At 33.4% G+C, this 141,976-nt stretch overlaps 11 protein-coding genes, 2 long non-coding RNA genes and 1 other non-coding gene across 34 annotated transcripts; 6 read left to right on the forward strand and 8 right to left on the reverse strand.

The window, feature by feature from the left end:
* Nucleotides 1-6,423: 6,423 nt before the first annotated feature.
* On the forward strand, nucleotides 6,424-8,282 carry LOC102610459 (uncharacterized). Its single transcript, XR_372507.4, has 2 exons — nucleotides 6,424-6,848; nucleotides 7,239-8,282. It is a non-coding gene; the product is annotated as an uncharacterized LOC102610459 (long non-coding RNA).
* A 5,104-nt stretch (nucleotides 8,283-13,386) lies between these two features.
* On the forward strand, nucleotides 13,387-15,460 carry LOC102610669 (uncharacterized). Its single transcript, XM_006493630.4, has 5 exons — nucleotides 13,387-13,653; nucleotides 13,863-13,968; nucleotides 14,751-14,822; nucleotides 14,908-15,119; nucleotides 15,209-15,460. Exons 1-5 carry the CDS (start codon nucleotides 13,544-13,546, stop codon nucleotides 15,315-15,317), a joined length of 609 nt encoding a protein of 202 aa, XP_006493693.2. The 5' UTR covers nucleotides 13,387-13,543; the 3' UTR covers nucleotides 15,318-15,460.
* Nucleotides 15,461-17,258: 1,798 nt separating this feature from the next.
* Nucleotides 17,259-27,779, forward strand: LOC102611174 (AUGMIN subunit 3-like). 3 transcript variants are annotated; one of them, XM_006493634.4, is made up of 18 exons: nucleotides 17,259-17,659; nucleotides 17,749-17,785; nucleotides 17,906-18,009; nucleotides 18,274-18,469; nucleotides 19,342-19,408; nucleotides 19,932-20,035; nucleotides 20,906-20,990; nucleotides 21,317-21,374; nucleotides 22,214-22,345; nucleotides 22,621-22,690; nucleotides 24,088-24,145; nucleotides 24,263-24,318; nucleotides 24,847-24,999; nucleotides 25,764-25,863; nucleotides 25,980-26,121; nucleotides 26,449-26,524; nucleotides 27,241-27,336; nucleotides 27,460-27,779. In XM_006493634.4, the coding sequence occupies exons 1-18, from the start codon at nucleotides 17,484-17,486 to the stop codon at nucleotides 27,589-27,591; spliced, it is 1,842 nt and encodes a 613-aa protein (XP_006493697.2). In that variant the 5' UTR covers nucleotides 17,259-17,483; the 3' UTR covers nucleotides 27,592-27,779. The 3 variants fall into 3 exon arrangements, with proteins under 3 accessions (XP_006493697.2, XP_006493695.2, XP_006493696.2); XM_006493632.4 differs by having other exon boundaries at nucleotides 17,262-17,659; nucleotides 25,764-25,875; XM_006493633.4 differs by having other exon boundaries at nucleotides 17,264-17,659; nucleotides 21,320-21,374; nucleotides 25,764-25,875.
* A 3,867-nt stretch (nucleotides 27,780-31,646) lies between these two features.
* On the reverse strand, nucleotides 31,647-35,220 carry LOC102611851 (cyclin-dependent kinase inhibitor 4-like). The gene is made up of 3 exons (XM_006493635.4): nucleotides 34,581-35,220; nucleotides 32,303-32,503; nucleotides 31,647-32,168 (listed from the first exon to the last, which is right to left on the reverse strand). Exons 1-3 carry the CDS (start codon nucleotides 35,003-35,005, stop codon nucleotides 32,099-32,101), a joined length of 696 nt encoding a protein of 231 aa, XP_006493698.2. The 5' UTR covers nucleotides 35,006-35,220; the 3' UTR covers nucleotides 31,647-32,098.
* A 1,134-nt stretch (nucleotides 35,221-36,354) lies between these two features.
* Nucleotides 36,355-40,243, reverse strand: LOC127900053 (probable cytokinin riboside 5'-monophosphate phosphoribohydrolase LOGL10). Its single transcript, XM_052434448.1, has one exon. The coding sequence runs from the start codon at nucleotides 39,316-39,318 to the stop codon at nucleotides 38,644-38,646; it is 675 nt and encodes a 224-aa protein (XP_052290408.1). The 5' UTR covers nucleotides 39,319-40,243; the 3' UTR covers nucleotides 36,355-38,643.
* Nucleotides 39,441-40,240, reverse strand: LOC127900054 (uncharacterized). Its single transcript, XM_052434449.1, has one exon. The coding sequence runs from the start codon at nucleotides 40,238-40,240 to the stop codon at nucleotides 39,686-39,688; it is 555 nt and encodes a 184-aa protein (XP_052290409.1). The 3' UTR covers nucleotides 39,441-39,685.
* Nucleotides 39,441-47,327, reverse strand: LOC102613348 (uncharacterized). 2 transcript variants are annotated; one of them, XM_052434447.1, is made up of 2 exons: nucleotides 46,588-47,327; nucleotides 39,441-45,074 (listed from the first exon to the last, which is right to left on the reverse strand). In XM_052434447.1, the coding sequence occupies exon 2, from the start codon at nucleotides 45,038-45,040 to the stop codon at nucleotides 40,832-40,834; it is 4,209 nt and encodes a 1,402-aa protein (XP_052290407.1). In that variant the 5' UTR covers nucleotides 45,041-45,074; nucleotides 46,588-47,327; the 3' UTR covers nucleotides 39,441-40,831. The 2 variants fall into 2 exon arrangements, with proteins under 2 accessions (XP_052290407.1, XP_052290406.1); XM_052434446.1 differs by having other exon boundaries at nucleotides 39,441-45,080.
* LOC127900110 (small nucleolar RNA R71) lies at nucleotides 44,481-44,589 on the forward strand. Its single transcript, XR_008052134.1, has one exon. It is a non-coding gene; the product is annotated as a small nucleolar RNA R71 (small nucleolar RNA).
* An 18,850-nt stretch (nucleotides 47,328-66,177) lies between the features above and the next one.
* On the reverse strand, nucleotides 66,178-71,779 carry LOC102612140 (E3 ubiquitin-protein ligase PRT1-like). 2 transcript variants are annotated; one of them, XM_006493636.4, is made up of 7 exons: nucleotides 71,522-71,779; nucleotides 70,761-70,789; nucleotides 70,505-70,684; nucleotides 69,269-69,667; nucleotides 68,985-69,161; nucleotides 67,946-68,067; nucleotides 66,178-66,890 (listed from the first exon to the last, which is right to left on the reverse strand). In XM_006493636.4, the coding sequence occupies exons 1-7, from the start codon at nucleotides 71,770-71,772 to the stop codon at nucleotides 66,498-66,500; spliced, it is 1,551 nt and encodes a 516-aa protein (XP_006493699.2). In that variant the 5' UTR covers nucleotides 71,773-71,779; the 3' UTR covers nucleotides 66,178-66,497. The 2 variants fall into 2 exon arrangements, with proteins under 2 accessions (XP_006493699.2, XP_006493700.2); XM_006493637.4 differs by having other exon boundaries at nucleotides 70,753-70,789; nucleotides 71,522-71,778.
* A 5,074-nt stretch (nucleotides 71,780-76,853) lies between these two features.
* Nucleotides 76,854-87,182, reverse strand: LOC102612647 (transcriptional corepressor LEUNIG_HOMOLOG). Of its 7 annotated transcripts, none has more exons than XM_025093656.2 (19): nucleotides 87,036-87,182; nucleotides 86,869-86,957; nucleotides 86,355-86,418; nucleotides 86,151-86,248; nucleotides 85,701-85,810; nucleotides 85,271-85,560; nucleotides 85,122-85,176; nucleotides 84,890-85,001; nucleotides 83,757-83,806; nucleotides 83,400-83,666; nucleotides 82,371-82,442; nucleotides 81,940-82,170; nucleotides 81,506-81,647; nucleotides 81,320-81,429; nucleotides 79,018-79,167; nucleotides 78,357-78,512; nucleotides 78,150-78,266; nucleotides 77,848-78,045; nucleotides 76,854-77,332 (listed from the first exon to the last, which is right to left on the reverse strand). In XM_025093656.2, exons 3-19 carry the CDS (start codon nucleotides 86,390-86,392, stop codon nucleotides 77,189-77,191), a joined length of 2,340 nt encoding a protein of 779 aa, XP_024949424.2. In that variant the 5' UTR covers nucleotides 86,393-86,418; nucleotides 86,869-86,957; nucleotides 87,036-87,182; the 3' UTR covers nucleotides 76,854-77,188. The 7 variants fall into 7 exon arrangements, with proteins under 7 accessions (XP_024949424.2, XP_052290157.1, XP_006493701.2 ...); XM_052434197.1 differs by having other exon boundaries at nucleotides 85,101-85,176; XM_006493638.4 differs by having other exon boundaries at nucleotides 85,101-85,176; nucleotides 87,086-87,147.
* Nucleotides 87,183-98,014: 10,832 nt separating this feature from the next.
* LOC127899900 (uncharacterized) lies at nucleotides 98,015-98,881 on the forward strand. The gene is made up of 2 exons (XM_052434048.1): nucleotides 98,015-98,145; nucleotides 98,233-98,881. Exons 1-2 carry the CDS (start codon nucleotides 98,015-98,017, stop codon nucleotides 98,879-98,881), a joined length of 780 nt encoding a protein of 259 aa, XP_052290008.1.
* A 12,562-nt stretch (nucleotides 98,882-111,443) lies between these two features.
* LOC127899901 (60S ribosomal protein L14-1-like) lies at nucleotides 111,444-114,757 on the reverse strand. Its single transcript, XM_052434049.1, has 4 exons — nucleotides 114,628-114,757; nucleotides 112,684-112,739; nucleotides 112,106-112,213; nucleotides 111,444-111,851 (listed from the first exon to the last, which is right to left on the reverse strand). Exons 1-4 carry the CDS (start codon nucleotides 114,755-114,757, stop codon nucleotides 111,552-111,554), a joined length of 594 nt encoding a protein of 197 aa, XP_052290009.1. The 3' UTR covers nucleotides 111,444-111,551.
* A 2,822-nt stretch (nucleotides 114,758-117,579) lies between these two features.
* Nucleotides 117,580-119,295, forward strand: LOC107174697 (glycine-rich cell wall structural protein-like). Of its 11 annotated transcripts, none has more exons than XM_052433129.1 (3): nucleotides 117,580-118,258; nucleotides 118,319-118,426; nucleotides 118,556-119,295. In XM_052433129.1, the coding sequence occupies exons 1-3, from the start codon at nucleotides 117,670-117,672 to the stop codon at nucleotides 118,966-118,968; spliced, it is 1,110 nt and encodes a 369-aa protein (XP_052289089.1). In that variant the 5' UTR covers nucleotides 117,580-117,669; the 3' UTR covers nucleotides 118,969-119,295. The 11 variants fall into 11 exon arrangements, with proteins under 11 accessions (XP_052289089.1, XP_052289086.1, XP_052289083.1 ...); XM_052433132.1 differs by having other exon boundaries at nucleotides 117,586-118,162; XM_052433130.1 differs by having other exon boundaries at nucleotides 117,595-117,991; nucleotides 118,037-118,114; nucleotides 118,271-119,295.
* Nucleotides 119,296-134,376: 15,081 nt separating this feature from the next.
* Nucleotides 134,377-135,723, reverse strand: LOC127899681 (uncharacterized). The gene is made up of 2 exons (XR_008051608.1): nucleotides 135,098-135,723; nucleotides 134,377-134,641 (listed from the first exon to the last, which is right to left on the reverse strand). It is a non-coding gene; the product is annotated as an uncharacterized LOC127899681 (long non-coding RNA).
* Nucleotides 135,724-141,976: the final 6,253 nt, after the last annotated feature.

Below are 141,976 nucleotides of genomic sequence, written 5' to 3' on the forward strand. Positions count from 1 at the left end.
AATACTCAGGTTTAATTTTTATCAATTAAGTTCACACACACCAGAAAAAGTGAAGGTTTCTTCAACCTCAGAATCTCCATTACCGAGAGCTTGCAAGCTCTCTAACCTGAGATAACCCAACTCTGACTTGAGCGTCGGAGTGTTGTCGCCGGCCACCCCCGGCTCCACCTCTAACCTCTTTTTTGGTTGTTTCGCAGGTTTAAGGCGAGTTTCACCAGCCCTCCGCACCTGAAGTCAGACCCCCTCCATATCTACCGCCATCTCAATCCTCCTTCACTCCACAAAAAGCCTAAACAACCCGCACGAGCTGAACAAGCGAGGCATCCCGCTCCCCAACAAAAATAAATTTATTGTTCTTGGCTTGGTTTTGTGATTTTATTTCGTTAACCCAAAATCAACCGTAAACAGGCAGCTTTTAGGGTGACGTTATTTAAACCCATCAAAATACTTTACAAACCCAATCTCTCATGATACCCATCACTAAAATTTAAAATCTATAATTTTACTTTAAACACCCATTTTAATCTCAAAAATATCCCTCTCATAGTCTCATGTCTATCTTCTTCATAAAAATGGTGTGAATATCGAAGATCTTTATTATTCATGGTATATTTTCCAAAACAATTTAAGACCCATAAATTTATTAAGTGATCTATACAAAATTATTGCTTCTGGAATTAATATATTAATATAGATTTAATCATCATAAAGATTTTGTAACGGAGGAAGCTCCTTAATTTTGATTTGGCATTATCCAAAGAGACTTTTGGAGTTTATGCAAAAATAATTTCTCTCTGCAATCAAATTGCCAGTTACGATTTGATAATTTTTTGGTGCAATTCTTTTTTTCTTCCTTTTGCAAAAATCTGTTAAGGATTTTTTAAATTTAGGGTGCGATATCAAACTTGAAAATATAGAATTATTCTTTGTTTAATACAAATTGAGGTTTTATTCTCCATACTTTTAATGACACGAGTAGCAAAAATCATAATCTTCACAAAGTATGTTATAATGGCGGATGTTTCTTCCATTAAGTGGAGACTTAACTTAATTATCAAAAAATTTAACAGAGAAAATTATAAGATGGATGAAGAAGAAAGGATTTATAAGTAAATTTATTTAAGGGTATATTTATAATATAAAATTTTTATGGATAAATACGTGTTGAGAGTATTTTCTTAGGTTCAAATAGTTCCACCCCAGTCTTTATTGGGTTAATAACTTGATTAGTTGCTATAACAGTGCTACTTTTGTGTTTCTCTTTTAAAATTAAAATAAATTTAATTCTGTTGTTTGCATTTTGTTTTTTGGTTTTATAATGTAGATTAGTTGCTATTGCATAAATACAATTGGGTTGTAACCGATATTATTGGTTTTGTTATTCTGATTAGTTGCTATGGCATCATGGTTAATAGTGGCCTTTTAATTTCAATTATTTGATTAAAAGGTTTGTTTGTGTAAGGTAGAATTGTGGAGGCCACCACTTTGTTTTAGAAATTAAATTATGTTTTATTGTAAGCCTAACGTGATTATATATACTACTTTGAGTTATTTGAAGAAATGGCTTTGTGTGCCTAATATTGATATTGATACGCGATTTTTGGTTTTCTTGTTAGGCCAGGCTTGTAGATGAGGGCCTTTGGCGATTGGGATGAAGCTTAATCTCATTTATTGAGATGGTGGCCTAAGGTCTGCAGCTTGATATTGCAATATTTAATGTGGTAATCGATGAACTTTACAAGAACGGGAGGATAGACAATGCAAATAAAGAGGTATCAATTAAATACATTTACATATCCTATGTTGTTGATAGATAGTTTTTGCTTGATGAATGTCTGTCCGTCATAATAACTTCATAGTAAAGATTCAAGTGCGGTCATCCAAAGTAGAGGTGGCAAAAATATCTGCCCAGTTCAGACCCATACCGTACTCGGGCGTTGTAGGCTGGGTATTATCCGACCCAGATATGAAGCCGGGTCGGTCTTGGGCATCACTTGATAAACCCGGAACCCAGATTTTATTAAAAAAAATTATAAAATATATATTATTTTAAATATTTATATTTATTTGACTCATTTATTATACATATATAAAGTTTTAAACACTTAAATTTTATATTTTCATGTCAAATTTTATTGAAATAAATTTAAAACTTATAAAATTACCAAAAAAATATAAAATATACACACTATAATATTAAAAAATATAAAATTTGGGTACCCGGATTAAAACCCAGCCCAGACCCAGACCCGGACCAGTTGCATCCGGGCAGGGACCGGTTGCATCCGGGCAGGGTCCGGTCATTGCAATACCCGGACCCGGCCCGGGGTTTTGCCATCCCTAATCCAAAGGTTGATGAATATGCTCTCGTACTTTTGGTTCAACTCATATTATGTGAGGAAGATTGCTTGGAAGTTAAGCACCACTTTCTGCTTTCATAAGCTGCTCTTCTATCTTTTGGTTCAACTCCGAATCATATCAAAGTTAGTTATGTTAAAATGATGTGGAACAGGTAGACTTGTAGTACGCTACTGGATGTTGTGACACGAAAAGCGTCATGATGCATGGGCTGTTGTTGAATTTCAAATATGGAGGCAAAGAACAAAGAAAATATCTTAGAATTTGATACGTGTTTGCACACTTTCCTTTAAGGTTTTATTTGTCCTCACCAATCTTGGTTTGCTATAGAGTTTTAATGGCAAATTACCCTCAAAATATATCAAATCCTGAATACAATCTCTAGCAAATAAGATTGTATTTCCAGAACATGTATGAAACCTGTAAAATCTAGTTTTTAATCTAATGTATGTGTCTATTTTAATGAAGAAGATGAAAGATTACAACCATTGGAAATGATACTTCTTCAAAGACATTCTTTGGTTTGAAATTTGCATCCATTCACAATTGAAATTTCAAGCTTGCTAATCGTTTTTAGTGTTGACGCGAAAATACGCTCTCTGGAAGAAAACGGTTCGCTGTTTTCTCAATAATGGCAAGATGTTTTATTTTAGAATGTCAAAATAAGTTACTCTCTGGAAATAAACGGTTAGCCGTTTTCTCCAAATGGTTAGCCGTTTTCTGTAGAACAGAAAACATGCTCTCTAAAATTAAACGGTTAGATGTTTTCTCCAAAAATAACAAGCCTTTTTATTCCAGAATATCAAACTAAAAAATGAAAAATGTTACAATCTCTCTTACATGGGCTTTGTAAAGAATGGAATGGCAAATAAAAAGCATCATGATGCATGGGCTTATGTTCATAATCTAGATGCTTTTGTATCGTTGCATCCGGGATAATGAGGCATCAAAAGTTATTGAACTTCCCTCACAAAAACAAAGAAAAATGTAATACTGGATGCAATTTCAATTGAAATAGCTCGTAAGTGAAAAGAATATATGATGATGTGATTAATGTAATTATACTATAGGCAGTGTTCCCTTTTTATATTACAAGACTGGAGAAAATTTGTTATTGCAAATACTAATTTTTGGATCTCTTGTATTACTTTTCGTGAAATATGTTGTTTGAAGAGATTTAAACTAAAGACGTAACTAAATTTAAAATGGGTTAATTAACACAAGAATTCAAGAGATTGAGACTACCAGAATTGCAAAATCCACCACAGTTCAACTTAACAAATATCTAATTATCAATTAATTCTTAATTTTAGAGTGACAACTCAAAATCTTTATGTCTACTCATAAATACAACAATTTAGTCCAATTAAAATTAATCTTATGTAGATTCTTTTTCTGTTTAATAGTATTATATCTAAACATCTCATGTAAACAATATTGAATAATAAAGAGTTAATGTTTTTTCTAAGTACTTTAGGTAAATAATTTAATAAAAGACACATAATTAGAGATAATCATATATGGATTTTATAGATCCAAGCATTGACTTAGTTAAATATTTATACTAACAATCAATAATATATAGCAGAATTAGTGAAAAGATTTAATTATATTCAACCAAATATATGAAACAAGAACCATAAACATTCAGGCGCACATATAGGGAATTAAATAAAAAATAATTTATCTCATTGAACACAGCATCATCCTTAACTATAGTATAAAAGATTTAATTACACATAATTGATATAAGGATAAAAGAATAAATAAAGGAGATTAATCTAAGCGACTGGCTCTTCTCCCAACCTGTGGCTGCTGCTTCAATTGCTTTTAGCAACTTCTTAACTTCTGTCTTTGTCTTCTTCTCCTTCAAAGCCAAAAGGCAATATATATTCCTGATTTGTGTCGTATAATTACTATAGTATTTTAATTCCGTATTAAGCGACCTTCTAGGAGCCTTCCATAAACCGTAATACGGAATTAAAATACTATAGTAATTATACGACACAAAAGGTAGATGTTTGGCGATCAAGAAAAATTATTTAAGATACAAATCCTAGAATCCTCTCACAATTAGGAAAAGACTCCTTTTTAACACATAAAAAAGGAAAGAATCCACAAAGCCCTACCTTGAAGCAGAGAGATTCGTGCTACCTTCGAGGAATAAGATTCTTAGGCCTTAAAAACTTGGTTTTCCCTCAAAAACTTATAAATACAGCACCTCATGCACTATTCTTGAATCCTACTAGAAAGGATCATCATCCTCCGTTACGTTTCCAACCCACTATTAACCTTTTCCATGTTAAGTTCTCTGTTAAATAAACCTAAAACAGCAGCTTTGCAATGATCTTTTGTTCTTGATCAAACTTTCCGTAAAACCATACCTTAACCCACAAGAAACCATAATCAATAGTTCTTTTCAAGTTTCTCCTCTCATAACCTTGTCCTTAATCAAGAATAAGCCTCTGCTCTTGATCAAATTCATTAAAACCTTAATCTTTGTGTATTCGACACCAAGAAGACAACGTAACAGTATTCCTGTTCATTCAAATTGACCGTAGTCGCCACACTCAAAACAACCTTAAAGGCATAGTCTTTCGCGTCTACAAGTCTCTGCAATCATCCCAAACCTTTTTCTTAGTCTCCAAGAGCCTAAAAAGCCATACCCAGTCAATTAAGTACCCAAACCTTAATCAAATGGAGATCTTTTATTTCTATAATAATTTCCATATTCTGTAGTTTCTTGCACAGAAACTCTACATATTTAATTGAGATTGCACTAGGATTTTAACACAATTGTCGCAATATTATATAATGCATCAGTCAGTAAAAGTCCTAAATAGTTCTAGAGTCCCAAAATCATCTCTTATACACTATATGCACAATCTATAGGGTATCTACTTCTTAAAATCCCATCCATAAAGTCTATTTCGCACTTAAAAGATTTTTCCGTAGGTTTCTCGAAGTATCAAATTCCAAGACAGTGTATAAAACCCTTGGTTCTCCATTATTCGTTGGTATAACATGCACCCACACCACCATCTACAGAGGGTGTCTTTACTATTTAAGCTCATATTCGGACTATCTAGGAATCAACAACTGCAAAGCTTCAACACGACTTTGTTGAGGCGATATCAGTGCCCAGATAAATTGTGGACCTTTCTCTGCGAACTACTAATAGAAATGATGAGTTAGCAGACCACCTCAAGCCCAAGTCAACAAAAATCCGGCCCAAATTCAATACTGACCAAAAAGAACATGCCCAACCAATTAGAGGCAACACGTGGGCACGTGAAAATCCCATCAAAACAAGTATACTTGGAAATTTTAAGCTTTAAACTTAAAAAAAAAATTAAAATTAACTCTTTATATTATTTCCACGACGAATTTAATTGTATCAATTGTTAAATTTCAAAACAGTTTTTGAATATTTTTGGACATTAACAATTATAAGACTACAATTGAAAAATATGAAGATTCTGAATAATGTTTTTGAAAGCTCTTCACGTGACGTAACGATATAATAAATTAGTTCAAAGGCACATAAAAATATATATAAACTATTAGACTTCTCTCCAAAATCATAAAAAGTTTCAAAAACCTTAAATTCAGTGACACGAACTCTCCTTAGTTCTAAAATGGTAGGTATATAATTCTCCCAAAAAAAAAAGTAGGTGTATAATAATTATTTTGTAAACAATGGAGAAAATAACTAACCGGTAACGATAGTATGGAAAATAGTGAGTCTTATGAATTGGAAGAATTATGTTGGGAAAGAGATATTTACTAAAGTGAGAGATGGACACGAACCATAGATATACATCAAAACCATTCCCTAAAAATCAAAACGGCCAAAAGTAATGAGGAGACATATACCTCGTGTGTGTGTGTGTGTGTGTGTGTGTATAAGATAATATTTATCCCCATCCTACAATTCCAAGAGGAAAATAAAGTTTGGATAGGTAAACTCAAATTGGTATCTTCTGTATAGCTATTGGTGGGAGTATATGTTCTTAAATTACTATAAATAAATAAAAAAAGGGCACAAGATATGTTTTCTTTTCTTTTCTTTTCTTTTAATAGGGGCAGAAGATATGTTGATATGAAAGTTATTTCAATTATAAATAACTACAAATATATGAAATCACTATTCATATGGGACTTATTGATAACTGCAAATGTTAAAATCACAGGACTTCGTTGATATTTCTCCAAACAAGGACTTCAGTATAAATTCAAAAGTTACACACATGTATATCAAAAACTGAGAAACCTAAGTACTACGCCGAAATCCTCAAAAAAGAAATTCTCCCATGGATTCCAAATTCTCAAATTGTTTATTTTCTTCTGCTTCAAAAATTGCTTTAAGATTCACTCACTCTCGGAAACCCACAACTCCAAATTTCAAAAAAAAAATCGAAATAACTCCCTACTCGCAGTCAAAGACTGAACCTCACTTGAAAAATTCCCCAGTGACGCTTGTGATTCAGGTAATTATTTTACTCACGGCCAGCAGCTGTATTCTAAGCAATATCCTTTGTGTCTCTTTTTTGAAAAATAAAATAAAATAAATTCAATTGCGTTGTTGGCAGATTTTATTGGGTTAAATATTTTGATTAGTTGCTGCATTATGGTTAATTATGGCTGTTTGTTTTGAATACTTTGATTAAAAGATTGAGTGTGTACCGTAGAATTGTGGAGGCCACCAGGTTGTTTTAGAAATTAAATTATGACTATGCTTTGTTGTAAGCCTAATGTGATTACACATACTACGTTGATCTATGGATTATGGTGGACAAGCCATGCACTTGTTGCTATTGAGCGATTGAATAAATGGCTCTGTGAACCTAATATCTTTACTTATGGCTGCATTTTCTCAGGCTGGGTGTTTACATAGGACAAAAGAAAAGGTGTGCGGTCTGTTATTACAGATTTTAAAGTGAATGGAAAGATAGACAAAGCAAGTAAGAGCTTATTACATGTTGATAATGGATGGGTTTTGCTCGACGGACGTCTATTTTCATCACAAATGGTGGTGTTAAAATTCTTAAAATTCAATTGTGGTATGCTTATCATGATCGATTGGTGGAATTTAAGCAACTCTTATCTTTTAGGACTGCTTTCGGATCTTTTGGCTGCTGTCAAATAATCGATTTTAGTGTTAATTATCTCTCACCGCCACATAATTAATTTAGTGTTAAGTATCTCTTACCACCACTTAATTAAGTTTTTCAGACTGTTCTTGTACTTTTCGACTACGTATAATCAGATCAAGAAAATGTTTAGCTTTGGAAAAGTGGACAAGTACTGTTATTTTGATAAATGGGTACTACACGAATCAAATTCTAGAGGAAGATATAAGTCTTTACAGGAAAATTTTAAGTGCAAGTAGAATGGCTACATTCTCAGTCAGAGTAGAATGATTACATTCTTGAGGCGGTAGAATTATATTGACATAAGAAACTGCAAGTGTGAACTTAGTATTGAAACTTGCAGTTCCCTTATAGATAGACTAGAAGTTTGTTTATGAACTATACCATAGATTGCCTAATGAAGGCTTAATACTAGATGTCGTGACATACAACAACGCGAAAGCAAATGGTGTGGAGCCAAATATGGTCATATTTTATAAGCTTATGGATTGGTTGCATTCAAGATAACGAGGCATCAAAGGTCATTGAACTTTCTTACAAAAATTTTGGAGAAAAATGCATCTATGTCTGAGTCGCTGTAGACTTGTGAAGAATGAAGTTAGTCTCAACTAGTTTCTATATTTTCATATAAAAGACCCAAGTGGTTAATGTAATTCAAGTAGTTTATGTTCCTTTTCCACATTACAAAGTCGGAAGAGTTAATTAGCTGTGTTTGTAATGGAAGAATGCATGTCAGTGCAAACACTAATTCTTTAGTCTCTTCTTGCAGTACTTTCTTTTTCTTTTTTTTTTCCTTTTTCTGAAATATTTATTAAATGACTTTACACTTTCGAGTGATTTTGCATTCTCATATGCTTATATTACAACTTTTTATCAGAGTGATTGTTTTTAAACATGAAACTTTATGTTTGATGATTTGGGAGAAAACTAGATCGAATAACAAATGCATAAAATCTAGAATGAATTTATGCTTTCCTGCTTGATTTAGTTGTGTAAAGAACATGATACGGAGCAGCATACTGTTAAAATTTAAATAAATAAATAGATCTAAATACCTAAAAAAATATTTCAACAAGTCTTGTTTAATAAACATATCAGTTTTCGTATATGGATAATATATTTAAAGCTTATTTATGCATATTATTGTTTAATATGGTTATATAATAACTGATGAGATTATGATAAACTCATTTAAATAAACTTTTTACTGAATCATTTGAATAAAGAAGGAAAATTACAAAAATGACCTAAAAGATTTTGTAGTATTCAAAGTTACCCACCTTAAGCTTTTCTCTCATTACTTAGTGGTGTGCAATTTCTAATGCTATGAGTATCAATGTGTAAGTGTACACAATAAGTAATATACTGATGAGTATTTAAATCGTCTTCACAGATATTGATATTATCATATTGGTTACAGCAACCTTAACACTGCAATTTTGTTCTAAATTAAAATAAGACAATTTATGAAACTAATAAACTAATTAAAATAAAAATGAAATAAAAAAAATGCAATAAAAAAAATTCTCACGTCAAATATAAGGATGTAACCAATGGAAATAGAGTAGTTGAGTGAATAAACTCATTTAATGACTCTGACTATTTTTTCAATTACAATACCGTTGTTACAGTATCTACTATAGTACTGGAACGAATCCCTCATGCATCCTCAGTTGTCGTTTATTGGATATCTTATATATAATGCAACTTAACAATGACCAATTGTTATGCCTACATTAAATATGACATTAAACGTTCTAGGTTCCATTTACCCTACAAGGTGAATCCTTATGTCTAGTTCATCATTAATTTTAAATAAAGCATAGTTGTATTCAAATTGAGATTCGCTCAACTTGGGAAAACCCAATCTAAAATCAAGTAGTCTAGTTCATCATTAATTTTAAATAAAACATAGCTGTATTCAAATTGAGATTTGCTCAACTTGGGAAAATCCAATCTAAAATCAAGTATTGTCTTAATTTGATCCACTAAGTCAGACTTTTTTTAGTTTTTTCTTAGCTAGTATCCACTAAATGGGCGGTCAACCGAAATAAAGAATTGAAATAAGACAAAATGATATAGCAAACACAAAACAACACGCATATGTCAGTCAAACATCTATTAAGATCATTTATCATTCAACTACAATAAAATTTAGTTCATAATTTGCAATAGAAGAGCAAATAAAATTGTTTCAGCTATCAAATACATTCCCATAAATAAATAAAAAACACAAATAAAATTGTGTTTTTTTCCTTGAGTGACGGTTCTTCCTTTTTTTCCTTTGCAAGTGTGCTCCTTTTATAACTCAAAATTAGAACAACCAAAAGTATGTGGCGCGTATCCTCCATTTTTGGAAATTTTAGATCGCCATCTTTTAGTTGTGGCGTGCGAAATCCAATCTTTTATTGCTCCAGGATTGCTACAACAACGGCTACAGCATCTGCACTGTTCTAGATTTATTTCAATTCTTCTATAGCCAAGTTCTTTCATTGTCTTTACGAGTCTGTTGCAGCAATTTTCCTTCCTTAAAACTTGAGCTTTTCAATCACCTACAATTATGCATATAATCTAAGCACAAATTATTTTAAAACAACTCAATTTATTAAAAATAAACTAAAATGAATGTTCATGCAAAATATAGTTAAAATGCAATAAAAACATATATTTTACTTTTTAAGTAATCTTGATTTAAGTATAAAAGTGTCATGATAACTCTCATTTCATAAAATTATCACTTAGCCAATTAATCCTTTTTTTAACCAAACAACCCTTGCTATTTAGATCCATTTCAAACTTAGATTCTCTTCTCTCCCAAAATTGGTGTTTGGTCCCAACAGCGTCAGTTTTTTTTGGGGCAATAATTGACAACGGCTTGGAAGTTTGAGGGTAACATCAACTCCGATAGGATGGGGCTCCATTTTTAGCAATTGTACAATAGTTTTTCTCAACGATTTTGACATCGAAGCAATTTTTTTCTTAAGATTGAACTTATAAGAATGTAATTGGGTGTATATTTCATGATAGATGGGCATTAGGATTAATTCTCTATGAAGTTTGAAAAATATTTAATGAAATTGGGATTTGATAAGAATAGTATATGAGGTGTTTATTGAAATGCCTCCTAGAATATGTTGTATTTATTTTTTTTATCAAGTTGCTAAGAATTTTAGCAATTTGATGAATATTTATTTTGTATCAAGTTTCTATATTATAAATGGCACATTACGTGCTCGATGAAATGCCTATTATACTTTGTTTATGTCATTTTTGATAGATTATTGAATCTCAAATAGATTATACTTTGTTTATGTTCGATGATAGATTATAATTTGTTGTGGGTTGGTGGTCTTTTGGTGTGAATCTATGTTCGGTGCGAAGTTCATCATGTCGCACCAAGAGGACTTGTCGCACAATGGCAAAACACAGCAAGTATTTTTAAGCAACATGCACTTGTCGCACTAAAACACTTGTTGCATTTTGTGTGATGGACACCTCTGGCACAAAAAAAAAATGAAGAGGCAAAGTGTTTTGTTTATTTTCTTTTTTATGTGACATGTGCTTATCGCATTAAAACATAGCAATATCTATATGTCTTTATTATTTCTATTTTTAATTATGAATGTGATTAACGAATAAAATTTGAATTTTGCCGCAGTTACAATGGCCAAGGAGCCACGAGGCAAAGCGTAATCCACCCAGACCAAAGAAGGAACAGGTAAGATAAAGATTCTGGCATCCTAGTATTACAAATATTTCAAAATTTAGAAATCTGATGGAAGCTATCAAAATTAAGTTAACAAAACGATAATTAAAATTATTCTAGATAGATGTATTCAATCATTTTGCGAAGATGGATGCCTATGTGTTTAGTGGCACAATCATGCACAACGCGCTATATAGGTAAACAGCACATGATGAATGTGATAAAGATCAGCTGTGGTTTGAATTTGGTGGCTAATTAGCACAGTTATCGATCACTGAGTGGTGCTTAATTACTGGACTTTACTATGGTGCACACAACATACACAGAAAAGCAAGCGTTGCGGCAAACTACAGGTTATGTCATTTGTATTTTGATGGTAATCTAAGGGCGAATCTTAAAGAATTATAAAGAATTAGATGAAAACTTTGAGGATTTGAACTTTAATGACATGGACAATATTGATGCATTAAAAATCGCACTATATTACTTTGCGAATAGAGTATTTAATGGAAGAAAAGATCGACGTATGCTGAATTCATTATTGCTAAATAATATTGATGATTTTGAGTATTTTAAAAGTCTTCCAAGCATTCGTTCATATTGAAAAAGGTATATGACAGTTTAGATAATGCATTGAACCAAAAATTAGAAATTAATGATATGGACTTCGAGGATTTGAATTTTAATGATATGGACAACATTGATGCGCTACAAATCGTGTTATATTACTTTGCGGATAGAGTACTTAATGGAAGAAAAGATCAACGTACACTGAATTCATTATTGCTACATAATATTGATGATCTTGAGTATTTTAAACGTCTTCCATGGGGTCGTTCATCCTAACAAAGGTATATGACAGTTTGAATAATGCATTGAACAAAAAATTAGAGACTTTCAAGTCTTCTACTCGTAAAAGTACAACCTTACAGCTTTTGTCTTGGGGTTCAGGTGCGTTGACAAGACAAAAAAAAATATGTTCATTTTGTATTGTACCAAATAATGATTAACATCTTTTTTGTTGATTTTCTATCTTCACTTTGCTATAGGCCCCCATGTTTGAAGTAACTTATGGTTTTCTAAGTGAAAAGTAAGCCATCAAAACAAATAAGAAGACTACTTGCATATTAAAATAGAAAGGTGTTGCTTCTTCAAAAATAAGTTTCACTATTTTAAGTATTTCATATATTTTTAGAATGGCTATCAAAACAAATAAGAAGACTATTTTAAGTATTTCATATTTTCACTTCTTCACATTCCCAATATTGACCATTTTGCCCTCCCCAAAATTAAAAAATACCCACTTTATCCTCATTTATAATTAATTAATATATTAATATAATTAACTAAATAATATATTATAATTAATTAATATACTAATATATTAATAACAATAATTATTAATAATTATAGTTTTTGAATAAATAATCATAATAATTAATATATTATTATTAATTAATTTACTCTTTAATAATTATTAATATTGTTATAATTAATTCATATATTATTATTAACTAATTAATATATTAATTAATATATTATTAACAATAATTATTAATAATTATAATTTTTGAATAAGTAATCACGATAATTAATATATTATTATAATTAATTAATATAATTTTATAATAATTACTAATATAATTATTATAATTAATTCATATATTATTATTAACTAATTAATATAATTATTACTATTAATAAATATATTAATATTTTATTAACAATAATTATTAATAATTATAATTTTTTAATAAATAATCACAATAATTATTATTGTTGTTGTTATGATTAACTAATGATATTTTAGTAACTTGAAACGATTCAGCTTAATCTGGTTCCGATTTCAAGATAAAATAAACATATTAATGGGATTCAAGTCTATTTTCATTCCGATTCTTATGGATTAAGTAAACAATTTATTTTGATTCCCAATCCATATTCTCATTCCATCCCATTTTTATTCCAGTCTATTTTGATTTCATCGTATTCCAATTACTGACAAGTAAACGCAGCATAATTATCTCTCATTTATTTCAATCTTGAATGAACTGGGGCGAGTTAACAAGTTTTGAAACCCTTCTGGTATTACATATATATTTGTATGTGTACCCAAAACGTCCGGGGGTAGACTGAAAGAAAAAGATCGAGAAGATTTTAGAACGTTGCTTCATACGTGCGTGCGACACCGTTTTGGATACGTGTTTCGTTTGCTTAGGCCAAGGGCAAAATAAAATTAGAAAAACCCCATTTGATTAATTAATTAATCAAAATATCAAATTTTTCAAAAAAATAAATTGAAAGAAACGAATCCAGCGAACGAACGATGGCTTTGAATCCTCAGCTTTTTCCAAATTGGATGCCGGTGCCGTTTACGAACGAATTATTCGTGCTTGCCAGAGACGGCGTCGAGTTCCACGTCGATAAGATTCCGGGGTCTGTTCTTTAAACTTTTTAATCATTTATTTATTTTATTATTATTATTATTATATTCATAAATTTGGATACGTATTTCTGTACGATTCAATTTAGGATTAATGATCATAGAAGTTGGAATCTAGAAATGATTGAATTTTTAATTTTATATAATTTTAACCCAAAATTTATTCCAAATGTGCATAAATTTTGGCCTTGTGTTTTTTCAGAACTAATCAAGTTAAAGCGAGGGGCACAGTTTACTTGTCAAACATACGCGTAGTATTTGTTGCAAGCAAGCCTGTTGGTAACTTTGTTGCCTTTGATATGCCTCTGGTACGCGATGCTTAGCTGCTGCCGTGCTTTTATTCTGTTGCCTATATATAATTGTGTTGTGTTTGCTAAAATTCTTGTGAGTCAAACAAAGTTGTTTCGATGGTCATTTGAGTTTGCCGCAAGAAATACTGTTTAGCGCTCTTCATATGTTCCAAATGGTATTAAAGTAAGATTGGATGAGATACTAGTTATTTGTGTCGAAGAAGATATATTTCTTAGGACCTACTTTGCAAGGGAAGTTGCACTAGGCTCCAATTAGTATTGTGATATGGTGGCTTCTAAGCTCTAAGTCTAACCAGCAAGTGAAAGTCGATGGATTTTTGGTTAATAATTAATTTCAATTGAGAAAGTTAGTTTTGACCAATTAGTAATGCTTATACAGATTTTTTATCGAACATCTGTAAGGGAATATCACATTAGCTTCTAAGCCACAGTTGTTAAGTGTTAACCAAACACTCTTAAAAACTTGGCCTTGGAAGCACGGTACTAGACAGCAATACCAAAATGTAGCCCTTGCTTGCTGATGCTCTGCAGCTTCAGTTTCTCATGTGTAGCTTTGTGGCATTTTGATCCCACTTTGGGCATTGTTGGGTACCACAAGTGATCTTAAGCTTTCTACCTGTTGCTAGGCGGTGTTTTTGAAATGCTTGAAATGCTTGGCTTGAGACATTGGTACTCTTTAATTTTCCATTTGGGTTATAATGTGGTGTTATTTTTGGGATGTGATTTAGTTTCTGTCCTATCTGATAAGTCACTGATCTGTAAGTTGATTTATCTCACAGCTCTACATCCATGATGAGAAATTTAACCAGCCAATATTCCATTGCAACAATATTTCTGGTTTTGTGGAGCCTGTAAGTATATTATCAATGCCTTAGGTTGTGATATTAAGCAATGTCTGCTGTAGATAGTAATTTATCAGCTTGACTTTAACTTCAGGTAATCCCAGAGAACGAGCATAGAGCTCTGTACTCCACTCATTCGTTCAAGATTTTATTTAAGGAAGGCGGTTGTGGAACCTTTGTTCCACTTTTTCTCAATCTGATCTCTTCAGTTAGACAATATAATCGACAATCAAATGTGGGAACAGAACCTCGTGTGGATCCTTTACAAGCAGCTCAGACTCCAGTTGATGAAATGATGAGACATGCGTAAGTGGCATATTTAGCTGTTTACTTTTGTAGTGTTTATTATTTAATTGAATGCTTATCAGTTAAATGTCGAATTCTTATTGTTGCAGATATGTTGATCCAAACGATCCAACAAAGATCTTCCTGCAGCAGCCCAATTCTGAGTCTCAGCTAAGGCGGCGCACCTACCATTCCCAGCCAGTTGAGCACTCGAATTAGTTTTAAAATTACATTTAACAGAGAATTTTAAGTATTAAAATTTGTGCTGTGTGGTTGAAGTGTATAATACACTGCATAAATATTCCATGCATGCTTATGTGGGTGGTGTGTTGCAATAAAATCTGTTTTTAATTATGCTATTATTTTCCTGATCTTATGGTTTCTCGCCACTCTAATCACATGTTCTCTGTCCCGCGCGCACACTTTGATTTTCATCTGTTTGTGTAAGGTGATTTTGTAGCTACTGAAAAGTGAAAAGAACCGAATTAAATGGTGTGTCATTAACAATGCATGATAGTAAATTAGTAATTCATGCACCAATTTGGAGAATGTCACCAAAAGATACTGTAAGGTTTGAAGCTGACAGAAGTTATCAATTTAAAAATAATGAGAGATTCACTATGGAGAGTTCTGTCACTTACAGGGAATTAAGTAGAGAATGCCGGCTTTCCTATCTGATGATTACTAAGATGCCTGAGCTGGAAGTGGTGCAATTCTGACTAGTGACCGACGTTGGTGCCTCTTCTGCTCTTGTCTGTGTAGCCACTCTTGGTGTCTTTGTGAAGGCATGGCTTAAGGAGAGCGTTTATAGCACTTTTTCTATTTGAAGAGCAATTGCCCTTTCTATTAAAAGAAAGAGGGAAGTTTACAAAAATAATCATAAAATTTTTACTATTTTCACAACTAGCTCTCTAAATTTTTTTCTATCAACATTAGACAAACACACGTTTTTCTCTTCAAATTACCCTTGTTTACAAACCAAAAGTAACTTTTTTTCTCCTTTTTCGTCAAATCAAACACATCTTTGCAATCTTGAATCATCATCGGTGACGGCAAAAGGCAACGATAAACGCCGACGGCAAACAGTAAAAGTGAAATCCGATCATAATATATCCGGATTCAACACTAATCGGCATCACTTAGTGGTATGAGTTATTTTCTAAATTTGCGTGAGAGTTTCAGTGCGGTTGCTTGCTGTGAGTTGTGGGTGAATCTGCCTTTTGGTGTGACAGGCTACCTGTCGCACGAAGCTTTATGCGACAGGTGCCCGTTGTTGGACAGCGGTTCCCTCGGTGGGCAGCACCATTCAACCCAAAACAATACAATCACAAATCACTCCCAAAACAACACACTCCCAAAACAATAACCACCACTACAAACACCACAACTACCACCACCATAATTATTCTCAAACTACAACCACTATTATTCTAAAATTTCATTTTAAATTAATGAAATATAAATAAAATGGCTAACCTAGATTTTGTTGAAGGCCGTAGATAGTAGATCGGACACCGATGATAGATGGAGCCGCCGCCGATGAGGGCTGATGTTGCCTCCGACTATGTGTGTTTCTTCGGTTTGGGAGAGATGAGTGAAAGAGATATTGTTGGGGGAGAGATGTGAGAGGGGTATTTTGGTCTGAAAGGTTTTTTTTTGCTAATGTTGATAGAAATTAGTCTGGGGGGTTAAGATGGAAAAAGTATAAAATTTTATGGTTATTGGTGTGAATTTCCTAAAGAAAGAGAGTTAACAACTCTCTTTATGTTCTTTAGTCCAAAATTCTATAATAAAAATATAAAATCAATGTTTATCAACTATTATATAATTAATATTTGGGGTCCGGCTAAGGTGCAACTGTGGTATCATGTCACAGTTGCATCTAGTTGTTGGATGCGCTTGAATGAGTGGAGTCCACTGACATCCAACGGCTTGATACAACTGTAATATCGTGCCACAGTTGCACCACAGGTTTTCCCTGATATTTGATTCCTAAAATTATGCTTTGAAATTTGAGCACAAAGGAGAAGGAAAAATTACAATGACTCATTCCAGATTTTTTTTTTTGGGGAAACAATTAATAGCGAATAATATTCATGTTTTACAAATATTTTTAGTTTTTCAAGCAAAAAGTTGTTTCTATTTCAAATTTTTCACGTCCCAAGTGAAAAAAAACTTTGTACCCAAAGGTACAACTAAACCAAGCACCTAACCAGAAGTAAAGAAAACGACGACAGAGACATTTGAAATGAAGATTTGATTTGATTCTTCAGTCGAGGCCAGCGCCAAAACATAAACCCGCATTTGAAATGAAACGAAGAACATTCCATTCAATTCAATAAAATTAAATGCGTTTTGATAAAAAGAAAAAAATAGGGAAAGAAAATGAGCGGAGCTCGGCTGTGCGCATTGCTGTGTGAATTAGGCTACGGGGGGGCGGATTCGTTGGACCCCGACAGCTTCGAGTGGCCTTTTCAATACGACGACGCACGACCCATCCTCGACTGGATCTGCTCCTCTCTCCGTCCCTCCAACGTCCTCTCCCTCTCCGAACTCTCTCAGTACGACGCCGTTTCAGTTCTCTCCAATTTTTAAATTTCAGATTCAAATTCTCAATCTAATTAATTAATTAAAATTATTTGTATTATAGGTTCGAGCAGTTTCTTCAAGAAGAAAAATTATTGGAAGTAAGTGCTTTTTATTTTTATTATTTCACTTTATATTTGTATGTTATTATTGATTCTTGACTCCAAAAAAAAAATGACCAACAATTACGTGATTTATTTATAAAAAAAAACTGTTGATAGGGGGAAGACTTGGAATCTGCTTTTGATAGCATTTCGGCCTTTTCTTCTAGAAGAGATGATCAGGAAGCTGTTTTTGGATCTGAAGAGGGTCTCAAAGATATACGGTAACTCATTTTCTTTTGCCATTTTCACTGTTTTTATTATGCATTGAATCTGCTGTTATATTAAATTTGAAATTTTGTAAAAGCTATATAATGCAATGTGTGTTCTAGAGAGTATGGATTGTTTAAATATGCTGTTAAGTGCCTTGATATGCTACCTATAAGGAGGGAATTTTTTGTTTATTTGTTTCTCTTTAGTTTTTTGGTTTAATGATGATGGTTGTATTTTGTTGTTTCTAGCACTGATGGATTTGTGTTCGTGTTTAGGGAAGCAACTCAGGCATATAGAGATGAAGCTGCACAGTTGCAGAGACAGCTTAGGCATCTGCAATGCCAGTTTGACATGCTTACTGCTCATGCTTCAACTTTGATGCAGGGTAGACGGGCAAGAGTTGCCGCAACTTCTACTGTCAATGGGCACCTTTCAATCCTAGATGATGGCCTTTCAGCGAGAAATTTGCAGGTATGGGATAAAGAAAGTTTAATTAGCTCTATGGTTTACGAAATTGGAACTTTATTTTTATAAAAAATGTAATAAAGCTGGAGGACAAATGCATACATGAATTCTGTATGATTTTGTCCGTTTATTTTCATTGCCAACAGTCAAATTGCATACATAATTTCCATATCTATAAAAGCTACATGATATGCATTGTACGCTTACTATGGTCTTCAATTATATAGAAAGAAAGATGGTGAAAATAAATGGTATTATAGTGCAAATTATGGTACTCGAAAATAATTCAAAGATCTGGATACTGCCTTTGATAGTCTATGCAAAAATTTTCAAGGAACACATTTGCATCAGCTATGAACCATAATTCCATATTGCTTTCATCTCTTCTTTAAAGTCTTCTGTGGTATCCATCAGCATGTGATTTCTTAAGCCCCATTAAGCATGTATATACTCAAAAAATTTCTTCCTTTTTGCGGGTTTTCTGTAATTTTCTACTCTTATAAATATAATGTTAAAGCCTTTCGCTTGGCTTGCTCCATTTTTTGCTCATTATCTATGCTATGCACACCAATGATAGTGTATTTGGTCTCTTCACATGCATCTTTTGAAAAATAATGTACCATTTTTTCATATTTATTATGCTCCTATAGAAATTCGAAGTAAATAAATTATTTATTTTATTTTACTCCCTTAACACTCCCTCTGTATTAACCTTTTCTTTTTCTTTTTCTTTTTCCTTTTGCTTTGATGTTGTTGAAATTATGTTTTTATCTTGTATCTTAGTTTTGATTCATTTCTTTTTGAGAAAATTGTTTATTGCACTTTATTTCTTGCTTAAAGATTTGTAATTGTTATTGAATCCTCTTGTTGCTTTTTAGATGAATGATGTATTGGGAAGGATAGCTTCTACAGCACAAGAGTTGGCTCACTATCACTCTGGGGATGGTATTATATTGTTTTACATTTTTGTATTTCTTTTTAGCTAGAACTTTAAAGTCAATGATTAGTTCCCTTTTCTTCAAAGATGCAAAATTTAATGCCAATTTTTCTGCAGAAAATAAAAGATTTAAAAATTGATCACCATAATTCAATCATGATTGTATGTTTCTCATATTTTTAAAAGTGAACTTTCATTTCTGGCTCATATTAGTTAAATTTTTTATTTCGATGGTTTTTACCTGATAGTAATTCCTAAGTTGCGTTTTTGTCGAGGTAGCAGGACCTTACTATGAAATACTGGTTAAAGATTGGGAGTTTTCAACTGAACCTATTTCTTTTAGTTGCTATCCTTTACTTGTATTCTAAATCTGTTGGGGTTAAAATTTTTTACTGTTCGAACTGGACCCTGTATCTAATTGCAAAATGTGACACTTTACCAAGGGAAACAAAAATGAAAGAACCACTTTCTTGTGACTAATCTGCTCTGTTTATCTTCTTGATGAGTTTTGGATGTTATTTATATGTGCAGAGGATGGCATATACCTGGCTTACTCTGATTTTCATTCATACTTGCTTGGAGATTCATCTTCTATGAAGGAGCTAAATCAGTGGTTTTCTAAGCAACTGGACAGTGTATGTAGATTTAAAACTGACATTGAGTTGTTGTACTTTATTAAACCTTATAGGTTCTCCTTTTGTCTTTTTGCATAGCCTATCCCTTCATTGCAAAACCTTGAATTGTATTATCCATTCTTCCCAATCCCAAACCAACAACATTCTTTGGAAACCAAATTATTTTCCATGTTTTTTCCTTGCATAAGTGTTGCCTTTCTCTTCATAATCTCACCAATACCTATTATCATTGCATGAATGCATTTTACAAAGATCTTATGGCAGCATAAAAGGCAATGCCATAGCAGCTGACTTAACAACAGTTATCCTCCTTGCTTGAGTCAGTACTTCGGTCGTCCAGCTGCCTAATTCTCTTTTTAACTTTCATTTTAATCTTCTCTATTTCTTATAATTCAGGCATTAGCAATATTAACTGGTTCTGTCCTTTTTTTTTTGGTGATTAAATTAATCTTTTACTGTCATCCTAAACTGCCAGTTCTCGGGGATTCAACCAACTCTCCTTATACTAGTATTACCTAAGACTTAATAAAATAGTTTGGGCAATGTGTTGATGTGCATAATTTATGCAGCTCTGTCATTTATCAATGGTCCTTCGCCATAGTTAGTTGGGAGGCATTTGATCATTATTTCCTCTGTCAGTAGATAGGAGCTTTATTTTGTGTCCAGAAGTGTCTTTCTGTAATAATATGTTCATTTAAGGAGAAACTGAAAAATAACAGCTTTTGTATGGTCTTTCTTTCCATTAATATACAGAGTTTCTGTTTTCTATAAAATAATAATGTCATCTTTCCGTTGTGATTTCTTTTTCTTTCTCACATAATGGTAATTGAATCAAGTAAGTTTATTTGGTTCTAATGTGATTGCGAGCAGGGTCCTTTTAGGTTAGTTGCTGAGGAAGGAAAATCAAAATGTTCATGGGTAAGTCTTGGCGACGAGTCAAATATCTTAGTACGAGGTAGGCTTCTAATGTTTTCTTCATATTGTTTCTTTTAGCCTGAATGGATTTTCTGCTTGAACATTAGTCTTCATTTGCTTAAAATATTTGATCATCTTTTGTATGTTCTGGATTGAGTGAAGACTTGTGGGTTGTGCATGTATAATTATTCCTACTTGAACAGGAAAAAATTCCTTTCTCTTCTGTTTCTTCTTTCCCTTGCTCAACCCCAACCTTAATTTTGAGTTACTTCCTACTGCACATATTATTAATTTAGACCTGCATGTGGATTCTTTTTAATTGTACTGGCAGAATATTTATTTGTCGTTGTTGTTTTTTGGTTGTAGCAGATTTAGAAAAATCCCATCATCAACGTGTATCTGAGTTACAAAGACTTCGTTCTGTGTATGTATTTTTGTTTCTTTAACTGTTTAGCTTATCTTTTTTACCTTTCTTATTGTTTACCCTTTTTACAAAGTATTGCTGTACCTCTTAATTGATCCATGTAAGTAGTAATCCTGAAATGGCATGTTGGAAGAGGTTTAGAAGGTTTTAACTTCTGATCAGGATGAGAAATATTGCAAACCATCCATATTCTTGTGAAAGAATCTAGAAGGCTTTTGACTGTCACAATTTTAATGTATTTCTCTTTCATGGAGAAGCTCCTTTGAAAGTTATTTCAACAGATTATTAAGAAATTGAATTGAAAGAGCCAAAAATAAAAAAATAAAAAAGATTATCAGCTAAATTTTTTTAGATTAGTACTTGTTAGCATATCTTAACAGTTTAAGAGAATAAGTAATTGTTTGACATCTCTCTCCCTTAGACAAATGTCATACTGCTATGATTGCTAGTATAGGATGCCTTTTGAAAATTTCGTTCTACTTTTGATGTTTCATTCTACTTCTTATAGCTGGACTATGATCATTAATTAAGTTGAACATGCCTTGAAAGAAGGGGACTCGTGGGTAGGACAGTTTTGTTTTGTTGTTGCTTCTCCTTTTTGGTACTAAATTTTGATATTGATTTACTTTGAAGCTTCACTTTAAGAATGTGATAGAATCAGGCTAAGGAATGTATCCCCCCCCCCCCTCCACCCCCCCCCCCCGCCCCCCAAAAAAAAATCTAAGGAATTTATTTCTTTTTGTTGACGATCACTGTTTCTTGATATGTGCTGCAACTTTTTGAATTTTTCCTTCAATGGTACTTTCTTAAGTTAAATAGGTGTTTCAATAATTTGACAGATTTGGAACAAGTGAAAGACAATGGGTAGAAGCCCAGGTTGAGAATGCCAAGCAGCAAGCTATTCTAATGACACTGAAATCTCAAGTAGCATCCGACGAAGCTTATATTCATCTTGACTTTCATTCACTTAAGTAAGAGTACTTTGCTTTACACCCATAATTATTAGCTTGAGTGTTAAAGTTCCTTATTTACCTTATCATACAATAAGTTCTTTCTGCGCATAGGTGATATGCGTAACATGTGCTTAACCAAAATAGGATGACATCTTCAGAATGCTTGTTGAAGTGCTCAATTTCTTTATCCATTCCTTTTTTTCCTCTTTCTCCTAATTTTTCTTTATCTTTTGCAAAAATTATGTTTGCTTTGTCTATTTCATGGTAATTTTGCAATGGTTATAAATGTTCAGGAGAAAACATGTGGAATTGGTAGGAGAACTCTCAAATCTTCACCACAAAGAAGAGAAATTGTTATCTGAGGTTTGTACGTGTATTTATTCCAAGTTTATGCTAATTGTTATTGCTGCCAGGTCTTTCTGGTTACACGACTGATTTGTTTGCTGGTTTCTGCCTACTATGGAGTGAATCAATTTATACAAGGCATTTGCTTTATATATTTCTTGTTTGTCAAGATATAATATATAATATAAGGTTGATAAGAGTGTAATTAGATATCTATTATGTTATCTCTTGCAGTAAGGCGGATTCTGACAATTGAATTTCAGTTTTTTCTTTTTATTTCAGTTGCCATGTACCCCACCCTATCCCACCCGAAATTTAACCGATCCCACTTCAAGGTTGGTCTGACGAAGATTTCAACCTTAACCTGTTGCTTCTACTGCAAGAGGCAAACTAACTGGGCTGTCCCCAAGGGGACAATAAGTTCACTACCACAATACTTGTTTTTTCTGTGGTAGATTTTTTAAAGAGTAATACAGTTTTCTGATCAAATTTAATAAACTCGCAATACCTAGGAGCTTCTAATATGTGTTTAACTGGGTGTAACTTGAAAATTAGAAAAGCCAAATACATTTAAGAGCTTGATGGAAGAGACAGGCTAGGGCTTTAAAGAGAAAGAAAACGATCAAAATAGAGAGATAGTGTTATGAGTTGTATGAAGAACGTGATGAAAAACATTGGTGAGAAGCATTGGTGAAAGGTTTCCTTACAGTTACTAAAATGATTTCTTATATTATATATTTTACAAAGATTATTGAATTATGATAATCTGCATTGGTAAAGGTGTTTGCTACAGCATTTGGAACATAATCACTAACCAAATTACTGGAACCTAGGGGTGGGCACGGGTCAGTTTGGTTCCATTCGTTTGTGAATTTAATTGAACCAATCAGCTTTTGCCTAATATATAAACCTCGTTTCTCAGTTTGGTTCTGGTTCGGTTTGGATTTTTTGGTTTTAAACCATAAATCTTTTGTATTTTGTGCTTATTTTTCGGTTTTTGTTTTTTTTGTTTTTTAATATGAACTGATCAGTTTTTGTTATTTTTTTGAACTGAACTGAATCACCGGTTCAGTTTGGTTTTTTGTGGGCACCTGTTTTTTGGCCCACTCGTACTAGAGCCTGAATCTCTCACATTAACATGAGCTGTTATCAAATAGTTTTAAGTGCAGTTGCGATTGGTTCAAGGATGCAGTGACTGAAAATAGTAATTTCTGTTTTATTGGCTCAAGAGTGACCCTGGATTGTTTTTGTAATTACCAATAGATATTAATGTTTCAAACCACATATTTCAATAATGATAGGATATCTTACCCTGGAATTTGTATCTGTTTATGTGTCTGGTCAATGTCATTTTGGGTTTTCATTTGACTACCGTCTCTATATTTAATTGTCTACTAAATCTGTATGCATTTCAGACTATTCCCGATCTTTGTTGGGAGCTGGCTCAACTCCAAGACACGTACATTCTACAAGGTATTTTGTGGTAGTTTTTCTACTTCAGAATCATTAGAATTAAATATCCAACTTTATGCTTCTATTACGATGATAATTCTATAAAGTTAATACGATTTTAAATTTATGAACTTGTAGGTGACTATGATTTGAAGGTCATGCGCCAAGAACTCTATATTAGTAGACAGAAAGCGGTAGGTTGACTACTTCATAATTTTATCTCTTTGCTTGTCTTATAACTTCTTAGAGGTTATGAAAGTATAAACATACAATATAGTGAGGATTTGACATGTCTACGGCATGGTAGCTGTTTGCTTGGTAAATCATGGATGTATTATGGTAGTCTGTCAGCTGTTCATTACTATATTGTATCTAAGCTAATGTGGGAAACTAGCACCCTTGCATCCGGACTAATCTCCTTTATTTTCTTGTTAATTATTGATAAATTATTGATATTACATGGGTCCATAAAAGGTCTTCCCTTAACGCCTTGAATAATTGTTTGCAATAGCTGAAACAAGTTACATGGTGTTGGCCTTTAATGTTGCTATGATCTTTGTCTGACTAGGTTCACATCACAGAAAAGTTTGGTTATTTCACATTACATAGCACTATAATCATTTTTGGCATAGCCACTGTCAGATTGTGATACAACTGAAATATTTAAATTTATGTTGAAGTATTTGTGCTAGGATATTTACATTTCTCATTTTCATTGGCAGTTCATCAATCATCTGATCAATCAGCTTGCAAGACATCAGTTCTTAAGGCTAGCTTGTCATCTGGAAAAGAGAAACATGCTTGGAGCTTATTCACTGCTTAAGGTTATTGAGTCAGAGCTTCAGGGATACCTCTCTGCAACCAAAAGCCGAGTGGTATTAAACTCTTAATCTGAGTGTGTCAACTTTGATCCTAATTTTAGTTTTGGTGCATAGAAAGATGTTAATGTTCTATCTTCCATAAGCTTACCACTTACCCATGTCCCTCTCAATCCACTTTTCAATGTTTAGTCCTTATATATGTGTGTGTGTGTGTGTGTGTGTGTGTGTGTGTGTGTGTATCTGTTGGTTCCCTTAACTTTTATACTTGAAATGATGATTAAATTTTCATTCATAAGATTTATGCAATCCAATGGTGTAAGTTTAAAGTAAAAGAATAGCATCTAGGTCATTATTCATCTACCACTGAAATGGACAGAAATAATCATCATTTTAAGTTGGAAATTGTAAGTGACCAAAAAAAAAAAAAAACCCAAAAACCAACAAACACACATGCACACACACACACACAAAATAGGTGTGACTGTCCTTGTGAGTGCTTAGAAAAGCTTTTAGAATGGAGGACCGTTTATTGGTTGGATTGTTCATTTGGCTCTTGATCAATGAGATCCATAAGATTGCACATCTGGAAATTTACTCAGAGACCATGCACTGACACTTATGGGGCTCTTTCAACCCTGAACCCTGAGCATATGACTTCCCTTTATCGACATACCAGGCTTTACTTAGCTAATGAGTGTTTTTCCTCGTGCAAATAGTATTAATACCTTTTTTGTTTGCATCATCCTGTTTTTGATTCTGCTAAATTGATTCAGTTCATTCTGAAACCTTGTTTGTTCTGAATCATGATTTTGTTACAGGGTCGTTGCCTGGGACTCATTGAAGCTGCATCTGATGTCCAAGAACAAGGAGCAGTGGATGATCGGGATACTTTTCTGCATGGTGTTAGAGATCTTTTAAGTATCCATTCAAGTAATAAGCATAATGATTTTCGTTAAACTGATTGAAGTTTTGTTATTACTTTTGTTATCTTTTTCGTATTGGTAATTTTTGCTTTCCTGAAATATTTTTCTTAGATGCTCAAGCTGGGCTGTCAACATATGTATCAGCTCCTGGTATTGTGCAGCAGATATCTGGTCTTCGCGCAGACTTGACGGCCCTTCAGTCTGATCTTGAGAATTCCCTTCCAGGGGATAGAAATAGATGTATCAATGAGCTGTGAGTTATTTTCAGATCAGATTGTGTTGCTCTCACTATTCATGCTATCTCATTTGTACTTATTCCACCTTGTAATAATGATTGCTAATCTACCTCTGCGATAAGTAAAAATAAAAGATGTAGTCAAGGGCTGAAAATTCCGGTAAATAGTTTTTATCATTTTCAGGCAAACATCAAGCCATTACTTCACGTTGCATGATTGGCAACAATTTTTTCAACTATTTATGATTCCTCAAAAACTGCTGCTAATATCATGTTTCTTGTGTTATGTAGTAATGTCATTTTGATTTGTTGCTAACATCTCATGCTTTTTCCTCTGTGTTATAGGTGCACTCTTATTCAAAGTTTGCAGCAACTACTATTTGCATCTTCAACAACTGCACAACCAATCCTGACACCTAGGGTAGGATCTTCATCATCCAAGTGTCATGTTCAAACTTGCTTGTTAATATTTCTTCAAACTCACCTGTTGCTTTTTTATATCCAGTTTTCGACTAAGCATGTTTCTTTCGTATTTGCTTTGTAATGATATATGGATGATTACATGTCAGACACCACAAATATACTGGAAACATGAGATGATGACGGTAATCCATTCATTGAAATGTACCAGGAAATCTGGAATAGTCTGTTTTTCCGGTTGTAATTAAAGTGAGAAACATGATTTCTCTCTCTTTTGCGATCCCTAATCTGTTGGATTCGTAGTTTCTTGCTCTGCTGCTAAGTGTGTGTAGTTGGCAGATACAGTGCACATTTGGTTCAGAGTGATTAAAAAGAGAATAACCTGCTAACGCTAATGATAATAATCATAGATTTAAATGTGTGCACCCACAATAGCACATGTTTTGTCCAGTGAGAAGATTTTTGGGTTTGCATTAATGCTTTTAAGATTTTGAAGGAGACAATGGGCATTAGTGATCTTGAAGTTATTTTCAAGAGGTGATTGAAGTACTTTGTTTATTGGTTGCCACAGATATATGGACTTAGGTTCCTTTTTGCATCATGTTGACTTCGTTCTTTTTCACCATTCTCATTTTACCACAGCCTCCTCTTGTTGGTTCTTCTGTATTCTTCTAACTCTCTGTGTTTGCTTCTGTTACATTTTGACACCTTTTAAAGCCATTGATGAAAGAGCTTGATGAAATGGAAAAGATCAATGCAAAACTCTCTGTTGCAGTGGAAGAAGTGACACTTGAGCACTGCAAAAAGAATGAGGTAATACACACAGTCTGATCTTCTCGCGGTCTTGTCTTTTATTATCAGATTGTTTTGCTCCTAGGAGCAACTATCATGTAACTTAAATTAAGCAATGCAGGCAAATTTCTGGTGTGCTTGCAGATTATTAAACATCACTCTCAGGAGGTTGGCCTTCAAAGGCGGGTTTTTGTCGACTTCTTTTGCAATCCTGAGCGTTTGAGGAGTCAAGTCCGTGAATTGACTGCTCGTGTGAGAGCCTTGCAGGTCTCTTAATTGCATTCTTACAATTAAACGGTATGCCTCTGTATCAATCACATTGTATACGTATTTAAAGCCATCATTCTTTCCTTCTGGATGTCAAGGCTTTTTATTATTGAACCAAAAACTCAAATATCAACTTGGGAGGAGTGTAAATGTATATACTCGGATCTCTGTATGGAAAATGAATGCTGGTTTATTTAGCTCGTCTCTTCATCTCTTTCGTCTCTCACTTAGAGTAAATGCCTTGGCTATTTTAGACTAACAAATGTGATTGAATTATGTGTACATGTATTCTATGCTCTAATAAGAACTTCCAAATGATGAGGGTCTAGTTCAAACTTTCCAAATGATCATAAATATTGTTATATATATGTATGTTTCTCTTTCAAACTTTTAGAAGGATAAAATATTGTTGGAAAATGTTTTCTAGTGAGAGGGTGGGTCCCTAATGAGAATTGGATTGATTCCTCCAAAGAAATTTGTCTTCACCGCCCATTCAAGCTATCAATTTTATCTTGCTTTTCACTCACATGGCTGTCCTTGTTTTTATTGTGTCTGCAAATGTTCGAGGGATGGAAGTTCACAAATTGGCTACAAAACCAACAATTCTTTTATAAAAAAAATTACTTCAAAGTTGTACCATATTACAATGTCACAATTTTTTTATTACTGAGACAAAATTTGATTACTGATCCCTTATCTTTTATTGTTATTTTTTAAAATTTTCTTTATGTTTGTAAATATGTGTAGCTAAAATTTAAAAGGCGACTGCACTTTCTAATATATATAATCATTCCTTTATATTTTTGTACAAACTCTTTACAATAATATAAAAAAAATTTATGTTATTATAAAAAGATAAATTTATATTTTAAAAGATAGGGACGTACCAGTCCATAAAAGATTCTAGACGACAATGAATGAGTCCCAATCTATGAAAGACTCTATAGACAACAACGAATGAAGGTACACAAATCCAAAAAATGTTTTAACAATTTTGGGTGGTTTCATTGCCTTGGGCCCATTTGCTCATCGAAGAGACTTTCTTTCTTTTTGGTTGGTGATGTTTGTACAGTTCATATTTGATCATATATTCACATTACCCAGATATTAATGTATCATGCATCCACCAATGTTAATCTATTAATCCCAACACCATTTCACAATCTCTCATTTCAAGACTAATATTATTAATCAATCTTTTCTGATCTTCTGATAAATCATCAGAGTGCAGAGCATCAATTATAGAAAGTTTTTCAGGACCACCTATTTGTTATGTCAACATGTCACATGTATCTTTCGTACACTAGATTGCAGGCCAAAAAATTGAAAGCTAACCCACGATTACTTTCACCTTTTCCCTTGTGATGAAAATGCTCAGTTGTCAATGAGACATGTCTCTCTATCAGTTATGCACAAAAGATCAACCTGTGACTCACTCAACTGACAAAAACTTTCACAAATTGGCTATGCTATGATAAAAATTTAGAAAAGAAAAATTGGTGGTCATTTACCTTGGGATATGCTACGATGGGTCGTGTTTTATTTTTTAAATTGTTACACTACAAATATTTTGTATTCATAATTTGAGATCTACTCGTACGGTAAATACACACACACTTATAATAGTCCCGAAATTACATTAAGATGCCACTAGCTCGCCCATTATGCTGGATCAAATGGCTAGTGTCTTGTTGTTTATGTTAAAACGTAAAACTTATTATTTGTACGTCATATTTATAACTTTTGAGGTATATTTCAAGTTAACTTTAGATATAATTTTTAATATAAAATGTAGCTCAAAAGTTTATAAAGTAATGTTATATTATTCACTTTGGATATTTAGTAATGCAGTATCTGATATATCATTTATTAAGTGATTTGTAAAAATAATAAACTAATGATTAACGATACACATGACATTAAACTGACTAATGATACATAAGTGAATATTCTAATTAAGTACCAAACTTAATAAATATAATATTATTGAGCAAATTTTAAATCCATTAATTTTGAGGTATGGGTGGGTCACCTTATCTTTGGTACAACAATAACAATTTATTCCAAGTCTTATTGTGAATGAGAATTGAGTGCCCCATTTACCTGAAAAAAAAATAAAAATAAAAATAAAATAAACATTCATAGGTTTTACAAATTTTTGCCAAAGCTTTACCTTCAAGTGGGGGGCAGTTTTCTCTTTTTGTATCTTCTACTGGTAAACAAGCAATCAATGCAGACTTGAAGTCACAATACAACTTTTTCATCTTTACAAAATTTGAAAAGCAAAGTGAAAATGAAGTGTCATTGGAAATTGAAGATTCTCTCATTTTCACCCAATACTATTGAAGCAACTAACACCCACCACCACTATAACCACTATATTTTTTTTCAAGCACCTTGTTTCTTATCATCAATTCATTTGTAAGGACAAGATTGCTCAACATAACACATAAGAATAGGCATTTTGACAATCACCATTTTAGACTGACGCCACCTCACATTTTACTTATTTCAGCACCCGAGAGTTGAGGGCACTTCGAATTCTGGCATTTTACTATTTCTGCCCGAGCCTGACATAATCTGATATGATAACTTTCAATTTCACACTCAAAACCAATCTTAAAAGAGAAAAGTTGTACAATGATTCAATGAAATCGTTATGATCTAACTTTTGACTTACTGGAATTTTTTTTTCTTTTTAATGAAATAAAAATACCTATAGCAAACCAAATTGTTGAAGTATTACTGTATTAGATATTAGTTAATTCACAAACCCAATTGTTGAGTAAATTGTTGGGATAATCAGTTCACTAAAAATATACAATTTAAAAGACCATTTTAGATCTTGTAATTATCTAAATCAAAAACTTCGAAGACTCAGTCAGATGTAGAAAGGATTTTGCTTTTTTTTTCATTTTTCCCCCTATAAGCAAAAGTTTGATACCCCGCCGACAGTTGTTTGGTTGATGCATTAAAGGGGGCACTATTCAATATTTACATTCCAGCGTTAAAACTTTTTTACTTGGATATTCTTTTCTTGAAAGAGAATTGTGAGTACCTTAAAAACTTGCTTGTTTTGACCAGTGACCTTCTTTCTTTTTTTAATTTTCTTGTTTCTGTTTCAAACTTTCAACCTTAATTGCTGAGTGAATAATATTACAACTCCTTTCGTACTTGGATTCCATAAAGATGCCCATATTCTCCACCAATTATTCAAGATAGATACCCTGACGTTGAATGTTGAGCCTTAAACAAGTGTTGCAACAATAAACTTCATCATAGATCTTTTTTTTTTTAGTTGACGTGAAATATCTAAAACCTACTCCTCGAATTCTCGATCAATGTTCAATGAGAAAAATTCATGCACAGAAAAACCCCGTACTCAAACCACCTTTTGAAGATACTTATTAATTCAATTAGTAAAATCTCTTTCAATAATTCGGTCACTCACCTTATAATGATTAATGAGGAGTGAGAGAGAGGAGTTGATTTTCATTCCTTTGCATTCTTCAGTAAAATTATAATGCCTGCGAATGGCAAGTATTATTCTCAACAAACCCCAGAGGATTATACATTGCTTTGCCATTTTCCTGTCCGTTTACCACCGACTTTCAGCCAAGAAATTTGAGAGAAAAGGCTGTTTCTTTAACCCATGAGTCATGTCATGCCCTTACTCCATATTCTACTTTCCCTGGAATCTTTTTAACTGTACAAAATTGTCTCATACATTGGCAACTAGCAGCGGATAAGGCACCAATTGTCAATAATATATGATAAAAGAAACAAAAGATTCTTCCAATAAGAACATAAAAGACCCACACCCCCACTAAAACCAACACCATCGACCATTTTCACACTCGCATATAGTGCTAAATTAGCATATAGTGCTAAAAAACAGCATATAGTGCTAAAAAATAGCATATAGTGCTAAAATAAGCAGTCGGTTCATTAACTGTGTGCTGCTTCTGATCACAACAACTGGGCAGCAATCATCTAAATTCACATGTCAACGCGGCCAAAATTTCTCATCAGTCATAGCAAGTGATACTGCCAAAGACACAAACTTGAAGAAGGAAAAGGGTCATGTTTATTCCAAGGAGTTTTTTCAAGTTCCATCCAGTACATGTATAAACAAAGAAGAGGATGAAATTACGGTACACAGAAAAAGATCTAGTAAATTTTTGTACCTGATACACTGACCTATGTTTTAAACTGAAACCTAACCCTAAAACCTCTTTTCCCTTCTCCTATTACATGATATGTTAGACAAAAGGACTTTGGTTTGTATTTGCTTTGTAACTCATAACACCCCTCCTGTTATGTTACAGACCATTAGTCTACACATATCTTTGATAGTCCTACTACTCCTTTTCTTTACAAGTAAAATAAGAGTGGTGACGGAAAATGGAATGGACACCGTCACCGTTAGTGCAACCTAAAACTAATTCCTGCTAATTCGTCAATTCCTAAGCTCAAGATCAACCCAGAATTTGCAGGAAAATATCAAGTCTGTCTCCTATGGGTCAACTTTCTGCCATTTGAAATGGCCAGGGAGCGGCTTATCATTCACGGGATCATAGTTGTACCTGCAAATAAACCACATCTTATATCAGCTAACATAAATGTGAACGAACTAATAGATGGAATATCACAGATAGAGCAATCTAAAAGTTTCTGGGAAGTGTAAAGGAAAGCTGGAGAAATGAATGTTGTAGTATACTTCTCAATAAATTGTCTTTGCTGCTCTTCTTCTGTATCAGCAAAGAACTTATCCATTTCATGTGCTGTTGGGATGAGACTGCACGCAGAAATCTGTGCTTCCCTGTTCTGCATTGAGCTGGTAGGCCTGTTGCTGGAACCCGGGGTCCTTATGATCTCTGGGTCCCTTATCAAGCTGCATGGAGTGGACTCCCTAGTGCCCCTGCCACAGTAAAAGAAAAAAGGAGCTTTCAAAATATGTATTACGAGACAAGCAACAATATAATCTGAAAAACTGATAAAACAAATTTTTGGGAAAAAATTTTAATCATCCATTTCAAAATTATTTGACACAAAGATTAAGCAAATAGGACCCAAAATGAAAACATGTGTACATGGTGAAGTAACAGAATCTAATATAAGTTGAACTAGTAAAGACATTTTGTTCTTCATCTCCGCGCCCAATCTGCAGAATGCAGGATAGCAACTATCCACGTACATTTACTTAAAGGCCCGACCAATTATAAACAGGGTAACAATAGATAAGTCCATAGCACAAAATGATTCAAGCAATTAAAGGGAACAGAGACCTTTTTCTAAGCATAATGTATACTTCAAATCGCAAACATTTATGCAACTTTATTTACTAAACTAAGAGCTTCTGTTTGCCACATTAAAACACTTCATTCGCAAATTTTTCATTTAAAACAAAAGTAACAAAAAAAAGAATCCAAACCAAAGACTTCCACGAGATATCAGCCTCAGCATTCTTACAATGATAAAGGACCACCAAACACAAGATCAGTTCTCATATGTTAAAAAAGTGAAAAGGCATCTACTGAAGGAAAAAGAACAACATGGTTTTATTCTATTCAAATAGAGACAATGGCATCCATGTCTAGAAACACCTACGCAAAAGGACACACCACAGCATATACTTTAATTTGATGCTCATGTAATTGAAACCACCACCCAAGTATTACAAACATGTGAAATATCCTGTTCAATAAAAATGCAATCATAGCTTATCAATCTCATGCAAAAAAAGTAATAAAAAAAAATCTCATGTAAAAAACAAAAAGCTGTAAATGACAGTAGAAGGCTGATGAGGGTATTTCTTTGCTTTAAAATAATGTCTAATGGCATGTACATGAACAAAAATTGATTTGACTATCACTGCAAATATATGCTCAAGGACAGAACAAATAGAAGTTAAATTAAAAAAGAGAAACACGAATTTTACTGCCACAGCAAAGAAAAATCACAGAAACAAATTAGAATATAACATTTCAACATCTTCAAACAGACCCATCAGAAGTTGTACATGAAGCAGTTAAGATACAGGTGTCAATGAGTTTCACTAACAGCAATGAAGGCTACAGAAAAAACCCAGTTGTCTAAAATCATTGAAATTATATCCCTCCCCCCCCCCCCCCCCCCCAAAAAAAAAAAAAAAGAAAGGCATAAGCCCCCAACTTTGATTTACAATTTCTTTAACTTCCTTAAATGTTCACTGCAATTAAAAGGTTCTTCAAATAAATAAAGCAGATAAATGGGTCTAGTAAAATGCAAAGGCAACAAATCTTGCATCTTTTCTCTTACCCAAGCAACCAAGCAAGCAACAAACAAGCAGAACACTAAAAAAAGAAAAAATGCTTGAATGAGAAAAGATAAGCAAATTGTGAATAAGAATTCAATCAAGCCAAAATTAAGATGCATAATATGAACACGAAGGAAACAACAAAGAGATGAGCAAACTAAATTAAAGCTTCAATTTTTTGTTTTGGCAACAAACAAAAAGCATTTCAGCGAAAACCCTCAAAATATGATTCAATGACAACACTTTAAGTCTTTAATCATTTCAATTCGTAATCAAAGCAAAATGTCTCCTTTTTCTCATGCATTTTCTCTACAACCACAAACTCAAAAGAGAAATTACTAAATAACACTACTAAATCAAAGCTTCCAATTTTTAAAAAATTCCCCACTTTTCCCTCCATTTTCTCAGCAACCAAACAGGCAAAACATTCTCAAAGCAGCACATAGCTTCAGGCAAACAATTCAACCAATTTTGCCTCCATTTTATACAGCAACCGCTTAAAATAGAACCCTAAAAAATAGTCTACAAAAAATTTTAAAATAAAAACCCAGAAAATGCAAATTATTACATTAAAAATAACACCCGAAAATAACAAAATTAGATTTTCGAAAAACCCCAAAAAACAAAACCACCTCAACAAAACAATTTTTTTATTTAAATAAACTAATTTCTTAATATAAAATTAAAAAAAAAAACCCACCTTTCTCTTGCTTCACTTTCCAAAGCATTTTCACCAAAGGAAGCTTCAATGTCCAAATTCTTATTGCCATTTTCTTCTTCTTCTTCAACTTCAACAGCAGCAGCAGCAACATCATCAGTCTCCTTCTCTTCCTCCACCTCATCAACATTTTTCTTCCCACGTGACCTCTCACGTGCCCTCGAATTCTCCTTCCTCCTCCTCCTCCTCCTCCGGCCCGAAGTCTCATTCACCAGAGCCGCCGGCTTCTCGAGCCGCCGACTCCGCAGCTGAAGGTAAGAGCCACTGCCACCAGCACCAGCAGAGGTAGCCTTTTGGAGGGCTAGGGTTTTGGCTCGAGTGCGAACGCCGAGTGGCGATGACTGGGTCACCTCCATAACGGCCACCTCACCGGCCGCCGTTTTGGCCTTCCTCATGTACTTGCCCATCAAGCAAACACACACCCCCAAATAAAAAAAAATGAAAATGAAAATGAACGGTAACTAATAACTAAAACTAAGGAAAAGCTACAGCACCCTTTTTAAAGCTAAAAGCTTATAAAATTAAGCTTTCATGAAGAAAGAAAGAGAGAGAAAGAGCGAAAGAAGTGTATGTTGGAAGAAGAGAAAATGGTAGGGTTGGGTTTTTTTTCCTCAAGTGGGGCTACTACTTGCTTACATATATACTACAGGATATACAACTCGCCTCGTATCGTCTCGTCTAGTCTTTTTTCTTCTCTTCTTTTACTCTTCATTTTCTCATCTCTTTTTTTCTCTTTTTCTTTTCTTATTATTTTATTTTATTTGTATTTACGTGTGACAAAATACAATTAAGTGAAATTAAAATTAATTATTAATGATAAAGGTTATATTCACTTACGTGGGGTTTATTTTTATTTTAATAAAGGAGTTAAAAGACGTTAAGAAAGTTTGATTTTTTTTTCATTTTTTTAATGGTTAGTGAATGGGTATCTCCTTAATTCTTAAAAGAAAAAAACTCTTTTCATCTCTAAAGTTCCATGCAATAGCTCATTTTATCCCTATTTTTTAAATAATAGTTCAAAACATCCTTCCGACTAACTCACCATTGGTTTTTTGCCATTAACTAACAATTCACTGAGGGAAAAATGGGATTTTTCATTAATGTTGACACAACTTAAAAGTAAATTTTAACTCCCAAGTATAAGAGTGTCTTGTTGTATTATAACTCGGTGAGTCCGAGGTCGATCCACAGAGAAAAGATTTAATTAGTTTATTTTATTTTATCTAAAAATTGAAATTAAAACTTGAATATAAACAACTTAATTTAAATGAAACTATGGAATTGAACTAGTTAGGGTTATGGATCCACTCTTAGAAATAAATAAAACTTAATAAATTCTTTTTGCCAATTTGTTTTAGATTTATTACTCAAAAGATTAATTATACAAATTATTATTATTTTCCCTTTAATTTTATGATGGATTAAGTATTTATTGTGCCAAAATTTAATTTGTCTACAATAAGTCAAAATACCATTTCACCATGCCTTATATTAAGATCTTAAGAATTTATTGTGCCAAATTCATTTGTTTGTCTACAATAAATCAAATTTTCAAAATATAAAACATGTATAAAATTAAATAGAAAATAATTTAATTTATAAAATTAAACATAGAATTTGATTAAATCCTATTTATTTCTTAAGAGTTTCACCTTCCCCTAACTAATATTATTTAGTTAAGCATAATTAAAATAAAAAGAAGTAGTAAAATTGAATTACTTATAATTAAAAGAAATAAAAACAACTAAAATTGGAAATAAAACTAATTTTATTAATGAAAATAATTATACAAAATATTAAAAACACACCTGGAAATCAAGATTACAAGGAGATGGAGAGAATTTGAGAAGAAGAGAGTTGTAGAGAGATGATTAAAACATAAAAATGAGGCTCTATTTATAGAAAAATAAATTCATAATCCAGTGCTTTGCGGTCCATCATAGGCTTCATGCATGTGCTCCTCACAACCCTTAGATCAAGATCCAATGGCTGGTCAAACTTCAAAAGTCAACATCACACATGGCATCATTTGACTCGTCCGATTTACCCAAAGAACGGTTGAGATTTGGCGGGTTAATGGGTGGATCGGGTCGACCCGAATACAAAGATTCGGATCCTCCAACTTGCTTCACCAACCATTGCCACGTGGCACAATCATGGCCATTGAATCATGAACGGTTGAGATTTAGTCAAGATTGCCAATTATCCCATGCACTCATATCTATTGTAAGCTCATTTCATCATCCAATCAGTGCTCGGTCAACAGGAAAAGTCAACTTTTTTTACACAAGCCCAATTTTAAGCCGATCTTGATTGATCTTAAGGTTTTCGGACCTCCGGAATCCAAATTTGACCTCCGTTTATCTGTTTGGAGCCTCGAAGTACGTGAAATTAATAATTTTCCTAATAAACACATAAAAATACACAAAATTAAATATATTTAAAACATAATTAATAATTCATAATATATTACATAAACACAAATATAAATTATAACATAAGCATAAAATAACATATTATCGCTTGATAATTAAACAATTTTTAATACTAATCACACCCCCCAACCAGCTTATTGCTAGCCCTCTAGCAATTTAAAGCGTTATATTAAGATTTATAAAATTCACATGCAAGTTAATAGTTGTTCATCTATCCTCTAAATTACCAAATAAATGAACTCTCCCAAATTCCTTTACCACATTGATGTTCACTCATTATCCAGAATATCATCAAACCTTCTTTTGTGCTCAAGTAATTAACACAATACTTATGGGGCTTCATTAAAAGAAAAACAACATTTTCGTTCTAAAATTCATTAGAAATTATATCTTTAGGCAATAGATTATTCACACATTTTTTTTTTATATTACATTTCTAACCCGTGTAGCGAGCTTTAGGTCAATGACTCCCAGACCAGTTGGCCTTAGGGCACTAGGTGTTGAAGCACCCCTACGGACTTAATTACTCGGGTTTCTAATAAACAAACAATATATCTATTACCCATGTAGCGAGCTTTATGCCAGTGACTCCCAGACCAGTTGACCTTAGGGCACTAGGTGTTGAAACACCCCTACGGACTTAATTACTCGGGTTTCTAGATATAACAAAATTAAAAACATTTTTTCTTCTTCTTTTTTTTTGATTTTTTTTTTTTTGGTTTTTTTGTTTTTTTGTTTTTGGAAATATACACTTTCTACTACCTTAGATACTATTCCTAATAAATCAAAAGAACTAAATGCTGTAAAACTTTAACTTACAACCCACTAGTATGTGTCATAGTGTGTGTGTGAAGAATGATTCAATAATACCTGTTAAATGAGTAAACAATTAAATAACTTAATAACCAAGTGGAGAGTTCACAAATTTGAGTAATTCAAAGAAAAGGGAACAAAAACAACTTACTATGAATCTCAAAATCAAAATATAATACAACAAGACTATTAGGATGCGTCTCAAAAGTCGTGACTCTTTACACGGCCATCCTAGACAAAAAACAAAATTTTTTTTTTTTTGGTTTTTTTTTAACAAAGAAAAGAAAAGAGAAAAGAGAAAAACAACACACATATTTAAAATATACGTCAATTATCCCCACCCCACAACCTAATCTAAACATTATCTTAACATTTTATAATTTTACAGATATGCAAAAAAATAAAAATAAAAGAAAATAATAAAAGAAGAAGAAGAAGAGATCTCACCTGAACTGGATGCAGAAGCTTAAAAGCAAATAACAAAGATGAAGAAAGAGTCAATTTTTTTTTTTAACAACACCCTTAAGATTAAGAAGATGCGTTTCTAGAGAGACTACATTCTCTATATCCTGCCATCTTCGACTCAAATTTGTCCTAAGTTAGTCTTTACAGAAAAAAAAAAAAATTTTTTTGTTTTTTGTTTTTTTTTTTTTTGTAAACACATAACCAGGACTAAGACATTCCACAATTATCAACTATTCCCTCCCCCCAACCTGAAAAAGACATTGTCCTCAATGTTTTAAAAGGAAAGAGAAAGAGTGTAGAAGACATCACATGAACACTACAACAGAAAATATTTACAAACGGAGAGTTAAATCTAAATCGCACTTCTTATTACTGCTACTGTTACCGTTACCGTCATTAGTCGACCAATTCAGTGCAACAGTCTGTGGATCTGGCTCTGGTGTATAAGCTTGCAAAAGATCAAGTAACTCATTAGCAGTAGAAGCAGAGATAAAGAGTTTTTTTACAGAATGTGGAACAAAATGATTCTTTATTGCATGGTTAATAAAAGTTAGCAAGCCGTCATAAAAATTATTAACATTTAACAAACCGATGGGTTTTTGATGAATGTTCAAGTGGGCCCAAGATGCAAATGTAATTAGTGCCTCAAAAGTTGCAAGATCTCCTGGCAAGAAAATAAAAGCATCAGCATGATTCATCATTTCAGATATTCTCTCTTGCATACTTGATACCACTAATTCTTCTCCAATTGGTGGGCCAGACATGCACACTAGCGGTTTCATGGGTTTTGGGATAATGCCGAGTACTTGGCTTCCTCTGGTAAAAACAGCTTCTGAGACAAGTCTTGATAACCCTCGTTCACCTCCTCCATATACAAGATGCAGTTTCCTCTCTGCTATGACACGACCAAGATCTACAGCTGCCTGAACGAACTCTTTGTACTTTCCATAGTGAAACCCAGAAAGCACACAAATATTTTTGAATTGTTTACTCGAAGATGATGCCATTGGACTAATTTTTCAAAAACAAGTTGTGAGTGTTTGAAAAATGAGCTCATATTTAAAGATCTTGGTAACATAAATAATGAGAAACAGCTGTAAATGGGTTGGCAATATTTGTCAAATGACGAGTAAAGCTCGTGGCTCAATAATTCAAAAACAAACAGTAAAAAGAAAGTAATGATTAGAAAAAGCAAACAGTAAAAGAAAACCAAATATTTATTAAATACAAAATCACATCGCTAAATGCAATAATGCAAATGATAAAATAACAGTAAAGTAAAATAACAGTGAAGTGAAAGGATATTTACTGGTAGTTGTGATTGTGGCTCACATCTTCCTCTGGTTTTACGTCCAGTAACGGCTTGAACGCCCTCTATGGGTCGAGGATCGGCTTCCCATCCAGTTTTCTTATAAACTGGCAAACAGGGTCTTTTTGAGTCAGATTCCCAAGACTTAACTGTGCATTTTGTTTTTGGAATAGTATCCACAAATTGTAAATCTCACGTTGCACAATTCCGCTTCGATGCGTCTCAAGAGATCGTAAGATATCATCCAACGATTCTTTACTCATGCCATCTTTAACGAATTTAATTTTATCTTCACGAGTATCAGAAACCATTCCTAAAGATTTACAATCTGGTCGTTTGCAACCAAGTCTCACACAGTTATGACATTTTGAGCCAAGTCGTTTAGCTCTCCTTTTCTTAGCAAACGTACTTTTACCAAAACCAGGCATGTAAGAAACAAATTGACCAGAAAACTCACCTGCTAATCGGACCTTTGCTTCAATTAACCAACGAATGTCAGAAGGAATGCCATTGATCATTAACAAACGCAGTCGTTCACAACGAGCTTTGTAAATTTTCCTGAGGGCATTCTGAGGGAGAGAGGGAAAATGCTTATGGAGTTTATGTTGTATTTCTTCCATGTATGATTTTGGGGTTTCAGTTATTGTGGGAAACTGAAGATACCGACTTAAGAAGTCACGGAGTACCGTTATCCGCCATTTATACGGGAAAATAAATCAAAACACACCAAAATCAAATCTGCAAAATCAAATCAAGCGTGAAAGCAAGCAAAAAGAAGCACACAATATAAAAGGAAAATGAACTTACATTCGTCCTCTCATTGAGTTAACCTCAAGCTCCATTTGAAATTCATATATGCCACTCTCTACTGTTCTGAGTTGTCCCTCTAGATCCTCAACATAGGACACGAATTCTGGTGGTTGCAGATCCCAAAGTGGATGTGATTTACAGCTTTGTATCAGGCCTCTTAAGTGAAATTTTATACGCCGAAATCTTTTAAGATGTGCGAACAGGTATTTTCTCATTGAGGTGCTCATGATGTAAAATGAAAATTGATGAGAGAATGTACAACTGTCAAACAAACACGCTTACACAAGAAAAACAATGTTAAAAAAAAAAACTATGTACAGTGCATCAATCTAAGGAAAAAAAAAAAGTCAAACAATGAAACGGTAAAATAATAGTAAAACAAAAAAAAAATCATTAAAAACTTAATCAAGAATTGGTGGGTCATCCAAATTAATTTCGGTGTCCTCGTCACGTGGGTGATGTTCCAGATATGGTTTTAATCTTTGACCATTAACTTTAAATGTGACACCATTATTTGGATTCTCAATTTCTATGGCCCCATATGAATATACATTTTTTACAACAAATGGGCCACTCCATTTTGACTTTAACTTTCCTGGAAATAAATGAAGACGAGAATTATAAAGCAACACTTTTTGACCAATCTCAAATGTTTTTCGAAAAATTCTTTTATCATGAAATGCTTTTGTTCTTGCCTTAATAATTCTTGAATTTTCATATGCATCATTCCTTAATTCCTCAAGTTCATTCAATTGCAATTTTCGCACATTACTAGCATCAACCAAATTTGAATTAAAAGCTTTAATAGCCCAAAGTGATTTATGTTCAAGTTCAACAGGTAAATGACAAGGTTTACCATAAATTAACCGATAGGGTGACATTCCTAATGATGTTTTAAATGCAGTGCGGTAAGCCCAAAGTGCATCATTAAGTCTAAGAGACCAATCTTTTCGGTTTGGGTTAACCGTTTTTTCCAAAATTTGTTTTATCTCCCTATTTGCTAATTCAACTTGACCATTTGTTTGAGGATGATAAGGGGTAGCAATTTTATGTGTAATTCCATATTTCTTCATTAAAGACTCAAATGACTTATTACAAAAATGCTTACCTCCATCACTGATAATGGCTCGAGGGATTCCAAATCGACTTAAAATGTTTTCTCTTAAAAATTTAATCACAGTTTTACTGTCATTATTTCGACAAGAAATTGCTTCAATCCATTTTGAGACATAATCAACTGCAACTAATATATACACAAATCCAAAAGATGATGGAAATGGACCCATGAAATCAATTCCCCAACAGTCAAATATTTCAATTTCAAGTATGGGATTTAAGGGCATCATGTTTCTTTTTGTAATTGATCCCAATTTTTGACATTTTTCACAACTTTTGCAAAATTCATATGTGTCTTTAAACATGGTAGGCCAATAAAATCCACACTGCAAAATTTTAGCAGTAGTTTTTCTTGAAGAAAAGTGACCACCACATGCTTCAGAATGACAAAAATTAATGACACTACTTACCTCATTATCAGGAATACATCGCCGAAAAATTTGATCTGGGCAATATTTGAACAAATAAGGATCATCCCAATAAAATTTCTTTACTTCAACAAAAAATTTCTTCTTCTCTTGAGCATTCCATTGCAAAGGCATTTTACCTGTAACAAGAAAATTAACAATATTAGCATACCATGGCATTGAAGTAACAGAAAATAAAAATTCATCAGGGAAAGAATCATTTATGGGTGTTATATCATTGCAGAATTCGGATGTGAGTCTTGATAGATGATCAGCAACAACATTTTCAGCACCCTTTTTATCTTTGATGGTAAGGTCAAATTCTTGTAGTAACAAAATCCAACGAATTAGTCTCGGTTTGGCATCCTGTTTACTCATCAAATATCTCACAGCAGCATGGTCAGTAAACACAACAGATTTAGAGCCAAGCAAATATGAACGGAATTTGTTTAATGCAAATACCACAGCAAGTAATTCTTTTTCAGTTGTAGAATAATTCATTTGAGCACTATCCAAAGTCTTGCTCGCATAATAAATCACAAAAGGCTTACCATCCCTTCTTTGTCCTTCTTGGTCGCTTGTTAAAGTAGAAGAAATCACAACAGGATAAGTTTGTTCTTCTCCAAGAAAAGCATATTTCAATCCTTCAGGCAAAGGTTTCAATTCCATTTTAGGTGCTTCTTGTTGTTCTGTCTTTTCAATACTTCCAAGCTCCTCAAATTTTGGCTCGTCATCATAATTTTGCGAAGTCTGCATAGAATCAAGCAACGAATTTATATTAGAAATATCAAGTTTAAGTTGCTTATTTGACTCAATTGAATTAACTAAACAAACATTAGAAAGTTCAGAAAAATCCCCTTTTTGAATATTTTCCTCGATACAAGATTCAAACAATTCCTTTTGTTCATCAGTATCATCTTCATTCTCATTTTCTTCATTAGGTTGCCTGCACATGTTGAAAACATTCAATTCCAAAGTCATATTCCCAAAGGATAAATTCATTAAACCATTCCTACAATTAATCAAAGCATTAGCAGTTGCTAAAAATGGTCGACCTAAAATTACAGGAATTGGTTTGTAATTATTCACAACAGGTTCAGTTTCCAAGACAATAAAATCCACAGGATAAATAAATTTATCAACTTGTACTAAAACATCTTCCACTATTCCTTTTGGTACTTTAACTGATCTATCGGCAAGCAAAAGTGTAGTTGAAGTTGATTTTAACTCACCAAGATTAAGTTGAAGATAAACTGAATATGGAAGCAAATTAACACTAGCACCAAGATCTAGTAAAGCATGCTCAATTCTGTGGTTACCAATAATACAAGAAATGGTAGGACAACCAGGATCTTTATATTTCAACTTATTATTAGTAGACAGAATTGTACTTACCTGTTCGGCCATGAAAGCACTCTTTCTTACCTTCAATTTCCTCTTAACAGTGCACAAGTCCTTTAAAAATTTGGCATATGAAGGAACCTGCTTGATTGCATCTAATAGAGGAATGTTAACTTTCACTTGCTTAAAGATTTCATAAATTTCAGAAGAGTGGTTTGATTTCTTTGGTTTATTCAATGCATGCGGAAATGGTGGTTCAGGTGGAACACTAGTTATTTCTTCACTAGGTGTAAGTTCATTTAGTCCTTCCTTACCCTTTGAATTTTCATCATTTTCATAAGGTTCAGGCATAGGTCTATCAACAACCTTACCACTACGAAGAGTTATAACTGACTTGACTTGGTCTGTGGGTGGATTTTGTTGAATTTTAGGATTTGGTTGTGGTTGGGCTGGAAATTTTCCTTTTTCTTGAATGGTGAGTGCAGAAGCAATTTTAGCAAGAGTATCTTTCAAATCAGAAAAAGTTTGTGCATTTTGATTGTTAATAACATCTTGCTTTCTGATGAATGAATGCATTGTGTCCTCCAGATTTTTCCAAGGTGGTGGAACATATGGTGCATAAGGCTGAGGATTTTGAAAATTTTGTGGAGGTGGTGCTTGTGAAGATTGTGCATTATTATTATTCCTCCAACTGAAATTCGGATGATTTTTCCAACCAGGATTATAAGTCTGTGAATATGGGTTTGGTTTATTGAAAGTGTTAATAACATTAGCTTGATCATTTAGACATTCTTTAAGTGCAGGCAAAGTGGGACACTCTTGAGTGAAATGATCATTCGAATTACATATGTTACATGCAATTTCTTGAACAGATTTTACTTGATCACTCTTTTTATGCTCCAAAGCTTCAACTTTCCTAACTAGGGATGCAAATTTTGCTTGTAAATCATGATCTTCCCTAAGGTTATGGATTCCTCCACTAGATGGAGATGATTGTTGCTTATTTGTCAATTCAAAAGTTCCAACAGTATCCCAATGTTGTGCATTTTCAGCTAATTGGTCAAGGTAATCTAGTGCATCTTCAGGATTTTTATCCCTAAATTCACCATTACACATCATTTCAACAACCTGTCTACTTTGGGGTATTAAGCCTTCGTAGAAATAAGTGACCAATCGCCAAGTTTCAAAACCATGATGTGGGCATATGTTAAGCAACTCTTTAAACCTATCCCAACATTGGTATAATGTTTCTCCATTTTTTTGAGTGAAAGAAGTGATTTGCCTTTTAAAAGAATTTGTTCTATGAGGTGGAAAGAATTTTTTCAAAAACTGTTCTTGCATGTTATTCCAAGTTCTTACTGATCCAGATCTAAGGTTTTGTAGCCAAGTTTTAGCTTTATCTTTTAATGAAAAAGGAAAAAGCTTTAATCTAATTATGTTCATGCTACAATTTTGGTCCGTGTATGTATTACAAACTTCCTCAAAATCTCTTAGATGCAAGTACGGATTCTCAGATTCTAAACCATGAAATGTTGGTAAAAGTTGGATAATACCTGGTTTAAAATTGAATCGAGATGCTTCTGGAGGAAATACTATACACGACGGTGCTCCGGTTCTGGTTGGATTCATGTAGTCTCTCAGAGTCCTTGGTTGATTCTGATCATGCCCATGTTGAGATTGGTTGTCTCCCTGATCAATTTGAGGATTAGGTTCGCCCAAAACGTTTTCGCCTTGATTCTCATCCATGATTGGTGGTGGAGATTGAGATCTACGAATTAACCTGCCACTTGAAGATCGAGACCAATGTCTCATGCAAGGGTTATGTTATAAAGATAATATTTACACAAATTGATAACAAAATAAAATAAAATAAATAAATAAGCAAATAATATAAGTATACAAAAGAAAATTAAATAACAAAAATGGTGGTTGAACCCACCAATTAAAAAAATAAAAAATGCAAAATTAAATAAATACTGAAAATTAAATAACTGAAAATAAAAGTTAAGGGTTAGTAGTTAGTTTGGTGGTTAAACCCACCAATAAAGCAAAAAAATAAAAAAATAAAAAAATAAATACGAAATAAAATAAATGCAGAAAATTAAATAACTGAAATTAAATAAAAGTTAGGAGTTAGCAGTTAGTAAGTTAAGAGTTAGTAATTAGAGTTAGTAGTTAAAGTTAGTTTGGTCCAAAATAAGTCCAAATATGTCCAAAGTATGTCCAAATATGTCCAAAGTATGTCCAAATATGTCCAAGTCTTGATTATGTTGAGGAATTTCGTCTAGGGATTCTATTGCAAATTATTTTTAATTTTATGGTCAAACTATAATTTTTAGAAGTTTAGAATTAGCAATTTGGGATGAAAGTGAAACAATTGAAAGATATCGGGGTCCGAACGTAATTACCAGAAGATTGGGCTAGAAACGGAAACTGTTGGGGTGAAACGAGAATTATGAAAGATATGGGGACAAAAGAGAATTTAAGAAAAGGAAAAGGGGGCAAACGAAATTTTACATATAAGAGAAAAATAAAAACGGAAAAACAAACCAAATAAAAAACTTTTCCCCGGCAACGGCGCCAAAAACTTGACACAACTTAAAAGTAAATTTTAACTCCCAAGTATAAGAGTGTCTTGTTGTATTATAACTCGGTGAGTCCGAGGTCGATCCACAGAGAAAAGATTTAATTAGTTTATTTTATTTTATCTAAAAATTGAAATTAAAACTTGAATATAAACAACTTAATTTAAATGAAACTATGGAATTGAACTAGTTAGGGTTATGGATCCACTCTTAGAAATAAATAAAACTTAATAAATTCTTTTTGCCAATTTGTTTTAGATTTATTACTCAAAAGATTAATTATACAAATTATTATTATTTTCCCTTTAATTTTATGATGGATTAAGTATTTATTGTGCCAAAATTTAATTTGTCTACAATAAGTCAAAATACCATTTCACCATGCCTTATATTAAGATCTTAAGAATTTATTGTGCCAAATTCATTTGTTTGTCTACAATAAATCAAATTTTCAAAATATAAAACATGTATAAAATTAAATAGAAAATAATTTAATTTATAAAATTAAACATAGAATTTGATTAAATCCTATTTATTTCTTAAGAGTTTCACCTTCCCCTAACTAATATTATTTAGTTAAGCATAATTAAAATAAAAAGAAGTAGTAAAATTGAATTACTTATAATTAAAAGAAATAAAAACAACTAAAATTGGAAATAAAACTAATTTTATTAATGAAAATAATTATACAAAATATTAAAAACACACCTGGAAATCAAGATTACAAGGAGATGGAGAGAATTTGAGAAGAAGAGAGTTGTAGAGAGATGATTAAAACATAAAAATGAGGCTCTATTTATAGAAAAATAAATTCATAATCCAGTGCTTTGCGGTCCATCATAGGCTTCATGCATGTGCTCCTCACAACCCTTAGATCAAGATCCAATGGCTGGTCAAACTTCAAAAGTCAACATCACACATGGCATCATTTGACTCGTCCGATTTACCCAAAGAACGGTTGAGATTTGGCGGGTTAATGGGTGGATCGGGTCGACCCGAATACAAAGATTCGGATCCTCCAACTTGCTTCACCAACCATTGCCACGTGGCACAATCATGGCCATTGAATCATGAACGGTTGAGATTTAGTCAAGATTGCCAATTATCCCATGCACTCATATCTATTGTAAGCTCATTTCATCATCCAATCAGTGCTCGGTCAACAGGAAAAGTCAACTTTTTTTACACAAGCCCAATTTTAAGCCGATCTTGATTGATCTTAAGGTTTTCGGACCTCCGGAATCCAAATTTGACCTCCGTTTATCTGTTTGGAGCCTCGAAGTACGTGAAATTAATAATTTTCCTAATAAACACATAAAAATACACAAAATTAAATATATTTAAAACATAATTAATAATTCATAATATATTACATAAACACAAATATAAATTATAACATAAGCATAAAATAACATATTATCGCTTGATAATTAAACAATTTTTAATACTAATCAAATGTGATACAAACTATATTAAAATAAAATTTTTATTCTTAAATGAAATCAACGATAAAATAATTTGATATAGCCATTAAATAATCATCATAAGTAATAAACTGTAACTAACACTATTTAAAATCTTTAAATCATTGGAAAAAAAAAACTCAAAACTACAACCAATTTTTGTGTGCTTGCATATGTTGAATATCTTCTTAATCTTCAACAAATTTTTATTTTGACCTTTACCGCCACTCTTCTTTGGTCATTATTGTCTCCCCAAGTCCTTACCATTATCTGCCCAAGTCCACTCATAGTGCAATTAGAGAGTATACTTATACGAATATGAAAATTATGATTATTTTTTGTACTTAGATCTAGAGTTTATAGGACTGTCATGCTGAAAAAATATAGAAGAGTGCAAAACAATTGCTTGAAATATAAGTTTTTCATCTTTTCGGTATTTCCTGTTTAGTGGAATTAGATAAAAATCATTTTTAGTTATATGTCAAATTTGATTTATTTTTTCTAATGTTCTCTTTGATGGAAAATCCTTTTTTAACCTTAATGAATTACTAACAAATGACATTTAACTAACGGTGAGTTAATATAAAAATATTTTGGGTTATTGTTTAAAGAGTGGGGATGAAATGGACTATTGTATGAAACCCTAGGGATGATAAGGGTTTTTTCCCAATTCTTAAATAGTAAAACTCAAACATTGCATGAGTAGCTTGTTTAATATCATAATCATACCCCTAATCATATAATTTATGTGAATGCATTTGCATTTCGCATAAATAATTATAAACATCATCATTTTATTTTTTTTTATTAAGTGAGAATGAAGAATCATAAGTAATTTTTTTTTCTAGTGACTATGCTCTCCTGCCCATGTAACATATTTCATTGGAAACAAATCTTACTTCTACAACTATGGACCAAACCAATTGTGATAATGTTTGAAGTTACATGACTAAAATATCGAACTTATTGCTTAAGTTGAGATCAAATTGTATATATATCAACTTATCATTTATATACCAGTAGAACATCAGTTTATCGTTTCTACAATGCGATTTCCTAGGAAAATATCGAAAAGTACTTTCCAAATAAAATTTTTAATAATTGATTTCCTTAATAGAGATTGATTGTTATCCTGAAAATCTCGATCTACCAACTCTATTGGTTATATAATATTGGGAAATAATTGAATTTTTTGTAATTTAGTGTTCCTTAAATTTAGTGTTTCATCTTCCAAATAACAAATTTATCTTAATTTGTCACTAATATTTTGAGATCGTGATATGAATTGATTGTAGATCTTAACTATAAGGTTAAATGATCGATTATATGTATCAATAATTTTCATAAAAGACATAAAAATGTTTGGCTTTATCGTGTAAATGGCTTATCTATATGTCCCTTTTAATTTTAGAAATATGTTTAATTTTAAAGTTATACTACAATTCATTGGAGAATCAAACAAACTAAGAAAGCCCCTATTAGTTCGGGATCATAAGAAATAAGTAAGATCATAACAACTCCGGTTCATCATCCATTTGTGCTCTTTTTTTAAGCCAAGTGTCAAGAAATGAACAAATGATATGAGTCTCATTACGTCATTATAATCTTCGATATTATTAATCAAAACATTAATTTTTGCTATTATAAATGAGAGGTTGAATCAATCATTAGAAGAAGAATTAAGATAATTTTGGGAAAATAAAACTTTTGTTGAAGAGAAGAAAATGAAAGGTTTTCATCAAAATTCTCATAGAATCAAGAATGAAATGTTCATTCCGTTCATATATGTCATACCATGAATTAGTAATTACATCCGATCTATAAAAAAAAAAAAAAATTCCTAATCATTTGAAACTTTCTATTTTTGAAATGAAATATTTACGAAATCTTCATCAATAGAATCAAACCTTATAATGTTTCCAAGTAAATTAGTTGCTAATTTATTTTATGCACACATGATATTGAAACTTATTAGTTAAGTGATTATTCTAATACGATTATTTGTAACAAATTTTATTAAGATGGTTGCACAAATGGGGCAATATCGGGGCAAGACAAGGTTGCAAATTTTGGTAAGACTTTATATATAAGATAAAAATAGTAAATTTTATGCATAACACATGTTATTTAAAAGGATCCCTCTAAGTTACATGCATGTACCTTACAACCCTCTCACATGAATAGTGAATGGACCCACATCATTCACTATTCATGTGAGAGGGTTGTAAGTTACATGCATGTAACTTAGCATTAGCCTATTTAAAAATATTAGGGAGGGGGGAACCATGCAGAAGCCTACTACCTTGGTCAAAAAAATTCCAAACAAAGATAAGGTATAGATTGGAATTTAACCTATTTGTAAGTAATTTTTTTTTGTTTATTAGTCTCCTTTAGTTTTTTTTTTTTTAAGGTATGACCATTTTGAGTTTGTTATTTCTCTACTATGGAAATTTAAAAGTTAAAAGCGTAATAATTTAAGGAGTAGTTTAAAAAAAATTTAAATTCTTGTGGAAATTTTGATATTATTAAAAAAAAACCGAAAAGAGGCATCTTATTTAATCATTGATGAAATGCGTTGTACATACTTTTTATTAAAAATATTTTGAATCCAACACGATATTTTGTAAAAGCGAATTTAAGTTAGATCACGATAACTAATATAACTTAATACTGAATAGTATTTAAATTGACATAAGTAATTAGAGCTACTTACCACCATTTTGTTCAAATTCGTATTTACAAAGTAAAGACATTTGCACTTAATAATTTTTACGTCATACTACTCTAAAATATTTTTAAGATACTAAATAAAATATATAATCTTAACTTATAATCGAGTTGTTAATAGATTAATTATAATATTATTAGAATGCAAACCGTTAGGATTTACTATAATTATTGATAGCTTGAAATTTTATTATTTAAAAATAAATTCACATTTCCTCATTATCTAAGTAATCGACACAAATAACAACACAAAAATTTTATTACATTAGTAATTTGATTATCCAAGAAAAATATCTAATATTTGTATTTAAATTTTTGTTATTATTTGACTAACATAATCCTAAAATCCAAGAAATTGCATTAGTTCCTCTCACAAAGCTTTCAAAATAATAGATTAAATGTTTCATCTTTTGAAAAAAAAAATAATAATTTGCAAGAAATTTTATATATTTCTAAAAAAAAAATAGCTCAATATCTCGTGATACGATGAAAAGCCGAGTTTTTGAACTGATATAAGCTGGCTTTGTCATTGGATTCTCTCCGTAAGTGGCCAGGTGGAAAGTGCATTTTCAATTTTCCTTTTAAACCAAAAAATTTCTTGGTACGATAAGCTTTTGTCTGAAACCCAACCGCTAAGGAAGCGGCGTGAATTACACGCGCTAGTACACGTGGAAACGAGCTGTTGAAACGGGCATGCATTTCTTGCATCATCGGTATTTCGGGGCATGGTGTGCGTGTGATCAATGCTTCAAAAGGACCTTTTGTCCCTTAGTTTTTAGGGTGCCACTGCCCCACGCTCCCTCTATCTATGAGTCACCACCCTCCAAATGGGACGGGACCGTCAAATATTTGGAAAGTCATTTAAAAGTTACAGTGGCACAAACTTCTTTAGGAAAGAAAATTTGAGCATTTGATTATGTGAGCAATAACTAGTTGTCTGTGACCTTTGAATTGGATGAATATTTGGTAAAAATGTTGATAACTTGCCTTTGGAATGTTGTTGTCAAATGGTAACTTTGTTAAAACAAAATCTTTGAAATTATGCATAAATGAAAACAAAAATTTGCTAGCATTAAATATTTTTTTGAAAAAAAAAAGAAAAAAGCAGCCTACCATTGTTAGTTCATGACTTGAGTTTAAGGATTCGAGTATCCTCATTAATATCGCAGGAGTAATTTTTTAAATTATAAATGAAAACAAAAATTTGGTGGCTTTAAATATTTTTTTAAAAAAAAGCAACCAACCATTGTTAGTTTTGCTACGGACGTCTTCCCGGCTCATGGTTTGAGTTTGAGAATTTGAATATCCTTATTAGCGTGTGTTTGGAATTGAGATTTAGGAATTATAGTTTGTAAGTTACAATAGTAAAGTATTTTGTAAATACTAATTGCTTTAATTTGACAGTTATGTTTATATAATTTTTTACTTCTAAAATAAAAAATCTATTATATCTTTAATAATTTTATCAAAAATTATTATTTAAAATTTATATTTATTATATATTATTAAAATTTTCATAATTACAATTTTTTTTTCATAGTAACTGTAATTTAAAAGGTATAGAACCTTAATCCTAAATAGGACCTTAATATTGCAGGAATAATGTTCTTCTTTCTTATCATAATTTTTAATTTTAAAAAAGACTTTAACTATGGTTTATAGACGATGGGCTCAAATAGACATTAAGTTAAGCTTCAAGGTCCCATGATTCTATAAGTAAATTTTTAATGTATATTGCATTAATGTAATATTATATAGATTGAGAATTGAGATAAACTTTCCTCAAAAAACTATTTTGATAAAAAAACACTGGATTTTAATTATCTATAACTAATTTTGACCAAAAAATTATATATTTATTCTTAAAAATACTCATATAATTGCCAAAATCATAATTTATTGACTGACTGACAACGTACAAGTATCACCCAATAGTGAAAAAATTAATAAATATATAATTAACACAACAAAGAATTAAATACACAAAAATTAAATCTAAAGACGCCAATCAATCGTACACTAATAAAGTGAATCAATATGGTATAATAGCATTGTAAGCAAAAAAACCGAGGGTAACCAAACAAAGGGTGAATAAAAATGTGACCAAAAGTTTTTCCTAAAGCCAGATTCTAAAACCATTTGTCTTTTTTTCAATTTGAAAAACCACGTCCTCTTCTTATTAAAGTTCAAAATGTCGTTTACGATCTGTATTGTTTTTCATTAAGCCATTGGTTTTAAGAGCTACTTGTTCATTCTGTTACATATAGGGTCAAAATTGATTCTTAGTCTTAGTTGTTAATGTTACTCGTGCATTTTGTTAATAATAATAATAATAATAATAATAATAATAATAATAATAATAATAATAATAATAAGTTTGTGATTTTACATTTATATAATGGTCTCATAGCATAGCTTAAAATTGGGTGTGTGATCAAGACACTGTAACTATTTCATGTATCTGATTCAATCGTGCTTTCATTATTATTATTATTTTTTTGTCATAACCACGAAGTATCTTAGGGAAGGCCCCAATTATAGAAGGCACCTTTAAACCTGTACCACAACCCAGATTAAAAGTCACCGCTCGAAACAACTTGTGCTTTCATTATTAATAACAAATTTTTCATTATATATACAACTTATATTTTTGTACATACGTCCACAAACTGAGGATTGGTTCTTTTATTTTTGTTGGAACCTATGATGAATAAATTTTAAAACTAGAGTTTAAGATTAACAGAGAAATCTTGGCCTCAACCGCACAAGTAGATTTGATTTGGAATAACTTACTCATGCATTTATTCAAGTCTTTCATGGTTTAAATAGCCATCAAGTACAATCGAAACTAACTTATTGACCAAATCCCAAAGAAACAGGGAAAACTAATTCTTCCTACAAGATTAGGTCCAACTTAACAACCATTGACTCACTAAACTCAAATTCATGTCATACTTTTAAAATATAATAAGACTTTAAAAATAAATAAATTTAAGACCCGTAACACACACACACACACACACACAGAAATATATATATATTACGGAAGCTTATTACATCTAATGAAACTTGTTACTATTAATAAAAACCTTATTATGGATAACATAAAACCAGTGACGGATGTATGGTGCAGCTGATGCAAGATCCAAGAAAAATTGCAGTAATAAGAGTCAGTATCACTCTCAATTATTTGAAAGTGAAAGCTACGTAGCTTAACAACTTTGTTTTAAGATATCAAACTCAAAACTTTCTATAAATGATATTCTGGTACAAAAGCGGTTGGGTGAGTAAGAGATGTAAAGTTATAGTGAAAGTGAAAACTAGTAAACTCTACCCTAACATTGTAGGATTGTTTATTAGCAAGAGTTTCCTCATTTCATTTGTGTTAAGATCTATCGTACTCTCGAACTAATGCAAGGTCCACGTAGGATATATATTATATTGAATTTTTTTAAAAAAAAAAAATTACAATATGAAAAAATTCCAAGGCCTTCTAAACTTAGTTATATGATAGTGTAATATGGATTTGCTGATCTAAATATTTGGAGAAAAATCTATCTCTACAAAATAGATTGGCGAACTCAAAATTCTTTACCTCAAGAGTTGAGGCAATGAGGTGCCCACAACTCAACCAATTGGGTGTTATTTAATAAAATAGTGAAGATGTCATTTAACTTAAGAAAAATGGCAAATTAACTTCAGAAGAACGGCAATCATCAAAACCCCTGAAAAACCGGCATTATTCTCCTCCATCACCACCCTAATTAAGACTTTCAGATACTGCTGTCTAATGAAGTTGGCTTTATCTGACTCCCATGCACGCAACGATGACAATTACAAGAAGCCCACTCTTTTTGACGCTGTATTTGATCAATTCACCCCTTGCGAGCCGCCTAGAGCTTTACAAAAGGATAAATATTAATTAACTACCAGATCAAGCACATGAATTTTTACTCGAGGAGATCAAATTACGATAGAATTTTAATCCTTACAAAAGACTCTCGTTATAACAATGGGCTCTAGTTCCATACTCGGGAGGGTTGTCCTTACTCTATATAAAATTTCATTTATTCTTATTATAAATTAAATAAACCATATAAATAGAAATTAAAACAAAAAAAATTTAAGTATTACAAATAAGAAATGTATGTATAAAAAGTTAATAATAAGACATTTTTCTTTTATTTTTTGTTATTTTATATATTTATTATAAGAAAATGTTTGTAAAATAACAAAAAAATGCAAGGAAAATCTTATATTATTAATTCTCATTTAGATCAAAATATATATTTCTCTTATTTTTAATACTTAAATTTTTTATTTTTGTTCGTATGATTTATTTAATTTATAATAAATATAAATAAAAGTACATTTCAAAATAAAGATAATATTTTTACCGGATGAAATTATTGACTATTATAATAATAATAAGAGACTAAATAATAAACATTCATTTCAGTAGGACAAATATTGATCATCTCCCCAATAACAATTATTTGTAACGTAAAAAAATGATCAGAGAACATAATCCTGGGAACGATAAAATTAGAATCAAAATGACGTCGTTTTTTACATTAGAAAAACTCCAATCTTGTCAGAGTTATGTTCGTTCCTTCGTCGGAGCCTTGGTTTTATATTTTTATTCGCGTCCGTAATGCCTCCGTGATGCTTCAGGAAGGGTGTCGTTGAATTTTCAATTTTGCGTTATTGAAATATAAAAGAAATTATTTAAAAAAAAAAAAGAAGAAGAAGAAGAAGATGAAAGTGGTGCTTTTATTAATTTAAGCGGGAGTGGGGACAGAGAGACGGTGAAGGGGAACCCGTGACAGAGAGGGAAGTAATTTAATTGGCCCAATTTCGTATTCAGTATCCCACACGTTCGGTTTTCGGTTCCCAATGCGTTTCTTTGGTACGGCTATTTTTCACTTTTCGTTTTTCCCTTTCTCTCTCTAATCTCTCTCTCTCACTTCCCCCGCCCCCCCCCCCTTTTTTTTTGGTTAATTCTTTGCTTTATTATTTTCAGACAGTAGAATCTCTAAACAACAATTCTCCGCTTCATAGTAATAAAAAATTATAATCCTAATTTAAAATTATTTATAATTAAAAATAAATTTTATATTTTAATAAGTTATATTTTTTATAGGTCCCGTCTTAATAAACTTACCTCCACATAGTAATAATATTTCAAAAATATATATCATGTTATATTAAATAATTAACATGAAATAAAATATCTTTTTAAAGTTATTCGTGACAATAATTTGTTCTTTAAAGTTGCAACCACATCTTTCAAGTTGCAGGTATATATTAATTGGCAAGCATAAGCATCTTATTGTTGAAACTAAAATATTTCTATCTTCTCAAGTATGTTTGTAGCTTCTTGATATAAAACTTTTTGTATTAGTTTTTTTGAAACTATATATCTTTTTTATTAATATTTATCCATTGAATTTGACTCTCTTACTAATTTATTTATTAATGCCTATACATTGAATTTGACTCACTTATTAATTTATTAATACATGACATAATTTACCTATATATCACTTGCATTAGGAATAATTAAGTAAAGACAATAATTTTTGTACTATACCACTATTGAGTTATAACCTCTTTATAAGAATAAATTTCTATAGTCCCAACAATATAACTATATAGAGGTTTTACTGTAATTCAAACCTATATCACAATTCGTGACGCCGGAGGGCAAATTAGTTCAATTAGGAATTTAATTTAAAGAAATACAAAATGTGATACCAATTGAGCTAATTAGCTCCCACATGTTTTTTTTCTTTTTTATGAGTAAGAAAAATATTATCTTAATTAATCAATTGAGCTAACATATTAAAAATATTTTGCATAGGTGGTTTATCATCCAACTTTTATACGTGGTTTCATTTATCTTAAAAAAATTAACATAAAAAAATTTAAGACTTTCATATTTTAATTGTTTGTATTTTCTTAAATACCTACTTTGCCATTCACAAAAATGTATATGTAAATTACTAATAATTTTAAAGTGTGGGTATTTTTATTTTAATAGAGTGAGGATTATGTTTAATTACGAAGAATATTTGAGATTTTGCTCTGTTGGTACATTAATCCTAACCTAGTGAAAAGAGTGCTTCCTCATTCGCGAATAACCAACTAAATTACTTATTATATGTATTCATATGAATATATAAATGTAAAAGGTGTTAAAATATACATTATTTACGTAGTTATATTGAAAACGTGTGGTAAAAATATTTTCTTCTATTGCAATTATTATCCGATTATTTTTCATGAAAAAGATTTTTTAAGCGTGAAGAATTAATTTCGAAAGTCAAAAGAAAAAATTGAAAAACAATCTCCTTTTTTTTCCTCAAAATGTAAGGAAGCATCAATTCCTTATTTTTTTCTCTCCCTACCTCTCCTTACCTTGATAATCTAGTAAAAATAAAAAAATAAAAATAGTTTTGTTGTGAATAGAATGAAAAGAATAAATATAAAACTCAATCTTAACCACTAATTAGATAAAGAGAGAAAAGAACAGTGAAAAAAAACAAGCACAAGCGCATGAGAGAATTCTCATCATATTTTGTTTAGTAACATAATAAAATATTCTTATTTTTAATAAAATAATATGTGGTACAAGAGTTTTTTTTTTAAATTCAAATTCTAAACTAAAATACATATATTTGATAGAAGTTTGTTTTATATTTATTTAAATTTTACAAAATTACAAGTAAACATAAAATTTAGTATTTTCAATATCATGAAAATTTTAATTTTCCTATAATAAATTCCTTTAAAAAATGATTGTGACTACAGTATTCATAGAAACTAGAAGATGAAGGTACCATACTTCGCAACGTAAACACGATCAAATGATTAAATTTTATTAAGGGAAATTATTAGTCATATACCCTTAAATGACACCCGTATCAAACATGTGTGAACACTTTTCAAGTGTATCACTCATATACCCTAAGTTGACAAAACACTTCTGCCGTCCACCAATCCGTTAACTTCCGTTTGCAAGCGCTGACATCATAAGGGCAATTTAGTCTTTTAAGATTGACGAAACTTTGATTTTAAAAAACGACATGTCGTCCTATTTACCTAATAAAAAATAACATGTCATAAAATATATATTGATAAAAATGACATGTCATCCTATTTATCGGATAATTATTAATAATTGCTAAAAAACTACTTTACAACCGAATTTACTTCTCAAAAATTTAACCTAAATTTTTGAAGATTTACTCCTCCAAGCTCTAACTGGAAATTTTTATGGTATAATATGTATAATTGTAAATAATATGTTGTTAATAATTTTTTATGATATAATATGGATATTTTTTATGGATAATTGTTAATAATATGTACCATTAATAATTTATTTTTTTAATCAAAAAAATGTATTGTTAATAAAAAATAAAAAAAAATTTGTGTATTGAAAATTTACGTTAATTTTTTGGGTAAATTTATCTTTTTACCTTATTTTGAGTTTCAAAGACAAAATGGTCAATTTACTATAATTCTGTTAACTTTCTAACGGAATTTAACGGATTGGTGGACGACAGAAGTGTTTTATCAATTTAGAAGATACAAATGATACACTTAAAAAATATTTATATACATTTGATACGAGTATTATTTAAAAATATATGGCTGATAATTTTTCTTTTATTAATTTTTATTGGCTTCACTAATGACCATGCTTGGTCTATGCGGTGTGAAACTCACTAAATACCTAATTGGACCCTTAAAAATATATAAAAACAAAATGAATTACTTTGCTAATTATATATTCTCTCTCTCTTTCTCTCTATTTTTTTTTTTTTTTTTTTTTGGTCTTCTTTGGCAAAATAACTTATTGCATAAGGTAGAGGGTTTTCTAGAGGCTATGAGATTCTCTGACATTCATTTAAGGGTAATTAGGGTAAGTTTGAATGAGCGGTTGTGGGTCTCACGTTTAACCTCTACCTTAATTGGTGAGACCAATGACATGGCGGCTTCTTACTTTGATTAATGGGTCCAAACTTGGCAATGCCCATGCTCTTTTCATGCATCCCGACTGCTTCAGCATGTTGGATTTTGGCATTTGTTCTTCTTTTCCGGTATGCACAAGGACATGGTTTGGTGGGTAAGTTTTTTCAATATATTCTTGTATCCTTTTGTTAACCATATTCTTTTAAGTAATGTGCCTTTCATCCATTAAATAATAGTTAAGTAATGTTATAAGTTATAAAATTTATTATCTAATAAATAAGTGACAAATGACATTATAACTCAAATGTTGGGATCCTAACAGTATTGAATATATATATAGAATTCTTCTTTAATAAGAGCATCCTCACTTTGTTAAATGAGAAAGCCATTAACAAATATATATATATATATATATCAATAAACTAACAAAAATAAAGATACAATTTTCAATGTATTAGAATTTATATTTTTTTATGTTTTAATAACATCTGTTAAAATGAAGATATCTTCATTAGAGAATATATACATACATACATATATATATATATATATATATATATATATATATATATATATATGTATGTATGTATAGACACACACACACACACACACGACATGTAAGACTAGAGCCTTGTTTAGTATGTTATTTTTGGATAATTATAACTTAAACATCACAACACTCAAGTGTTTTTTTTTTTTTCAGACAATTGTTCTCGTGATTGGAAGCAAAGTTATTTTAGTCCACAATTGAATGACGAATAATTTATAATATCTTTTCTATTCTTTTCAAAATTATTATTTAAATGTCATTCTACTACATTCTATATATTTTTAACTTTTATTTCATTACTAATTTTTTTTTCCTATAGTACTATGACTTTTATATCACATCGTCTTAACACTAAATAAAACCTAAGACCTGAAGGGAAAACAAACAAGGCTCGATGATTTCAATACTAAGGCCCCATTTGAGATTGTTTTTGGGAGGGTTAAAAGTGATTTTAAAAATCTAAAAATTAATTTTGGTGTTTGGTAAAAAAAAATCAAAATCACTTTTGCCAGAATCAACTCCTCCTACAGCTGATTTTGAAAAGCAGGGAAGAAATAACTTTTAGATTCTGATTTTGAGAATCAATTTTATCCTTTAATATAATTCCATAAATATCCTTACAATTATTACTTAAACCCGAAATTATCCTTATTTAAATTGGAAATAAAATCAATATTTTAATAATTTTTTATTATAATTAACGCACACCTTTCGTTTACCCTATTTCTTCATATTTTGTGTTCTATCAAAACTTCTCTAGTGCAATAAAGCAAGATCCAGTACGTGTTCCATCACCATATTCAAGAACAGTAAGTGATTCATCACCCTTTTCATGCATATTCAATGTAATTTTTATTATAATATTTGTTGTTTGTCTTATTTGGGTTTGTTTATATATAAACAATTCTATGCCTATGAAATTTTTATTATAATATTCATTGTTTGTCATAAGAAAAATTCCTTCAACTATCAAGACGCTTCGTTTTTTTAATAAGAATAATTTGTGTAACTAAAGCTACAGGGCACAAAGCTATAGAAAGTGCTACGTTTATGCTGCTTGGCAAGAAGTTAATATGCCAATTTCGCATTTTTATAAAAAAAAATTATTTGATTCAACGAGATATTGTACGTGTACATTTTTATATGTATAAGTAAATTTCATCCTACATTATGTACATTTTAGTCATTTATTTTCTTACAGCAGTTTAATAATAAGATTTACCAAATACCCATAACTGCTTTCAAAATTTATAGTACTTTTAAAAATAAAATTTACTAAACACTTAACTGATTCTTTTCACAGCTGATTATTTCTACAGCACAGCTAACATAAATGATTTTAAAAGTTGCAGCATTACCAACCTGGCCCTAAGGATTTGAGTTGCTTATATAAGCTTATGTTGTGATGTGGCTACGCTTGATTAGGAAAATCACTCGTTTTTAGTAGGCCTAGACATCAGTTTGTCTCATAATTACGATAAACTCGAAAATAACCGGAATAAAATATAAACCGGTTTACAATTTTAAAAAAATATATTTTTTATCTATTTAAATAATTTAATAATTTTAGGACATGAACTAACATGTAATGTCCTCTTATACCACGTCGCATGCCACTATTTTTTTTTATAAAAATAATCTCGATTTATTTGGTTCGGTACCCATCTAAGAACTTGAACCGTGAACCGAATTAAATTTGATTTAGTTCTTAGCTTATATTTAATGTTTCTTTAATAAAAAACCAAACTGAGATGAAAAAATCAAACCAAATCGAATTTATTTGGGAGCCAGATTGGTTCTACTCACCCTATCTTTGAGTCTTTAGTGTATAAATGAAGTAATTAAGATGTATAATTACTCTCATTAATTGAGATAAATAATGCAATAAGTAATCTTAGAGAAAAAAAAATCAAGATAAATACAGCGTTGTAGAGGGAATTAAAGTTCATTACTTTCTTTTATGTCATCGTACAAAAGAGTTTAAGAATAAATAAATAAATAAATAAATATGGAGAGCTGATCAGGTGAGCGCCCTGACTTACCAAATGGCCCATGTGGCCATCAGGTCCACCTGCGAGCAATGACACTCATCTGAATCAAACCCAAGGAGATATGAATGGATATCTCATATAGGATCCCTCTAAGTTACATGCATGTACCTTACACCCCTCTCACATGAATAGTGAGTGGACCCATATCATTCACTATTCATGTGAGAGGGGTGTAAGGTACATGCATGTAACTTAGCATTAGCCTCTCATATATACATATATGTGTGTGTACCAACGGGCCTTCGGTCTAATGGGAGAAATTTTATACTTACAATGTATGTGTGTATTAACGGGTATTCGGTCCAGAGAGATATGCATGGATATCTCATATATACATATATGTGTGTGTACCAATGGGCCTTCGGTCCAATGAAAGAAATCTTGTACTTATAATGTTGAGTGCAAATGTTCGAGCCTTCATAAGAGTTTTATGAGGGTTAATTTCAGTACTTCCTCAATTATCAATATACTTGAGCGGAGACAGTCTCCCCCTTACGAAATATGAGTAGAGTAGTATGGCGGCAGTTCCAGTTATATTGTATGATTGTAAATATTAATTGTAATGTCTGATGTAATGATAATAATATCTTTGTATAACAGGCTTAAAAAATATATATGTGTGTGTGTATCCAAAATTTATTTTAATATTACAACAATATATTTTTCAGTAAAGTGTTGGTTAAGCAATAAATTTCTAATTTTTAATTTGTATATAGCACAATGTTTTGGGAGAGATTTTTCATATAAATTTCACTTTCAAGTTTATGTGAATTAAAACTTTTGTTTAAAAGGATTTGTATTCACAGTCTCATTGTTGTAGTTCATTATTCCCTTTTTATTTAAGATTGATATTATCTACAAAATAATGATAATTTTAATAAGAATATATTTAAATAGTTTTAATATTAGAGGAAACTAATACAAATTTTTCTGCTATAATGAATTAAATCCTTGACTTGCTTATTGTAGTTGATATTGAATTCTTGCGTAACGCACATCATTCACGTCTCTATTGGTAAAGAGGATATATTTCACTTGTATTACGAACTCACATGGCATTCCTATTGCAACATGACAATTTTTTTCGTATGTATTAATTAATTTTTTTCATCAAATATTATTATTATTATTATTTTGGGTTAAGTATTAGCTTGAGAATAAGTTAATTTACTAGTTAGGTGCTAGAAATATTTTGTTGGTAAGCCTTATCCTCCGATCTTCTTGTTGTGTTCACATTATAGATAAGCAATCATTCAAATCCACATCAAGTAGGTAAGTATATATTGTAAAACATGCATGTAAGCTTTGGCGTTAAGAGAGCTTAAAAATTAATTATCTTACAAGTCTACATATTATTTATAAAAATAAATTATTTGAATTAAGATTCTCTCTTAATCTTCTATTATGTGTCTTTTAATGATAATAAATGGATGATATTTAACTTTTTTTTAAAATTTATTAACCACAAATCACCACATTTTTGCTTGGTATAAAATCAAATAATGAGAAAATCCTAAACCAACCCAAATAATTAACTTGTCTTAATTTACGTTTCCTATATAATAAATAAAACTATATTATCTGAAACAAATCCATATAAACAAATTTAAATACTAGTGATTGAAAAAATTGGTTAAATATTCTATAGATAGCCTTTATATGCTTACAATTAACATTTTGCAAGATAAATAATATTTAGACCAATAAAAAATTTCTAAATAATATTTGCGTTTGAGTGCAAATTTTTCTTTAAAGACTGTAGAACGTTATAATAGTCATTTTCAAAGGAAAACCATTGAATCTAATGAGATGAAAAAAAAATGGAGAGATTTGGCTGATGAATTTAATTTTTTTATTACAAGGAAAATAATAGGGAGCAAAAAACATATTACCCAAAAATTATTTTAATAATAAAAAATGTTTAAATTCTTGCGATTTTTTCACGAACGATTTGGTTGCTGAAAAGTTAGAAAACTTTTGGCGTCAGCTCAATATAGCGAAAGGGATGGAAGCTGGTGTTGAAGGAGAGTGTTTGAAGTATACGACAATAACCCAATTGAAAAGATCTAGCCCATGAAACTTTCTATTGTTGGTTTAAAAATTTTATAATGGAATGGAGTTGGTAAGTAATAAGCAAGAAAATGGGCTACGTGTGTGATGATAAGGAAATTTGTGATTAATAAATGTGCTTAGTGTGTTTAGCACTTTATATGATTATTATTGCATTTGCGATGTATATAAACCTTTCCTTGTAAGCTTGTATTGTATCTAGAACAAGCTTCTTTATAAGCAACAAAAGAAATTGTGTTGAGTGTAGTATTGAGTGAATTTCTTCTTTGAAGTTTGCAATTCTACAAGAATGTCAGTCAAGCATGTAGGGATGACAAATATCCAATTATGGATGGATAATATCCATCCAAACACAAATCCATAATTATCCATAATGGATATATCCATATCCATATCCAGTATTTAACATTGGACATGGATATGGATTTTATCCATATAGCTATGAAGATCTATGGATATCCATGCATATTTTATTTTTATTATATAAAAATAATAATATAAAATAGTTAAAATTCCAATATCAAATTTGGCTATTAAATTATTTATATTAGTAATAATATATATAATAATAAAATGGCAGTCCGGTGGTCGGTGGCGGTGGTCCGGCAACTTTCCAGTGAATTCCGGCGGAGGTCCGGCGACCTTCCGGCGAGGTCCGGTGGTGGTCCGACGACTTTCCGATGGAGATCCATTTATAATATTAAATTAATAAAATAAAATAATTATTATTAATAGTATTAAATAAGTTAAAAAATTAAAGGATAATTTTGAAAATTTTAGTTTTTATTTTTTAATATAGGAGGAATTTAAAATTTTCACTAGTTAATATAATATTTTTACAATTGTTTGTTTATTATATTTTTAATTTTTAATTTTATAAAATTAAAATTTTTTAAACTTGTGTTGGGTTAAACAGATATCCATTGGGTAAAAATAATTATCCATATCCATCTGGATATAATTTTAAAATATCCATTTCAAGATTCAAAAATTTTTGGATGGATATTACCCGATCCAATTGGATGTATATTGTGGATATCCATTATGGAGCGATCCAGTTGCCTTCCCTACAAGTATGTTCGGTATAGTTGAGATCTTGTCGACACGATAGGTGATCTCCATGTAGTTGTAGGAATCAAGAAGTGTTAACTCCAAAACTATAACACATGGGCAACTTGTATGGAGTTTTACCCACAAGGTCAAGACCTTTGGGAGATTGTCGGTGGTAGTGAAGCTACAGAACCAACGGCGGAAGATACCAAGGGTGTTTTGCGAAAGTGGAAAATTAACATAGGCAATGCAATATTTGCTCTAAAGACCACAATTAAAGAAGAAATGTTGGAACACATTCGGGATGCCAAAACACAAAAGAAAGCTTGGGACATTCTCGTCGCCTGTTTTTCAAAGAAAAGCAAATACAAAACTATGACTTCTTGAGAACGAGTTACTATCAATTGCGCAATGTAACAGGACCATTGCTCAATGCTTTCACAAAGTAAAGTCAATATGCCGCGAAATTTCAGAGTTAGATCCGACAATTACCCCTTGAAAAGCGCCAGGATAAAAAGAATAATTGTCCATGATTTCATATCCCAATACTGAAGCTTTGTTGCTGCAGCACAAGGATGGCAAACACAACCATCACTTATTGAATTTGAAAATTTGCTTGCCAATCAAGAAGCAATGGCTAAGCTAGGGGGAGAAGTTTTGCTGAAATGTGAGGAGAAAGCACCCTACACCAATAAAAAGCAAAGGTAACCCAACAGCACAACAAAGACGAGTCTAAAAAGAATGATGACAAGACAAAAAGTCATCAAGGAGAGGGAGGTTCTCATCCAGGGGGAGCTTCAAAGAATCGTGGTGGTAATAAAAAGCTTGATGGCGAATGTGGTGATAATAAAAAGCTTGATGGCGAATGTTTCAACTATGGGAAGAGGGCTGCATGGCCAAAGATTGTTGGTCTAAAAAGAAGAAGCCCGCTGACAGTAATGCTATTACTTCTAGCTCTAAAGAGAAAAACAAAGATGACTGAGATGCTGAAGCGTCATTCGTGTGGAGGAAATGAATTGGCTCTTACAGTGACAACCACGAAACAGATTGACTACAAGAATGACTGGATCGTTGATGTGGGTTGCTCAAATCACACGACTTGAGACAAACAGAAGTTAAAGAATTTGTTTTGAGTATACGGTAAGTCGAGTGGTGGTGACAGCCAACAACTCAAGGTTACCAATAGCTTACATTGGTAAAACCATAATTGCACCTCAATATAGTCCTAACCAAGTAACACTCCAAGATGTCTGTCATATTCCAAGCATGAAGAAAAATCCACTTTCAGTGTCACAATTGACAAGAAGGAATATTTCCCTATCAGCAAAAATACTCCTAAAATCTATTAAAGAAGTTTGGGATGCTTGAATGCAAACCAATCTCAGTACCAATGTAACCAAATGACAAGATGTGTGCACATGAAGGAAAAGACTTGGAAGATAGAACAATATATTGATAATTAGTAGGTTGTCTTATCTACTTGACCTTGACTTGGGTTGACATTTCTTATGTAGCTAGTTTGATGAGTAGATATAGGTCCTATTTGGAAGCAATTCGACGAATACTAAGATATGCAAAGGATACAATTGACGATGGTCCTTTGTACAAGAAAGATTAAGATTGCAAGCTAGTTTGTTATTATGATGCTGAGTACGCAGGAGATCACAATACTTGTCGATCGAACACGGGGTATATATTTAAATTGGGTTCTGGAACAGTTTCTTAGTGTAGCAAGAGACAACCGATTGTATCTTTGTCAACAATGGAAGCTAAGAACAGCGCAACAATAATGCTAGCTCAAGAAAGTACATGGTTGATACAGCTAATGAATGATCTATATCAACAAATCGATTATGCTATTCCATTGTACTGTAACAATCAATCAGCAATTCGATTGGTTGAGAATCCAATCTTCCAAGCAAAAACTAAGCACATGGAGGTGCATTATCACTTCGTCAGGAAAAAATGTCTTGCAAGATGAAGTGGAACTACGATACATCAAGATGGATGAGCAAGTTGCAGATTTGATCACGAAAAGTTTGGTTGCTGGAAAGTTTGAAAACTTTCTTCGTCAACTCAGTATAGCAAAAAGGATGGAAGCTGGTGTTGAGGGCGAGTGTTGAAGTATACAACACTAGCCCAATTGAAAAGATCCAGCCCATGAAACCTTCCATTGTTAGTCTAAAAGTTTTATAATAAAACAGAGTTGGTACGCAATAAGCAAGTGGACTACATGTGTGATGAGGAAATATTTGTGGTTAATAAATGTGTTTAGTTTGTCAGCACATTGTGTGGCTATCTATTATTGCATTTGTGATGCTATACAAACCCTTCCTTGTAAGCGTGTATTGTATCCAGCGCAAGCTTCCTTATAAGCAATAAAAGAAGTTGTGTTAAGAGTATAGTATTGAGTGAATTTCTTCATTCAGTGGTAAAATTAGAGTTGTGAACTCTACATCTCCACTTAACACGAAGAACTAATTATGAGATCCGCACAAAATAAACAAATATAGGGAACATCAAAGAAATGGAACTAATCTAGTACATAGCCATAGCCAAATTTCAAGATTTAAGTTTTTAGGTTAATCTTTGTTTGTCTGGGCTGTGGTTAGGTAGTGGGGTACAATATTGGCCGCAGAAGGATGGGCGATTCACCTAAAGCCTTTCCACACAACAAATTCTAAGTATAGGTTTTAAGGTTTGGGAGTTGGTACCTTTCTATTCTCATCAAGGGAAATCTGATGAACGTTCGTCAGAATCATCTTGTGGATCCAGTGAGGCATCAACGGGCAAAAAACAGGAAGAAGCATCCTCCAGATCATTAGTATCATTTTCTGGGTCTTCTGGAACATCACCTGACAAGTCGCCAGTTCGAGCAACACCATCACGATTCTCTGTAGCATCTGAGCCTTCATCATCAGACATATCAGAATTGATCCTATTTATCAGATCACTTAAGCTTGTTGGTTGCATGATTTCAAACTTGTGTTCTGGTTTGTGCTGTTGATTGAATCGACCTGGAACCTTAGCAGGATTATTGTGGCATGCTTCACACAGGTCAAAACCTATTGACTCCACACAGTCTTTGCATTTGTATCTCTCCCCAATTATAGGAGACATCTGCATAAAAAAAAATATACAGAGATGTTTATTCAATGAGTGAAGAAGATTGCATGCAATACATTTTGCAGCATAATTTATATTATCCTGTATCCAAACTAAGAGTAGCAGAGGAAACACAAAAATTTAAACTCAGGTTAAACAAAGACTAAACCCTTAATACTTGGCATGGCCGTCTCTCATTTTGACCAATCTTAATATTTATATTCACGCCCAGAGCTATTATTTATTTATTTTAAAAACAACCCCTCAAAGTGTCTTAATGGAGAAGAAGACTTGATAGTCAATAAAGTTAATCATTTACCTTCTCACAGTCATTAGAAAAAAATGTGCGTTCTTTTCTTTCCACCATACTTTAGAATATCACAAGCTTTTGTTGCAACAACAAATCAGCCTTAATTTCTTCCTAACTATACTGACATCTCCAGCTAATAAATACTTCCAAATCATAATTTGATTCCAACTGGTCTGTGAATGTTTTTGTTAACTACATCTTCAGTGATTCTAGGAAACAAAAAATGTAGGGGAAATAAGAATAAAGTTTTCAAGTAGCAAATTATCTTAGTTGAATGATAAATTAGTAGGAAAGTATATCAAGCAAATGTTCAATTTTTGCCAACCCTAACAAGCAGCAAAACTACAACAAGAGAATCAGGTGTTTTACAGTGGATGGTTTAGAACATTCCGGTTCAAAACAATACATCCAGTATTAATATTTCTTCTCATGTAAGCCACCAAGCTACTTTGGCACTTATTCTGAAAAAAGAAAACCAGGTGTTTTCAAGTTTTCAAGTGGAAAATTATCTTAGTCGAATGATAAATTAGTAGGAAAGTATATCAAGCAAATGTTCAATTTTTGCCAACCCTAACAAGCAGCAAAACTACAACAAGAGAATCAGGTGTTTTATAGTGGATGGTTTAGAACATTCTGGTTCAAAACAATACATCCAATATTAATATTTCTTCTTATGTAAGCCACCAAGCTACTTTGGCACTTATTCTGAAAAAAGAGAACCATTAACACTGAGAAGAAATAAAAAATTTGATAATATTACCCCACAATAATCACAACCCACTCCAAAATGGATCTTAGGCCCATTGCCAAGCCACAATGATGCGTAAACATGTTTAGGGAATGAAGCTGATCGATTTTTCCGACGTCGAGCCTGTGTTGCACCTGAAATAAAGTTGGTTTTGGATGGCAGAAGCAAGTCAGATGATAAACAAAAATGGCGACATAAAGATTGATAGAGATAAATCAACATCGAGAAAACAGTGCCAGCCCACAAATACACATGGCTGTCCTTATTACTCATTGTAATCAGTTGAGTGTATCTGGAGATACTAGTTTGAAAAAGGACACATAGGCCAGCCACTTGTTAGGTAAGAAACAGGCTTATACATAAATAAGATGGGAATGTGGTACCACTCAAGCAAACATAAATGAATTAACATGTGTGGGATGTTATGACTAAAGATATCATGAGTAGAGAATTTTCCATTTCACCAATATGTTATTTGCTAAAGACAGCTTAGTAACTGATACATTCATAATGGTTCTGACTTGCTTATGCCCTTAGAAAGAAAGAAGAAAGAGAGAACAAAAAGGAACTAATAGCTAAATTATAAATTAAATTCATTTTCCTTATAGCAAAGTCAATGATAATTTAAAGTATCCCAAAAGAAATCAAGAATATAACACTTTTGGAAATAGAAATAAACTCTAATGATCCTATTGAAAGATTTCTCTTGTGTTTAATTTCTTTCCTTTTATTTTGTTGGGATAAGTAAAATATTTTAGCAAGGCCTTTAATCATTGATTTGGCATAATCACTAGATCCCTTATCAAAGATACGAAAAGCAAACAACAACTATGAACTAAATCACTTTTGACGATTTTTCCAAATAGAAACCAAGAAAACTATGGAAAATTAGCAATTAACTCTAATGACATAGCTGAAACATTTTTCTTGCCTTCACTATTTCCTTATTTCCTTATAAGCATCAAGTTTAACCATAAGTTGTAGAACTTGATCAAACTAACCATATCAAAACTTGATAAAGAAATTGAAAGAAACAAGCTCCCATACTGACCACTGGTTTGTTTCAATAAAGCTTCCTTTCTCTCTGCATATAAATCAGAAAACCGCTCCTCCAAGAAATGCTCTATAATCAAACACACGCTAGGGAGCCCATAAGGCTGCAAGCTTTGACAATTTGGGCACTTAAAATTTCCATCTTCAGGAACAAACAAACAAAGTTCACAAAACACTGCAGAATAGAAAATTTAAAGTGAATGTCCGCACACACACAAGAAAAAAAAGTGCTATTTCCTTTCTCAATTGTAAACCAAAATTACTTAATTTAATATAAATTACCATGTCCACAGTTAAGAACAACTGGCTTAAAGAGCATCTTCTTGCATGCAGCGCAAGATAAATCATCAACTGAGACCCGGTTTTCAGCTTTATGTTCAAGATCATTTCCAACCAAACCGCATTCTTGGGCAGTTGAATTTGCAGTGGCTTCAGAGCATTCTGAAGATGTCACCAATTTCAGCATTGCATCATCTCCAGATTCTGCGGTCGTTTCCAATGATTTCATGCAGGGGGAAGATTTCCCTTCCCCAGAAAAACGACTTTCTGAATACAATTTTATCTGCTGTTGAGAGGGGGAATCTAGAGACTTGCCCAAGATATCAACCTCCTTATTAGTAGGTGATCCAAATAAATTATAATCAACCTGTGGTGAGAAGTGGCCGAGTTGCTTCTCTTCTTCTGAACAACCAAAGAAGACCATAAAAGAAATTTTCACATGAGGGATTGTTGAATCACATGCATGAGTAAGAAAAACATTAAGACAATCTTCTAGTATAAATATGCTTCAGTAGAGTGGCGGTTGTAATAATGTGACATGTATCTAATATTTGTTGTATTCAAAAGAATGCAAAAGGGAAAAAAGTCAGAGGCAATGGGGTCAAAAGATGCAGATAATGACACCTTCCCCACCTCTCAGACAATGAAATGAAATGCACAGTTCATTCAGAATCTTAAACTCAAAGTACTATTTAGAACAGATCTTTAATATCTGCACAATGCCCCTCACCAAAACTGGAGATAACATAAGCCTACTGCTTTAATTTCCAGATCCTACTTTCCACCCATGTGACCTTTCATGCACAAAAGACTCTGTTTCAACCAATGAAGTTATAAACTCAGCACGAAAAGGGAAAACATTAAGAAGTTAATTTTAGACAAAAAGGGCAAGTAGTAATACACATTCCATCAACTGCACTCTATCAATCTTGCTTTATCATGCTTCTATCTCTATTCAATGAACAAAACCACTGATGTTCATGTACCCTGCCCAAGATTCAGAATCAAAAACATTTCTTGTTTTTCATTGTTTTGTTTTAGGCCTTTGCCATGGTATTTAGTCATGTATCATCACTCGTACATAGAAGACCTGTAATTATTCTCTCTTCAATACAATTTGTCTCCACTATTTAAAGGCATATAAAATATCATGAAGATTTATGGGTTTTACAGAAAAAACTAGTACAAGGAGATATGGATAATCAAGAACCTAAATGAAAGAAAAACAGAGATTCTCACCTGCCACTTGCCTTTCCCTTTTCTCATAGGTCAAAGGATACAGCTTCTTGAGCAAGAAGTGCAGCAAATGACAAATACTTGGAAAATGATTGTAAGGGTTACGACAAACTGGGCAGTTAGACTCATGCCAAGAATTCATGGCATTATATACGCACCAGAAGCATGAAATGTGGCCACAGGCTGAAAACATAGAAAAAGCGGCATCAGAAAGGTACATCTACATATCAGCATGCAGTTTCATGTAGTACCTTCTTACCCAATACTACCGGCTTGTAAAGGAGTTCCCTGCAACACAAAAGGAAAGCGATCATACAAATCATATACCCAGTAAAAAAATTGAGGAATATTTCCAAAAGCTAATGGCAACCAATTGACCATAAACTCCAAGCGAATAATACAATATCATAGGGGAAGAATACAGTTTCATAGTATCAAATTTCAGTGAACTGAAACGTAGTTCCACTGTGCCCTGATTGTTCAAAGTTTCACCTAATCGGACAAATTAAAAAACAATCTTCAGGTTGAATATATCCTTTTAAACTTTTTTTATTGGAAGGGCAAGTACAAAATAAACAGAATGTATGCGTCCTCATCTTTAATATTCCACGAGTCTTTTTAGATCACATCCGTACAAAATTAGATTCTATAAAACACTTACAATCACTTGCAATGACAGTTATATTCGTTCCAAATCAAGAAACGAATCCAAAACTTTTTCATAAGTGATAAAGTGATCAATTCAACATAAGCATTTGTCATGCACTTCTAGCCTTTGACTCAGAAAATTACTTTTCACAAGTGCTTCTACGACTCCAATTAGTAAAATAAATAAATAAATAAATACTTCGAAAAGAAAAACTAAATTGACAAGATATAAATTATTTTAGCTTGTTGTTTATCTTATGTATGAGGCTAAACAGGCAAAACGAAACGACCAAATATGAATAATAATTTTGCAGAACTGAAAAAATGCGATAAATAAATAAACAGAAAAAAAAAGGTGATAAAAAAACTTACAGGCAAACGCAGCATTTAAACTCATCGCTGAATGCTTCCTTATCCGCAAGTTCAATTTCGTGCTCTTCTGCTTCCATTAAGGATTTGAAATTTTTATTGTTATTAATATTGTCAATTTTATTGTTATTATTATTATTATTATTATTATTTTCCATTAGAGAGAAAAAGAGAGAGATGTTGAGAGAGAAGAGACAGATGGGGGAAAGACAGGTTGAGGTACTGGGAGGAGGTGTCAAATTGCCTTGCTTCATTAAATATTTCTAAAACTTTAGACGGGTCCCATCCACCCTCTTCCTTTAAGAAAACTCCTCACATTTGTACGTGTGAATTGTGGCCCAAGGTATTTCATTCTGGGGGATGGATGCCGACCTGGGTTGGCGGTGGCTCTTATCTTAAACTTGGGTCAGAACTTGCTAATCTAAATTCGACTCTCTTATTAAAGTCCCATTATTTGGGCCAGCTCCGCTTTGCCCCAAACCCGTACCATAGGACAGTATCATTATCTCAAAGAGGGTTTGGATCTAAGATTTGATATTTCATGCTAATTTACTCTCCTAACTCTTCGTAATTTTTTGCAACACGTGCATGTATAGCAGTAATATACACATAATAGTTGAGTAATTTTATATGAGTAATGATACAGGTACAAACTAATTTAAAATTAATTCATCGTTGAATAAAAATATAAAATAATAAAAATAAATTATGTGAACCAAGAGATATTTAATCCAACCGATTAAATTATACAACATCAGTTTGTACAAACAAAAAAATTATACAAAAATTTGTATCTATATTATTACTCATTTTATATTCTTATCTAATAACTACTAATTGTATCTAGCAAACAATGCCAGCTCCTCACTGAATCCAAATCCCTAAATATATTAGAATGTGATGATTTGCATTTCATAGTTCAATTATAAATTACATTAGAAGTTAAAATTTCTGTTAAATTGAATTTTAAAACTCTAAATGTAAATATCTATTTTTTTTAAAGCTCACACACTTAGTATCACCCTCACATTTGGAGTTACATCTTGGCCTCATAAGCTGATAATTTGTTAAACGAAAAAAGGTATCACTATGCTCAAACTTGTGTTCGACTCATTTATTAAATTAGTTGATACGAATTCGATCCATTTGTTTTAATTGGATTGTGTCGAATAGACGAAATTATGTTCTTTACGTTTTTTATATGTCTCAAATAAGATTATAGTCTGTCATGTTTATCAAATAGATGCCTTACTTCATTTTAAATAAGATAAACATATCTTGCAATGTTAAGCTACGTTAAGTTAGAATGTGAGAAGGCAAAGAATTGTGCCTAATTCCTAAACCCGAATTCGCAACCTCTAGTTATCTTAACTTTGTACCATAACTTAAAGATCACCTTGCAAATAGAGGCTACCATAACTTCGCCTTCCGAATTACAGACTGATACTCCAATACCAGCACGATCTTCCTTAGAACTAACAGCCGCATCGACGTTGACTTTGTACCATGAAGGGGGAGGAGAGGACTTTGCCAACACGGCCTGGGAGAATTGGGTTTAATGCTCTTGCTGCTTCCACGTTGCAGAGTGTCTGCTCTAAATGAATTCACTGCATTTGCAGCTTGGGCAACAATTGCTTGAGGCTCGCTGATAGCATTACTATAAATCAGATGATTCGTAGCAAGCCAAATTGACCAACACAAAACTACCCATTCTTCAAACTCATCTTTTGTTAATATAGATTGATATATGAATGGACAAATTGGAAAACTCCATAGGCATTGTAAGCTCTAGGCAGGAATAAAACCTCGTGAGCTTCCATACCTTTTTCGCTTGTTTACACCCCACCAAAGCATGATATTGATCCTCGTAAGTAAAGCCACAACAAGGGGCATGAAGGAGCAACTGGAATTTTCCTTTTATGCAAATTTGAATGAGTGGGTAGAATATTGGAAAAGGCTCTCCAATAAAAGATTTTAATCTTGGATGGTAACGACAAAGTCCTTGAGTTTCAAACGAAGGGCCACATAGGAGCCACTCTTCACTCTATATTGGCCACGCTTATCATATGCCCATACCAGTTGATCCTCCAATGGCCTTTTGGGTAGTGGAATTTTCAAGATCTGAGTTGCATCTTCTTTGAGAAAATGATTTCTAATTAACTGTTCTTTGCAGCATCCTTCTTCGTCAATCAAAATGGCTACTCTAGATTGAAAAGGCAGGAGCCAAGGAGAGAATGGCTTAAATGTGCTAGGGCGGGGAAACCATCTGTGGTGATAAATAGAAACATTTTTACCATCTCCAATTCTCCATATCGAACTGGCTTCAATGACCTCTCCCCCCCATAAGATACTTCTCCATACATATGAAGGATTACTACCCAATTTACTCTCCATGAAGTTGCCTCTCGGATAGTATTTAACTTTAAGAACTTTGGAGACTAGAGAATGTGGACAAGAAATTAATCTCCAGTATTGTTTTGCCATAAGAGCTATACTAAAAGAGCTCAACACTCTAAAACCAAGGCCCCCATATTTCTTTGAAAGGCAAAGTTTCAGCCACAACAACCAGTGAAAGCTTCTGGAGGATGAATTCTGACTCCACCAAAATTGTGTGATTATTTTTTGCAAATCATCACAAAAGCTGAGAGGGAGCTTGAAGACACTCATTACATATGTGGGGATAGCCTGAGCAACAGCTTTGATCAATACCTCTTTACCGATGCTTGGGAATAGTTTGGTTTTCCAATCTTTAATCTTGTGCCAAAGCCGGGCCTTCAATGTATTGAAGAAGAATTTTTTACTTCTGCCCAACATTGATGGAAGACCAAGGTATTGCTCATGATGAGAGACGACAGAAAGGTTGAAGATATGTTTAATCGCCTCTCTGATGTTCCCTGGAGTGTTTGGACTGAAAAATAAAGATGATTTTTGAAAGTTGATGACTTGTCCAGATGCATTGCTATACAGATCAAACAGTTCTTTAAGTTGATTACATTCTGCGACTGATGCTTTAGAGAACACCAAGCTGCCATCAGCAAAAAATAAATGAGAGACAATAGGGCCATTGACACCAAACTTAATACCATGAATGAATTTATGATTTTCAGCGTGGACCAATAAAGAAGATAAAGATTCTGCACATAGAATAAATAAATAAGGGGAAAGAGGACATCCCTGTCGCAATCCTCTTTGAAGCATGACGAGGCCTCGAACTTCGCCATTAAGCAGGAAGGCGAATGTAGGTGACATGATGCATTTCATTGTGAGACTTACCCACCGAGTTGAAAACCCGAGCTTACGCATAATGCCCTCTACAAAACACCATTCAATTCTGTCATAGGCTTTGCTTATATCAAGTTTTACAGCAACCAACCCCTCTTTGCCCTGCTTCCTGCATCTGATTTTATGGAGACACTCATAACCAATCATGGTATTATCTGTTATTAGTCTTTGAGGAATAAAGGCTGATTGGTAAGGGAAAATTAAGTGCTCTAACACAGTTTTTAGTCGATTAGCAATGCACTTGGAGATAATTTTATAAATAATATTACACAAACTAATTGGTCTATATTCAGTTACTCTCTTAGGCTCCTTCACTTTTGGAATCAAGGCCACATATGTATGATTAATTAAGGATAAGTCTCCATCCCCATTCAACATCTCCAAACAAGCTGCAGTTACAGAATGGCCTACTATATTCCAATACCTCTGAAAGAAACCTGCTGATAAGCCATCCGGGACTTGAATCTCTTCTGGAGAAAACATCTTGTCCAGCTCCATATTCATTTCTGCAGTAACTTTAGGTTCAATATATTGAAGTGCCAGCTCTACGGACTGTGCGGAAGGGTTGGATGATGTGAATAAATTCCGAAAATAATCAGAGAATTCATTTTCAATGGCGGTTATGTCCTCTATCCACTGATTATTGTTGTCCAATAGGCCAACAATAAGAATTCGTTTCCGCCTACCTGAAGCCTTGGCGTGAAAATATTTGGTGTTGCGATCCCCTTCTTTAAGCCAAAGAGCTTTAGATCTTTGCCTCCAATATTTTTCCTCGTCCCGGAGAAAATCATCTAGCTGCTTTTCCACAGCTCTAATTTCGTGGGTGGGTCGGATTTTAAGCAAGTGAGTTTTGTGGTCAACATTTGCAGGTTACGTTTCCTATCCCCAAATTTCTGTCTGCTCCATGCTTGCAATTTAGCTCGCACAGCTGTAGAATTCCGCAAATAAGTGGAGATGGAATTATAATTAGCTTCATTGTGGCTTGCATTCCACGCTTGCTCCACTATTTGTCTACATTCACTATAGTTGTTCCAATAGTCTTCAAAAAGAAATCTTTTTCCCCAATGTTGTCTTTTCTGAAAAAGAGAGGTTTGCCGCTTCCAAAATTCAACTTAAGATTGGAGAGTGGTCAGAGCCCCAAGCATCAATATTTGTCACTGATACTACAGCTCTGTAGACGGAATCCTTCCAAGAAGAAGAGGCCACAAATCTATCAAGTCGTTCTTGAACCAACCCCTCCTCTCTTCTATTGGTCCACGTGTGAGGATATCCTGTAGAGCCCGAGTCAGAAAGGTCATACACCTTAAGTGTTTCTTGGAATTCCAGCAAAGTATCAATGTATTGGAGTTGACCCCCCTGCTTTTCTTCCTTATGTAAAATTTGATTAAAATCCCCTCCACATAACCAGGGAATAGAGGAGAGTGGAGCGAGTCTACGCAACAGGGTCCAGGTGTGTTTCTTTTCCACCTGCTTGGGATGGCCATAGATGCCTGAGTGTGAATCTCAACAAGTCATTCCCGTTGGTAATCACGGTATCAATATGATGCTTGGAGTGCGAGACAATTTTAAGATCAATATCTTCAGTCCAAAAGAGAGCTAAACCAACACCCAATCCATGCCAAGGCACCGAAAAAAGATAGGAGAGTTGAAGCTTATATTTCAAAAATTCAGATTGCCTCACTGTTAGTTTGGTTTCACGTAAAATACAATATTAGGCTTCTAGTTTCGGATAACTTCCTTGAGGTCAATTTCAAACTTTGATATGAACTCATTTTAGACTACTCCTCAAGTAATGAAAAGCTTAAATTAAAATACTCACAAAAGTTAAATTATTGTAAACTTTAATTTGCTCCATTATTTTTATTAAAAAGACCAAAATTTTCATCAAAACACTTGCATTTTTTCTTTATCCTAAGAAAACAAAAATAAATTAAAATTTACAGTAATTTAAAAAATATTTTCAAAATTATCATCATTTCACGAAGAAGTAATCCAAAAATTACCCCTTCTTTATACCTACTAGATTTGAGTTTAATTTATAATGGGAAAGCAATGACAAGAGACATAAATGTCCATTAAAACAAGAACTGGCTAAACCATGCGGTTTTAGCTTCAAAATGTTCCGTGTATGGCTGTCCTTGGCAACGGAAAATTTTAGAGCCAATCAATCACCCAACACAAAGAGGGCTATCAATATCATCAACAATGAAGTAATTAAAAAAAGGGGGGAAAAAAGATCATCAACAATATCGTGATAAATAGATAAAGCAAAATAAAATACAGGGAAGATAATCTTTTCTTGTGTTTGAATTTTTGTTGAATGATGTGCGTGAAAAGTCAGCAGCCTTTATACTGGAGGATTTGAAGCACCAAAAAGCAAGCGACAGGTTATTTCCAGATCTTAACAGATTTGTCATGACTCGCAGAGGCAACCATCCCAGTTACTGGAGATTGTGCCAGGGCTGATATCACACAATCATGTGCCGCGATTGTCATACACTTATTCTCAGCCATATTCCATAGCTCCAGTGACTGTAAGAGAGAATGGTATGGAACCATGAACACAAGATTAGCAATCTATGACACGTTAAACACCATTATAGTCTCAACTATTGGGCCAGTTTAAAATCATGAAATGGATTTGTGTAACCCACAGAGGTTAAAAAATGATCTGTCCTCTGGAATTAAAATGAAATCATACCCCCAGACCTATTGTACTGTAACAAGAGATGAAAGTTTTTGCCAACAAACACAAAATATTGACAGTTTCAAATGCTAGATTTGTTGCATCATGCATAAACGCAATGGCATAAAGTTAAATTGGAAATTTTACAGTCGTAGCTCAATTCCAAATTCCCAATGCAGCATCAGAGCAACGAAATGCTTTTTCCTTCAGGAAATGCAATTGCAGACAAAACTTAGCAAAACAGCTTAATGTTTATGGATCTTCTAAGATATATTGAGCTCGATGAAGAACACAGCAATCAAAATTCTCTGCAATTTAATTTAACAAAACAATGAAATTTAAGTTAAGATAAGAAGATCACCTGGTAGCCTCCAATGACCATGAGGGTGGGATAGCTTGGATGAAAAATACAAGAATGAAACTTGTTCCCACTGGAACTAAGCTCGTGAATGCACTCTCCTGAGGCCAATGACCACACTCTGACAGAATCTTGACTGACAGATGCCAAATATTCTCCATTTGTGTCCCAACACACAGAGTGTATCTCAGTGGAGTGTCCCTGAGAATCAAAAGATTGTACTGTTTATAAGGAACTTTAAGATGAAAAGCATGTTGTAGAATTGTATTTTTCAAATTCCCCTGATGCGACAATTGCATTTCTACCTTGAAAGAGTGTGTCAGTCTATCTGTTTCAACATCAAAGATAGACACAACATTCTCGGACGCTGCTGCCAAGAGAAGTCCAAGTCTTGGCTGAAATCTTACTTGCACAGTACCGCCCTGATCCATCAAGCGATTCAGATTAGAAGACTATATATCTGATAAGCCTTCAAGAACATAAAGCAATAAAAGATGAAATTCAAGGCTAACCTTGGAAATACGAGCGCAGGAGTACTGACTTAGATTCCAGAAGCGAATCTCACTGTTTCCATCACATGAGCAGAAAAGGTCATTCTTCTTAGGGTGGAAGTCAAGGGACATCACGTGATTGTTATGCCCTGTATAAGTCTGCAAGCAAAAGTTTGGCTGCAAGGATACACCAAAATAAGTGCCTATCATATTTGGTCTAAACATAAAATTTAAACAAAATAGTTGAATTGGCATCTCAAGATTGCATTGCATAGCAATGGGTCAAAAGAAGGAAGAGAGTGAACATGTAGAGCATTCCTCCAAGAAAAAATAATAAGCAAAACTTTAAGAGCTATGAAACTTTTCAAAGAAGGTAAGCTTAGAAAGGAAACAGTAAGCTACATGGCACTTTTACAAAACCCCAAAAACATCTACAAAAACTGTTTATGCACATTGTATTAGAAAAGAGGCAAGAATTGCAACTTTTATGATACAGAAACGAGAAGAGTGTTCTAAAATTTATGGTCAAAATGCGAAAAGAATAGTTTAGCAGAACTTAGAAAAGGCTCTCATACTGCCTCTGCAGCACATTCGACCAAAGCATGAAAAAACAGAGAGAGAGATAGAGAAGAAAAAGAAGAAGAAGAGAGAAGAAGAAAAAGAGAAAAGGTAGAGAACATACTTTAGCAGCATCCCAAATTCGCACTGTCTTATCAAATGAAGATGTTGCTAGCTGAGTTGAATTTGGTCTGAAGCGAACATCAGTAATTATATGATTGTGATCATCTGGAGTGCATTCAGTTTGAAAATTTTCCATGTTCCAAACAACAACCTACTGACATAAATAAAAATAAGCATCCATATCATTTTTACTCTTATAAAATAAAAAATGGTTCATAATGTTTTGGCCAATGAAAGATTCTTCTGTGAAACTTAAATATATAGAGGAATTTATCCCCCAAAAAGAAAAAAAATACATACAAGAATTCAATAACCAAATTTCTATAAGGCATATGTATGTATAATGACAACCAAAATTGTGTCACTGAATTTCTACATGTGCTTACTCAGAAACTAAAGAATTGACTGCCTAAAGGAATAAATATTTTGGTATTTGAAATAAAGAGAATTTAGACAAAGAATATTTATTCCAGCGATTTATTGAAAAAATCATGAAAATTTTTGTAATTTTAAGTGAGTACAAATTAGATTTATCAACTCTGAAAAATCAAAATTGTTATGGTTCCGACTTTTTCAAATTATTTTTCACATTTTTACTTCCTTTCAACACTCTCATATACAATTTACCCCACACATGAACAAGCAAATGCTTAGTCACCTCATTATGTCATGTTGCACATAAAGAGGATCTCCAGAAATGTAATTGAATCCCTTAAAAGAGCATGAAATCCATAACATGGCCTAGCAAAATCTATTTTAAATCCACAAAAGAAATGAATTTGTGTTATGTTTTCCGAAGCATTGTGAGGGATAAAGAGTGGAGTGGAAATGATTTACTTTCATAATCATTTCTTTATTTCTTTCCCCAAATGAGCGGTGCACTTAGCGTTCCTGTCCGGGTGCTGTTGGTGTTACACTTGTCTCTGCTGCTTTATATATTTATTGCAACTCATGTACTCAACCAGGACCAAAAGCAAACAAGGATAAAAAAGAAATTATAACTTTTATTTTACAACTAGGAGGACCTTCAAGTGATCCATCATCTATGATCTTGTGATTATATCTCCTATCCGAAGGCAAATAACAAGACGCACCATACCATACGATGACAAAATTAGAGAATGTGGTAAACAAGGTAAGGAAAATGATGTTACGCAAATAAGTACAAAAAGTGGACATGCACTTCAAGATCCAAGCTAATCATTTAAGCATTGCCTGTGTAGGCATTTGTATTTAACTTTTTGTTAAATGAGGAGAATTCATTGAGGATTAAACCTTAATGTTCCTCATAAGAGCAAGTGAAACAATTAAATACCAAAGAGTATAAGAGCATCTCCCAAATGTACATCATAAATATATGATATTTACCTTGAATCATGTGGTATGCAGGCAGCAATAGAAATACCAATCACTTGGCATAAAAGTAAAGAGTTGTGAGGAGTCACATTCAAATGTTTTATATATCAGCTATAGACTGAATGATTTAACAGTTGCATGATCAAAGGGCTGTAATTCTGGTTAAACCTTTTCATAGTTTTGAGGTCAATGGTTACAACAGCTTATCGCACCAGTTATCTTGTATCTCAATCAAGAATGGTCCACCTGACCTATTTCACTTTTATAAGAATTATTCAGGTGGGAATGCTGGGAGGCCTAGATTTTTACCTAATGGCAAATAGATTATGCTGACCAACTTTTTTCATTTCTTCAATTCTTTTACCTCTCAAAACATCATCTTCCTTGTTCAAAAAAGAATATTTTATAAGGAATATCATAGAACAAGCACTATAAATAAATCAGGAATTTGGAATACTAACGGAGTAACTTTTTTCATTTTAACCTTGGAACTTTGATAAACAAACGGTCCTTGTTTGAGCTAAACTGAGATAATTTGTTATTTAAAACTTGTTTCAAACTTTTGTTGATTCTTGGGCTACTGAGACCCATAAATTTGAACAACAAAGCATGGGTCTTTTCCATAACTTTCATTCATCTATTTGTGATCCTCAATATATCATATTGGTTAATCAACTGAGTTGACAGCCATTTTCTCTTTTTTTTTTTGGTTATTTTTCTATAGAAGTGAATATCTATTGAACATTTTATATTAAGTAAAACATCCAATTACAAACAATCAAATTTTATAACATTTAACAATTTGAAAACATTATTTTAAGAGTTTTATGTTTGGAGATCGAGATTAACAAAGCGAATCATCAGCGCTATAGCAACATCAATATTTTCCCTATTGCGGAGGCTTCATAAAAATATTTTATTCCTAGCAACACTAAAATGGATTATACCTTCTTGTCATGCCCAGCACTGGCCAATAACTTTCCATCTGAAGAGAAATGACAACAGGTAACTTTGCTACTACTTTTACGTATTGAACTAACTTCGTTGAATGAGAAAGCTGAAAGAAGAAAACAGTCATTCCTGTTGTCAATATAAACAATTATCACTTGTAGAAGGATTAGATCAAATAGTACCTTTGGAAGTTTCAGTAGCTTGTTCGGAAGGGTTCCGTTTCAATGAGCCAAACAGATCCCTTCCATCTCCATCATCTTGAGAGAGAAAAGATTCCACATTATCATCTAAGGAGCCAATATCTCCAAAATGTTCCATGTCATCCTGCAATCAAGTAAACAGGAAACCTAAATTTCCCAACACTCAGACATGATATTCAGCATGAAGTACAACTTTAGTATGACACAAGGCCACTTGTCTTTTACCATCAGGCAGGGTTCATAAACTAACTGGATTGGCGAACAAGCTCTTGGATTGATACCAGCAATACATGTTCAGAGATTTCCCTTCATATTGATAGTCTTTCTTTGTATTTCTTTCGTTTTTTTATTTTGTTTTGTTTGCTTCGACATGATAACTGCCTACTAACTAGGTTACCCATTTATTATATACATACCAGCTGGTTTGTCGATGATGCATGACCACCTGTTCCATCAGAACCATACATCATCAAACCTTTAGGCACGTTACTAACATGCTGCATACTGCCTGACATGGCTACGGCATCACCAGGTGTATGAGTTGATGGGGTAGATGGTTGGGAATTTGGAGAAGGGCCAACGGTGTTTCCAGTGCAACCACTATTAGCAGCTCCAGAAGAAGAGGGCCCTTTCCTTTTTCTGTTATTCTGTTCCATCATGAAATGCAAGTCATCAATAATCGGGCAAACAGGATTAAAAAGGAAAAAATAGGTCGGATTGTTATTGAACTAGTTCATAAAGAGAATTATACAAGATGCAAATAAGTGGCAATAAATTATAAGATCTTTCATGAACCAAAAACGTTATATCATATAAAATCACAATAACTGCGAAAAGAAAAAACAACCTGTTGGGTTTGCGGTGGTTGCAGAGGATCTTGTTGTTGAGAGGAAGACTGCTGTATCTGTGGCATATTCATCTGCTAACATCAAAGTTTTCAGAATAGTCATCACAATGAGCTTTGAGTACTCTTAACCATATAGGAGAATAACAATAGCCACAATAACCATACGAAAATTGCTAACAAAATTTCATAGCTATTTTTTATTTTTTATTTTTTATTTTTTTTACGTTTCTAAAATGTTGAGTCCATTTCTTTCTCAGTCTACAATAATGACTCACTTTGGGTTTGATGCTTCTCCAGCTTAGGACAAGTAAACAAATGATTCTCGGATATATCTAGTTATTTGAGAGAAGATGCTCTAAAACCTCAAGGATTTTGAATAAGCACAAAAAGTAGCTGTAAAAGCCTGTTTTGCAATCCCATAAGCCAAGATAGCACAGTAATTCAAAATAAGTCTTCAAACGCTTCGTAGACAATGAATTACAAGAAACACACCTCAATTCCCTAATTCTACATAAAAGCAGCTAACTAATTTAGCCAATTACAGAATTTGGACGTCATAACATAGAATTTCAAGAATGGACTTTCATACCAAAAATTAATCTTCTATGCAGGTGTATCAAAATAACTGCAGATATATAATGATTAGTAGTGACTGTAAGGTGTGTGCGTTCAATCTCATTATGAGGCTGGGCTTCATTATTTTAGAGGGGCATATTCTCATTGACTGCACTCTATTACGCCTGTACAAACAATCAAAGATGAGATACACACAGCTTTTATGTATTAACAAGGATGCCCAAAATTAATTCCAGCCAACGGTCAAGTTTTGACAACAACAATTGTGAGGAAGTCCAACTTTCCTCATGGATGAAACTGAGCTTCTATAGACTTCTATCAAGCCTTACAATAAGATAATTCAAGGAGAAATTATCAACCATGCATTAAGGGCATTCAGTGCAATAACGTGATGCTTGAGCATATACCATAAAAGTTAAAGCAAATCAACCAGTTCTGGAGAGAAATGCTTACTTTTGATGACGTTGATTGCATTGGAGAACCTATAGAGCCATCATTTGCGATCGATTGGCCATCTTTCGTATTTAAATTGCTCCTAGGTAATCCCCCAAACCTACGAGGATCCATCTCTCCATACATTGTATTACCAAGGTTGCCTTGTGCCTGAGCCTGTGCGATGAGCTGCTGTTGTTGCTGTGGCAAGAGTTGAAATTGATTTCCACCTTGTAAAAAGGGCTTTTGGACTTGCGCACCTAAACTTGGCCGAATTTGGTCAATACCCTGTAGCATTCAGAAAATGCCATGGTCACGTACAACCAGTCATACATATTAAATTAGACTCAAGGACATATGAAGTTGATTACAACTTACGGTTAATGGCCAACCCTTCAGCGGAAGACCACCAACTCCAGGGCTCAATCCTTGAAGAAGAAGAGAAGGCATAAAATTATAAAGATTTCAAATAAATAACTTGCAGTGTATCACATACTCATGATCGAATTTAATTATATCTGTACATATTTTAGTACAATCGAGGTGGTTGTAGTGCCTGATACATACTTGCAGAGGCTCCAAGTGTGTGTACAAGTTGAGAGGACTAGGTGTCCTTTGCTAAGCTGTCAATATTGTCCAGGATCACATACATGGGTGGGCAGGTATTCCCCTTTTTACTAGTAACATACTCTCTCTTTACACAGTTAATTTAAGACTTCATCAGCAAGCTGCCACATTATGTTAACTTCCACATTCTCTTAACCAGAATTGAGAAACTATGACATTCCTTCTAGATATCACCTCATCCTCATAAACCGACTCACTAAATTTCCCGACTCTTCTCTCTAGTAAAATAATTGCTCAAATTTAAGAGTATTCTTCATAAAAAAAACAAGCCTATCATCGCATGACTACTGCAAGAACATTGATGACTGATTAGCCCAAGCTTCTAAATGTAGCTCCTACATCGAACTCCAATCCATATAATTGAAATCCCCATAAAGAAATATAAACAAATTATTTGGAGATTTCTTTTTTTTTTTTTTTTTTTTTTTTTAACAAAGAAAATCCATCCAGTTGTGTTTGTTTTATATGACTACCACTTTTTCTCTACTCTCTACCATATCACTCCTCTACTTCCTTCTATTTTTCTTAATACTTATCAGCTTTACCATGTTTACACTTTGACTGATACTTCTCCAGCGGAGAAAGATGAAGAAGAGAGCTACCAAATCTTCAGCAGTGACACCATCAGACATAGAGGGTCATACTAAAAGTCAATTAGACATAATATTTGTGTAAGCCACTACATTTCAAGAATAGATAATTCCAGTGAAATTTTGGCTAATTTTATCTCCCATTTATGCTACAGAGTATGGAGGCTTCCCACTGTCTATTGCCTTTTCCAAGAGGTCAGTTATAGCGAATGATCATTGAAATGCCTCTTTAGTGTTCCATCAACTCTTTCAATAATGCACAAAAAATTTCCCATGCGGATCAGTTATATTCACCTGCATTTCCTAATCCCGGCTTTGATTGCATGATTCCCTGACTATAAAGTGAAGAGGGATCCATAGGCATAGATCTCTGACTGGTACCCAGGTTCATTTCACCTTTGATGTCCTAGAATACAAGCTTGACAGATTAACAAAACTGACATAGAAAAATATATCAAGACTAAAAGTAGCACCGAACATAGCAACATGTTTTTGAAGTAGTTACGGGAGTCTGTTGGGACCGTGCCTGAATTTGCTGCAGTGCTGCATTTACACTTCCATGATTTCCTTGGACCAACTGACTGTCAGTAAGAGAAAACGATAATGAGCAAAATAATTAACTAAATAAAAAGAACAAAATTGAAGCCTCTCAGAAAAGTTCACAAGAAAATTTACCCAGGATGGTTAGCTGATTTGAGAAGGGCCATCCTAGCATCAAGAAGTGGCTGGGATGTCTCTGAGCCCATTGAATTCCCCATTGAGTTGTTATGCTTCATGCGTTCTTCATACATTTTTGCCGCCAATGCACTAGCATTTGATTGCCCTACCATTCCTTCAGAATTCACAGAATTTACTGCTCCACCTAGGGAAGGATGATTTGGGTTCCTTTGTTGCATCTGAGCTCGCATTAGATGCAACTGCTGCATTTGCAACTGCTGCTGCTCTTTTGTTTTGATTTGTTGCGCCTACATGCCAAAATAATAGCAAGAAAAGAAAAAGGTAGTATAAGCCAACATAAGCTGCTATTTTATTGGTAGTATAAGTCAACATAAGCTGCTATTTTATTGGTAGTAACATCAATGGCTGTTTAAATTAAAGGAGTTACCTCAATATATGAGGCAGCTGGCTCAGAATGCTTCTCATTTGTCCTTGCAATAAATATATCCCAAAATACAGACCACCATTCAAAAAGAAACCCTCCAGGGGCATCAATTGCTGCAAAAGTAAATTGTTTCAGACATGCAAACCTTCCAAACACTCTTTCAACATACTCCAACCTAATTACACACTATAGTGTAAGAACCACTTAAGTGGGGCATCAAACAGATCAAAATGGGATGGAAATGATAAAAATTTAAATGAAGCAAGTGTAACACCATGATGATAACAGAACTGCACCAAATTTCTCAGAATTGTCAATAAATTTGAAAACTCAAATTTAGTTTCAAACATCGAAAAATCGCAAGATATGTTTCTTATTTGCAGAGCTGCATGTTGCTAAATAATTTACATCAAATGTCAAGAAGATTTAAGATTCTGTTGGAAAATACATTACCTACAGGATCTGGGGCGACTTTTCCTTCGGTCATGAAGGACTTTGCAGTGTTATGCAATTTTTTCTTCACCAAATAATCATAAATGTACACATCAAGCCTAACAATATAGCAAATGAAAGAAGTAAGACCCAATTTATTTAAAGGAATCAAAAGAACTTATAAACCACCTAGCAAATGAATATCGTTAATAACAGTAAATGTACATCTTATCGGCTTCCCAGTTACTGCTTTGCTGCGCCATTGTTTCCACTCAATCAAACAAATTATCTGCTCAAAGAACGTAGCAATTACAACTCAATTTTGCATCCAAATTCAAAAGCAAGCTAAATTGCTAAGTTTAATTTTCAAACAATGTTCAAATTTAAAAATTCAGAAATCCCCATCTGAAAACAAAACAACTGCTCGGCACTCAGAAATAGCATAATTGTGAGTGAATTGCAAACTTTAGAAAATTCTAATTCAAAAACGAAAAAGAAAAAGAAAAAGAAAACAAAATAGATTCAGAAGCAAACCAACTGCTCAAGAATCAAAAAGTCATGATTCCGCCAACAGAATTCAAACATTGAACAATCACAGATCAAATTTTCATTTTCAAACTTAATTACATGAAGTCTTATCAATAGAGCCAAAAAAAGAAATTCAAGAAAATAAAGATTATAGAAGCAAAATTGGAAAGGAAATTGAAACGAAGAAAAAATCAATTAATGAAAAACTAACCTCAAATTCAAAAATTTAGATGGATCAAACCAAATATTAGCAATCCTAAGCTTTTTCCTTCAACGATCTCAGCTGATCAAGCATTGGTACTGCATTAAACAAAACTAATTCAAATGATAAAAATTCAGAAGAATTGAAGAATTAAAAGCGAAAACTAAAATTCTCACCTCCGAAATTAATGTAATTTATTCAAACATAAATAAAAGAAAATGAGGACCTGGACCAGCGTTGAGTAAATCAACTATGAGCTGAATAACGGCTGGAAATTTTTTTTTTTAACAGGAGAAAAGGAGTGCTTGAATGGATGCACAACTAAAGCCGGTTCGTGTCGGAAGCGTAGGTTCGGAGAACTAAGCTGAGGCTTGAAATTCGAGGCTGAGGTTGGGAGTTCAAGATTTATGCCCAGTTAAGCCCAAAGGATTGGCTTCGGTGTTTGAATGAATGCTCAGCTTAAACCGGTTCGTGTCCGGAAGCGTAGGTTCGGAGAACTAAGCTGAGGCTTGAAATTCGAGGCTGAAGGGAGTTCGAGATTTAGGCCCAGTTAAGCCCAAAAGACTGTTTTCGGTGTACGTACGGTGTAGTGGTCTAGTGCTGGCTTGATATTTTTCTTATGGGGCCCAATGGCGAGCAATCATGCCCATGGGATCATAACGTGGCAAAGCGTAATTGGCTGAATTTTGGCATTAATTGTCAATTTCTTCGATTTTTTTTTCATACGTCAATTTCTTCGATTTTTTTTTTCATACGTCAATTTCGAGTTATAAATGTAATGAGTTATTTAATTCTGCCAAGAGCCCTTAAGCTTGACAATTTTTTTTATTTTTGATGTGAAAGTAGGGCTTTCAATTAAAGAAAAATAGAGAATAACACCATCACTTTAGTTGGAAAAGTTCCTAGCCATATAGCAGGTGTATCAAAATCTAAGGCTTTTTGAGCTAAAGCATGAGCAGTAGAGTTATAAGTTCTTGGGACATACTGAATTTGAGATTGAGCTAAGCTCTTCAAACTAGCTTAAATTTCAATTATTACCTAAAATATTTCAAACTTGCTTCCCTTCGTATTTCAAGCGAGATCAACAACTTTTTTGGAGTCAGACTCAATAATCATTGGCAGAAGCTAGGCATTTTGAGCTACCTGAATGCCTAAGTTAACTACTTCTGCCTCTATGCATGCTACCGTCCTTTTATATGGAATCCTTTGAACTATTGCTGCAACAACTATGCCCTCTGAATCTCTAATCACCACACCCAGCCCTACTGTTTGGTTTGATGATCTAATGGCAACATCAACGTTCACTTTGAAACACCCATTAGGAGGAGGAAGCCAAGCTTGCTGATTATTATTTTGACGCTTGAGGACTGTTTGATCAACTGGAGATTTAATCATTTGATATGATTCCACCACTGCTACAGCTCTTGCAGCTGTTAATTGAGGATCTTTTTCCTTGCCTTAAAAAAAGAGAAGATTTCTAGAGAACCAAATAGACCAGCACAACAATTATTAGACCCACATCTTTCCCACTTGTACTTGTCATTAGCTCTTGGAGGACACTTAACATATCGTGCTGGGTCAGAGGCTTTATATCTTGAAAGAAGTCAGTAAATTTCCAAACCAAAGCATGAAAAATATCTTCCCCTTCACTTTGACATCTCCAGCACATTGGTTCCTTGATGACATTCATTTTTCCACAGGTTGTAAGTTGTTGGTAGCAAGTTTTGAGTTGCTCTCCATATAAACACCTTGATTTTTTCTAGAATCTCTCTAGACCAAATAACTCCCCAATTTGTTTTTGATCTATCTGAGCTGTCGACACCCTCTGGAAATTTCAGATTTAGTGCTATTTGATACCCACTCTTGACTGAATAGCTTTCATCCTTAGCAAAAGTGCCATACTAGCTAATCTAACTGTGGAACCATTGGTAGGGGAATTCTTAGAATTTTGGCTGCATCCTCTTTTAAGAAGTTCTGAATAATAACATCCTCCCTCCATTGTTGGATACTGATCAAGTTAGCTACAACTGAGCTTAAGGGCAAAATCTAGGAGGAAAAGGGTTTTAACGTTTCAGGCTGTGGAATCTAGTTGCTCTTATAAATAAAAACTTGCTCTCCATTTGCAATCCTCCATCTTAATCCTCTATGAAGAAGTTGCCTATCCCATAAAATACTTCTCCAAACAAACAGAGGATTTGAGCCTAATTTTGCTTCCATAAAGCTTGAATGCTTGAAATATCTAGCTTTTAGAATCTGTGTCACCAAAGCTTTTGGATTTTGTAGGATCCTCCACCCTTGTTTCGCAATTAAAGCTTGATTAAAGCTGGAAAAATCTCTAAACCCTAAGCCTCTTCTAATTTTTGCATGACACAATCGCTCTCACCTTACCCAATGAATGCTCATATGATCTTCCGAGCCTCCCCACCAAAATCTAGCTATAACTTTTTGAATGTCTTCGCAAATGCTTAGAGGCATTTTGAAAACACTCATAGCATACCCTGGCACCGCTTGAGCTACAACTTTAATAAGAACTTCATTCCCCCCGCAAGAAAAAAATTTATTTTGCCAGCTGGTTAACTTACTAAGAACTCTTAGCTTAATGTCGTTGAAGAAACTGATCTTCCTTCTCCCTACCATGGATGGCAGCCCAAGGTACTTCTCATGTTTTGATACGACATTCAGGTTGAAAATGCTCTTGATCTCCTTCATCTGCCACCTATCAGTGTTGCTACTAAAAAACATTGAGAACTTTTCGTAATTGAAGATTTGACCCGAGGCTGCTGCATAGACATCAAAAACCTTTTTTAAGTTTCTGCACTCTGCAGTGGAAGCTCTTGAAAAGATTAAGCCGTCGTTTGCAAACAAAGATGAGAATTGGATAGAGCTCTATTGAACTTTAATCCATGAATTAACTTGTCTTTTTCTACCTGCATAAGTAAATTTGAAAAAGCCTTTGCACATATGATGAAGAGGTATTGTGATAAGGGGCATCCTTACCTTAAACCTCTTTAAGGGTAGATTATACCAGTGGCCACACTATTTATCAACACTGAAAAACTTGTTGCAGAGATACATTTCATAACTAAATTCACCCAATTTGGGGAGAAACCTAGTTTCTGCATAGTACATTTTAGGAAGCTCCACACGACTCTATCATATGCTTTGCTAATGTCTAAATTAAGAGCTACCAGCTCAATCTTTTTCCCCTTGCTATGTCTAATTTTACTGAGACACTCATAGGCTATGATTACATTATTCATGATTAATCTATTCAGAATGAATGCACTTTAGGTTGAGGAGATATTATCATTCAGAACATGTTTAAGCCTATTTGCCGTTGTTTTTTTTCCATAATCCTATAAATAACATTACAAAGGCTAATTGGCCTAAAATCAGACACCTTTCTAGTGTTTTGCATATTAGGAATCAAAGCAATGTAAGTGTGATTTAAGGGAGTTGTGCTACCTCCTTCGTTGAAAATGTGCAAGCAGTGAGCACTTATTCTTTGACTGAGCTCCAATGCCTTTGAAAAAAGGCTGCTGGAAGACCATCTGGCCCCAGAGCTTTGGTGGGGAACATATGAGTAAGGGCATTTGAGACATCCTCTTCCATAAATTTATGGTCTAAGAAGTTGTTCATCTCGCCTGTTACTCGTCTTGGGGGATCTGTTAAATCTGTCAACATGGTTTCCTCTGTTCCAACAGCTGATGTCTTTCCATTCATGCTTGACAATCTCCCTACATCTCTCGCATGGGCTCCACATGTCCTCGTAGTGGACTCTGTGAAAAGCTCTTATAATGCATCTCAGCCCCTTTCCTTTTTCCACAACTTCTATCAAAATTGGGTGGTGATCAGAGCTCCAAGTAACTAAGTTCTGAGCCGTTTTTTCTTAGAAACAATTACCTCAACTTTTATTGCATAGAAATCTATCTCGTCGCTCTTTAATCAGTTGGGCACCAAATCTTCTATTTGACCAAGTAAATGGATACTCAATGAATCCCAAGTCCACCAAATCACATTCTCTTAGAGTTTCCCTAAACTCAGCTACCATGTTTACTTGCCTTTCTTTTCCTCCTAACTTTTCATTTAAATTAAGGACTTCATTAAAATACCCAAAACATAGCCACGACAAGGAAGACAAGTTTGCTAACCTTTTCAATAATTCCCATGTGTGCTATTTCTGAGCTAACTCCGGATGCCCATATACACTAATACATTGCCAATAGCTACCACTTTCACTATGAACCACAACATTGATATGGTGAAGGCTGTATGATTTAATCTCCACCACAACTTCAGAACTCCGTAACATCGCCAAGCCACCTCCCATTCCCTCTCTACTTACTGCAAAACAGCTCAGAAAATGCAAAGCATCATTCTTACTCCTCATTTATTTTTGCGTCATTTTTGTCTCACAGAGAAACAAAATTTGGGGTTTATGCTCATGGAGAATTTCCTGAGCTTCTCCGAACGTTTGGTCCTTCCCCAATCCTCAAATGTTCTAGCTTACGAGTTTCATGGTTGTCGGCGGGGCTGGTCTCCAACCACCGCCGATGATTCAGTAACAACTAGTGATGTTTCCTCCATAGCTTCATACTCTTCATCCTCTTCTTAGCTTCGTCCCTACTGTATTCAGTGGTTGAGCTCGTGGGGGGAGAATGAATTTTTCTAGGCTATTTTCTTTCATTCTTTTTGTATTTGGGCTTTCCCATTGTAAAATGCAAGCTGGCCTTTTCATTTTCATTGGGCCATCTTTACCTCCCTATTTTCCTTCAGCACTTCGGGCTTACGATTTCCATTTTCTTCTCTTGGGCCTACACTTGCTTGCATTTGACCCATTTCCCCCTTTTGCTTCTACTTGAATGAGTTGACCATTGACCCTTTTTTTTTCTCATGATCTAAAATTTCCCGCTTTCAGTTTTTCCCATTCATTTCCCGTTCACTATTTCCCACCTCTGCCCATTTCCTCCAAGCCGTACTATTGTCAGCCTGATTCTGCTTTCCTAGGTAGCTGTTAGGGATGGCAAATATTTAATTATGGATGGATAATATTCATCCAAACACAAATCCATAATTATCCATAATGGATATATCCATGGATATTTTATTTTTATTATATAAAAATAATAATATAAAATAGTTAATCCAATATCAAATTTGGCTATTAAACTATTTATATTAGTAATAATATATATATATAATAAAATGGCGGTTCGGTGGTCGGTGGCGGCGGTTCGGCGACCTTCCAGCGAATTTCGGTGGTGGTTCGGCGACCTTCCGGCGAGGTCCGGTGGTGGTCCGGCGACATTCCAGCGATGTCCGACGGTGATCCGGCAAGGTCCGGTGGTGGTCCGACGACTTTCCGGTGGAAGTCTATTTATAATATTAAATTAATAAAATAAAATAATAATTATTAATAATATTAAATAAGTTAAAAAATTAAAGGGTAATTTTGAAAATTTTAGTTTTTAATATAAGAGGAATTTAAAATTTTCACTAGTTAATATAATATTTTTTCAATTGTTTGTTTATTATATTTTTTATTTTTAATTTTATAAAATTAAAATTTTTTAAACTTGTGTTGGGTTAAACGGATATCCATTGGGTAAAAATAATTATCCATATCCATCTGGATATAATTTTAAAATATCCATTTCAATATCCAAAAAATTTTGGATGAATATTATCCGATCCAATTGGATGGATATTGTGGATATCCATTATGGAGCGATGCAGTTGCCATCCCTAGTAGCTGTCCTCCTGCTCTCTCAGTTTTGTAGCCCCCTGCATTAAATGATCTTCAACACCCCATGATTCAGTTGTCTTTCGGGTAAGGATTTATTTAAACCTGGGTTCGTTCGAACTTGGTTCAAACTTTCTTCTCTTCCTTGCTCCTCTAAGTCATGTTGTTTCTTGCTACCTATGCTCGGAATTAATTTTGTATTTGTACCATCTGGAACTTTTGTTTTGGGCTGGCTACACTCTGAATTCCAGCTATTCTTCTTCTTAATTTGCTTTAACCGGTTAACCATTGTAATTGTTGAACCTAGACCAGACTTAATATCCAATCAAGACTCTCCAGGATCTAACTGAACTCTCTAATCAGGATCTAATGAATGGTTTAATCAATTCACTCAAAGAAATCAAACAGAAACAATACACAAAGAACAACAAAATATAAGTGGTTCGGCTGGAGGCAGCCTATATCCACTGAAGAACAGAGCAACATCTTTTATTCAATAGCCAAGAACAAGTTTCAAGTATGAAGACGAAGTTACAAGCAATGCCCCCCCTGATTTCCCAGACTCCAAGACTACTTATACTAGCTTAAGAGCCCTCACGAAGACCCCCTGTCAAACAGTTGTAATCTGGGTTTGTTGGCTAACAATCCCAGATTTCTCCCGCCTATTGTAACTGACTTTAACAACTTTCAGGACACGTGTTGAATTCTTGCTAACATTAAGCCTCAAAACGACATTCTTTTATGCCGTTCAGAGTAAGTGGTAGCACGTGATATTTACGTGCTTTCACTTAAAGCTTTGGCTGACGACCAAAGTTTGTCATACAGGCTTGTATCCGTTTCGGCTGACTTGTCGTATACCAACAAGACCACGAACTGACATGACGGTTGATCTTCTGGAAATCAGTTTAAAGCTCATACTTTAACATTCTCCACCTTGAGCTTAAAACTCTCATGACCTGCTACTCTTCTCTCCCACCATCTGTAATTTAGTTATCACAGATGCCAGCCAAATCCAAACAGAATTTGAATTTAGCTCCTGGAACAGCTTTAGTTAACATATCTGCAACATTGTCATCTGTATGGATTTTCTGAAGCATTACAGTTGCTTTTGAGATTTCCAGCCTGATGAAGTGCACCTTAATGTCAATGTGTTTGGTTCTTTCATGGTGTGTTTGATTCTTGCTTAGGCATATAGCACTTTGGCTATCCCAATGTATCACCACAGACCTCTGATTGACTCCAAGCTCCTTCAACATACCCTTCAGCCATATTGCCTCTTTTATGGCTTCAGCAGCAGCTGTGTACTCTGCTTCAGTTGTGGACAAGGCCACTACACTCTGTAGTTGTGATTTCCAGTTTATTGTGCAATTGTTGAATGTGAAGAGATAACCAGTTAAAAACCTTCTTCTATCCAAGTCCCCTGCATAATCAGCATCCACATATCCCACAATTAAACTGTCATCTCTTCTCTGTCCCCCATATATCAGACCATGCCCAGAAGTTCCCCTTAGATACCTGAGTATCCACTTTACAGCCTTCCAATGTTCTTTTCCAGGATTGGACATATATCTACTGACCACACTGACTGCATGTGCTATATCAGGTCTGGTGAGCACCATGGCATACATTAAGCAGCCTACAACACTTGCATAAGGTATCTTTATCATTTCAGACTTGTCAGTATCAGCTGTTGGGCACTGCTGTTCTGATAATCTGAAGTGAGCTGGTAATGGTGTTTGCACTGGTTTGGCAGTAGTCATGTCAAACTTATCAAGTACTTTCCTGATATATTCCTCCTGTGTAAGAAACAAAGTGCCAGATTTCCAGTCTCTGATCAACTGCATTCCAAGTATCTTTTTAACTGGTCCCAGATCCTTCATCTCAAATTCACCTTTGAGTTGTTGTTTCAGAAAGTTTATATGTTCTATGCTTTTGCTGGCAATGAGCATATCATCCACATACAGAATTAGATAAACCATATCCCCTGATATCTCTTTGTAATAAACACAGCAGTCTAGATTACACCTTTGAAAACAAAGTTTCATCATAAAGCTGTCAAACCTGAGATACCACTGTCTTGGGGACTGCTTGAGGCCATAAAGTGATTTCTTCAGAAGGCATACCCAATCACCATTTGACTGGTCTTCAAAGCCTTCAGGTTGAGACATTACTATTTGTTCTTCAAGCTCACCATGTAAAAATGCAGTCTTAACATCCATCTGCTCAAGATGCATGCTATGAACTGCAACCAGAGCTAGGATCATTCTTATTGAGGTATGTCTAACTACAGGTGAGTAGACTTCTGTGAAATCAATCCCCTCTCTCTGTGTGTAGCCTTTGGCAACTAGCCTAGCTTTATATCTCATGGATTCAACCCCTGGTATACCCTGCTTGACCTTGTAAACCCATTTACAGCCTACTACCCTTTTGTTTTCTGGCCTTTTTACAAGCTTCCAAGTGTTATTTTTGTGTAATGACTCCATTTCATCCTTCATAGCTTTTATCCATTTATCTGCATCCTTTCCTGAAACAGCTTCTCTGTAGGTTTTGGGCTCATCATTGTCTAGTTCATGGGCTGCTGTTAGTGCATATGCAATCAAATCTACATATGCAAACCTCTTAGGTGTTTTGATAACTCTCCTTTATCTGTCTCTTGCCAGTTGATAGTCTTGAATATCTGTATGAGTTCCAGAAGCTTCACTGATATCTTCAGCATCTTCTCTCTCCATGTCTTCAGCTTCATCATGGTAGTCCAGAGCTGATTTTCCTTTAAACTCCACCTTCAAATGTTGTCCCTGTGAGTCAAGTCCTCCTTTTGGTTTAGCAGGATCCTTTTGATGTCCTTTCATTAACATCTCTGACTCATTGAAGACTACATCTCGGCTGACTATGCACTTTGGTGGCTTCATTTCAGTGCACCAGAGTTTATAACCTTTGACACCTTCAAGATAACCCAAGAATACACATTTCAGTGCTCTTGGCTCCAGCTTCCCTTGCTTGACATGTGCATAAGTTGGACAACTAAAAATCTTAAGATTTGAATAATTTGCTGCCCTTCCTGACCACATTTCTACTGGTGTCTTGAAGTTTAGGGCATTGGATGGACTTCTATTCACTAGATAACATGATGTCATCAAAGTTTCAGCCCACAGTGTTTGAGGAAGCTTTGAATGGATCAGTAAACATCTGACTTTATCCATCAAAGTCCTGTTCATTCTTTCTGCTAGCCCATTCTGCTGTGGAGTGTAACTCACTGTTTTGTGTCTTGCTATGCCATTGAGTTTGCAGAAATCATCAAACTGTTTGTTGCAGAATTCAAGCCCATTATCAGTCCTCAGTCTCTTAATCTTCCTACCACTCTGAGTTTCCACCAATGCTTTCCATTGTTTGAACCTCTCGAAGACTTCATCTTTACCTTTCAAGACATAAACCCATACCATCCTCGAGTAATCATCTATAAAAGAGAGAAAGTATTTTGCTCCACCTAGAGAGACAATCTGTGATGGTCCCCACAGATCTGAATGGATGTAATCTAGGGTCCCTTTTGTGTTATGCACTGCAGTTTTGAAACTAGTTCTTGAGGACTTGCCTAGGACACATACCTCACAGAACTCTAAAGACCCCAACTTATCATCCCCTAAGACTCCCTGTTTTTCTAGAATTTTTAGCCCATTTTCACTCATATGTCCTAACCTTAGATGCCATATGAGAGTTTTATCCAAACTCAAACTTGCTGAGATACTAACATCCCCAGTTACAGTAGTGCCTTGAAGCACATATAAGCCATTTTGCTTATTCCCTTTCATAACCACTATAGACCCTCTAACAATCTTCATTACTCCAGATTCAACCTTAATGGAGCATCCAATTTGATCTAGAGTGCCTAGAGATATTAAATTCCTTTTTAGATCAGAAATATGCCTCACATCTCTTAGCTCCCTAATCATCCCATCAAACATCTTAAATCTAATGGTTCCTAACCCAACAACCTTACACATTGTGTTATTCCCCATCAGAACCTCACCTCCATTAAAAGCATTATAAGTAGTAAAAAGATTTTGATCAGGGCACATGTGATATGAACATCCAGAATCAAGAATCCACTTACTGTTTGTCTGAGTTTCAGAAGCCAAAATGACACCAGCTGAGTCATAGCCTTCATCTTCTGATGCAACAGCAGCATCACCATTCTTCCCATGCCCTTCATTTCCCTTGTTCTTTCTATCTGGGTAGTCCCTCTTGAAATGCCCTTCCTTGTGACAGTGAAAGCATTTCAGATTTTTATTCTTGGACTTTGACTTGTCTCTTTTCTTCCCTTTGTTGTAATCTTTCTTCTCAGGTCTTCCTCTTGCCATCAGACCTTCCCCAGCTTTTGTTTCTGCCTTCTTTGTGACTTCTTTAGAGCTGAGAGAATCCTTTACATCAGCCATTGATATTGACTGCCTTCCATAAAGCAATGTATCTACAAAGTGTTCATATGATGGTGGGAGAGATGATAACAAGATTATTGCCTTGTCTTCATCCTCAAGACTCACATTGATATCTTCAAGATCCAAGATGATTTTGTTAAAGTTATCAATGTGAGTTGCCAGGGAGCTTCCTTCCTCCATTTGCAAAGTATACAACCTCTTTTTGGTACAAAGTCTTTTGGTTAGAGACTTCTTGGTATATAGGTCTTCAAGTTTTTTCCAGAGGCCTGCAGCAGTAGTTTGGTGATGAAGAGTAGGAATCCATATTATACTAGGATTAGTTTCCTTATTAACTAAAGTTTAAGACTTTTAAATTCCTTTCTAATTTAGAATTTTGTTTCCCTTTCAATTTAGGATTTTGTTTTTCCTTCATGAATTAGGATAATTACTACTACTATAAATAGCTCCCTCTTGTAACCTTTGAAGGAGAGAATTTTGAGTTTAATAATATTTCAATTTTCAAATCTCTTTGTGAGTATTTGAACAGTTAATTCTTGGTATTCTACGGAATCAACGAGTCTTAACCCTTAAATTCACGGTATTCTTTTGAATCAACGTGAATTTAGTTGTTCTTTTGTTCCGGTATTCTCTAGAATCAACGGAATATTTTGAACATTAAACTTCCGCTGCATCAGTTTGGTATCAGAGCAAAACCTGGTATCACCAATCTAACTTCATCTACCACAAAACCTTTCCTTTTTCCCTTTTTGATTTTTTTCATTTAGCTTAAAAAAAAAAAAAACAAACATAACTTTTTCAGACAAACCACCACCACCATCATACTTACCAACCCAAAATCTTTCAGATCCACCCATCCTTACTCGATTTCTGACCACTGTCATCGGAAATCTAAAACTTTTGCTTAATTACAGTTTCGGCCTAAAATTTTTATTTACTTTCAGTTTAGCCCCACTACCTTTTTAAACCCGAATTTAAAAAAAAAATGCCTCCAAGAAAAGCTCGTGATGCTCATACTACAACTTACAATCATGAAGATGTTTTGAAAGATGAATCCCTGGCTAGTATGACAGCCAGAATTGATATGTTAGCTGCACAAATGGCACGAATGGCAGAGTTACTTGACGAACGCCATCGTACTCCAGAACGTGAAGACAAATCAAGTGGAAGCTTTGCTAACCCATTCTCTGGGCGTTGACCTAGAACTGAGTCTACTGATGACAGAAGATGGGAATCTGGGTTGAGAATTGACATTCCCGAATTTCAAGGAAGTGGTCGACCTGAAGAATTATTGGATTGGATTAACGCCATTGAGGAAGTTTTCGAATACAAAGAAGTTCCTGAAAATAAACTAGTTTCGCTTGCTGCAACTCGATTTCGTGGAAGAGCAGCAGCTTGGTGGCAACAAACTAAGCTCACAAGGATTAGGCAAGGCAAAAAGAAGATTGATTCTTGGGAAAAGTTCAAGAAGCACTTGCGTGGAGCATTCTTGCCTCATAATTACGCCAAACTGTTATACCAACAGCTACAGAATTTAAGGCAAGGTAATCGATCAGTGGATGATTACACTACAGAATTCCATTGGTTGGTGGCACGCAATAACTTGACAGAGACAGAAGAGCAACAGGTTTCCCGCTATATTGGAGGCCTACGATCTCAATTTCAAGACCAATTAAATTTACTTGACCCATACTCTGTTTCAGAGGCACACCAACAAGCCTTGCAGTTGGAGAAGCAATTTAGTCGACGTACTAATGACTCAAGCTTTCGGGGTGCTCGAAGTGTTGTTCGTGATAATTCAAACCCGACTTCCCAATTTCGTACTTTTCACTCCTCCAAATCCTCCAAATAAAACTAGTAAGCCTAGTGAAATCGGTCAAAGCAGCAAAACCCAATCCTCGGGTTCGGGATTACGCTGTTTTAATTGCGGAGAAAATGGGCACCGAATGACAGAATGTAAAAAGGGAGGAAAATATGGTAAAGGCTTATTCGTAGGCACAAAGGAAAGCGAAGACTATCAGGAGGAAGAAACTGAAGAGTTTGCTGTAGAACCAACTTTTGATAGTAATGGTAGCGCTCAATCTGTTGAAGAACATGGTGATAGCGGACCAATGTTGATCGTGAACCGTGCATTCTTCACTCCTAAAGGTCAAGACAAAGACAAGTGGCTACGACAAAATATCTTTCAGACTACTTGCACAATTGGGGGTAAAGTATGTCGTACGGTCATAGACTCCGGCAGTTGCGAGAATGTCATTTCAGAAGAAGCCATAACAAAGCTAAATTTAAAGACAGAACCTCATCAAACTCCATACAAGCTCACATGGCTGAAGAAGGGGAATCAAGTGACAGTATCGAAATGTTGTTTAGTTTCCTTATCCATTGGTTCAATTTATAAAGACAAAATTTGGTGTGATGTTGTGGCTATGGATGCTTGTCATCTATTACTGGGTAGACCTTGGCAATATGATCGAAACGTAGTGCATGATGGGAAGAGAAACACCTACAGCTTTATGTTTAACAACACCAAGATCGTTCTCCTACCTAACAAGGAGTTTACTCTCCAGCAAGACTTGGGTAATTATTTGTTAAGCAAGAAGCAATTTATAGATGTTGTAGCAGAGACAAAGAGAATCTACATTTTATTGGGAAAAGAGAGTAACGGTAATTCAAAGATTCCTGAAGCTGTGACACCTATTCTGGCGGAATTTCAAGATTTGTTCCCCAAGGAGCTACCACAGGCTTTACCACCTCTTCGGGATATACAACACCAAATTGATTTGGTACCAGGTTCTACACTACTAAATCGACCTCATTATCGTATGAGTCCTACAGAACATGAGGAATTAAGGCGCCAAGTAGAAGAGTTACTAGAAAAGGGATTTATCCGTGAAAGTCTTAGTCCCTGTGCAGTCCTTGCTTTATTGACTCCAAAGAAAGATGGTTCTTAGAGGATGTGCGTGGACAGTCGAGCTATCAATAAAATTACAGTTCGATATCGTTTTCCAATCCCTCGATTAGATGACTTGTTAGATCAACTCAGTGGAGCAACAATTTTTACCAAACTTGATTTGAAAAGTGGCTACCATCAAATTCGAATACGACCTGGAGATGAATGGAAAACAGCTTTTAAAATTCGCGAAGGGTTATACGAGTGGTTGGTAATGCCGTTTGGCTTATCCAATGCTCCGAGTACTTTTATGCGAGTCATGAATCAAGTTCTTCGCCCTTTCATTGGAAAGTTTGTGGTTGTTTACTTCGATGATATACTTATATATAGCACCAGCCACGAGTTACATCTACAACATTTGAGAGAAGTGCTTTCAGCCTTAAGAGCAGCAAGTTTATACACAACAGTAAACAAGTGTATTTTCTTAACAGAGAAAGTATTATTTTTGGGATATGTGGTGTCGAAAGATGGTATATCTGTTGACCAATCAAAAGTGGATGCTATTCGAGATTGGCCTCCGCCAACTACTTTATCCGCCACCAGAAGTTTCCATGGATTGGCCTCTTTTTACAGGCGATTCATTCCTCATTTCAGTACTATTATGGCACCAATCACGGATTGCATGAAAGGAGGAAAATTCTCTTGGACAGAGACAGCTACTAAGGCATTCGAGATTATCAAAGAAAAGTTGATTACTGCCCCAGTACTTGCTCTACCAGATTTTTCGCTCACTTTTGAGGTACATTGTGATGCTTCTAAGGTCGGCATTGGAGCTGTTCTTAGCCAACAAGGTAAGCCTATAGCTTATTTTAGTGAGAAGTTGAATGGAGCAAAGGCACACTATAGCACTTACGACGTGGAATTTTACGCAGTAGTCCAAGCGTTAAAACATTGGCGACATTATCTAATTCATAAAGACTTTGTTTTATACACTGACCATGCCGCGTTAAAATACCTCAATAGTCAAGACAAACTCTCTCACAGACATGCCACGTGGACAGCATTCCTTCAACAATTTACTTTTGTGGTGAAGCATACCTCTGGTGAATCCAACCAGGTAGCAAATGCACTTAGTCGACGAACTTCTTTATTGACACAGATGCATAATCAAGTTCTTGGATTTGACACATTTCGAGAGTTATATGCTTCTGATCCTTACTTTGCTCCTATACTAGAAGACGTTGTTGCAGGGTTTCGCTCAGATTATCATTTACATGACAAATTCCTTTTCAAGAGTAATCAGTTGTGTGTTCCTGACTCAAGTTTGAGATTGAAAATCATTGCAGAGTTACATAATGAAGGGCACATGGGTCGTGACAAAACTCTGGCTCTAATAGCCAACACTTATTTTTGGCCTACTATGAGGCGTGAAATCTATCACTATATCGAGACTTGTCGCATTTGTCAAGTTTCCAAGGGCGCAGCAACTAATGCTGGGTTATATATGCCGCTACCGATTCCAACACAACCTTGGGCTGACATTAGCATGGATTTTGTTTTAGGATTACCCCGCACTCAGAGGGGTATGGATTCAATATTTGTTGTTGTTGATCGATTCTCGAAAATGGCTCACTTCATTGCTTGCAAGAAGACTACAGACGCTTTGACTGTTGCTCGCCTATTCTTCAAGGAAGTCTATAGATTGCATGGTTTACCAAGGTCTATAGTATCTGACCGGGATACACGATTTCTTAGCCATTTTTGGAAGACATTATGGAAATTGACTAACACTCGCCTGAATTTTAGTAGTGCTTACCACCCACAAACAGATGGTCAAACTGAAGTTGTCAACCGCTCTTTAGGAAACCATCTACGTAGTCTAGTTGGCGATAACTTGAAGATGTGGGATCAAAAGTTATATCAAGTCGAGTTTACTTATAACCGTGCAGTTAAGCGTAGTACTGGTTTAAGCCCTTTTCAGGTAAATTACGGATATAATGCACGAGCTCCCATTAACTTGGCTCCAGTTCCAAATTTAGTTCGCAAAAGCGGTAAAGCAGAAGACTTTATTGAGCAGCTTCAGAAGATTCATGAAACTACGCAAGAGTCTTTGAAGCAGACGACCGAAGGTTATAAAATTATGGCAGACAAAAAACGTCGAGCTTTGGAATTTCAAGTGGGAGATTTTGTTTGGGTTATCCTAACTAAAGATAGATTCTCAGTTGGTGAGTACAACAAACTTTCTGCCAGGAAAATCGGCCCTTTGGAGATTATAGAGAAGATAAATCCTAATGCCTACATATTAAAACTTCCTAGTCATATCCGCACTGCAGATGTATTTAATGTTAAGCATCTTATTCCTTACAGAGGTGATCATGATGAAGATGTTGCTGACAATCCGAATTCGCGGGCGAATTCTCTCCACCCTGGGGGGAATGATGAAGAGTAGGAATCCATATTATACTAGGATTAGTTTCCTTATTAACTAAAGTTTAAGACTTTTAAATTCCTTTCTAATTTAGAATTTTGTTTCCCTTTCAATTTAGGATTTTGTTTTTCCTTCATGAATTAGGATAATTACTACTACTATAAATAGCTCCCTCTTATAACCTTTGAAGGAGAGAATTTTGAGTTTAATAATATTTCAATTTTCAAATCTCTTTGTGAGTATTTGAACAGTTAATTCTTGGTATTCTACGGAATCAACGAGTCTTAACCCCTAAATTCACGGTATTCTTTTGAATCAACGTGAATTTAGTTGTTCTTTTGTTCCGATATTCTCTAGAATCAACGGAATATTTTGAACATTAAACTTCCGCTGCATCATTTGGTCTCCCACTTCCCTGAGAACTCCATCTCCCAGACTCAAGATTAGTGTGCTATGAGCTTTATCTAAAGCATCTCGCATTTCTTCATCAGAAAGCTTGCTGGGTTTCTTTTCAGATCTTGAATCACCCAAAGTCTCCTCCAGTCCCTGATGAACCAACAGAGCTCTCATCTTAAGCCGCCATAGATGAAAGTCATTTTCTCCAGTGAATTTTTCTACCTCAAACTTGGAGGTTCCCATTTCTTGGATCAAAGATCAGAGATATAGCTCTGATACCAATTTGTTGAACCTAGACCAGACTTAATATCCAATCAAGACTCTCCAGGATCTAACTGAACTCTTTAATCAAGATCTAATGAATGGTTTAATCAATTCACTCAAAGAAATCAAACAGAAACAATACACAAAGAACAACAAAATATAAGTGGTTCGGCTGGAGGCAGCCTACATCCACTGAAGAACAGAGCAACAGCTTTTATTCAATAGCCAAGAACAAGTTTCAAGTATGAAGACGAAGTTACAAGCAATGCCCCCCCCTGATTTCCCAGACTCCAAGACTACTTATACTAGCTTAAGAGCCCTCACGAAGACCCCCTGTCAAACAGCTGTAATCTGGGTTTATTGGCTAACAATCCCAGATTTCTCCCGCCTATTGTAACTGACTTTAACAACTTTCAGGACACGTGTTGAATTTTTGCTAACATTAAGCCTCAAAACGACATTCTTTTATGCCGTTCAGAGTAAGTGGTAGCACGTGATATTTACGTGCTTTCACTTAAAGCTTTGGCTGACGACCAAAGTTTGTCATACAGGCTTGTATCCGTTTCGGCTGACTTGTCGTATACCAACAAGACCACGAACTGACATGACGGTTGATCTTCTGGAAATCAGTTTAAAGCTCATACTTTAACATTGTTGAGTTGTGTCCCACATTGGCTAGTAAATGGGAGATGCTTGGGTTTATAAGGTAGTAGGTCACTCCACCTAAAAGGCTAGTCTTTTGGTTGTATACCTAGAAATCTTATGCTAAGTCCCCCCAACAAGTGGTATCAGAGCTAGACCCTAGTAGCCGGAATGTGGTGGTGGAACAACTCAAGTGTGTCGGACGAAATGACCGGAGTCCGGCGGTGGTTTCGTTCGAGGGGGGGATTGTTGAGTTGTGTCCCACATTGGCTAGTAAAGGGGAGATGCTTGGGTTTATAAGGTAGTAGGTCACTCCACCTAAAAGGCTAGTCTTTTGGATTGGATACCTAGAAATCTTATGCTAAGTCCCCCCAACAGTAATTGCCTTTAGCCATGGATCATAAGCTAGCTTATCCTTGGATTGGGATTTATAATGGATGCACTCCCTGTATTGTTGGCCAATGTGCCTACAACTAAAGCAAAAATCAGGGAGCCTTTTATAATACACCACCATTGGAATATCATCTTCGTTGTTGCATTTTTGTGCTTTCTTCCTCTTTCATCTCCTTATGTTCCAGTATAACAATCTTTTTCAAAGGCTTCGTAATGTCTATTGAAATTCTCATCCTTAAAAATTTGCCTATGCATTCCCCTGATGAGTTCGGTTTAACCTCCTCCACCCTTCTAATTATCGAGCCCAGTTCTGCAGCTGTTTCTTTCTCCATGCACATCAGGGGTACATCATGTATTTGTACCTAGAAAGATACGTGGCTAAAGTCCTGCTTCTTTATATCTCCAATCCCAGATAGTTCGGTAAGCACTATAAGTGCTCTTTCAAAGTGCCATGGTCCACCTGCTAAATTCTCCTTTTGTCTTTATTCAATCCAAACCTAAACATAAAATCGTTATCTCCAAGACTTTCAATTTTTACTTCTTGCCATGTTCTCCATACTAGCTGTATTGCTAGTTTCAACCTCTCTATCTTGAATTCTCTTGAAAGAAGAACTTTCCTTACCAGGCAGCCAGTCAAAAAAAATTTTCCCTTTAATTTTCATTATACTTTTAAACACTACTTTCCCTTCTTCCTCCTCGCTTAGCCTAATAGATCTACACTGCTTTATTAACTCCTCTGTATCCATTCTGAAAGGCTGGCGAAAAAACCTCAATAAAAGTGGGTAGTTGTTTTGGATACCAACCACCGTAAATGATTTTAAAAGACTCTTGTTTCTGTTGGTAAAACTAAACTAATAAACGTGGAGCCAGTGATGCCTTGGCCCTTAAAACTCACTCACAAAGGAGTGACTAAAAACAGAGTTATGATAACTCAAAGAACCTCTCATCCTTTTCGGTTTTCAGAGAAAACCTTCAGGAGATAACTTTTTAAGTATATTGTTGTTTTTTAAGCTTGGCAATTTGAGATTGGTTAAATTGCAGTATAAATAAGAGTGCTTTGCTTGTAATGGACACAAAATCCGAGTAAGAAAAGCATGAATCCTACAACCATTGATTTCCCTAAGCTCCCTTTACTTTAATTCAATTATTATTTATTTTATACTTCCTATACTCAATAATTACAACATATTATCAGCACATATCTCTAGTGTTGGAGGTATCTCATCTCTTATAATTTTATTTTATTTGTTTATTTAATAAAACTAGCCTTATAAATATGTTTTGTGGTTGCCATTAATTTAAATTTTCTACATTTAAAAATAAGGCTAGTTATTATATTTTTCTTGTTTATTTATATTACTAATATTACAAACAAAGATTGAAGCATACAAGATTAAAGTGTATTATTAAAGTTTAAATCAAGATTGAAGTATATAAAATCCAATCTGAAGCCATCATTATCAAGATTGAAGCCTTTCAAATTCTTAGACCTATATGAAGCTTTGTATTTGAAGATTCTTAAGCCCCTGAAGATTAATTGAAGATGAAAAATCTTCTTGAGCTTGAATTTGAAGTCCACAATATTTTCGGTGAAAATTACTTATCTTGAATTCTGCCTTAATAATTTACGATAAGCCATGTGACTCAGTAATTCATCTGGAAGCCATAAGACTTGATAACACATTCAAGCTCATAAGCCATAAGACTTGATAACACATTCAAGCTCATCCAGTTAATATGAAGCCATTGATTGAACTGATATGAAGCCATTGCATAAAAATAAAATATCTCACCCAAGTGGAATCAGTTTCGATAGTAAGATTTCAAGTTAATCCATGATTACAATTTTGAGCTTTATAGGATTACAATTTTGAGCTTTATAGAATTACAATATGGTTAAAGATATATAGAAAGAAAATTATCAATGAAGAAGGTGTACTCAACATTTCATTCTTCAAACATGATTCTATAGCAATAATACCGAGCTTGCTAACTTGATAAGCAAATGATGTGATTAGTATGAAAAAAGTTTATAAATTTTGCTCAAACACAAGAAGGGTGGCATTATAAAGAAACAATCATCCACTATGTTTTCGCATTTACATAGCTACTAATTTAATAAACAAAAATTTTGAAGCCTAATCTGTCAATGAATTTAGATTGAGATATGATTGAGCCAAATGGAAAGAAGCAATCCATGCATAATTGACTTCTTTAGCCAAACCTTTTTTGTTTTTTTTACTTGTAGTCCAACCATAAATTTCCCTAACCTCCATTTACTTTAATTCAATTATTATTTATCTTGTACTTCCTATACTATCAATAATTACAACAATGTTGGATTTTTCAATCACTTGTTTGAAAATTTTCTTTCAAAATATGTTTGATAATTAATAATTATTTGGTGATTGTAAATGTATTAAGTTTAATGTTCTATTTGGTATTGAGATATTGTAACTATAACGGAATAATAATTTTAATAAAAGAGTAAAGATACATAAAATTTTTCATCATACAAGTAGTGGATTTGAAAAAATTTAGCTTGCAAGTCCTAACTACTATTTATTAAATACATTAATACTGTAATTTTTAAGTTACAACTGACCAACTTTAGTACTAATTAAATATGACCTGAAAGAGCAACTTATATTGACTATTTTTCATTAAAAAATAAAATAATTTAACAATACAAATATAATTAAGGAATAGATTCTCTAATAATTTGATACCACAATCGCAAATATACACTTCATGAATTCAACATAATGGGTTTGTATTGTAAAAAATGGTAAAATTAAAGTTGTTGCATTGTACTGGCGTACCAATTTATCAACAACAAATCTAGATAAATAATCATAAATTTGATAAGAAGCCCCCAAGTATAGTTTGCATTATGTACTTTTTTTGATACATATCAATAAATTATTTTTAATCTTATTTATTTATAGTTAATTAATTATTTATTAATAATATTGGCACATTTGACAATTTCAACTTAATTTACTTCAATCATTTTTGTTACAAAAACATGATGAAAATAATTTTGGTCACTAGAACTTTTTAAAATGATTTTTCCATGACAAATATATGACAATTTATTTTTCGTCATAGAAAATATAAGGTGATTAATTTTTTATCTTTAGTGACTAAATTTGTTTTTATAAAATATCATTTTTCTCATAGAGCACTTAATTAGCCATTGGTTACCAATCAGATGTTGTTGTCTATTGCTGTTGTTACCATTCATTGCTTGCCAAAGTTAGTTCTAGGCTTCTAATCAAATTTATTGTTAGAATTCTCATATATGGCAAGTTCTCCACAACCATAAAAAGTACATTGGCAAAAGTTCTTTTTTCCCCAAAAAAAAAAAAGTTTGGAAACTGCTGGCTTCCTTTACTCATTACCCTTAAATGGCAGCAAGTTGAGAATTATCATCACAACATGCATTATATCTTAAGCGGATGGTGGTGGTGGTATCACGTAACTTGCAATTGTTTAACATCTAATGGCACCTCTTTTTGCCAACGTTTTTTTGTATGGTTGCATAGATTCGACAATGAGGTTACTAAAAAATTTAGTGACGTATGACCAACAACTATTGGTGTCAGTGCGTAGTAGCCAATGGCAATTGAAGGCAACAATGGTGAGAATATTTTTAATAATAAATAATAATGATATATAAATAATATATATATAAATTTATATTACACCAAATGTTATTCTGCATTAAATTTTAATATATTTTAATATGATATATTACAATCTAGTACAATATATTACGGTTCAATATATAAAATGTAGTGTGACACTCCAAGCACACCCTAAAATCATTCAGTATAATTCTATGTGGTATTTATTCACTTCTTATATATCAAATTCATGATATAGTCGCGTCCATTAATTAATTCTTGAGTAACGGGATTGTCAGTGGGTAGGATTAATTTGAACACAATTTGTAAGGTTACTGAGGCGATGTATTAGAGATTATAATATTCCATCAGCATAAGTTGACTATTTTATTACTGTACAATAATATCCATTGGTTTCAACTATATAATTTACATTTTTGTATATATATCAATTGCTTACCCATATATTTTATGTGAGAATAAGAAGTAAAAAGATAAATTAAACATAAATACATATAAAAGTGACAATGGCTTCACACTGCCAATCAAAATTCTATAGGTTGATGCAAATTTTTGCTCAATGTACATTGATTGATTTGTGTTCAAGATTTTCTTCTAAATCAAGTTTTGTGGCATATTTTTTCCTTGAGTCATGTGCATCAAATCACGTGTCTCTTTGTGGTTAATCATTCTATAAAATGAAACAATTGTCAAAGGGGGCTGATGTGCCGGCAATTACCCTTTGATGTTCAATTTAGTCTTTTTACCTTTTCTACAATAAGAAAATCTAGAGTGAGATAGGTAGAGTCTTTGTACTTATTTTATACCTTTTTTCTCTTACCTTCAAATGGGGGGTTTTAGCCTTTACATAGCATAATCTTGAGTCAATTGGAGGGGTATATGACACTTTTATTGTGACAATATCAGCTAAAGCCCGTGCATGGAGACACTTATTTACATGTGTCAATACTTGTTCATGACAAGTACTATTTTGTCACTTGTCATGTTTTTTTAATCTCTTGGCATTTAATGGGCTCTGACTTGATTTTGGCCCTTATCTTGGCTCCTCATAAAGAGGATTGAGTTTGCAGCATTTTACCCATAAGCGTAAAATATATATTTTTTCGTAGGCATATTTTGTAGAATGAATATTTGTCCGCAGGCACATTTCGTAAATGCGTATTTGCTCACAAGTGAATTTTGAAAAATGTTTATTTGCCTTTAGACGCATTCCGTAAAATATATATATTTACCTATAAGCACATTTCATAGAATGCTTATTTGCCCGTAACCTCATTTCGTGAGATGTACATTTGCTCATAGTTGCATTCTGTAGAATGTATAGTTATCCATAGGCGCATTCCATAAATATATATTTGCCCATAGGTGTTGTCAGACTAAATTACGAATAACCCAAAACCCATGAAAAATGTCGGCCCAATAAAAGTATTTTATATGAAATAACCTAGTCCCATTCTCTATAAGAATGGGCCAAGTGCTTAAAATTCAAAGTAATGTTTCTAAATGCAAGATAAAACAAAATGTTAAAAATGTGATTCATCAAAGAAAGACCTAAGTCTATTTTTTACAAAGAATGATCTAAGTCCACTTTTTTACAAAGAATTACGTAAGTCTATTCCTTACAAAGAATAATCTAGGAACTTAAAAAAAATTCTAAGAAAATACTTGAAGAGTGAGTCCTTGATAAAGTGCCAAAGGCGTGATTCCTTAAAGAATGATCTAGGTCTATTCTTTACAAAGAATGATTTAGGTATATTCTTTATAAAGAATGACCTAGGTCCACTTTTTACAAAAAAAAAAATTTAGGTCCATTCCTTACAAAGAACAACCTAGATACTTAGATAATATTTCTAAATAAGAACATACAGGCTAATAAGCATTCCACAGAATGTACCTATGGGCATATATACATTATACGGAATGCACCTACAGACAAACATGCATTCTATGGGATGTGCTTACGACAAATAAACATTCTAAGAATGTACCTATGGGCAAATAAATATTATACGGAATATACTTATGGACAAATATATATTCTACTGATGCGCTTACATGGGTAGATACACATTTTACAAAATACGCATATGAGAAAATATCACTACTAGAAAAATGGTCTTTACTGACTTTAGAATAGTGTCAAAAATTACTTTCACTGACACTTTTTAATTGTGTCAGTAATCTGGGAGTCAGAAAAATAGTGACGCTTGTAAGTGGTGTCAGTGATTACTATTACTACAGTATCACCGATATTATGACACCATAATGTTAGTAGTTATTGATATTTTATTAGTGTTTATAATTACTGTTACCGTGGTATCACTAGTTAATTTATTTTTAAAAAATAAAAAATTGAATTGGATCATTGCCTATTGATTTGTTGATAAAATTAAAAGGCACCACAAAATTACAAAAAGAAATTGATTTATATCACAAAATCTTTCATTTCACATTTAAATATTGTTAGTATATATTACAAATTCTAAAACTTCAATAACAAAAATATGAGATATCCTACTCTCATAACTAAATAATCCAAATTCAATACATAACAATTTCTACCATCCAATCAAATGCCTACTACTTGTGGCTAAGTTTAATAAATCTAGAAGTTAAATTGAGAAGGATGACTGCCTTTCACTCTTTGAATATGAGTAGTATAATTGCGTTATCACACCAGCAACTTCTCCATTCAATAGACTGTATGGGTTAGGATATAAGTGAAGTTGAGGAATAAACACTTCAAACACATTGATCAAATCTGCATATGAATAAATGGAAAAGAAAAAAAAATTAGCTACCAATATCCAGCCATTAGAGAAATAACAATTAACAGAAATAAAATTATTTTGTTCGAAAGAAAAAAATACTCATAAGCTATTTATAAATAAACTCAATTATTCTCTTTTGGTAAAGGTTATATATATAGCAAACTATAGCAGACAAGAAGTTTTCAATGTAATATATACTTTCAGCACAAGCATGTTACTCTATCTACATATACCAAATGATTTTTGTGCATAGTTAAAAGCTATCACAAATGCTCTATTATAAATAAATCATTCCAAAATAATAATAATAATAATAATAATAATAATAATAATAATAATATATTGCCATTATCTCAATTTCTCATAATTTGCTGGAGACAATACAAGATTGATCTAAAGTTGACGGTGGTCGTCCGCCCAAAGCATGCTCGATTGATTCGAGAATTGATGGTAACATGCTAACAACCAGCTGCCTTTCATGCACGCCTAGATCACTCTTTGTTGCAACAATTCATTATTAGTTAGGACCTATATATATATATATATAATGAAATATTTTGGAAAGTATATGAAAAACTTCTTTCGCATTAATGTAATGCTACCTAGAACTACAAAATATCTTATATAAATAAGTCTATATAAATTAATGTGGTATGAATAGATTAATTGTATAAAATTATAATAAGCTTATATAAACAAAAGTTAAATCGTGATTCAATTTTATTACCAAAATAAGAGTATATATGTGTGTGTGTGTGGAATTAGTTTTAAGTGCACACATATACAGGCAAACATGGACAAATTAAGAAATTGAATTAACATGGCCGCACCAACCTTAACATTGCCAGCTTCCTTAATGGTAGTGATGAGCTTGGTCTGATCTGCTAGCTGCATGCTGCCAACCGTTGATATCACCACATCCACTTGCTTGATGGCTTTCACCAAGCTCTCGTGGTCGTGCAAATCACCCTGCACACCCCACCCAAAAACGCCAAGCTGATGTTTTCTCATATTAATCAATACATTAATAGAATCAAATTGAAGCTGTAAGAATTAAAAACCAGAAAGGGGAACACAAGAGAGAAATTCTATGCTGCATTCTCCTTCTTGAGTTTTGCAAGCTCCTGTCGAATAAGTCCACCCTTCTTAATCTTTGCCAACATGAGCTTGAACTTATCAAAATCATTCAGTGCCGCTCTCCTTTTCTGGACAATCAGCTTCTTGCCCCAGGAGCTGTTTTCCCATTTGTTCTTCACATCAGCCTTCTCCATGGCTTCAATCAAAGACTTCTTCCTAGGAACTCGATTGATGTCAATCTTAATATCCGTGAGAGAAAGCCTCTTGAAGTTCATTTGGCTCCTCACCATATCAGGGGCATCAACAAGAGCCTATAAAGCATCACAAAAATAATAACAATTGTATACAACTAAAAAATAAACGAAACAGTTCAAAATTCAAAGAAATCCAAGCTAAAATCACTCTGTTTACAAAAGCACATCAACTTTCTAATTTGCTATTTTTGTACAAAAAAAAAGAAGGGGTACCCAGTTATCATCAACTAAATCAAAATATTCAGAATTCTTGTGACAATTTTATAAGATTCAACTCAAATAAAGCATAAGCGCAAAGTGAATAAAGGTACCTTGTTTTGATCAAGGACATCGACGATGACCACAAGCTTCCCATAGTCCTTGCCGTAATTAATGAGAGCAACTCTTCCTATCTCCACATATAAACTTTCAATTATCAACTACTTGTTGAAAAAAAAAACTACGAGAGATTCAAGTTAATTAATCACTGTGTTGGTTAATTTAATATTGTAAATATTCTGAGCAAATACAATTATTTAATTCTAAAATTGGAACATCATTCCTGGCAAATGGATGAACAAGCAAAGTTAGTTGGATTCTCCATTGTCTAGACACAAGAAACCAACCAAGAAAACAAGAACAATAGTCAAGGTTCACTTATATATAAAATAACTATTGAACGATACTTTTGAGCCTACATATACTGCTACACTACCATTAGCCGACATGGCCGGCCTATTACTTCCAGTCATGCATAGCAGCCTCATGACTTTGCTGCTCAGGTTGCAGTTGGCCATGCTGAGGCTGCTCCTGCATCTTGGTTCTGCTGCTGATGTTGCATCTGGAACATCTGATGATTAATGGAAAGTTGTTGAGCCATGTGGCTTGAAAGTTGGGCCTCTCCATTGACCTCTGCAGCAGCGAGCTTTAGTCTCTGTACTTCTGCAGCCAATGCCTCGTTTAAAGCTGCCAAATCAAGCACAAAGTAGGATGCATAACTAACGGAAAACCCTTTTTTATGACAGCGTGATCCTAAAATAGTTTATTAATCCATAAGTAAAAACTAAGAAAATCCATTAACTTGCATTGGAAGATAGAGATAAATCTAACACGAGTCAAGATGCCCTTAATTGCATAAATAGAAGACAAGTAACAAACCGAACCAGTGCAATGATCAACATTGGTCTCACTGCCCCCAATCAAAAGCACAAGGACAAAGTATCAATCCTGAGGTGTTAATCATATCTAATATGCCCGACCAACTCATTCAAGAGAGCTAAGGAGCAGTGAACCGTACTGGAGAAGAGTTCTCATAAGAAAACAAAGAAAGTGCTGCTAGGTAAGAACCATTAACATCATCAAACCATTCCCACAAATAGTCTCTCTTCAATCTTTCTAGTCTTTTAGCTACCCCACAAAGAATTTTGAATAGCAGAAACAGATCTTCAAGCATATAAACATGCAGAAATAATAGTTAACAAGCAGCACACATATGCAATTGATAACTCAAAGGAAATAATTTCTAAATAACTATTTGTGAAAAATGTAAACTTATGTTGATCTAAAAGGTTACATGTTTTGTACCATTTCTTGAACTGTTGAAGGTACACGATGCAATTGCCCTGTATTGTAATAAGAAAGGAAGTAAGTAAAGGACAAAGATGAGTTATATGGCTGATAACTTTACACACACATTGCTATTAAATCTTAAGAGTCACAAATCTCCAAGCATGGAACTACATTGTGATAATACTATAGAGAGAAGCCTAATTCATACCTAAATACTCAATAAATAAATAAAGAAATGAATTCCATCCCCTATAGATGCTAGGGAAATATGTGTAAGTCTACTAATGACAACTGTTGCCAGTTGAAAGCTAACAAGATCCAACCAATCAAAGCATAGGTTCTCCATTAGAGATAAAATTTATGTTAGCTAGTCACGCCCATGGGTAGCACAGTGGGACATGGAGTTCAATGTTGACTTCTTACCCAACTGATAGACACAAAACACAAGAAAAATAACCACACATAATAGCCAAATAACACAACAATGGTTCTCAGTTTCCATAGAAATCCATTAGATAAAAATTAAAATGAACAACTTTCCCAAACAATACTAAAAGTTATAGGTGAATGAAGTTAAATGGAAAAAAATGACTGCAGCTAGAACAACAACACCAGGTAGTATGACTGCAGCTAGTGGTGCCATATCAAAGCCACTGCTCCACTTGCTGCAGATAAAATAGAAAAGGTAAAAGAAATAATGAACAAAGACATAAATGCCATACTTATCCTAATTTTATCTGTTTACAGAATGGAGATAACATATCTCAAAAGTTGAACATGTAAAGCCTTTCCTCATATAATAATTAACAAGGAACTTTCGCAGTTTCACCACCCCAATGACCACATTTAAATTAATTTGTTCTATACCTTTTGGAAAGAGCACGGGAAGGAGAGAGTGATTTTGGTCGATTCCTCAATTTGTCACTTGAATGGGAACACGATCTATGTCTATGCCTTCTTTCTTTGTCTCTATTATACTCACGATACCTACAAAAAAAAAGTGATTAATTTCAATTATTGAGCATCAAAGATGCATTTCACACTTGTAAATAAAGTTTAGGGTTTTTGTTTTCTAATTTATTTGGTTCTTTCATCAATCATTTAATCAATTTTCTATAGATCTGATCTAAAAATATAAAAATCAAGAAATTAATCACTCTTTTTTTTATAAAAAAAATTAAATTACAACATGATTCCCTCATTTTCTAAAATTCATGAAATAAAGAGATAACACATCTAAAAAATTTTCAAATCTAATATGAAAATAGCCATCTATCGCACATACCTCGCTTCTTATCTTTTATCTTTATTATGAATGAAAAGAACAACGGCTGATGGTCGCCTGGACGATGATGACGAGTAGCGATGAGAGCCGAAGCGAAATGACTGCGACAAATGAGAGGCGATACCACCATGACGAATGAGAGACAACGATCATGAAGACTGGATGACGATCGCAAGGGGAGGCCAAGCGACAACCACGAAGACTAGATGACGGCAGTTTGGGCAAGGCAGTGAGATAGGAGATCGTGTTTTGAGAGTTAGAAAATTAGGGTTCTTTCATTTCTACTTACAAGTTCTTTTTCTAATTGGTTTTTTGTGTTTATATAAATGTTTTTTTGGCTAATACCTTAAAAAATAGTTACAATTATTTTTTTCTTAAATTTAAAAGCTTGACTGTTGGAAGTCTTGGGTTCGAGTTGTATGTGGAACAAGATTAGAATTATTATATTTTTTCAACTGATACTTTGGTGTCAGAGATCTCTGATGTCTAACTTACAGATACCATCGTATCAGTAATTTGTGATACTTAAATGTTAAACACGGAAAATGGTCCACATGTATGTAAATACTGATACTTTTTAAAAAAGTGTCACGAGTTAAGTATCAGTAAAGACCATTTTTCTAGTAGTGTATGCATTCTATGGAATGTGCTTACTTGCAAATATACATTCTCCAGAATGTGGCTATGGGTAAATACACGATCTACGGAATGTGCCTAGAGGCAAATAGACATTCTACGAAATGCGGCTACGGGCAAATATATATTCCATAGAATATGCCTATGGGTAAATATACATTTTACAGAATAAGCCTACGGTCTAACAAACATTCTACGGAATGCACTTACAAGAAAAATATTACAAAAACAATCCTCTTTGTAAGGAACCAACATAAGTGACGAATTAAGCTGAAGCCCACTAAAGGTCAAGGACTTAAAAATATGACAAGTGTCTAAATAATACTTATTCTGAGCAAATATTGACACATATGAATATGTGTCTCCATGTATGAGCTTTGGCTGACACTTGTTATAAGAAAAGTTCCATGTAACCTCTTCAATTAAGTATAAAAAACTACCCATCTCACTCTAGATTTTATCTTTCTAAAAGTTGAGTAAAAGTAACTGTTTTGAGTGTTGGATGGTTATCGCAGGCACACCGATCCCCTTTGACAATTGTTCCTTTTTGTAAAACAATTAACCATAAGGGGACAAGTGATTTGAGACACTCGCCTTAAGGAAAAAAGTCATAATACTTGATTTAGAAGAAAGTATGAAACACAAATCAATCACTGTCCATTGAACAAAAATTTTCATCAATAGGTGCATTTAGTAGAATATATATTTTCTGTATGCGCATTCTGTAGAATGCTTATTTATTAGTAGGCTCATTCCTTTAAATGTTTATTTGCTCGTAGATGCATTCCATAAAATGCTTATTGCCCATAAGCGCATTCCATTGAATATATATTTTCCCATAGGCGCATTTCTTAAAATGCTTGTTTGCCCCCAGACTCATTCCGTAAAATATATATTTTCATGTAAGCACAATCTGTAAAATGCTTATTTGCTCATAAACTCATTCCATAAAATGTATATTTGCTCATAAGTGCATTCTGTAAGTTTTTTTTTTTTTACTCGTATACTCATTCTATAGAATGTATATTTGGGTGTATTATGTAAAATGCTTGTTGGCATGAAGGCTCATACTTATAAATATTTTCTAAGTGTCAAAGTCATTCTTTGTAAAGAATATACATAGGTTGTTATTTGTAAGAAGTGTACCTAACTCATTCTTTGTAAAGAATGGACCTAGGTTCTTGGTAAAATTATGCCTTTGACTCTTTTTCCAAGGCTCTCTCTTTGAGCATTCTATGTAAAAATATTTTCTAAGTGCTTAGGTTATTCTTTATTAAGAAGAGACTTTGGTCATTATTTCAAGAATCACTCATTCGACGGTTTATCAAAAACTCGCCCCTTTAGCATTTTGTTTAGAAATATTTATTAAGTTTTTAGGTCATTTTTTGTAAGAAGTAGACCTAAGTCATTTTTTATAAAAAGTAAACTTATGTCATTTTTTGTAAAAAATAGATTTAGATAATTCTTTATTAAATCATACTTTTACAACTTTGTCATATCTTACATTTAGACACTTTTCTTAGGATTTTAAATACCCAGGTCAATCTTATAGAGAATGCACTTAAATTATTTCATTTAAAATATTTTTATCAAGCTTATATTTTTCATGGGTTTTGGGCCATTAATACACTATGTATAAACTACAAAATCTTCATTATAGGTAAGGTGAATTTTACCCAATGTTCCAAATGCATGCACTTGCTCGATCTTCATCGTTAAGTTTCAGAATTTCTCTAATATGTTAGATAAAGAAGGCTTGAACGCAGTATGAGTTAATCCAAGCATGCTAACAGCACCAACACTTTTGATGACGATGATATCATCTCTCTTCAAGTTGATCTTCACGCGGACAATAGAAGCAAAAAAATAATTAAAAAAAATGTGTCTACGCGTTTCTGTCTATATAGGCATGGGCTGAGAGAGAGACAAAGAGAGAGTAAGCGAATCATTCTGTTGCATTATTGTTGGCAGGCACCATTAATAATGGTATTGGGAAGCTGCATTAAATGAAATCACATAATTAGGGTTCAACTTCTCTACATTATTTTCATTCAATCTTGATCTCTATTTTGAGCCAACTTTTAAATGAAGTTGAATATTTTCTTGGATTAAAAATAAGCAAGAAGAAACCCCATGCATGCAAGTCAACACCCAAGTCTCTCTGATGCTGTGTGCAAAGTGGAAACAGTATCTTGATTCTTGAATGAATTGAGATTGAATAGGAATGGACAGTTGGACAAATAAATTTCACTCACAATGACAGATGAGCCTCATTTACTCATGCAAGCGTGGCCGTTGAGTTTTTTTTTTTTTTTTTTTTACACAAATTCTGTCACTATATATACTTCACTGCTTCTCATTGTATCTCCACACTAAACAGTGAGCTAGCAAAATATAATAAGAACAATGAGTTCTGTTGCACATTTTGTTGCGGTTACTATATTTTGTGTTCTTCTTGTGAACGGTTTTGTTTTAGCTGAACATGATAATGTCAAAGGCGTTAAAGATGATAAGCATTTGTTTTTCCATCATCCGCATTTGTTCAGAGGTGGGGGTTTAGGGCATGGCATTTATAAGAAGGGTTTTAGACATGGAGGCTTTGGCGGTGGTGGTGGTCTAGGCGGTGGTGGAGGCCTAGGTGGCGGCCGCGGCTTAGGTGGTGGGGCAGGAGGTGGTTTTGGTGGTGGCGCAGGAGGTGGTCTGGGCGGTGGTGGTGGTTTAGGGGGAGGTGCAGGAGGTGGTCTTGGTGGTGGCGGTGGTGGTTTAGGGGGAGGTGCAGGAGGTGGTCTTGGTGGTGGTGCAGGTGGTGGGCTAGGTGGAGGAGCTGGTGGTGGTTTAGGTGGTGGGCTAGGTGGAGGAGCTGGTGGCGGCTTAGGCGGTGGTGCTGGTGGTGGGTTAGGTGGGGGTGCTGGTGGTGGTCTTGGCGGAGGAGCTGGGGGTGGCTTAGGTGGCGGTGCCGGTGGTGGGCTCGGTGGAGGAGCTGGTGGTGGTTTAGGTGGCGGGCTAGGTGGAGGAGCTGGTGGCGGCTTAGGCGGTGGTGCTGGTGGCGGTTTAGGTGGGGGTGCTGGTGGTGGTCTTGGTGGAGGAGCTGGGGGTGGCTTAGGTGGCGGTGCCGGTGGTGGGCTCGGTGGAGGAGCTGGAGGAGGACTTGGTGGTGGTGGTGGTGGGCTTGGCCATCATGGTGGTTTAGGTGGAGGGGCTGGAGGTGGTCTTGGTGGTGGAGCTGGTGGTGGGCTCGGTGGAGGAGCTGGAGGAGGCCTTGGTGGTGGTTTAGGTGGAGGAGCTGGAGGAGGGCTTGGCCATCATGGTGGTTTAGGTGGAGGAGCTGGCGGGGGTCTAGGTGGAGGTGGAGGCCTTGGCCACCACGGTGGGCTCGGTGGAGGAGCTGGAGGCGGTCTAGGCGGTGGACTTGGAGGTGGGGCTGGCGGAGGCTTAGGAGGAGGCGTTGGTGGGGGTGCCGGTGCCGGTGGAGGACTTGGTGGTGGTGCAGGAGGCGGAGGTGGATTTGGTGGTGGGGGAGGGGTTGGTGGTGGTGTCGGAGGCGGAGTTGGGGGAGGATTCGGAGCAGGTGGAGGTGTGGGTGGTGGAGGAGCTGGTGGTGGTTTCGGCGGAGGCGGAGGGGGTGGTGGTGGTTTTGGTGCCGGTGGTGTTGCTGGCTTCGGTGGCGGTGCCGGGCTTGGAGCTGGTGGAGGAGGTGGCGACTAATTAATTAAAGCTCGATCAAGAACAAGGCTATATTATACTTGCTAATTGATCTAGTACTGTGTTTAGTGATAATTTAATTTGCATGAGTTATTATTAAACTAAATATTCTCTCTCTTTGTATGATTTAGGCAAAAGACATGCTCGTTATTTCAACTCTTTTCAGCTTATAGCTTGTATTATTATGGAGGTTTGTTGTTTACGTAAAACTATTCTCGTCTTGTTTCCCGCTCCATGCATCATGCACGGGAACTGGGGAGGAGCTGTATTACTGTAACCTTCAAAAGGCTACGAAATTAATACTGAAAAAATAAACGTGAAATTAAAGTCCTTGCAATTGCATGCAACATCGAGGGGATTTGATCAAACACACAGAGATGATAGATCCGAAGATCTATGGCCTTGTTGAAAAGGGTTCCATCAATTAATGAGATGACCCTCACAATTTATTTTTATGTCTGTTGTTGTACAAATGGCTACCTACTATAATTTATAATTTTGCAGTGGAATTAATGACGATTCATTTCTAAGGCTGTTTTCAAGTTAAATTCATAAAGCGGATCATTGCTTCAAGACATATATCGCTGAAATAGAACGTGCGTATTAGAAATCTGAGGTGCGATGGTGGAACAGAGATTTTAGTTCAGAAGGGAACTAAAATGTACCCCAACTTCAGATTTTTGGATGTTCGTGCCCTTTTGAGAGAGAAACTGGTTGAATAAAATTAGAGGAAGGTTTTTTGTTTTTTATGTCGGTACATAATGTCTATGGTCAAGTTATTTGACAATTGGTGTTAGGCGTCCCTATTTTGTCATCTAGTTATTTAACGATTAGATCAAACTAAAGAGCCGCCCAACGACCTAGATATGTTTGCATGGTTATTAACATTGCATCCCTAATATTTGTTGCAAAATCAGAAAAGGCATAAGTTTCTAAATGTTGACATATATATCCAGATTGTTTCAAATTTTTTCACACTTAAATCCACTGACTTAGTTTGTCTATTAACATGAGTGTCGACGCAACAATGTAATATCATGTAAAATTTTCCAAATACATTAAAAAATTAATATGTTTTACTAAACATTTTTTATATCTAATATCTCTTTAATGTATAATGAATTATTTGAACATCTTAGTTAAAAAGTACTTAACAAAATTTTTTTAATTTGCCAATAATAATAATTTCTAACCAAAATGAGCATATATATGCCTAAACTAAATGTTTTCAATAATATTATTCATGAACATGTCTCGTAATTCCTAAATTGTATTTAATTAAATATGTTATTGTAATATTAATATCTTGATATGTACATTAACCGAACTCCATCCCTCTCCTTTCTTTATTCTTAATTTGTAATTTAGCGCCCATGAGCTCATCCTCTCTTTTTTTTATTTCCTTTTTTCATAAACTCGTACTTAATAAAATAAAATATTTTAGAAATAGATTTTTTCATCAATAGTAATCCTACCATTGATTCTTTGGTCTGCATAGTGGTATGATTTAAAAGTATTCTTATTTTTTCCATAGATTTATATAACTCTTGAAATTTTATTATTTATAAACTTGTCAATTGTCATTCACGTTCTCTTAACATTCTTGAACTAAACCTTTTCTCGGGAATTTTTTTTTAAATTTATACGAATTACCATTTTTGTGTTAAATAAAAGATAATATACATAGAGAATAAATAGTTGTAAATTATAGAGATTTATCATTTGTCCTTAATAGTAATTTAATAAATTATTCAATTAAAGGGTGGTAAATATCCTCACTCTTTTTTTGATTTTTTTTTGTAAGGGTAAAAATAACAATTCCACATTCTATTAAACTTTACTTAGTGGTCAATTGTAGTCAAGGATATAAGTATAAAAAAAATTAAAATGAACAAGACTTATGTGTTAAAATTTAGAAGTACTATTTGGTTATTTTATTTTTATCAAACAAAACAAGGAATTACTTATCCCATTAGAATTATAGTTTTGCCCTGTCTATATGATAGGGAGCAGTCACGGAAGCCACACAAGTCCAGCAGAGGGCATAAGCCAAATTCCAAGTACGTGACGTGAAGCCTTGAGCCTTGCCCTTGCATGGTTCATGCATGCATGATTACATATGAGAATAACGATCGTGCAAGGATTGTGGATAAGATCAAATCCTTAGGATTGAGAATAAGATCAAATCCTTAGTAGTAGTTATTTAGCTTTGTGTTTCGTAAAAGTAGCAAGGATGTTATTTCAGTTTACGTATTTTGATTGCAGTCGTTATTGTAGGATGAGTTTGTTATGTTTAGTATTATAAATAAAGGCTCCAGCATAATAAAAGTAGGCAATCAATTAAATCAATTCATCTTGGTCCTTTTCTCGTCATAAGCAGAAAAACTCTTGTGATTGTTAGCTAACTTTGGTTGGGACCTATCAATTGGTATCAGAGCAAGGCTATCAATGACGACTAACAAAGAATGCATTGAACGAATTGAAGCTGATCTTGGGAGCTTGCAGGACAAAATGGAACAGATGGAGGTGGGAATCAATGACAAGCTGCAACGTCTTGAGGAGTCAATAAGCAAACTTGTGGAATCAAACAGTGCAACCAAGGGCGCCACCAATCGTGAATCAACTGAAAATTTAGGCTCTACAAAACCTGTTCGTGAGGAAAGAGATGTAGGGCGGCACATGCTTCCAACAGAGATTACCAAGCTAGAATTTCCTCGTTTCGTCGGTGATGATCCAACAGAATGGTACAACAGGGTATCTCAGTACTTTGAATATCAGGAAACTATGGATGAACATAAGGTAACCTTGGCCGCATATCACTTGGAGGGAGAGGCAAATCAGTGGTGGCAATGGATGCGAAGGGCTTATAAAGAAGAAAAGCGACCAGTTACTTGGAAAATATTCGTTGAGGAACTATGGGCACGTTTTGGGCCGACAGAGTGTGAGGATTTTGATGAAGCTTTGTCTCGAGTCAGGTAGACGGGATCGTTGCATGAATATCAGAAGGAGTTCGAAAGGCTTGGGAACCAAGTTCATGGGTGGTCTCAAAAAGCATTGGTGGGAACATTTATGGGGGGCTTGAAACCAGAGATTGCAGAAGACATCCGTATGTTCAGACCCTGCACATTGAAGGAAGCCATTAGTCTAGCACGTATGAAGGATGATCAGATAACATGACAGACGATAATGATCAGCTCACCAATTCCTATTCATTCCCTATCTGCTCCGAATCGAGCCACACCAACAACACTTTATAAGAGGCTATCATGGGAAGAGATGCAGAGGAGGCGAGCCCAGGGGTTGTGCTTCAATTGTAATGACAAATTCACCACCGGCCACAAGTGTACCAAGGCACAGTTACTGATCCTGGAATGCGGAACGACACCGGAAGAGGGTTTGTATGAAGAATTCATTGTAGAGGAACTACAGGGAGAAGAAAACAAACAAGAACAACCTGGGAGGACTCGACATTGCTACAACAATAATTTCCTCACATGACCCTTGAGGACAAGGGTGCTCTCCGAGGAGGGGGTAATGATAGGGAGCAGTCACGGAAGCCACGCAAGTCCAGCTAGGGATGGCAATTTGCGGGCTTGGGCCGGGCTTTTTAAAGCCCAGGCCCAAGCCCGCATCATTCAAACGAAGCTTAGGCCCTTCAAAAGCCCGCCCAATTTGGACAGGCCGAACTCGAGCCGGGCCTAGACGGGCTTAGGCTTTTTAAATTAATTATAAAATATTTTTTAAATTAAGAAAAAATATTTAAATTAAAGATAATAATCTAATATATAAATAGAATAATGGTCAAATACATGAAATATTAGTAATACAACCTAATAAAATAACAAATACTAATATAAAAAATTAAACTAATTTAATATTTTGAATTTTTTCTTTTTTATTTAAATTAAATTTATTTTTTATTCATAAATTTAAAAAGCTCGGGTCAAGTCCGGGCTTTTTTGCGAAGCCCTTGTCCAGGCCCAACATATGTGGGCTTTGTAAATTTGGGCCCATATCCAGGCCCACGGGCCTAAAGCCTGGCCTGCACGGATGGGCTGGGCTTGGCCGGGTCTGGACAAGCCCGGATTATTTTGCCACCCCTAAGTCTAGCAGAGAGCATAAGCCAAATTCCAAGTACATGACGTGAAGCCTTGAGCCTTGCCCTTGCATGGTTCATGCATGCATGATTACATATGAGAATAACGATCGTGCAAGGATTGTGGATAAGATCAAATCCTTAGGATTGTGGATAAGATCAAATCCTTAGGATTGAGGATAAGATCAAATCCTTAGTAGTTGTTGTTTAGCTTTGTGTTTCGTAAAAGTAGCAAGGATGTTATTTCAGTTTACGTATTTTGATTGCAGCCGTTATTGTAGGATGAGTTTGTTATGTTTAGTATTATAAATAAAGGCTCCAGCATAATAAAAGTAGGCAGTCAATTAAATCAATTCATCTTGGTCTTTTTCTCGCCATAAGCAGAAAAACTCTTGTGATTGTTAGCTAACTTTGGTTGGGACCTATCACTATATAGTTTAGAAATTCAAAAAGTAAATTCTTCTTATTGTTATAGTCTTCTTCTAGTTGGGGTGGGAGGCATGGTTCATTTTCGAATCGATCTAAACCGATCATTTTTTTTTATAAAATAAAATTCAAATCAAACTGAACTGAGTTGGTTCGAGTTTCGATTCAATTTCGTTTTGGCTTGGTTTTTCTTTTTAAACTGTAAATTCCTCTATATTTTGTAGTTTTTTTTTTCTGTTTTTGATTTTACGAATTGACTTGTTTTTTTAATTTTTGAAACAAAACCAAACCTCTAGTTAGCTTTTGGTTTTTTGGCAACAATGATTTTTTTATACCCCTACTTATGATATTAAAATTTTGTAGTGTACGAAATTGTATTTTGTAGTTATGTGTTGCCCTAATTTAGGCTTGACTCTTAGGCATTGACCTATACATTGTACTTAAACTTGATTTTTTTCATATATTTGTGCCTATATACATACGTATTGATGATAATTTTTATCCTAATAATACACGTTATTAATTCTTTTTTTTTAAAAAAGGAATATTCATGTAAACTTTTTAAAATATTGTTAAGAGGATAATTCCATCAACAAAAAAGACGACTGAATATTAGCCAAATAGGTTTTTTTTTTAAAAAAAAAAATTACTTTCTATAGAGATATGTGAGTAATGAAAATTTATTTTGGGCAGCCTATCTAGTACTCAAACTTTTCTACTTTAGAAGCAATGAGTTTTTATTTGGCTTTTTATTGTAATTTTTTAATTTTGAGAAACTAGAAGGGACTTTCATAGAAGTCAAATTAATATATATGCCTATTGTGGTTAATTAGCCCTTTAGAAGCATGATTACTTAATTGCGTGCTTTATTTTTCATTTACTTTATTATTTTCGGTAATTTATTAAATTAATCTTTAATTAAATTTGGCTAAGACTTAGTAATTATATATCTTAAATGTATTACATTTATAGTAATCATAGAATTTTCCTTAAAACATAGATTTTAAAAAAAAAAACTGAGCATAAAAATCAGATCAACATTGAATAACACTGTTAGAATATAGAAGTTAAAACCTCAGGTCAAGTAATAAAAAGATCACATACTCTTCATTGTAATGGGAAATTGAAAGAATAGATTGTCGAAATAATCTATTAAAAAATAAAGCTGACATTGAAGGCTGATTATACTAATTAAAAATCTATTTCAAAATTCTTTGCCTTCAAGGCTTAATTTGTTCAAATTAAAGCTGTACTCTACTAAATTTGGGGCTCATGTTTGTTTACTATTTTTCACATTAAAGAATGAACAAAAAAGATGTACATGCATTAGATACCATAAACATTATTAATTGGGCTTATATTATTGAATTTTTCCCGATAAACGAAAGAAGAAAATGTTAACGCAATGACATAAATATAGGAAGAACGATATTTTTTTAATTAAAATAATGGTAAAACGATATCGCTTAGCCTATGCTTTTATTGAACTTATACTTGCCTATGCTTTTATCCTTTGACATACGGATAAAAAGGATGAACATTTGAAAGCATATCACATGCACCTTATAAATTAGGGATGGTAAAAAAGTTCGGATCGGCCCGGTCTAGGCCTGCGGGCTTAAAGTCCGGCCCACAAGGGTTATTTTTTATATTAATATTTGTTATTTATTAAGTTCTATTACTAATATTTTATACATTGGACTATTATTCTATTGTGTATTAGATAATTATCTTTAATTTAAATATTTTATAATTAATAAAAAAACTCAAGCCCCGCCCATCCAAATTTGGACGAGCTTTTGAAGGCTCTGGGTTTGAATAATGTGGGGTTGGACCTGGGCAAAAGTCCAGCCTAAGCCTACAAATTGCCACCCCTAATCTTAGGAGCATATACTTACAAAATAGAATCTATATATATAATGCTTACCTAACCTATTTGTGGTACTTGATCATTTAAATTTATGACTGCAGTTTATTCAATAAACTATTTATTGAATAATAATATTTATTAGTAATATATTAAAAAATATAGATATATTAAAAGTGATTATTAGAATCAAAATTGAATTAAGGGATAAATATGTAATTACTTAGGCAAGATATTTATCGTGGGTCCTAACTTTGATCACGAGCATCAAATAGAGGGTTAATTAAGTAATTATTATTGGTCTAAGATCACGCCTAATATTAATTAAAAGGAGTTTTAATTAATAGGGCTTCTATTTATGATATGAGTTAGTAGAGTGTACCTTTAGGCTTTTAGTGGAATAGCCTCAAGTTAATTTAGTAGCTTTGGTGTGTTATGAAATGTTTGGACTTCAACTATTAAGTTAGAGTTAGGAAGTTCATCAGTCTACAGTTCTTCTGCCATCTCAATTTCTAGTCGAACTCTTACTCTAATAAGTGTCTTATGAAGAAGAGGAAATTGGAACACATAAATTCTTTTAAACACATAATTTTTCTCTATAAAAGGAAAAAGAATTTTCTAGGGTTTTCACCTCTCACATAGAGGATAGCAAAGAAGATTACAATTTATAATCTTCAAATCCCAACAATAGTGGTGGAAAAGATTACAGTAGTCCTTTGAATCTTTATCAGAAGTCTAAGGTATTTCTTTAATTCTATATATGTATACATAATCAAGAAAAAGATCCCGATTTTCGCTGATTTTATTAAATGAAATTTTTCTAGGCTTGATTTACCAACAATGCAAACTAGAGACAAGAACCACCCCTACATCTAAGAGACATATATAAATTTTAGTGTAAAAACTTAAACTAGTAATATAAGTAAGCGTTCAACATTTAGTATTGAGAGTTTAAACGAAGATTATTTATACATTTGTAATAGTTATACTTCTACTTTGAAATACAATTTAAAGTATTTGGTAACTATCCAAATCACTTATGAACTTACTTATATTATTTGACAGTTATTAACTCAATTTCAATAATGATTACGCATCTAAAGCCAAAGCCTTAATTCCAAATTTAAATGTGACAACTACTTATTACTATCCCTCATTCAAGGGTAAAATGATAAAAGATTTTAAAAGGTTGTACTTAAATGGAATCTTTGTACAACCAGGTGGAGTATCCAAGTATTTTTTAAATATGAGGGGCCAGTGGGCAATTATCCAAATTCGAAGGAAAAAAATTCATGTTTCCCTAGTTTTTTTATTTGAAAAGATACAGGGATGGACAAGCTCAATTAAAGGTTTATTCCCCAATCTCTCAAAAGGGTCGAACTCGAGTGGCTAGTCAAATAAAATTACTTGAAAATCACTCATTCAAGTCCCTGAAGGCAAAGTTTCCTAATATATAGACAAAGCTCACACATTTCAATGGGGTTCTGATTTCATCCTTGGTTGCAAACTTGTGGAAAAGATTGATTTCAAATAATTTTCTAGATTTTTTCTCAATTTTTTTCTTTATTAGCCTATTAACAACTTAATCAATAAAAAGATCTTGACTTCTATTGATTTTATTAAATAAAAAATTATATTTGTAGATTTATCTACATTACCCACTAGAGACGAGATCCACCCCCTACATCTAAGAGATACCTATAAGTTTTACTATAAAGACTTAAACCACTAAGTAAGTGTTCAATATTTAATATTGAAAGTTTAAACCAAGATTATGTGTATGTTTGTAATGGTTATACTTTTACTTTGAAACACAATTTAAAGTATTTGGTAAATATTTAAATCACTTGTGGACTTAGTGTGTGTTTGGGCAATTGCACTGTAGCAACACAACTATCCCAAATGAATCCTTACTTATATTATTGGATAGATATTAACTCCATTTCAATAATAATTACGCATTTAAATTCAAAGCCTCAATTTCAAGCATACCTCTACGTATTTGTAACTGTCTCATATAGAAAATTTATACCATAGTGCACATATTATAATGTCTTGGGAAAAACTCCCACCTATCTTCCTCCCTTAATTTTGGGCAATTATGCCCATTTTATTCTCTCATGTTTAAAAGTACCTTAATATCCTAGAAATTTATATTAAAGTTTAACTTTTTAATTATTTTTGGGGTTAATGTTATTTGGGTGACATATTTCAACAAATGTCAAAAGAGTGATACAATTTTTAAAAATAAGCAGACATGTGACAAATCATTAACTTTTTCCGTTAATTGTAATGATGTAAGGGCAAAATGGGAACAATTGACACAAATAATACAAACAAAGATTAATGTCACCTGGGTGACACATGTACCAAGCTTTATCTCACAGGTAATAATTGTTTCAAAAAATACTCCTACTGGTAACAAACCATTAACTTTTGCCGTTAACTCTAACGTTGTAATTGATAGAGAACATGACGGAAAGATGTTGATAGAGCTTTGTTGAAAAATGTATTTGATATCTTTGTCGCGACTAGACTGAGCAGATAATTTGGTTGCCATGAATAGGATTTTGAAACAACAAATGTTAACTAAGCCAACATATCGGATTCTTGAATATTTGAGTCTAATATTATGCATCAAGATTCATAGGAGATTTGCTTCTTCTATATGTTAAAAAATTAGTTTGATTCAATGAGAATTTTTTTTAAATATTAGTTTGATTTAACCCCAAAAAGAAAAGCTCAGATTTGGATTTAGATTTAATTTAATTTATATTTTTCATAAAAGAAAATTAAAAGTCATTGAGAAGGGGTGGAAACATTATTTCATAATTAATTGACCACTTTCGTTAGAGTTAATGGTGGAAATTAGCAGCTTGTCACCTGTAAGAGTATTTTCAAAATAATTGTCACTTGTGTGATAAATGTTAAAATATGTGTCATCCAAGTGACATTAGTCCTAATATTTAAATAAAGTCATTGGGGCAGAAATGATATTTCACTGAAAAGCAACCAATTTTGTTAAAGTTAATGGAAAAGTTAACTATTTGTCACATATCTGTCTATTTTTAAAAATTGTATCACCTTTTTTTATTTTTTTGAAACATATGTCACCCAGATGACACTAACCTTTTTTTATACCATTTTATCCCCTAAATATTGACTTAATATGTAGGCCTAGCTAGCTAGTTGTTGTCAAACATATGGCACTGAGATCAGCATAAGCTTGCTATTACACAAATACCCATACCTCATGACAAAAAAAAAAGTATATACATATTTTTTTATAAAGATTTTCGACATGTATCTCCAATAATTATATTCTAAATTATTCAAGAAACATATCTTCTATCCTAAGTAAGGATAATTATGTTATAGCAAGCTCATAGGAGTCTCGGTGCCATAGGTATGACAATTATATATCTATTACTATCACTCAAGTGAACACTATTTCAAGGGTAGAATGGTAAGAAAATTTTAAAAAGTTAAATGGAATCTTTCTACAACTAGGTGGAGTACCCAAATATTTTTAAATATTAGGGGAAAAGTGGGCAATTATCCAAATTTAAACGGAAAAAGAGGATGTTTCCGTAGTTTTTCATTTTGAAGAGATAGAGGGATAAACAAGTCAAATCAAATTTTATCCTCTTACCTCTCAAGAGAATCGAACATAGTTGGCCAGCCAAATGAAATTACTTGAAAACCATTTAGTCAGGTTCCTAAGGACAAGGTTTTCCTAATATACAGATATAGGTCACATATTTCAGCGGGGTTCTAATTTCATCCTTGGTTGCATTACCTTTGGAAATGATTGATTTCAAAAAATTTTCTATATAATTTTTTCTTCAATTCACTCTCCATTAGGGGTGGGAAAAATACCCAACCCGACCCGAAAGATTTCGGGTTCAGATCAGATCAGGTTGTGAATAGAACTTGATTGGATGAAATCTTGTAAACTCGATCCGATCCGAAAATCCGATCGGGTTGCTTAAAAAACAACTAAATCTAAATGGCTAAACACATGCACACCACACATAGTCACACACAAATCATAGATTCACAAAGTTACACAAACACAAGACTCACAACATCCAACCCACCCTCAAGAAGCAAGAAAACACTTTCTCCCTTTCGCGATCTACTGCTGTTGTACTGCGTTCGGCCATCTTTCCCTCCCTACGATCTACTGTTGCGCATCCACCATCTGCTGCTGCCAAGTGCCACCGATCTGCTGCTGAAAACCCATCTGTGATCTACTGCCGTGTCCACCAATCTGCTGCTCCAAGGCCCAAGCCTACAACCTGACCCGAGTTTCTCCCCTTTGTGTTTTGAATTTTGAAGCTTTCATGGTATATATGGTTATTACATAGCAAATTAACATTTAGTATTTGATTCTTGTAATTATTTATTTTTTGATGTTAGTAATAAAATCAAGAAAATTGGTGTATTTATGATTTTTTTATGAATAGATTTTTAGTAATTGTTAATTATTAATAATTGAAATAATGTTAATTGATAATTGTTAATAACAATTAATAATTGATTTTTTAAATGAATAGATTAGGAGATTAGGTAGATTAAATATTAAAATTAAGTATTACCTTACATATATTTTATAATTATAATATGTGTTATGTGATTATGTGCACTTGTGCAGTAACTTTAACATTAAAAAAATTAACTAATTCAATTAATAATTTATTGTATGTTAGTCATTCGTTAAGTCATTAAGTACAAGTAATTTGGGCTTGAAATTAAGGGGTTTATACTTTATAATAAGAATTAAGACATGCATAGGCAAATAATATCCTATTATTATGGGGAATGGATAATTGGGCATTATAAATTAATTAATGAATCATTAATTTCTTGCTTTTTCTTTATGGAGTATTAACAATTTTGAATTTTTATATATACAACTATACACCTAATCATAAAAAAATATTATGATGGAAATGTTGAATTAAACAAGTATCATAAAATTAAATTAATAAATATTTGAATTGAAATTACTAATTAGATTATGTTAATAATATTTTTATGTTTTATTTTTTAATTAATGATTATTAATTATTTTTTTGTATATTCAGATGCTTGGACACTCAAGATCGAATTCGATAAGTGACGATAAAGAACAAAGTGTACAAATGGAAGGAGCTGAAAGAGAAAAGTAAAAGGCAAAGACCGCCAATGAAAAAAATGTCGGAGACGTGGAATCATTTCACTTTACTCGAAGATAAACCAAACAAATGCAAGTGTAACTATTATGGTAGACAATATCAATGTCATTCAATGCATGATGGGATTACAAATATGACAAAGAATATAAAGACATGTGAAGCATACAAGACATTTCGGGAACAACAAGGTGGAAGTCAACAAAATTTGACAGTTGAGTGCAACGAAGAAAATGCAAGTAATCTGGTTTTGGCTAAAGGATGAAGTCAAGACGCGTGTAAAAGGGTAGTAACTAAAATGATTATTATGGGTGAGTTGCCGCTTAGTTTTGTAGATAATAAAGGGTTTAGGCATTTTTGCAGTATAGCTATCCCACAGTTCGTTATGCCATCTCGAAGAACTATTGGTAGGGATGTTATGGAGTTAGTTTTGGAGGAAAATGCAATGTTGAAGAGTTTGGTTTGCAACAACAAGCAGCGGGTGTCTCTTACAACTAATACATGGACTTCCATTCAAAATATGAGTTACATGGTGATTACGACTCATTTTATTGATAGTGACTGGTGTTTGAATAGGAGGACTATTAGTTTTAACGTGATCGAAGATCATAAAGAGAAGTCGATTAGCAAGAAGATTGTGGCTTGCTTACAGGACTGGAGGATAGAGAGGTTGTTTGCATTAACTGCTGATAATGCCACTACAAATAAAATTGCCATTGGTTATGTCATTATGCAGTTGGCTGCTTGGAAGAATGATGATACACTTGTATTGGCGGGACAATATATGCATGTGCGTTGTTATGCACATATTTTGAATTTGATTATTGTTTAAAGGTTGGGTGAGTTGCATGCTAGTGTTGCCGCTATTCCGAATACTGTGAAGTACGTGAGATCCTCTACCACGAGGCTGCAAACATTTAAACAATGTGTTAAACAAGTGAATGATCCAAAGGGAATTGCTGTTTTAGATTGTCCTGCTAGGTGGAATTCCACTTATTTAATGTTGATGACCGCGCTAAAATTTCAAGCGGCATGTGATCGAATGACAGAAGTGGATAAACCTTATAAGGCATACTTTGCCAAGAAAAGAAAATAATGTTAAGAGGGTGGGCCTGCCTGGACCGGAGGACTGGGAGAGTGATGAACGAATTGTGAAGTTTTTGAAGGTATTTTATGACGCTATATTGTTGTTTTCTACCTCTTTGAGTGTGACTTCTAATCTTTATTATGATACTATTGTCCTAATTGAGAGTTCATTGACTGCACTACAAGAAAGTACAGATCCTTGGGTATCATCTATGACTTATAGTATGAGGGAAAAATTTGATAAGTATTGGGAGTCTACAAGGAAGATAAATAAAATGTTGATGGTTGCCTCTATTCTTAATCCATGAGCGAAAATAGATTTCGCTAAATATATTTTTGAGATCATTTTTAGCAATGATAGTTCGATGGTTGAATAAATGACCAGAGCAGTGAATGACTTGTTGAATGAGTTTTATGATGCATATAGTACATTCTCATCTAGTTCCACACCATCGATATGTAGTGAGAGTGGTCTTAGTGGTAGCTATGGCGGTATAAGTTCTTCTCAACGTGCTACAGCTGAGGCTAGTTTGATGGATATTGCTGGTGGTGAAGGTGATGACACTTTTCGAGTTGCTTGCCCTTTCCTTGTATACGCTAAAAAAGTTTTTGGTTTAGAATGAGGGCAAAAGAGTAGCATCTGAGGTGGAAAGGTACTTAAAGGACCCAGTTGAAGATCCCAGCAATCTCAAACTTAATGTTTTTCTTTGGTGGAAGGTGAATGGATCGAAGTATCCAATTCTAGAGAAAATTGCAAAGGATGTCCTCCTTGTTCCTATTTCCACAGTGGCATCTGCCTTTAACACATGGCGTCGTATTATTGATGAGTATAGGAGTTCTTTGACCCCAGCTATGGTTGAGGCATTGATGTGTCCTGAAACTTAGTTGCAATCTAATCTTTTTGACAATCCCGCCTACAACCTTCAGGAAGATATTAAACAACAAATGTTTCATATGGAGTTACAAGAAGGTAATAGTTTTATCGTACATTATATACATAATATATTTAAAATGCATTATAACTTTATATATAATATCTACATGTACTTGAATTACTTACTAATTTCTTTTTGCATTTTAAAGAGTTTATAAGATCACAAACTTCAACAATGGAAACGGTGAGCGCCGACATTGGTGTTATGGATATTTGAAAGGTAACTTTTAATATATATTATTATTTATAATTTAATATTATACTATTAGCTTGTAATTTAAACTATAATTTTAGTTGTTATAGTTCTAAATTTTTATGTCTAATTGTAAGTTTGTAACATTGTAATTTGTAAATTTGTAGTTGTTTTAGTTAGACAGGTTGTAGTTGATAGAATAATATTGTCTGGATTATTATTAACTTGATTTGGGGATGAATCCTATAAAATAAGCATGATTGACTTTTTTTTATATATATAATCAAGTGTGTGCGTGTGTATAATATATATATATATAGAAGAATTTGCTAAACATATTATATTTATTTGTAATTATAAATCTATAATGATATAATAGAAATTAGAAAGATTGTAACACCCCTTTAGCTCAATTAAAGATATGAATTTGATTTATTTATTTGTGTTTGTGTTTGTGTTTGATGTGCAAAGATATGAATTTGGTTTAGTTGCCCAATTTTTTATATGAATTGAGTTTATTCATTTGCAACGTGGCTTAAAGAAAATAGTTATTGTACATTTCTTCAATTCTTCTTTAGGAGATCAATGCTTCAACTTGGAGTACACCAATTTGAAGTTAGACCTTGTCAAAGTGCTTGCGTGGAGCCGTGGAGGAAGTAAGGAAGCTTATTTAGTATTTATGTTTGAACTTTGTGATTTGTGTTTCGGAACAATTTAATTATGTTTAAATTTTATGACTTTGTGTTTCAAACTTTCAAAGATTAGTATTTGGAAATTGTGCTTTGAACGGAGATTAATAGACTATTAACTTTGAACTTTGTAAGTTTATATTAATTTTAACTTTTATTAAATTTGGACTTTATTGGTTGAGCAAATAATAATCCTAGTCAATAGGCAATACTATTCTGCCCTCCAAGGCAATAGGCAATATTATTCAAACATTTTAATTTTATTCATTTGATTTCATAGCATTTTCTTTTTTTCTTTTGGTTGAAAATTGGTAAGAATGACTACAATTAAGAAAAATGTCTTAAAATCAATCTAAAAACCGCAAAAATAGGAAAAACAAGCTCAAAATTGCATTAACCGGATTTCACCCGATTTCAACCGACCTAATTTGATTCGAACTAACCCGAACTCAATTCGATCCGTTTTTAACCTGAACCCGATCTTACCCGAATTCAACTTGATTTTTGACCCGATCCGAACCGATCCAAATATATATCAGATCGGACCGGGTTGGGTTGTAAATTAGGGCTGCATTCGAATCAATGTTTGCCCAACCCAAACAACCCAAAACTAGATCGGATTAACATGAACCCAACCCAAACCCGATTTTGCCCATCCCTATTCTCCATCCATGTCAGGAGGGAATTGGGGTTGTTGTTAATGTCTCTTATAAACCACTGAGTAAGAAACACATTTAATTATATCTATTCAATAGTAATAAAATCACAAAGCGTAATGGGAGTAGAAAACAATTACAACATAATCACATCAACACTAATATCATGTAACTAATACAAGAAGAAATTCATTGTTAATTTCTTCGAATCTTAATAAGTATCCTGGTATACAGTATTTTTTAGTTCCAGGGTCAGCAAAACTGCTGCCAGTGAAGTTAGTCGAAGCTAAATAGAAAACAATTATAAGATAATCATCATTGGTTACATGATTAAAGATATGAAGACTAATCATGCTGTAATTCTACTAAGATATGATTATCAAATCATATCTTATGACTTTTTTGGCGCCAGATTTGCTGGGCCATATATTTATTTGATAAGACAAATGAAAAAATCCATGACCTACTGCATAATTAATTTTCCAAACATAAAACCAAAGCTAGTTGTATAGTCAAGTCACTGCACGTAAAAATGACACATCCATCTGAATTCTGACACAAATTCAAAATATAAGATTAATCAGAATTAAATTCAGACTACCTTACCCTGGAAAACAAACGAATACAAGATCTAGACAAATATAATTCACATGGGAAATTTTAATTAATTTTGTCAATCACAAAATACAGAAATTAAGAAACATATCTTAATGAAACCATTTATATTTTCCTGAACTCAATATATATATATATATTGAGAATTTGTACTCACATATATTAATGGCTATGCATATTATAACTTATATAAACCTCAAAATCATATGAAACATCATAGTATTAATTACTTACTATATACACAATATTAATCCAGTTTTAAATAGAAAATTAAAGTAGAGAAAACAAACTGTAGATTGATAATTATGGTATAATAACCAGCATACATACATACATACATACATACATACATATATATATATATATATATAGATATCTTTAATGCTTGCTTACTAGTTGGATTCAGGATTTGGGCCACTGGGAACATTGTGGGCAGCTGCTCTATATTCTCGATCTGTAGCATTATTGGCTGCAGCGGCGGCACTTGTTGTAAAAGAAGACGAAGCTGGAGCTTTATGCTTTGTTGATTTTGCTGAGAGAAGTTGCCTGCTTGCTGCTGCTGCTGCCGCTGATGATGGTGATGATGAAGGATTAAAATAAAATATTGGGCGAGCAAAGAGAGGAAGGAACAAGAGAACAAGCACAGAAAATAGCAACAAAACATTAGCATGATGCTTTGTTGAGGATTCGAAAGCAGCTGATGATGATGCCATGATGAAATAATTATAATTATTATTAGAATCTATAAGAAACCTCCCCCCCAGTATCCAGAAGGGATCAATATCCATTAACCAGCTGAAGCACCAAAGAATTAATAATTAATCAAGAAGCTGAAAGAAAAAGAGAGTGATGATGATTTTTTTTTATGGGAAGAGGTTTCAAAAATTTTGAGCCAGACTGCTGATGTATTCTTGGAACTTATAATAGGTTTAATTTATATGAATTATCACCTGGTGATGAAGTGCAATTATTGCCCTCTTCTTTTTTACAAAATTACATTTATATCCCTATATTTGACTATGCACCATGATAATGAAACTTTTCAAAATCATATGACCAATAATTGAGTTTAGGCTCTTATATATGTACAGAACTTCTCACGGAAGTTAAAATGAAGACTTCGTGTGAATGTAGAGAAAATATTAGAAAAATGGACTCCAGACACTAAAAGAAAACAATGCGTTGAAATATGTATTTTTCTTATAATTTAATAGGATAAGGATGAAATTCGTATTTTAGCATCTGCATGAGAAATTTTGTGTGTGTGAACATCATTTTTTGCAAAATCTTGAGGACAACTAAAAATTTATTGAATATAAAATTCTAAATTTTACAACAAAATATATACTAAAAAAAGGACGGTTTTTTTTTTTGTTTTTGCTATTTTAAATTATTTTATCTGAGTAAGAGTATTATTTGTTTATTTAACAAATTTCTCCTCATTTGGTCAAAGATGGCCGAAAAATAAATAAATAAACTAATGGGCAAGTGAAAATTATGCTATTTTTACGGCATATTTAAGAAAGGGGATTAAAAAAATAAAATAATATTATGGAGACCAGGTGAAACATTAAACGTGGGCAATCTGGTCATGTAAGAAGAAGAGAATATGAAAAGATAAAAAGCAAAGTGATAGCCATAGAAGGAGAATGAAATTAAAGGAGGTGAAGGTTGGTGGCTTTTTGCTACTTGGCTGCTTATGCAAGAAATCTCTCTTCTTTGACTTGGTGAAAACCTGACCTTTAATTTGGAAAATGAATAAAAATTATATAATTTTTGCTTTTGTCTTGTTTACATTTTATCAATCAAATTTGAATTAAAGGCACAACACACAAAAGAAAGGAAAAGGAAAAGGGAAAAAAAATAAATTAAAAAGGAAAGAAAGAAAGCAAAAGCAGCAACGTCATATCTTCAATCACTGCTTTTATTTTGGCTTGTGAAAATCCTGGAGTTGTCGCCATAATCTGATCCATTGGGTCCCCACGTCCTTTACAGCCTGCAATTCATGGGATGTTTCATGTTACGTTAAGGTTATTTTGGTCATTTGGTATAACACGATTCTTTGCTTTTTAGCCATATCTACCACAAATTCAACATATATTTCCCATGCAAAAGTTGGATTATGACTTTCATGCTAATAATATATCTATTCTTGTCCTCAGATTCATTGTAGAAATTGGGTTTGAATCGCGATAAGAATTTTATAGCAGTCATTGGGGCCAATAATATAATAAAAAATTATGAAAATATGCAATCAAAGTGTAATATCCATTGATACTTGTTAAAATATTTTTATAATTATTCTTGATGCATTCTTATATTTTGGAAATATTAATTACTAGTCTTACTATCAATACTATTAAGTTAAGGAAAAAAATTATCTTACTAAGGCAAATAATTTTATCCCTAAATCTTTAAACTTCTAATTGTGCCTTCTAGTTGATGAAATGAGACAAAGAAAAAGGAAGAATTTTGATGAGTTGAAAAGGGCTTTGTTGATCAAGGATGAGAAGGGAGAACTTATTAAGAGCGCTGCTTTAATCAATGGCGAGAAAAACAATTTTGTTAATATTTTAATTGAGTTAAAAATATTAATTAATTTGCCCCAATTGCAAAAGATAATTTATAAAATAAATTGATTCATTATTAAATATTCTTTATAAAATTCCCACAATGAAAAATAATTCTCCAAAAATTAACATGATTTTTTTTAAATAAAGATTTTCTAGTGGGGACAGTTGCCCGCACTAGCCAACAAGTACATCTGCCCATGAGTGTAGAGTTATTTTACAATGCAATACGTCTCTGATTGTAGTTTAAATTTAGATTTTATAAGATGCAAAAAAAAATTAGATTTTATAAAATTCAGACATCCTGTCCTAAACATCTATATATATATATATATATATATATACTGGTATACGTACATACCAAAAACTATAGTCTTTCAATGATTAATTTTTCTGTAGAAGCCCCTTTTTTTTTTCAATTAATCAGTATCTGGAAAGTTAATGGATCTATGTACAAATATATATTTTTAATGTATCTTTCATCTATGTGATCTTGTAAAATTTGGATTATTCTATCACTGGTCCAGATTTTTATCTAAGTAAATACAATCGTATGATTGATAATTAATAATTAAAGATAAAATTAAAAAAAGTAAATTTTGACCATAAATGAACAAATATACATATGTTAAAAGATTTTCAAAACTCACCTTCCTTACGTTTTGAAATCAGGTAATTAGGTAAATAAAACTACATCAAAATCAGTGCTTACGATAAAAACCAAGAGTAATTTGGGGTGGATGTATAGTTTACTAGTTATAAGTAACATATTTCTCTTATTTGATTCAATCGTATTAGAGTAATACGAAAATATCAAACTATTGACATGGTGAATGTACATTGTATACTTTTACTTTAGATAAGTATACTTAGACCTTTTCTTTTCCTCATTTCCCATGATTTTTTTTTTCAAGAATCAAACGATTAAAAAAAAATTGTAAACCTTAATATAAAGCCAAATCGGTAGTCATTAATTTAAGATAAGCATGCAACAAGAGCAGTGTGGTTGCGACTTTCATGTTTGCCCTATATATATATATATATAATTGGTCCTTGATGATTGGATTGGATTGACATTGATATGCTTATGAAAATTTGAGTCATTATGCGCCTTTCACGCTTTTTTGTTGGTGGTCTCGCTAGCTAGGTAGGTGTGTGACTTGCCAATAAATTAATACTTTTTGAAATAGAGAGAAAAAGAACGATTCCATTCGATTATGTATGCTTTGGCAAAAGGCAATGCATACTTCGACGTACAGGTTTCAAATATATAGGGCCGGCTAAATATTGATCAATCATTTTCGAATGAAATTTAATGCCGTCTCGTTTTGCTTCTGTTCCCATTTGGAAATGGTTAAGGAATCTATCATCTCAAATCATTTATATATTGTGAAAGTTCATTGGCATGAGTGGGAGAGAATTAGATTATCATTATGCTAATTATCAAATAGAAAAAAAAGAAAAAAAGAAAAACTAAACCTAAGAATTGTTGCTTGTGGGAGAACGTTTTTCGAGGTGTTATTGGCCTAATCTCTTGGGTGATTAAAATTAGGCCAAATTATGATCATTAATAGAGAAACAAATCTTAAACGAGATGCACCATGGTTCTATTTTGTGATAACAATGTTTGATTAAGAAAGATTACTTGCACGCATGATTACATATAGTTATGTGGCCCACCTGAATTAAAATAAAACAAATCACCTAGGGACAAATGGGGAAGAAGAATTTCATCTAGCTAGGCATATACGAGATTTGCTTTATTTTATTAATATATAAATCTACTATAATATAATCCTTTGATTAACCTTATTATTAAGCAAATTATCAAAGTTATACAACATATATAATATGATTAGGATTCCATCTAGCTAGGGATATATGAGATTTGCTTTATTTTATTAATGTATAAATCTACCATAATATAATCCTTTGATTAACCTTATTATTAGGCAAATTATCAAATTGGTAGAATATATATGGTATAATTAGTCAAAGGATAAATTTCAGATTATCTCCTTAGTAAATTGATTGTTCTCAAATTATCTCATTACTTTTGAAAACCTCAAATTATCCTTATATTTGATTTAAAAAAAGGAAAATGACGTGAGCTGATGAATTTTTTTAATTTTCTTAATAAAAATAAGGTAAATTAAGGTTTTTAAACATAAAAAATAATTTAAAATATTTAATTCACCAAGAAATAATTTGAAATTAACCTTTAGTCAAATGTAAAAGCAAAAGTTCAGCTTTGACAAAGTTAACAATAATTAATATGCATGCAAAAAACAACATATGCTTTAGCATAATCAAAAGACATGACATTTAACCACACATGATTTTCATATCCAACGACAACGATATTGTTGGCCACACAAGGCCCCACCCAAACATTCGTTTTCTTTTTATATTATCTCTGAATTATATGAGTATGACTATATAATAAGTTATCTACGTTGTGCCCGCCGTCAAAGAATTTTGCTTTATTCTTAATGAAATTATTTTGCTTTATTCTGAATAAAGTTAATCTCACTTACTTTTGATGATTAGAAAAAAAATCTATTGTACAATTAAGTATGTGGTAAATTAAAAAAATTCCGTAAGTTATCAAAAAATTGTTATAAATAACAATAAATATAGCGAGTATATGTTTGTTAGGATCTAAATGATTTACCGAGGACTACATTACATAACGATAACACGTGAAAAGTAATATTTTATAGGTTAATGATTTTATAGAGATTATTTTAATAGAGACTAAATAAAAAAAATTAAAACCACCCATATGGATTACTGTGAACTTTTTTAAAGTGTGGTTTTTATAATTCTCAAAATTAAAATTAAAATTTTATGAGTTCATGAGATTATGGTTTATAAATTTAATGAGACTCTTTAATAGATTTAATGGGTTAATTAATAACTTAAGTAATTTTTCTTTAATTTTTTTGAAATTGTTTTCTGTCGTGGGGCTTGGGCACTGGCCTACTGATCATGAGATGGATCCACTTATACCAATTCCTAAACCTTTGATGTATCAAACTTGAACTCCGAATTGAAAATATGAAACCAAAGAAAAATCACAAATAAATAAACTCTCACACCATAAGGAGACTTGAATCCTCAATCTCAAAGAAAAGTTAAGGAGGTACCTAGTCTTATTAACTCAAATAAAGAATTATTGACCATGTAAAAAAATACTAGTTCTTTTATACTAATATTTATTAATTAATTTGCTAATAATTTTTTATAGATAAATTAATTAATATTAAGAATATTATTGGTAGGTATAATTGTTAAAGAAAAGAAAAAGCAAGGGCAAGAATGTTAATATATATAATTACAAATGTATTTTGAGGTACTTTTAAAATATAGAGATAAAATAAAAACTTAAGTTAAAATATAAGAACTAAATAAACATTTGTCCTTAAAAAGTTACTTAGAAAACTACGCTATTTAAAAAAATTGCCACATGCAAAATTATTGGAAGAGTACTACTTTTACTTCTATAGTTTCGTTGGGAAAGAATTATGAAAATAACTTTACCTTAATTTGTAATCTAATCCTAGCTACCAAGTACCAAACGATGCCAATTTGTATTCCTCAATTCATGCTCCAAAAAGCCTAAAGCTAATTGCACGATTTTCGGTAGTTTGTTAAAAGTGTGGACATAAGAGCAATTGACTATTTATTCCATAAGAAGTTTCATATAAAGCATAATTTATTTTTGCTTTATTTAGTGATCTTTTCAACTTTAAGTAAGGCTCATAATGCTAGTCAATTTATAATGTTCAACTTTCGCAAGGATGATATATTCATTCTCTATGCATGATGTCATCAAGTGTGAAAAATTGGAGCTAATTAGACTTACCTCTAATACAATACTGGATTAAAGAAATTTTATTTCACTCTAAAGGAATTGTATACAATATAAGTGCCTTTCCAGTTATCTAGAAAATGATATAACAATTTGATGTCGGTACTATTTTTGGGACGGCAAATTTCACCTTTAAACACTAATTCTTACTCTTATTATTATTGAACTCAAATGATCATGCGTGCAAAACGCATTCATGGACTATGCACAGAGGGCTTATGATATACTTTTATTTATGCATTCTTTACATATAATTCTAACTTAATTTTATGCGACTTTATATTTTAGTTTATTTGTCACTCGAACTTAGGTGATTGTGGCTGCAAAGCACATCCACAAGCAACTAATTAAGTTACGCCCAAGAGACTAATTATAAACTATACTTTCATAAAATATACTCGTATTTTTCTAACTTTTTTTTGGTGAGAAAGTAAAACTTTCATTAATTCAACAAAGTGAATACATGCAAAATTTCAGGAGGAAAATTTGTCACCGAAACAAAAGTTTCAGATTTTCCATGCCCATTTTGGCTAAGGAATAAGCACTTTCATTACATGATTTAGGGACATGCTTTGCTTCAAAAGCTTTAAAGTTTAGGATTGAATTTTTTAGATGATCTAATAAATCTCTGTTAAGATGCCTTCTCTGTCGTTTATCAGTTCTATTACCTTATGACAATCAATTTCTAAGATTACTATTGCAAAGCCTGCTTCATTTGCTATATTGATACCCCACTTAGCTGCCTTTGCTTTTGCATATGCCACATCTCCACCAAACTTTGTAGTTTTTTTAACTGTTGCTAAGCACCTTCCTGTGAAGTCTCTAGTC

Source organism: Citrus sinensis, chromosome 9, assembly GCF_022201045.2.
Source record: "Citrus sinensis cultivar Valencia sweet orange chromosome 9, DVS_A1.0, whole genome shotgun sequence".
Taxonomy (NCBI): Eukaryota; Viridiplantae; Streptophyta; class Magnoliopsida; order Sapindales; family Rutaceae; genus Citrus; species Citrus sinensis.

Coding starts and splice junctions, on each gene's coding strand:
- LOC102610669 (XM_006493630.4), top strand. CDS start 13,544: ATGGCTTTGAATCCTCAGCTTTTTCCAAATTGGATGCCGGTGCCGTTT. Junction 13,654..13,862: donor CACGTCGATAAGATTCCGGG/GTCTGTTCTTTA, acceptor GTGTTTTTTCAG/AACTAATCAAGTTAAAGCGA. Junction 14,823..14,907: donor TTTCTGGTTTTGTGGAGCCT/GTAAGTATATTA, acceptor CTTTAACTTCAG/GTAATCCCAGAGAACGAGCA.
- LOC102611174 (XM_006493632.4), top strand. CDS start 17,484: ATGAGCGGAGCTCGGCTGTGCGCATTGCTGTGTGAATTAGGCTACGGG. Junction 18,470..19,341: donor TTTCAGCGAGAAATTTGCAG/GTATGGGATAAA, acceptor GTTGCTTTTTAG/ATGAATGATGTATTGGGAAG. Junction 20,036..20,905: donor TTTCTAAGCAACTGGACAGT/GTATGTAGATTT, acceptor GATTGCGAGCAG/GGTCCTTTTAGGTTAGTTGC.
- LOC102611851 (XM_006493635.4), bottom strand. CDS start 35,005: ATGGGCAAGTACATGAGGAAGGCCAAAACGGCGGCCGGTGAGGTGGCC. Junction 32,504..34,580: donor GAAAGTGAAGCAAGAGAAAG/GTGGGTTTTTTT, acceptor TTACTGTGGCAG/GGGCACTAGGGAGTCCACTC. Junction 32,169..32,302: donor CAAAGACAATTTATTGAGAA/GTATACTACAAC, acceptor GTTTATTTGCAG/GTACAACTATGATCCCGTGA.
- LOC127900053 (XM_052434448.1), bottom strand. CDS start 39,318: ATGGCATCATCTTCGAGTAAACAATTCAAAAATATTTGTGTGCTTTCT.
- LOC127900054 (XM_052434449.1), bottom strand. CDS start 40,240: ATGGAAGAAATACAACATAAACTCCATAAGCATTTTCCCTCTCTCCCT.
- LOC102613348 (XM_052434447.1), bottom strand. CDS start 45,040: ATGGATGAGAATCAAGGCGAAAACGTTTTGGGCGAACCTAATCCTCAA.
- LOC102612140 (XM_006493636.4), bottom strand. CDS start 71,772: ATGAAGCAAGGCAATTTGACACCTCCTCCCAGTACCTCAACCTGTCTT. Junction 69,668..70,504: donor AAGGGAAAGGCAAGTGGCAG/GTGAGAATCTCT, acceptor TTGGTTGTTCAG/AAGAAGAGAAGCAACTCGGC. Junction 69,162..69,268: donor TGTTCTTAACTGTGGACATG/GTAATTTATATT, acceptor TCTATTCTGCAG/TGTTTTGTGAACTTTGTTTG.
- LOC102612647 (XM_052434197.1), bottom strand. CDS start 86,392: ATGGCGCAGCAAAGCAGTAACTGGGAAGCCGATAAGAT. Junction 86,249..86,354: donor AACTGGGAAGCCGATAAGAT/GTACATTTACTG, acceptor CTATATTGTTAG/GCTTGATGTGTACATTTATG. Junction 83,667..83,756: donor TGAAGGGTTGGCCATTAACC/GTAAGTTGTAAT, acceptor TGAATGCTACAG/GGTATTGACCAAATTCGGCC.
- LOC127899900 (XM_052434048.1), top strand. CDS start 98,015: ATGCCTCCAAGAAAAGCTCGTGATGCTCATACTACAACTTACAATCAT. Junction 98,146..98,232: donor CAAATGGCACGAATGGCAGA/GTTACTTGACGA, acceptor GCGTTGACCTAG/AACTGAGTCTACTGATGACA.
- LOC127899901 (XM_052434049.1), bottom strand. CDS start 114,757: ATGGTGGTATCGCCTCTCATTTGTCGCAGTCATTTCGCTTCGGCTCTC. Junction 112,740..114,627: donor GATAAAAGATAAGAAGCGAG/GTATGTGCGATA, acceptor TTGATTTGGCAG/CTTTAAACGAGGCATTGGCT. Junction 111,852..112,105: donor ATGTCCTTGATCAAAACAAG/GTACCTTTATTC, acceptor GATGCTTTATAG/GCTCTTGTTGATGCCCCTGA.
- LOC107174697 (XM_052433122.1), top strand. CDS start 117,670: ATGAGTTCTGTTGCACATTTTGTTGCGGTTACTATATTTTGTGTTCTT.